At 42.3% G+C, this 144,179-nt stretch overlaps 1 protein-coding gene across 1 annotated transcript; it reads left to right on the top strand.

Annotated features, from left to right (window-relative positions):
* Nucleotides 1-59,874: 59,874 nt before the first annotated feature.
* cntnap5a (contactin associated protein family member 5a) lies at nucleotides 59,875-143,573 on the top strand (the record flags this gene model as incomplete). Its single annotated transcript, XM_079169614.1, has 24 exons — nucleotides 59,875-59,950; nucleotides 77,601-77,711; nucleotides 80,053-80,246; nucleotides 89,812-89,959; nucleotides 93,911-94,114; nucleotides 94,468-94,652; nucleotides 96,800-96,943; nucleotides 100,812-101,079; nucleotides 105,779-105,922; nucleotides 106,834-106,993; nucleotides 111,012-111,118; nucleotides 112,213-112,332; nucleotides 115,803-116,003; nucleotides 122,613-122,769; nucleotides 124,185-124,312; nucleotides 126,030-126,200; nucleotides 127,051-127,269; nucleotides 130,452-130,691; nucleotides 132,130-132,357; nucleotides 136,091-136,224; nucleotides 138,494-138,581; nucleotides 138,731-138,931; nucleotides 141,735-141,809; nucleotides 143,380-143,573. 24 exons carry the CDS (start codon nucleotides 59,875-59,877, stop codon nucleotides 143,571-143,573), a joined length of 3,897 nt encoding a protein of 1,298 aa, XP_079025740.1.
* Nucleotides 143,574-144,179: the final 606 nt, after the last annotated feature.

Raw genomic sequence — 144,179 nt, 5'->3', positions numbered from 1 at the left:
AACCTCTCTATTTCAGTATTCTATATGTTGTTTACTTGTATCCGCCCTCACTTTTCTATCTGTGTGTAATTCCTATATCAACAACAATGATAATATAACCACCATCCACCAAAAAATGTTCATGTCTGAGTATTCAAAAGCCAGGTCTTGAGACTTTGTCTATGTTGTTGCGTACAGCTTCACAAGTATTAGCAGCAGAGAAATGTACAAAGGAGCAAACATTTGCAGCAGAAATAAAGTCAATTGAGTGCAAACTTAAGAGTTTGTTCTGAAGGTGGTGAGATAAAGAATAATTAACATGAGGATTTATCCCATAAGAGATTATGGAGAACAGCACCAGAGTAATGAAAGGTGTTCATCCTCTGAGGCGCTGAGGATGTTTCTTGACAGAATTAGATTTTTCCTGTGAGAACGGTTTCCCGGCTGGAGACCATGAACATCCACAACAACGTTCAGCAATCTGGCCAGTTGTTGTCGAGCCATCTCGTTCCCGGACAAGTGTTGGGCAGACGTCCATCTATCGGACGTGATAGATGGATTTGACTGACGTTGCTATTCTTCAGTTGCTTGTGAGGCAAAAAGAAAAAAGTGGTGCTAGTATCAGCCAGCAAAAATGAATGCGTCAGTTTCTGCTTGGTAGATGCAAGCATGCCTCCGCTTTTGCAGCTCTGGGAACGGGGCTATACAAAAAAAGGTGAAGCTGAATTGGAGAATTATGGCACCCAGAGCCACAAAAATGACAAAACGTGGACCGAAATTACTTTTTTACTGTCAAGTTCCGATAACAGAAAGGTGAATCTGTTGAGCAGCACATACTTTACTCGATGCCTTACACTTCAGCAGAGGAGTGTAGCTCTGCTTCTTTCCAAAGCATTTGGCACATTCCTTTTAATCTGCAGGGCTGTTGCAGTGAAGACAGTGATTTCCCAAAATACACATCTTTAAACATCTCATCTCTGTTTTGAATTAAAACATATTTCCGTCCATATTCTGTTTCATCTACAGCGAGATTTGAAGCCTAATGTCACTCGGACGATACATGCATAAGTAAAAAACGCTGATGTGAGGCATTGTGACGTGAATGCTGGGAGGGATAGTGCACCGTGTGGCTTAATGCTGCTGATGTCAGTGCCTGGCCTCACTGTAAAAGAGTGCAGGGGTGCATCTTGGGGGGGCTCACTCATGCCTGACTTGACACCGCTATCCATCATCCGGTTTATCAAAGTCCAAGTGGCGGTGCAGTGAGTGTCCTGCAGCTGTCCATTATGTACAGAAATGGCCCTCAGATAGCGGAACCAGACTGCTAAAGCAGCACAGGAGCTGTTGACCTTTACAACTTGGCAAACTTCAGAGAACAGACAAACTCTCAATGGAGTTCATCCGGATTCAGTAAAGGCTTTCAGCATCAATCTTCCGGGCTGTTTCGCGATGCCCTTTAATCATTGAAAACATGAAAAATAACTTTAAAGACATTCTAAGTTTGCTGTACCCTTGCAACTCGTCCTCATACCGGATAAGTTGTGCAACGACTCGCACAAGAATACCTGCTGCAGTGAAACAGTTTTTAAAACATGTGGCTAACGTTGTGAATTGAAACAGAACTACTTGGTTAGGTTTAGGGAAAGATCATAGTTTCATTTAACATTTGCTACGTTACGAAAGTTTCGTAATTTCAGTAAGTCAATGTTGACTTTCACATGGGACACAGAGAGAAGTCTCCTGAGTCAACGTATCCTGAAACAACGGTTCGTATGATATCTGAGGAGAAGTTACTCCTCATTTTTCGTGCGTTTTCCTACGAAATACCAGTGAAACTCCACTCATTACACGCATGCTTTTCAAAATAAAGTTCCGTCTTCACGGTGAACAATATAGTTTGGTTTAGGAGAATATGTTTGTTTGGGTTAAAATAACTATGGAAGTACCGTTACTGAAGTTACCAAGTGACGTGACAACTAAAGCAACATTGACTTCTCGTTCCACGCGGGTCTTTGCGGTCTTTACACTTCTTCGTCCACGATTACGTGAATAACATACATAATGATTTTGCAGGATATCTATGAATGACGGTGCAATATGTTTCGTAGTTATAGCTGAGAATATTGGATGAGAACAGCCTGCCTGGGTGAAAGTCCTGTGTTTGTTTGTTTTTCCCATTCGTCACTTTATACTGCATCACCTATGTGACGTTTTTTGGTGGGGAGGACAGTCTGCTTCCTTGCTTTTCATTCTGCATATGCAGAGAGAATAGACTGTTTTTCTTCATTTGAAATAATGAAAATGTAACACCTGATCATACAAATTTGGAGACGTGTAAGTGATGCTTAATCTAAAACGAATATAACAGAGAGCCACCTGAGAGGCTTCAGCTCAGAAATGTTCCTCATGAATAAATCTGCTTCTGTGTCATTGTGTGTCTTTTAAATTCCATCATCAGTTTGAAGAAAACGGTAAAAGGGCTGCCGTCTACATATCAATATAGCAACAACATAATCACACAATCATGGGGTTACGTGGGGTTAACATTCTCCACCATCAAAGGGTTATTTTACTAAAAAGCTCAAGTTTGACCTCAAAACTGTCTGTTTGTTGCTCAAAATGACACTGCTTCAAGATAATCTAACAATCAGCAACAAATAGTGACGTTTATTTAAAAGTTAGAAAAGAGTAACAGCACATAACCATATATCATATAACTCAACTGTAATATAAAAAATAACTACTAATGGGGCACTGTGTAAAGCGAGCACAGTATGCGTTATTGAACAAATTGTGTCGATTTTGACACAGTGTATTTATAGTGCGAAGCAGACAAAGTGCTTTACAATTGACCTCACATTCACACACACACACACACACACACACAGTCACACACCGCAGGCGGCGAAGCTCCCATGCCAGGCGCCGTCCAGGCCAGCGGGATCAAATTTAGGGTTCGATGTTGTTCTCGAGGAGCTTCCAAACAGATCCAAGAACATCAAGTCGGCACTCCGCTCAATGAAAGAGGGGGTTTCTTCCAGTATGGCAACACAAACATCCAGGTCGCGCTCACCGAGGGAACGCGCTTCACCTGCGTTCACATCACTTCTGTTTCGCCAAAGTTGAAATTTGTTACACAACACATTAAAAGACCTAATTAAGAATCACACAGAAGATGTGATGTGGATGAAAATCCTGATATAAAATGACAGAAAGATATGGAATACCTGAACAATATCTACTTTTTAAAATAGAATGATGTGGACCGGACGCATATATTATTTGATACATTTGATGTTATAATATGTTTATAACTACTTCCTGTACAAACTTTTAAGTAGATGCATTGTGTGGATTTTTCTGTTTGTAATTTTCACTCAGCTGGAGATTTATTTTATTGGTAGTGTTTTTTCTTTGTAGGCCCCATGATGTGATAATTGTGTTGATCATATCAGGAGTTGTGATTTCAGGCAGGCTTTGTGCTGGAGCAACATTTTAGTCTTTGTGTCACCGATCAAAACAAGGCCCTGTGCCTTTGACAATGCATCCCTGTAATAAAAAACAGGCAATTTCATTTTATTCATATTTAAATATCTGCTAAATGGCTGGTGTGGCGACGTACTTTATTGAAAAAGAACGTCCATAATAATTAGTGTCGTTTTGTGAATTGTATGATTCTTTGAACACCGTGTTGAGCAACCTTTTCACAAACTAGAACACAGTCCTGGCTCAGTTTCTCTATAACCTGCTGCTTATTTCCTGCTCTTTTATTTATTATTTTGATGCTGTATGACCGATTGATGATCGGGTCTGATTGCATCCATTATGTTTGGGCGGGGAAGAGTTTCAATTCTCTCCGCTGAGCGAGTGATTGAACGTGGAGGGGGAGCGACTGCAACAACCAGCCCCGGCTCAGCAGAGCTTAGCACGATATTGCCACTCGAGAAGCTCCTGCAATTCACACGTTGAACGAGAAAGTAGTGCCTCGTTGTTCTTATTGGCTTGTTGTGAGTCCACTACGACCTCAATTCCAACTGCTACGCGTCTCATCAAAGCTGCTTGTTTGTGATGAGATGTGTGTGAACATGCTCTGTTTTTGTGATGTGTGAAGGCAAACGTATGCATTCTATTCATCTTATTTTTAGCTATTGTCATGTTAATCTTATTTTATTGAGTGTTTTTTTTCATTTCCATCTCATTTTCTCTGCTGCAATTATTTTAAAATGTTGTATTTGACTTGATTTCATGCACGTGCTGATGATAACGTGCACGCTGCAAACATGGGAGCTGATTTTCTCTTTTTGTTCTTTTATCTCTTTGGCATCGAAAAGTATCGCGACCTATGTTGACAGCTTCCTTATATAACAATTCTTATGTTTACAAACAATTCAGCATGAATGTATGTATAAAGATAAATCAAAACAAATTGAAATAATATAACAATAAGACTAAAGATAACCAACGTAAACAACACAAGCATATTGAAATAAAATGAGACTTTTGTTGTATATAAATTCAACTTACATAGTATGCTCACCTGTTTAGTCCAATATACATTAGAAAATAGCATTTAATGATCTGATGTTCAGCCATTACCTCCATTAGTCTAATCTTCTTCCATTCCCTCTGCAGTCTTTGCATTTACCTAAATAAATACATGTATGTCTTAGAATTGTCTACCGCTGCATTTCCTGTATGAAAGGTGCTGTACAAATACAACTTAATATGTAATGATGAACTTATAATGTAATTTTTATGATTTCAGTTGTCACTTATGACAAGGCTTCGCCTTCATACAATATGTAGAGCTAGAGTCTTTAAAACTTAAAATAAAAACCTTTATAGAAGGTACTAAAACATTATTATGTCTTAAAAGGTTTGGGGGCCTTCCGTTTACGAAGCATCCCCCGCTCTAGAACCCTTAACATGCATGAGTTGCTGCAGCGAGATAAAAGTGGCTGTAATTACACAATTAATCAATTGTATTGCTTTTTAGATGCACCGCGTAACGGAGAAAAAAGGCCAATTTAGTATGCGTCAAGATGAATCGCCCTATTTTCTACAACAAGGGGATTCCAAAAATCAGCTTTAATACTTCAAGTGCTTTCTTGAGCGTCATCTGTTGAGGAGCAATTGCAAAGGATTGATCACGTACGTCATTTAGCCACGGTGAATATGACAAAGGGACATTGGCTTTAATCATCTGCTTAAAGCACCATTTGTCACCGGCACTGTTTGCCAGAGAATGAGGTGGAATGCACGACTCCCTTTGTCTTGTTTCAGAATCAGAAAAGCTGCACACTGAGCCAAGAACTTAGTGGACTGAGTCAGCTCTGCTCAGTTGTTAAAGATGATTCACACAAAGCAACAGTTGGATGCATCTTCATTTAGAGAAGGTGTTAAATTGACAGTGAAACGATCAAGTGTTTTGCTCTTCTTGAGGCTTTCAGATCCTGCAGCGACCGATGCAGCTCTGTTAGATTAGAGCGGAGTCCGTCCTGACTTACACTGAGCTGCACCGCTCACCTCCATCCTTTACCGCCCTTCATAAGACTTACATCCCACACCGTAATCACCGTGTCTGCTCCCAACGATAAGGCCCTCTTTTCCTCAACTGCCGCATCTCATTTTTACTTCGTTTTGAACCGTCCCCTTTTCCGATTACATGTTCATCGAGGAAATGTACTGCCGTCCCAATTCACTCCGTCATAGTGACTGTTTAACTCTGCCCATCTTCCTCCAAATGGGGACTCTTCTTGGCACTTGGCAGCTGCAATATTATGCAATATTAAATCGGAGGTAGTCTGAATGCAAATATACCAGTAGTGTGAGCTCATAAAGTAAAATGGCACTTACATTATCAACCAGGACAGGATGCTGTTTTCAGGTATTACACACTCAGCTCTACGCAGGACAATGATAAATATATATTTAGTAAAAGGCATTCTCTCTCGACCCACAGCAGGGTTATTTTACCACCATGTGCCACTGCTCTGCTTTTGGAATTGCGACTTCAAATCAATGTTAATGGCAAAAGATGAAAGGGATAGTTCTGGTGTTTTGAAGTGGGGTTGTATTTGGTACTTCTCCAGAGTCCGTGTATTACTACAGTAGATGGAGTTTGGAGAACCAGCACGGGAGCAAATCAATGTACTTATGTGGACGGGGGGCAGGAGCAAAAGGTATTTTAGACACCTAAAAATAACCAATATCAGTTCAAGTGTACGCTATACTTAAAATATTTTCACCGCCGTGCCGTGCAGTCAGACAGACCTTTCTGAAGGAAAACTGAACAGGTGTTTTAAATACACTGGTGTGTTTGGATAATACACTGACTATGGTGAAGTACCTCATACAGCCCCACGTCAAAATACCCACTATCCCTTCAATTGGGATTATAAAAAACAAATATTACTAAAACCTCCGTGGAAACTGTTCTTCCTTTAAATTGGTTAAAATCCATGACCCCTTCACCTTTTTACAGTCAATAACGATTACATTTAAAAGAAAGAAAGTGACCTACCTCATGTCCTGATGGGCCAACAACAATTGGAAAAAAAAAGGCCTCTTCAATAAATCAATGTCTCATTTGTGACCTGAGCCGAAGTTATTGAACCACCTGGAGAACACTGTCAAGGACACTTATAGCAAAAACCTGCCGTGTTATGAATATGGCTTTTTTTTTTCTATGATAGTGCAGTTTTTCACAAGCAGTTCTCATCCAGCAGCCATCGACTGTGGCTCAGAAGGTAGAGTGGCTCGCCCACTAAGCTGGAAGATTGGCCGTTCGATCCTCGGCTTCTCCAGTCAGCATGTCTAAGTGTCCTTGGGTGAGATACTGAACACCAAGTCGGTTGTAGCTTTGTATGGCAGCCTCTGCCATCGGTGTAGGAACGTGTATTTGACTGGTCGGAAGACTAGAAAAGGCGCTCTATATATGCAAGTCCATCACCGAAAAATGCTCTGTTCCTTATCCAGTCAGTCACTTATTGGGCCATTGACCCTGAGCTGATGTGCATGACACAGGGGTGAGGGTTCGGTCAGTAGGGTTCACATTTGTTCCACACAGCCTCCTCTGAAGAACCTTCCATCAACACGCTGTCCTCACCTCTGAGTGTTTCTTGATCACTTTAATAAATACTCACAGGACACCTGAACACACTAAAAGAAGCACCACCTCCTCTACAGCTGCAGCCGTCTTACATGTAAGTGAGGGTGTGTGTCACAATGTCATTTGACATCGCTCGAGGTGAGGAAAATCCATGTGGAGCTGACATGTAGAGTTCAACATGTAGAAAACCAATTTCCCCCAAAAAATTGAAAAAGCCTCTGCACAACTCAAATATGTGAAAGGTGCATCGGAGGAAAGCACACCTTGAATAAAAACTACCAACTCCTGCAAGCCGTCTCATCTGCTGTTGGTACATTTCTTAATAATGAGTCGTTATTATTAATTCAGCAGACCAAAACGGTCTAAGTTAATAAATGCACCAGCAGTGAGCGAGACAGTGTTGACCAATTTAAAATCACCTTGAGAGCGCTGACCCTTTGAGGAAAAAGTGGCGGGTCCGAAATTGAAGAAGATATAGCTCTGTGACACCATCCAATTTGGTATAACCCCGCTCTGCCAGAGCATCACCCGCTTCATATCAGAAGTGCAACATGGTCTGCAGTGTGAGATTGCGTTTGGATAATATCCTGACACCTGCCAGACAGTCAGATTCAAGTATTTCATTGGGGCATGCTGCAGAGGATGTTTGTACAGCGACTGGTCAGCTTTTACTCTTAGCATACATGCTGTGACTGAAAAGAGATGGGAATCCAACGGGGCTCTAATTGCTGTCTTACCCCGCTGCTTAATGCAGTGGAGTTCACAGTGACCTAATTCAGCAAGACATTTGTGACAAGAGGTACCCACTTGGTAACCCAGAGTGGCATATCAGTAGCAGAGCTGCACACATTCAATCCTGCACTGTTTATATTAAGTGACCTCTGAGTGATGCTGCCAGCGGTCCTTTAGATTCATGGAAACATGTCCTGACCAGAGACTGTATGAATATGGAACTAGTCTCCGTGGCGCCACACACTTCTGAAGAGCTGTTGTGAAGCTCAAAGGGGGCGGCTCCGGCTCGTCGCCATCTTGTCAGTGACGACACAGCCTAAGTGTAAAAACGGGCAAAGCGTTGATTCATCGGTGGAGCTGAGGCGGGGTCCAGGTGACGCAGCAAAGCAAAGCAAAACGCTATTCATCAGCTGTTTCGATGCATCCCAGGTATCTAGCAGGCTAAATATCTGGACGTGTTGTGGAGTCTGTCGGGGAACTACAGCCAATGAGAGCACAAGAAACAGGTCAAACAAACATTGGCATTGTTCTTTTCTGCAAACCACAGATACGTTGAATGTGGACATTTTGCATTTGTTTAAAACAATTCGTCTACTAGGCTACAACGAGCGAAACACAGCGATGACGTATATCAAGCAACCGTTATTGTAGGCTACGTGGTGTAATAATTAAGGTAACAAAAGAAAAAGTCCACTGAGGGAAGAGGGATCAAACAAACACAGGACATTCACCCACGAGACCACAGTTCCTTTCTTTTGTGAAACCCAAAGTAAATATTGACTGAATGCTTGTTATGTAACATACCGAAGAAACACCGCTAAGGACGCTCATTTATTTACAGCTGTTACTTTGTTATGGAAGTTACATTTTTATGGTTGTTACATTTTTATGAAATACGTTGTTACGATTGTAACGTTGTTATGGTTGTTACATTGATATAGTTACTTTATAACGGTTGTTAAGTTGTTTTGGTAGTTTCTTTGTTGAGGTAGTTAAATTGCGTTCGTACTCTAATATTTCAACAAAATGATGATCTTTCTTCTAACATTAACCGAGTAGTTCTGATCGTTTCACAACATGAATGTAAGTTTCTGTAAGCCGGATGTTAGTCTAGTGACCGGGTTGTGGGTCGCCTGTAACTTGACTGTATGTGTTGCACTTGTAACATGGACCAAAGTAGTTGTTGCACTTAGGGTGTTGGGATGTTTGCATGAATAAATATAACACATAAGTGAGTGATCTAACCAAGGGAAATGGTAAAGACATGTGTCTATTAAAGCTATTATGTGACCACATGTGCCAACAACAAGCCTGACTGCACCCGTGTTTCTTCTCGTGTGTGTTTCCGTGATTAAATGTAGCTGTGAAACCAGACACACTCATCAGGGATGCCTCCCGGTGAAAGACGTGGTAGTGTGTGACCTCCTGTCGCCGGTCAGTCACGGAGAGTGAAAACCACGACAACTGCGATTACCAGACAGCAAGTTGTGACGTGTGTACTTCACAGCAGTCTGACTACTTAGAAAGTCGTGTATTGTGAACTTGGTTAAACTTTGACAACATAAATAGAGCCACTTGATTGAGATGAGCCAGTTCGATTCTACAGATAGCAATGCAGGAGTACAGATGGAGTTAATAACTACTGTTATTATTATTTTATTCAGCTTTTCTCTTTCCTCTTTTTTTTTTATTCTTTGAAACTAGTATGTGTTTTTGCGGTGGATTCAAGCAGCAGCCTCTACCTCTAATGCATTCATGCTTCGTCAACTCCAGTTATCATTTTAGCTGATAATAAATCACCCCAGGATCTCTGCACCGCTGATTATCACAAGGAATTATTCAAGGACTAGATTACAACACTTACGGATACGTGGATAGTAATACCGTTTTCAATGTGCTATTATTCAAATCAGAAGGTGACACCATAAATCACTGCTTGGATCACACGTAGAGTCGAGCAGATCATCAGACCTGCATTAGGAATATACGAACATCCACGATAGTCCACAAGAATACAAAACCACATATACAGTATATTAAGAGAACAAGCATCAATATATAAAACCTGGTACACCTAAAAAATATTGTATTTCGAGAAATTTGGAGGATGCTGCGTTTCCTTTGAATCCTTCCCGTGTCGGTGGGCAATTTGAATCCGGGGCGGGAATGGCGGAGTCCGCCACCAACAATAGGAAATAAGACCTAAAAGGGGTAAGCAGAGAATGTAATGGATCACAAAGAGATCAAAATCAAAAAGGGTTTGAAAAAAAAAGGGTCCGCTCATATTCTCCGATCTCAATCTGCAATGCTGATGCCGACCACCTGCTGTGATCTGTATTAGAATATTTATATGCAGCACACAAGATTTGTGTCGCATCCCACGAGAGGAAACATCTACGCGACGTGTTCACAAATTTACACACTAAAAATGTGAAACAGGAAGGGGGAGTTGGGATTAGATACAAAGTTTATTTCAGTTTCATATTTCAACATTCAAATGAGCACGCTTTTGTTGTTTAGATATGCTCAAATGTTGATACCCTAAAGATGACTCTGACTTCAAGTATAAGCTCCTCAAAAAGACAGTAAGAAATGAAAAACTTTAGAGCAGAGATTATATTTGTCCTTTTTCTATCCGTACAAGCTTTCTTGCTTGATGCCGGTCCCGGGGCTCCTCTGTGCTCTCTACGCGATGGGCCACATGCTTCCAAATGACAACTTGTTACATTCACTGTGATTCAAAGCCAGAGCTGACTTCCCATTAATGCTGTAAGGCTGCTGGGAACTCAGGGGTCCTTTCCACACTAGAGTCAAGGACTATACAGTCTTTACAGTTGGTTACAGTTTCATTAACTTCTACTCTTGTAGAAGTCTCGGACGGGCAAAATCCTTACTCAAGACTTGTTTTTTTAGCGGTTAGCTGCTGGCCATCCATCCATCCATCCATTTTCCTCCGCTTATCCGGGGTCGGGTCGCGGTGGCAGCAGGCAAAGCAGGCTGACCCAGACTTCCCTCTCGCCCGCAACATTTTCCAGCTCATACTGGGGGATTCCGAGGCGTTCCCAGGCCAGCTGGGGGATATAATCCTCTCCTCCCAGTTGGACGTGCCCGGAAAACCTCCAATGGGACTCTGAAATAATTAATTTCAATACACTCTTTTTCAGGCAACGTCATCATAAATAAGCGTGCATGTTGCTCAAACACACATCTTGTCTTTTATTACTCAGGACTGAGGTACAGGTGTTCTGAAGACAACGGGAAGCTAGTTATAGTAATTTGGTAATTACGGCATTTCAAAAACCCCTTAGCACCTAATTGCTGCACTTTGTTGGAAATTACTAAACTTCTCGTACTCATTACTCACACATAACACACATACGCTTTACACATATTTTCATGTTATAAGGGAGCAGGGATGTCCAATGTCTGTCGAGAATCAGCGTCCATTATGCTGCTTAGGACTATAGAACAGTCTGCTCCTTTTATTTTAACTCCAGAACTTGCCTGAGAATCATCACATTTTTAGGTCAAAATAATCCAGTGATAGTTATCTGCACATTCATGGGTTCATTTTAAACAGGAACTGCTAATAGCCAATTCGGCATAATTTTAATGGTGCCAATTTGTCAAAATGTGCTTCAGCAACTATGCTGATGCTTTACATACACACAGGGCTGAGGCTAGACAAATTGTTTTTCCCTTTTTCTCTCTCTCCAGAGACTCTGAATCAAAATGTGCTGAAATGTATTCAGCATATAGATGAACCTTCCAACATCAGTAGATAGCAGAGGGCCCATTGAGGTGGTGAAGAATTAGGCAGAGCCAAGATCTCTCAGGTCCCTTTACCCTTTCTCCATGTTCTTAAGTGATAACAGCAACAGACGATGTTCACGCCTCATTTCATTTCATTATCGCGTCCCGTTCGCCTCATCGCCTCGGCTCCCGGACTGGTCTTTCATCTCAGCATGCGGGCGATCACTCATGGACAGAAAACATAATGGAAGTAGGGGGGGATTGTCTAATCAAAGGTTTGTGAAACCAATTTACCATGCTCTAGAAAGAGCCCTCCAGAGAGAATGCACCCGCAAACTGTAGATGAGAAGCTGCATAATACCGTGTGAGAGGCTGTGATTACAGCATGGTGTATAGACAAGGGCCTGTGACTGACAGGGGCCATTCACTGGTGTTATTACACCACTGATAAAACCAGCGGTTTCTTTTTTTGTTTTGGCAAAATGTAAACACCCATAGTGGTGGACTGGACCATCCAGCCCACAGACCAGACGGGAACTGTACTTCCAAAGTGAATTGCGAGTGAAGAGGCAGAAGTTTGATGAGAAAAGGGTGACTGATTTCTTTCACCATGGAAGGTAGTTGCAGTCTGTGACTGGTGGAATGAACTTGTTGGCTAAATCTCCAAGTTTTTGCTCCATCCCCCTCAGAAGAAGCCCTACTCAAAACCGAACGAGGTGAGCAGCAGCTTTGTGGACAACATAAAACATCATGTTGTGGTATATCTACGAATGACGGTGCATTAGTTTTTCGTAGCTCTTGCTACGAATACTTGACGAGACGAGTGCCTGAGTTATTAAAAGCTCTAAAGGGGTCACTTGGGTTCTGGAGGTGTTGTTACAGAAGTTGTGCAGGGGGGTTGGCCCTATGGTGGTGATGATGATCCCCAGCGCCCCCTGGAGACTCTCTACAACCGAATGAGACTGTTTATTAGCAAGCCAAGTGTGATGCATTCTATTTCTTCGGCATACGGCCGGTTATTTGCGGATGCATGTTGACATGGGTGAAGGCGCTCTGCTGTTTGCACACAGTGATTCACAGCATGTAATGTAACTACACATGGAGCTTTCATCCAGTATGCCTGAGCTCTGTGTGTGTGTGTGTGTGTGTGTGTGTTTTATTCTGCAGGGAGAGAAGAAAAGCAGAGAAGGGAACCGGTGAGCAGTGTGACCTGTGAAGGTCACTTTTTACTCGGCCCCTCATATCTCTTCATTTGGAGGACTCATTGAGTATAACCTGGTCAGGTGGATCAGGGAAAGATTAATGGTCCGGCCCGCAGATTCATAACATTTATCCAAACACATCCGCCTGCATACTCTCTGTCCTTGACATCTACCCATCTGGAAATTGCACCAGTAATATTTCTATTATTTATTACGTGAACTGCATTTTCTTAGTCAACAATATTTAAAGAGCTGATAAGATATTTTTTCCCATCACTTAACTTTGTCATTTGCTGTGTCAAAATCCTAATTCAATCCTGTATTGAACCTGTGGATTCAGCCGTTTTTTTTTTTATTGTTAGGAAATAGGCTGAGAAATTCCCTCTAAGTAAAGTGTGAAATTGATCTGGCATCCAGTGAAAGGCATGCGAAGAGTCCCCTGATTAAAGGAGACATCCCATCCGATCCCCTGACCGCTGCCAACCTCCGAGCGCCGGACTAATACCCGTCACTGCCACTTTCCTGGAGAGGCTTTGTTCGCTTCACCTTGATTATTAGTCACACTCACGCACAACAACTTCAACTTTGTGCACAACTCGGAGCAACTCTGCTCCCGTGATTGTGATTCAGAGGCTGTATCCTCCGAATCGACCAGAGTGTGAGATTATCGGCCTGCAGGATCGATGGAAGTTATGAATTATTAGGTGGAGAGGAAATTAATATTGGAGGACGGAGGATTGAAGACCTGCAGCAGAAATGACCAATCACTGCTGTATAAAACAGACATTGGTTTGATTTATAAGGTGATGGGAGGCCCCTGGAGAAAGGCCACGGCTTATGCATTTAGACCAGACTAGTGAAGCCCAACCTCTCCCCAACATGAGCCACTTTTAAGTCCTTCGGTCAGAGACAAATTCGCTCCACTTTCCTTTGACTGATCATGTTTTTCGGTGATGTCACAACTATACGTCAGAGCGGTGCAGCCTCAACATGTGCTGCTAAAACAGTCAAGAGTTGCCGTGAGGCTTACGTCACCAAAACCCCACAACCCAGTGACACAAACACCAGTCTGCCGGATTAAATTCAAGTGGCACACACAGATAGATTTTTCAGCGAAAACTGAATGAGTGAAGACATAAACACATAAAACCGGATGGTCCAGAAATGGTCCAGTTGAAGATAAACCTTTTATCGAACTCTGGGCAGCCTTCCCTGCCCTGCAATCTGCAGACAGAAAATTGCCACAAGTCATTTCAGGGAAAGGGAAAATCTCCCTGTAACCTTTGAGGGATTGCTTTATTTCAGCCCATTAAATCCAAATTATATGATTTTGTGTTATGTTAACGTCGGGCCACAGAGTCTGAATGTGGTCTGGTATAATTCGTCTTGTGATGAGTGTGAGGAAAGAGACACTTGGAGGACTCTTGTCTGCTCCTCTGAAATGAAACCACCAGGTCCTCGGTCACGACACGGGCGGTACTTGTGAAAATCATTTGATTTTTTAGGTCTGGGGGATTTATTTACCACTAAAGGTCGTTACACACCGGGAACATTTTCTTTTCTTCATGCGATTAATTTACACATCAAAGCAATTTTTTCCAACGGTTGTTTTTGTCTTGAGTCCTTTCACAACAAAAAAGCTTCATCATTTATTTTCAGAGCGAGGTCGATTTTTCTGAGCTTTCGCACTGCAAATTTAGGCATCAACCAGTCATGTTGAGCGGAACCGACGTATTTCAAATACACACTATACCGCACAACAACACGGAGGATCAGTAAGTCTCCACTTCAAGACTCCAATTCACGCAGAGCATTTCACTAAAAGGAAACATGATAACATATCTTACAGGAGCGTTAAGCTTAGTTTATACTGATAGTTCACTGATAAAAGCTCTATTCACATGTCTTTACATGTCTACGGATTATACAAAGAAGGCCAATTCATGTTAAGATGCTTTAGAAACAGGAGGTCTTAAAACATCTTTATTTGAGTAAATATTTTGCAGCCAAATCAAATTGTTTACAGGATATTCAACCTTTGTTTCATTGTAATACATTTAATACTTCGGGCTTTCATAAAGGCAATAAAGTAGTCCATGAATATGAGATATGAGTTTACAGATAATTACGATCCCTCCTCATCATTGTGCAGGTTGGTTTATGGTTCTTGGACGGTTGCACCGACTCGTTGTCTTTTTTGATTCTTCACAGTTCACTTTGTTTGTTCGCCCTCTGGTGTTTGGGAGAATAAGGCAGCGCACAGAGTACAAACGCCTCCGCTCATGCTCGGAGCGTGCGTACTGTATAAACAAAGCTTTAGGCGATACAACAGCTTTACCTCAGACAGACTGCCAGACACTGCGTTAGTCTCAGTTCATTCAGGTTAACAAATACATGCAGATACAGAAAGTTACCTTATGTATGAGATGTATCACTCATGATCCATCACAATCTCAGCAGAAGGTCGCTGTTTGTATTCATTTGTAGAAGCCACATGTACGTGGACGCTATCGCTCTTCTTCTAGTTCAGCTTCTCAATTATTAGATAAGACCTCCTGAGACAACCAGTGACTAAAAACAATATCAAACTTCTTGATACGTTTCGCATTCAATGACTTTGCTTTACAATACTTGGGCAAAAATAGCTCAATAATTATACAATGATATTTGAAACTAGGACAGAAAGTGATGCAGGGAGGAAGACCAAATCAACTTGAACGCACATCACTGGCTTTGTTTCTTCCCCGGAGTCTTTGAGCTTTCTCTCCTCACAGGTTCCATGGATCGTGGATTCATCTGGACCCCGGTCCTTCCTCCCGCCATGGCCCTGCTGACGCCCACTGCTAATATCACTTTCATCCTTACTCACATTACTATTTTATATTACTGATATACCATTAATGCACATTATTGATTTTGCTTCTTCACCAGAGTCTCGGTGACCTCACGGGTTCCTGTGGATCCTGGTTATACCTGGACCTGGTCTTGCCTCCTGCCGTGGTTCTGTCATATGCATTGAATGTGTTGTAACTGTGTTATGCTGTTCATTCTGTACACATGACATCTGTTGCACTTCTGTCCATCCTGGGAGAGGGATCCTCCTCTGCTGCTCTCCCACAGGTCTCTCCCTCCTTCCTCCCCGTTAAGGGTTTTTTTGGGGGAGTTTTTCCCGTTCTGATGTGAGGGGTTCTGGGACAAGAGGATGTCGCATGTTTACAGATTGTAAAGCCCTCTGAGGCAAATGTGTAATTCGTGATTTTGGACTATACAAAAATGAATTCCCTCCACAAAGCAGGTTTATCTTCAAACCTAAATAAGCACACACTGTGCACTGATTGCCTTCACAGGTCTAGATTTTCACAGCCTGGTGTTTCAGAATACACAGCTTTGAAGCCACAACTGGAAGAAAAGTCACAAAAGGTGAAATCGTCGGTTTGCACTCACAGCAGGGTCTCATCAGTGACCCTGCTGTGCCATCATTATCTGTCCAGTGCTCAAAACAAGAAGTCTGAGTCAGTGTTACAAAGTATTGTTCTTAAGACTTGTGGAAATGCAAAGTGGATTTTTTTTTCCTACCACACAGAGACATATAAATAATGAATGTAGCCGTGGTTGTGATTGTGTTTGAAGCAAAAGCTGTAAGTGGAGCTCCACGCCGTGCAATGTGCTGACATGACAGCTTTTGCATGGTTTCTCTCCGGTTTCCTGCCTTTAAAGAGCTTATCCATAGTGTCTGTAAAATCTATAGTAACCACATCCAAGCTGCAGGTTTCTCTTGACAAAAAAAAAAAAGAAAGCCGGTCCTGACGCACATGAAAAGCAGGGCTCAGTATAATCTCTTTCTTCGGTTCGAATTTGAAGCCGTGCTTTTGTTAAACTCAGCCGATCTCCAGCTCACTCACCGCTGACTCCAACATTGATTCACTCTGAAATCATATCACATTCCTCATGTACAGTCTGTCAGACGAAATAGCGTAGTCAACTTCCAAATCAAGTTTTTATTTTTAGCAACATAAACTCCAAAAGGGGGAGAAGAGGTTACAAATCAATGTTCATCAGACATCTCAAGATCGGATTCTAGAGTCACTGACAGACGTTCTATGTGAGAGTGGATTGACGCACGTAGTTTATGTCTTTTCTTGGACTCACTGCAGGAACTTCCCAAACTACCACCATAACTCTCTGCCGGCACTGTACCGCCGCCGCCTTGATGTTGTTTCATCACCTTCCTTCCAGGTCATTGATCTTTGTTTGAACTTGGTCAGAGGATCGATCCCCCTGCTGTAAACATTTCTCTCTGTCAGGGTTACCTGTGAATTCACAAGTGTTACAAAAGATGTGTTCGAGCGAGTCAAATCGTTTATTGATGGATTCCAAGATGTTTTTTTGGATCTTTTTTCCCCACATGTTGCTCCACATCAGGCCCGTGAGCAGAGATACTGCATCCAGTGATTTGTTTGACTTTGTCATTGTGTATTGTGTGTATACTTAACATTCAAGGGTGATACTTACACTACAAGCACTTGTAAATGAAGCATTACACACTCTGCTGAAGTTAAGCGTAAACATTTACCAATAGACTTGATAAAAAACATCTATTCCAGGTGCATCACACTTGCAGTCTGTGACTATATTTGCAGAGGCTGATCTGACAGTTGCCGTCCTCAAATGCCGTTATAAAAATCCTTATTCATCGACATAAATACGACATAAATACGGGCTGTACACATGCAGACTCAGTCATAATGTGATGATTACATCATGATCAATATACAGTATGTGAGTATTTTCTTAATGCAACAGCAGAAGTGATTTTATTTTTATTTTTCACAATTGAAAGTAGCTTCACACAGGTGGAGCAAAGGCAGAAATGTGGCTTGTTTAGTGTAATTATTCTCTTGTTTCGTTATTTCAACAGCCACATCAGCTCAATTAGACTTCGCTCAGTTCACTCAGACCTTTGTCATAATTAGCAGTTAGCACTTTGCAGTGACTGCTTTTATCAAGTACTTCATTAAGGCTAATAGAACACGAGGTTCAAAGGTAATTGCTGGCAAACATGATAACTACATTTTATTTCACTTCCACTACCTTTTCTTTGTGCCTCAGGACGGGTTCACACCCGAAGATCCGGTACCCGAATCGAACCAATGCGAGGATGACATACTGAACTATGTCAGTTTTCCAACTGGACCCGTTTACCTTCACAAAGGCCAAATACAAATGGTCCAGAAATTGTATTCAAAACTCATGTGGTGGAAATGTTGTTTGATTATCGGTCACACAGTTGGCTCCTCCTACAACTCAACAGTTACCTTGGCAGGTGTGATGTACTTTTCCTACACTGCTGCAAGACTGTACAGATGAAGCAAAGTGTTCACATTTTACTAATTTAGTGGCTGGCTAATTGGCTAGCTACCTTGCTAATTCCACCATGCTTTCATGCTACACTGGAACGTATAGAAAACTAGCTTAAAAACGGTACTCATTCGGATGAAGCATTCAATTGTTCCATTTGACTAATTTAGTGGCTGGCTAATTGGCTAGCTAGCTAGCTAATTCCACCATGCTTTCATGCTACACTGGAATGTATAGAAAACTAGCTTAAAAACGGTACTCATTCGGATGAAGCATTCAATTGTTCCATTTGACTAATTTAGTGGCTGGCTAATTGGCTAGCTAACTATCTAATTCTACTGATATTTGATGCTACACTGGAACACACAGAAAATGAGCCAAAAGGAGCAGTCGCTCATCTGATGCTGGCGATGTGCTTTTTTAACCGTCTCAAAGTGTTTGGATGAAGCATTAGGTTGTTAAATTGTACTCCTTTAGCTCAGAGCTGGTTAGCGTTAACTAGCTTGCTTATTTCACCGTGCTTTCATGCTACGATTGGTTAGAACGATATGAGCCACTCCAGAGTTCACTTGACAGCAGCCCAAGACCCCCCGTCGAGGCGGACCAGAGAGCAGTTGTTTGTTCCGCACCGATGTTTGAGTCCGGCACTCAAACCAAGTCAAATGTACCGCACTAAGGGGGTAAACGCTCCAGTGCTCGGTTCAACCAGACTTAACAGCACCTCTCTCCCACTTCATGTGAGAGATGCAGAGAAAAAAGTTGAGAAAAAAGCAATCATGAAAATTAGTTTTTTGTGATGACGGCACAGCGGCACAGCATTAATTCAACACCTCCATCTCATATGTTCTTCCCTTGCATTACTTATATACAAATATAATGTAATGTACTGCCCTTAAAATACGAAGGTTGCACATTATTTGATAATGTTTTAATTAATGTTTTCCTACATGTCAAAACATGTAAAAAATCAACCTGCTGGTTGCTGCTTTAAAATGAACTGTTGTTGTTTTGTAAATTAACAATGTAATAATCCAGGGTGCTATTAGACTGTCTAATAAGAGAATATATACAATCATTTAGAGACCGAAATGTTTTAGGGGAGAGAAAAAAAGGCAATTATGTAGCAAGCTCACATCAATAGTTTCTGCCTGGCACACAGTGATTAATTTGCCGCATCACAAACTGGACGGATATGACACAGATTGACAATTAAAATGTGTGTATTATTGAGAGACAACAGGAGAAAGGGATGAGACATGTTGAAAATGAACTGCGGGTTGAAGACCCTTCTTTACTGAGAGCCATGAGCAGCTTCAACGCAGTTTCACACAAAGAACAGTTTGTGCAAAAACTTGCACAATTATGAGGGTTGTTTTGAAGGCTTGCACCGTCCTGCAGAACATTTATACACATTGAAAAATATTCACACCGACCTCGATTTGGTCGGTTTGAACAATGAAATCCTTTAACCAAACTGTCACAAAAAATATGTTTTTTTGTTTGTTGCACAGAAAGAGTGTATCTTAGGAGCAATGGTCCTTTGGAACTATGGGTGTTTGTTTTTGTGGTAGTGGTCTTTTGGAAAAATATTAGCTTTTTTTGTCTAATTGGGACATTTTTCAGACTATCGTGGTGACTTAAAAAACACATTTCAGCGTGCACTCTTTCAGGTTAGATACCGTGTTGTGTTAGTCAGATCATTGCCTTACTTACACAGATATTTTATTCTATTCTAATAATAATAAAGCCTTGTTGCTAGATCTTTTATGAAAAATTGCCTTTTTTCTGTGAAAGACTTGGATCTTTCGCTGCACTTCAGGCAGAACAACATTCATAAATCACACTCGGATTTTAAAATGGCTCCATTTATGAGTTGTTTGGTGCAGCTGCCTTGGTGCAAGAGGCTTGAGCTGTTCTGTGCAGAAGCCAGAAAATAACGGCTTCAGTGTCAAAGTGCAAGTGAGATAAATGACTCTCGAGCATCTGCTGTTGAGCTGTCCTCTCGCTGTCGCTGGGTCAGGGACATTTCCTCTCCTCTGGACACAATGATGAGGCTAATAGGTTGCTAGGTTACTAACGGCACACCCAACTCTGTCTCCTACAAAATTTAATTTGCATAAAACTAAAACTGCAATCTCTATTACGGTTTGAGGGAAATCTATTTTTTCCCGGATTACACTTTGCAGTTTTGAACACGTGGTTACGTCGTAAATTGAAACAAAACAAATTAAAAGTACTTAGTTATGTTTAGGCAACAGAAATACCGGGTTAGGTTTGGTAAAACATCTCGGTTTGGCTTTTGTTTATTATGTCAATTACGATAAAGATGTTAATTTAAAAAGATCAATGTTGACTTTTGGTTTCTAATGGGAAACAGTGGTCTCCTGTGTGAAAGTCCCGTGTTTGGACCTTGGACTGATTAGAAGCGTAATTGTGAAATGTAGAAAATAATTTTGGAGAAAACGACACAGTTTCATTGTGTGGGAATATTATATTTTTGTGAGACCAGGTTTGAATACCACAGCTCTAATGTAAAAGTTACTTAGTTGCTTAAACTATTTGTATTAATATTATTTACCTGCAAATTTAATTCACTACCAAAGGTGAATCTAAATTGGTGGGCAACTTGTTTTACACCCAGGAAAATAAATAAGCCAGAGTCTAGAAAACTACCTAGCAACTGAGGAGATGCATATGTTGTTCTCTCAGTTTGTAACGAAAGCAAAGAGCCAGAAGAGCTATAAAGAGAGTGAAAGTTGGACTTAATCGCCAACTGGAGAGAACCAACTTCATATGAATGCTAATGTTGCTCCGTGTCCGCTGTGTGTGTAAATAGGCAGTTGTTTGCTGACATGTGAACTTAATAAGGCAATAATATATCTGGGATGTGTGCCTGTCAGCTTGTTTGTGGGTTCTAGTGCCCCCTAGTGACCCAAAAAACCCCATTACTGCAGCTCTAAAGGCGCCCTGTGGACTTTCCTTACAGACAGAGTTTCTGTTTACATCGTGTGTATCCTTTTTGGTCAAACTAGCATGTTGAACAAAGTCCCTTCCTGCAAAGCACATTTTTAAAACCTATATGGTTTATATTCAGGATTGTTTGCTAGCAGTCGTTTCCACCTCTGTTGTGACATTGCTGCAAATTATTTTTTGCTGCATAATGTTTTTTTCAACTATATTTTATATATTTTGTATTTTTTTCCTCTCTCTTTTGGCAGCTTCAAAAGGTACAGGTTATTGGCCCCGAAGCTCCCAACAGCAAAACAGAAAACGCAGCATCATTGATCCTGAAATCATTCTACATTGACCCAGAACTACATTTACAGCTTGGTGAGCAAGGGAAACAGGATTGAAAGTTTCAACCAGAGTGAAAATGCTGTTTCTCAACTTTAAGTTTCTATCTATGCCTGTACCTTAAACTATACCATTTATTTTTACAACAAAAATGTGCATATCTTTAGCTCTAATGCCTCAACCAAGAGAGTTTCATGTCCATCCAAGCATTGGAAGTACTCCCAAGTACCACGGGACTTTTACTTCTGAAATCCTGGACACCCAAAATACCCCCCAATCTTTCACCACTCGATATGACGAGTATTTCACCTCAATAGGTCGTATATTTTTCTCCTCGGCAGACGTTTATTGCCAGAGTTCACGAAATAGTGCTTCCAGTTTTCCACAGGACTTGATGTTGTGATGGCCGTCATTAATAGTAAAAACGAGTAGATAAAAGCACGGATTGGTAGTTATAGTCACTTAGAGACGGTAGTTGTTCTGAAAGGGGCTGAGGAAAATAGAGTAAGGTCAGCCTCCTGTGACGGAAAACAGGCTGACTGCTAACTCCTGAGAGCTCACGGAGCACAGCGAGTCAAGAAATTTACTCTAACAAAAGCAACAGCGAGAGAAGGTCAGACAGTTTTGAAAAGGTCGCTTCTGATCGAAGCCATGTATAAAAAAAATGTACTAAGAGGGCCGTAAGTTGAACGGTAAAGCTATATACACTCTTATTTTTATTGGTAACAAATCCCTCGAAAAGATCAACACCAACGAGTTATTCTGTCCAACACTCTCTCTGACTTCTCTGCACCGTCTGTGACGTAAATGTTTTTAAACATGCGTCATGATGTTCTAAAACATGAATCAAAACAGGAGGAAATATCGCATTTGTGAATGAAGGATGGTTTGGTGACACAAGCATAAAAAAAGTACTGTTGGTTTTGGTCTTTTCAATGGGATTTAATGATAGCAAGAACAATAAAGCCAGTAGGTGACACGAGGGGAGATGTCATCCCCCTTGTTAGCAAAATGACCAATACGCATCCGCCTTGTTCACCTGCTATCCAGCCTCTCCATCCACAAACAAACACAGGACTTTCAACCAGGAGACCTGTGTTTGTTCCCCAAAGTGTTGTTGAGTTTTCATGAAGATCCTCAGTGATAATTGTGACGTGTTTCCGTACTTACGTATAACCTTCTGAGCATAAATATAGCAGGAAACAACTATTTGCTATGTAAGGATATAGTAAAATCTACCAGAGCAGAGAGTGAAGTCACGCTCCCTCTGTGTGTGATGTTATTAGAGCTTCTCCTTGCTTTGTTTACATAGCCGGGCTCACCGTGCACGCTTTTAGTGCATGTTAGTGCACGTGAGCGTCCCTTATTGGCTATCACCAGGCCGCTGCTGCACACTGCTTGCAGTAACAGCTGAAAACGGCGTACCGGCCGACAGCATCGTAGCGTCGTAGAGTTGCTCCGTGAGCATCGTCGGCTGTTAGCCGACAGCACAGTGAGAGACACTTCTTGAAAGCTTTACATGCGGCGTTGTCGAGGGCGGCATTGACCGGCGGAGGCTACTGATATTTCAGAGCCACAGGCGAGGTCATAGATTCTCAAACCTCAGTAAGATAAAGAATCAATGAATCAACATATTCAACTAAACAACCCCCTGCTAGTACGGGATGAAAAGGTCAGCAGGGGGGGAAACATCCCCCGTTAAAGACCGACAAGCCGCCAACTGAATATAGAATATTACCAGACTTATTCTATAATGAGGGAAACTACAAATGCATGTACTGTGGAGCCGTGGAGCCACAGCCATCAACTAAATGTTCCTCTTTTGGTGGTGAAATGTTATTTTCTAACTCTAAAATGTATCAAGACAAAAGCTGTTTGCAGAGAAGCTCAGCCCTTCAGCCCCCCGGGGTAACGAAACACTGACACTGGAGGGCGGTCTGCAGAAAGCTTCCTTTACTTCAAGCAGAGGAGATGAATGGCTGCAAAGAACGGGAGGCAGGAGAAATGTTCATCAAATGCTAAATAGCATTAATTAATCAGACGCTGCAGATTTAATTGTAGCGCATTAGCTGATCTGGATGACAGCTGTGGTTCTCACCACACATACAACTGAATCAGGCATTGAGCACTTTGACATGACACTGTTACTGTTGCTCCATTACTGGCCAAAAAATAAGTAAATAACATTTTCCATGTTTTGTCTTGTAACTCTCTTATATCAACAACAATTTGGGAACTGTTTGGTCCAGCGTTGAGCGAGAGCGCTGCAGACAGCTGCCGCTAAACGAGCTGCGGTGTAATCTATCGAGGGCGAGCTGTCACCGTCAGTTATGTCCACTGAAAGTGTTTCTTCCCCCTGTGATCACGTTGTGAGAAGACAACGGTGGAAACATTGCGAGCCGGCCGGGTTAAGAGCTTGTGTTGGAAATCAGAAAGCTTAATATTTAGATGATTTTGAAAATGTGGATGAGGCCTGTGTTTTCGAGTCAGAGTATACGGATGGAAACAGATGGGATCAAGCCAATGGTTTTATCTCTCTGTAGGGTTCTCTCCATAATGCTGTCGGACACATCTGAGCCCATCAGGGGCAAACAAAGCACTTCTAGTACAGTGACAGTGAGGAGTTGCCTGGGAGCATCACACTGTAGCCCGTTTAGCAGCTGCCGTCTGCAGCCGTTCTCCCTCAATCCTGGACCAACTGAAAAAATATATTGTCTGTATTAGTCACATAAGACATAGAAACATTGGAGAGTAGGGTGGAAAGTAACCTTTTCAACAATCATGCCACTTTAACAACCCCTTATGGCTCAAGAGCTAACGTTCTCAAATGCTTTGCGACAATTATTCAAATTGCAAGTTTTGTCAAAATTACTGGTTGGAAGGGTTTTATTTTATTTATTGACGCTATAATTAAACCGCATTTCAATGAGCCAAGATAATAAACTGTGATTATGGAGTGTGCATGAGACTGATCTATTAATGGCAGCGTATAAAAGACAGAGTCAAACCCGATAAGGGGCCCAAACTACACAGACTTCACTGGAATCATATTATTCTCTCTCACTGTGAGACATTTCCTGACGGCTGAGCTGGGACTGAATACTAAACTCGTACTGCAGTTGGATTCTCGCGATGTCACATCCCGAAAAATCCATCTTGTTAGGCTTCAAGTTATGCTTCTGTGTCCGGTATCCTGAGAGGAGCTGCTGGCAGCGATGGGCGCGGCTTAAGTGTGTGTGTGTGTAACGACACGGAGAGGTGAATGTTGGTTCAAATCAACAATGACGGCTCCTGAAAAGGTTTGTGTAAATGCTGCAATAGCATCAGTTATATCAGAACTGAAGAGTGGCTTTTCTCCACGCAAAAGATGAGTGTTCGCTCTTCTAAATGTCTGATTGAAATGTCTGATTGAGAGATGGTTCATCCATTCACCTGCCAGGTATTGCTTTTATTAAAGTGCCTGCCCGTTCCAGTTTCCAAATGACGGCTTCTCCGATGGTTCTGTGTTCGACCCATCTGGCGTTGTCGGCTTCACTGACTGCAGGCCCACGTCTTCACGCCAGGATTTACTGCTGGTAACTTACAGAACGCTGACCACACTGAATCCGAGAAAACTGCTCAATAACAGACGAGGCGGGGAGTTATGAAACATTAAGGGCAAAACTCCTGGGATTTACAAGAGGTTCACGTTTCCAGAGCAACACGAGTCCACTGCACATACTCGGTGGATTTACTTTGAATGTGTGAGCAGAAAAACAAACACCTAACGCTGGCACCAGGTCCTGTTTTACAGAGCTGTCATGATGTGGAGGTCACAGATAATACAGACGAGGGGAATGATTTTTATTTCATCTCGCAAATGAATTTAGTTGACAGATTAATTTAATTAAAGGAGCCTACAGACAGATCAGTCACCAATATTCAACCTGATTAGCCGACAGTTCCTCTAATTGAGATACTGAGTGGAAGCTTTCTAATTCAAATGATGCAAACCAGCTGAATGAAATTAAGATGCAATTAGGACCAAATCCACGGATGATTGAAGATCTATAAAGTTATACTTGACAAACTCGACAAAATCTGTCTTCAATAATGTCTTCATTAACAGCATTTCATTGCTTTTTTTGCAGGATTCAGCAAAAGCCTGATTTTGCTCCTTTATTATTTATTTTATAATAATACATTTTATTTGTATAGCGCTTTAAAAGTTACTCAAAGGCACTTTAGATGGTAAAAACAAACAATAAAAGTAATTACAATACAAACAAAAGAGATAACAACAGCAGAGAAACACACATAACTAGCATCATGGGTAAAAAGGTGAGTTTTAATAAGTGCAGTTTTGTAAGTGGCGAGTGACGGAGAATGTCTGAGGTGCTGGGGGGGGGGAGTTCCAGAGGGAGGGGGCTGTGTGTGTGTGTGTGTGTGTGTGTGTGTGGGGGGGGGGGGGGGGGGGGGGAATATGTCTGACTTCATTATTACTATTATTATTTTTACTGTTTAGTGTTGATACAGATCCTTGTAAAACGCCTCTAATAATGTTATTGGACCAAAACCTTCCTGCTCATTACGAGATGTTTTAAAAATAATGTTCTGCAATTTGCTGCATTCCTGCAGCTCATTTCTAGTCTCAGCAACCAGTCAAAGCGCTTTACAGCACAAACCAGCGTCGTGTCATCAGGCATTAATTAGACTGAGTTTTCATTCATACTAAGTGCAATGTTAACAATGTAAAGAAGTAGCTTTTAACACTCTGTATGGTCTGTATAGGAAACGTCACAACATCTCCACTCACCTATGCCCTATATAAGTGCTTCTATATGAGATCCCTAAAGGAAAGTCTATGATTTTTATCAGCTTCAGCAGCAGAATTATGGACCTGCCAAAGCCAAGGAACATGAAGAAATAACCAGTGTTAATACCGTGTCACCTGAGGGTCGTACGCCGCTGAAATAAAGAAGAAATGGTTCGAAAAGGAAAAAATGTTTTGCCATCGCGAGGCAATCGATGACTGCAACCAGAGAAGGGCAAATCGTTTAAGTCGTTTTGCAGTTTGAGATATTGATATTTCTCACTGTATATGCTACCATTAGGTCATACCATTCATAACCAGAACATGTAATTTCAATGTTATGCAGACGATATAAAGTTATCTTCGATCAAACCCTCTGAATGATGCAACAAGCTGTCACGTTTCTCAAGTCAGAAGCGTACAAACACACCGCAAGTTACGATACTTTCATCGTACTTTATGTTTTTGCATGATGTATAATGTATGCTGTGCTTTCAACATCTGAACCTTGATCCTTGTAACATGCTCGGGTCTGATTGATCTGATGCAGGTGATGCCTTGCTTGCGGCTGACCTGAACAAAGCTTGAGCTGCATTCTTAAATTAGACTGAAATACCATTTATTTTCAAATCGTTATGATTTGTTTTAATCATCTAATTATGTATTATTATCATGAATCATGATGTAGGCAGACATGTCTGGAACCTGGCTCTCCGGGTGATCCCCAGCACTACAACCTGCTGTGTGGGTTTATATTTCATACTTCTCACAGTCTACAGTAGCAGCATAGTGCTCAGGTCCTCTCAGCCATCGTGAAGACATTAGTCACTAAAGGGTAACACTCCCAGCGTGATAATGGTTTGATGGTATCATTTTCACGGTGAAAAACAAGACTTTTGACAGTAAACATGCAATTACCAGGACCTAACTGCACTTCCGCGAGGACGCTGGCGGCTGACAGTATCAGCTGTAACCACATAAACCAAACCTAACCAGTGGGGCTCACAAGCACTTACATGCACTAAACGCACGCACGGCCGACCGGCTACGTCAACAAAGCAAAGGAGAGGCTCAGATAACAGCACATAGAGGGAGAGCGACTTCATTCTGTGCTCAGGTAGACTTCACCATATCCGTCCTTACTTCGACAATAGTTGTTTGCTCCGATATTAATGATCTGAATGTCATGTATTCTTGCATTAGCGTATTTGGCAACGATCTAAAGCACAACTGGGATTTGCATTCGAAGCGCAGTGGTCGAAATGCAAAACACAGGTTGGTCGGCATTAGAATATTAACCAGGCTGCATATTTTCAAAAACATTTTATGAAAGTGTGACAAGAGCATTCGGCAGAGTTCGGGACAATAGCAGAGTAATAGAATAAATAATAGATTACTCAAAGCTGACTTTTAAACTGGGCTAACCATTTAAAGCATACAGAGCAGACACAGTGCTGACAGGTTTGCATTATTCATGGTCCACACACACACACACACACACACACACACACACACACACACACACATGCTGCTGCAAAGCCTCAGAAACAGAGATGAAGAGCGTGGGGTGGGTTGGATGTTTTTTTTTCTCTTTTCCTATAGACAGGAAGTGGAACTATTTCAACAATGATTCATCGGAATAAGACGCAGCTTGCGTGTCAATACGTTTTAATGGACTTTGTTACTGCTTGTGTTGCCTATATTTCAAAAGGTTATGTGCTTTGTGTGACGTCCTTTGGGACACTTACGACTGAAGGTTTAAAGTCAGATAATTGCCTCTATGAACTAAATGACAACATTAAATATTGAAGTAAGTAGAGGGCATTTTCTATATTGAGAGCATCCTTTCAGTGCAGATAATCTCCAGTTAAATTGTGTGCTTGATGTTGATGTACTGCAGGGTGTCTCTCTCTGTAGCCTCACAGGACCCAAAAGCAGATAAAGCAGCACACACGACATTTCTGACTTTATATTCTTTGCTTTTCTTTGCTCGGGTCAATACAAAACAAGAATAGAGCCCCAGATTCAGCACCCTGGACAGCGGCCGAGAGCCTTCTGGGAATATGAGATTTCAAGTGCTTCACTGGAAAAAAAGGCCACACAAAGGTTTTAGCTTTTAGTAAGTAGAAAAAGATCTGCCAATGGAACAAGTGAACATGTGCTTGGTAAGAGTTCTAGAAATAAGATGTTGTATTAAGACTTTTCGAAGTCAAAAAGAGATCTTGAACAGTAATATTGTGTCATAATAAGACTGTTATGCTCAGAAGTAGTGTTTCAAGATGCATTGTCTTAAAACAAGTCTTTGTATCTCACTGAAATGTTACCTGTTAGGTGATCGTGTGTCATATTACGTTTTTTGCTAGTAATTAGACGAAGATTTTGCATTTTTGCAGTGTTTTGAAATCCGACTCTGTTTGATTTTCTTGAACAGGATCACGAGGTGCAGTCTGGGGGGAGGACGGTGTCCAGTTTGGTGACCTAATAATTGCAGATCTGCTCTTTGCAGATGATGTGGTTCTGTTGGCTTCATCAGATCATGACCTCCAGCTCGCTCTGGGGGCCGTTTGCAGCAGAGTGTGAAGCAATCAGAACGAGGGTCAGTGCCTCCAAGTCTACGGGTCTCTGCTGTGGACTGTGCCCTCTGGGTTGGGGGGGTGAGTCACTGCCCCAAAGCGAGGGAGGTCAAGTTTCTTGGAATTTAGGTAGCGCCCGAAAGAATGAGATTGCGGATACAATCGGACGAAATAAGCTTCCTTCGTAGGGCTGCTGGGCTCAGCCGTAGAGATAGGGTGAGCGAGCTTAGATATCCGGAGGGACCTCTGCGTAGAGCTGCTGCTCCTTCACATTGAAAAGGGGCCAGCTGAGGTGTTTTTGGAATCTGATCAGGATGCCTCCTGGACGACTCCCTTAAGAGGTTTTCCAGGCAAGTCCAGCTGGAGGAGAGGATGGCTTGGGGAAGACCCAGAACACGCTTGAGGGAATATATATCTTAGCCTAAGAACGCCTCAGGGTTCCCCAGAAAGAGCCGAAAAATGTTGCTCGGGAGAGGGACGTGTGCTTAGCCTGCTGAACCTGCTCTAGATAAGACGAGGAGAACGGACGGATGGATATTCTATGTCATATAACATGCTGGTATTGTTATTATTGTGAACTCAATATAAAAGGAACATTTGCAACTGATAACATGGTATTTCCACTGATGTAAAAACTCAGAAGTGGAAGTTTCTTGAAATGACATAAATGTGTCATTTCATGGCTAAAATGATGCCGTCACATACAAAACATTCATTTTTCATCAGGTTTTTCAAACAATTTCCAATTTCAATTTCGAAGCAATCAATTTGTAACCATCTGTTCTTTCTTTGACTACATATATAAATAGATTTATGATACTGATGTAAACAAACATTCATCAGTATTACGAAGAGATTATTTAGATTCAGCTGTTGCAGTGCAGTCCCTGTATGAAAGGAGAAAGAGGAATCTAATGAGTGTGTGTGGCTACTATTGTTTAAATGCGGACCACAGACTGGGCCTTAAATCGAGATAATGAGCTTCTTTATTTTGTGATATATTGAAGTCAGTTACATAATGGAGTAATTCCTCTGTGCCTTGAGAGAAAGAGGCATCCCTAGAGAGACACGAGAGTCTAAAGAAGCAAGGACTATACACAAACAAATAAATGAGCAACCACGTAAGGAAACGAGTGGAGCTCCCCACACCACTTAATGTGTGTGAGTGGCTTATTCCTTCATTAAAGGAGACATACAATCGTCGTTTACAGGTTCATACTTGTATTTGGGGTTTCTACTAGAACATGTTAATATGCTTTAATGTTCTCATACTGTCTGTCTGAATATATGTCATCACCCTCTGGCTGAAACGCTGCGTTTCAGCGCCTGTCTCTTTAACCCTCCTGTTATGTTGCGGGTCAAATTGACCCGTTTCAAAGTTTGAAAATCTAGAAAAAATATTTTAAAGTACTTTTTCTGTATGAAACTTCTTCTGCTTGCCTTAATTAGGGTAATCAATGTGAAAAAAATTAAATAAAAAATATCATGTATGTGCAACCCCCCCCTGCAGGTTTATATAACAGAGATGATGTTCGGGTTAATTTGACCCGGCAGTGAAAGTGGAGGCTATAAGGGGTCAGAAGGGTCAAGTTTAGACCATTTCTTTCTTTGAAAATGTGAGACAAAGTATCTCTTACTCCTCCCAACATGTTTCACCCCATTTCACACACACACATACACACATACACACACACACACACACACACACGTGCGGTCTCACTACCGCACCTGTGCGAGAAAGATACTATTTTGGCGAGAACCTTTTTTTTTGTCGCGGGGAAACTCCGCCCACACTTAGCAGGAGAGGGGAGAAACATATGAAAGGGTTGCTTGGGAGTCCGACCAACATTACACTCTGCAGATACATTACATGCAACACAGTAGCTTACTGGAGGACAACATGAGCAACAGAAACAAAAGGATGACAGGCCTGGAGGCTCTGGAGCACATCCTTGATCACGACAGTGAAATAGAGGAGGATGTGTCTGAAGATGAAGACCATCTTGAGGTCAATTCAGATTATAATGATACTGATTATGAACCATCAGATGAGGAAACTGATATACCTGATCCTCCAAGCGAGACATTTGTGTCAAAAAATTGTGAAATACAGTGTTCATCCTCACCCAACACACGTATACCGAAAATATTATAAAGACAGTGGCAACATGTATTAGCACAAAGCACACCGTGATGACATGTCACTCGTGTGCTGTGTAGACACACACACACACACACACACACACACACACACACACACAGACACACACACACACACCTACACACACACACACACACACACACACACCTCGTTCATTGTGTTCATATCTTGTTAATTTTTGTAAATGTCTGTTCCTTAACACTACAAGTAAACATGAGTACAGTTTAATTTCAATACAAATCCTCATGACTCATTTGGCTTGATTTTGAGTGAGCGGGTCAATATGACCCTGAACAGCAGAGGTGTCTCATCTCCATTTATCTACATCACCCCATGAAAAAAATAATGTTTCAAAATGTAAAAATAATTTAGAGAAAAATACATGTTATGGTAGACTAATGCAATTTACATCTAGGCTTTTCAAATGTACCTAAAAAATTGTTTTAACATGTATTTTTCATTAAAACGAGTGAGTTACCCTCATTGAACTATGATCTATGGAGGGGTGAATAACTTCATTCCACTAAATATTGATTGAATTGTTAGTAAGGGTGTTGGTGATGAGGTACAAACTATATTTATTAGGATTTTTTGGTTTCTGACAACTTTTGGATGATTAAACATGCACCGGGTCATATTGACCCACGAACATCATGGCTGTACCTAAGAAAACGAACATAACAGAAGGGTTAAGACCCGGCTGCGGACAACAAGTTCAAGTCAACAAAGCCCCGAAGCTGCGTTTGTTCACATTTCCTTGATATTGAACCTGTCTCGTGTCCAAAATGCACTAAATTTAAACATAGGATTCCATGAGGTCCCCAACAAAACACCCATCAAGTGTGACGCAGACCATATTAGCACAGGACACACAGACTAAGATTCCTTACTTTATAGTCGCGTTATGAATAAAGTCTTTCTCCACTTACGACTTGCTTGAGAGGATCGATACAACTCTTGTGTGCGAGATGAATATGCAGCTATACCGCCAGCAGACAGCTAACTGATCTTAGCACAAAAACTGGAAACGGGGAAACAGCCTGGCTTTGTCTAAAGCTAAATATATTCGCCTATACCTGCGCCTCTAAAGCTCACTAATCATCACATTGTCTCTCTTTTTTTTAATCCATACAAAAACCCGTGGGGGGGTTTGTGTGAGTATTTCTTGATCAGAACCAGTTGCCTGACAACGAACAAAGACTCCAGGATTCTGGTCCCGACCAAGAAATGCAAACTTCTCCCTTTATCGTTCGTTTGTTATGTTTTGTCATTGATAAAGTTTTGAGTCAAAACACAAAAAAACACCCCTCAGCCCACACTGTCTGCTAAATAATCCCATCCTATTTCTGACTCTTGTCTGATGTCTCCTACCAGCATTGGATTGAACAGGTGCCTGAAAAACTTTCTCCAGCCAATTTATTCTCCCAGACATCTGTTCATTGGTGCGGCAGTGCCAGCTTCTTCCAAGACTCTCAGCACATGAACAGAGCAGCTTGAATGTAGCCCGACAGTGTTCACAAATCCTGGTTATGGAGGGCACAGGAGAGCAGAGTCGCACTGAAGTCATGGACTTGATCAAATGTGTTCAAACTCTTAAAAATTCAACACAAATATCTGTCAAATTTAATTTGACAACAGCCATCCCAATCATTTTCTGTATCTTGTTTTCATCAGAGGGGTCTAATATTTACACAGATACCACTTTGGCTTTGACTCAAATGTTACATCATTTGGAGGTTTTTTGGACATATTCTCATGTCGTTGTAAAAAAAGGAAGTTACTTGTTACGAAGAAGTTAAATGTTCGACCATATTCTGACCAGCATTTTGTTCTTCTGCCAAAATGTGTGGTTGTGGCGCTCTGCCCGGCTATGTGGGCATGCAGACATTGTTCTCACTTGGCATAATCAAAGACTGTACACAACACGTGGACGAAATCACCGTGACGTCACCCATTGGTTTGTAAACTACGGGTTTGAAGCCTTTTCGCCGTCACCATCTTGTTTTTTTTTTTAAAACCAGAAGGGGGTGGAGCTAAGTACAACCGACTTTTATGAACTTATAAACATACAGTGAAAGGGTTAAAGTTGTAAGACAAAAACACAGATAACTCCCATTAACGGCCTGTCAATCACTGTGTAGCCCCGCCCCTAAGGCATCCCCTGCTTTATGGTCTGTTTGACTCTAAATGGACCATCATTTACTAAATGAACATCATGCTGTATTGAAGAAGACTTGAAACTAGAGATTGAGACCATAAACTCATGTTTACAATGTTTACTGAGGTAATAAATCAAGAGAGAAGTAGAGTCATTTTCTCATAGACTTCTATACAATCTAACTTTTTTTTGCCCCCTAACGGCCATTAGAATATATGCAAATCTGAGGTACTTCCCCATTGGTTTCACTGCCTTGGCCATGATGGAGAGCCTCTCTTTGTGCCCAGCATGCAGTGCCGGCTCAGGAGACTCCTCCAACAAAGTTACAGCGTGCGGACGCACAAGCAGAGTGTAGTAGGAGGGGCGCGGTACTCCCCTCACTGTGCAGATTCCCTGATAAATATTGATGATGGAAGGCAGGCCTGTTGACATGGCAAGTGGCTGTGACACAGTTACTGCTGGCAGTGAGCTGGGGAGAGCTGCACTCTTGGCACTCATCATTCTCACTGAATGCTGGTAGTGCTGAGCTGTGCAACACACCCCTCTATATTAGATCACAGTAACACAATGAAATCAATCTCTATTTGTGCCTGCGATGTAGGCATTTTTTATATACGTAATGCATCTTGAAACGCACAGAAGCTACAGCATGTCTGCATTAAATGCACTCCCTTTACCTGTGTTTTTGGATTCAAATGTCGGGTAATTTTATTCAGCTGCTTTAATCAACGGAGCAAAAAAAAGGTCATTTAATGAATGTATTTTTTTTTAACTACTACTTGAATCCAGTTATTTTATATAAGTCATACAAAAACACTTCTTAAAAAGTATGAATGGGAGTCTGTTTTCCATTAAATAATTGATTCAATCCGATGCCATCCACTTATTCCAAAAGCATTTCAGACCGAGCCTGGCAATCACGCTTTAGTTGCCATTTTGTTTCACTTCACTGAGCCGCTGAACAATTCAGAGATGTGGGCGACAATTCAGAGGTGTGGACTGGAACCGGGCGAGTGCATCATTCAACCTTTATTTGGTGCTGGCGTTAACGGTGTAAGCGGCCCCCTTTGCACAAGGACCCAGTATACGCAGGCCAGTAAAAGCAACTATATTACATTTACACTTCTAATTAAGAGCAGCAGACAGTGAAACGTGCAACACTGAAACAAAAGAAATACCGAATAAAAACTGTAAAAAGGACACAAAAGGCATCAAAGCAGCAATAAATAATTAAAAATAACAAGAGTGAAAGACTAGTCAACCCTATAATAACTACTATACCATGGTGGGTACATGTATTGTGGATGAGCTAATAAAGAAAAATGTGTTTGATGAAATATTAAACAGTACTGCTGTTAATTGCTCAGCTGCAGGAAGGCACAGCGCCACACAATCAGCAGCCAGAAGTCACAGTCTGATCGTATTACAGCCAATGAACCCCAAACACTGAGTTAAAGGGTTAATCCTGCTGCAACACCTGCAGTGTACCGGAGGAGGAGCGCCGCACACAGCACAGACCCAGTCGAGCGAGGAGCAGCATGTCGGGCTCATTTCCATATCGTCAGAGTCCCACCAAGCAGCTTCGGCTATGTTCCCATGGAAACCGATTCTTCCAGACTTCGCCGGTCCGGCTCGTCGAGTCGAGTTTATCTGCGTCTGCTCTGGAGCCAAACTATTTCACTTTAAACTGATTTGTTTTTGGTCCAGGTTACAATGTTCTCCAACGCATATTAAGCAGGTTTGTGTTGACAGAAGCAGTGTGAGCTTCTCTTATTATTGGTGCTCCCGCATCGTAAACAGGAGTTCCTCTAATAGTTTCAACATGTTTTAATACATAATACAGACAAAATAAGGGCAAAGTAACAGTTTGTATAAAGCAAAAACAACAGTATGGACAGACAAGATACACACACACACACACACACACACACACATATATATATATATATATATATACACACACACACACACACACACACAAACATATATATTTATTATTTTTTACATAATAATTTATAAAATATTTACTATGTGTGTAATGTTTTTTTAATGCATTTATTTTCTTACAGTATAGTTTCAAATGCTTAAATATATGTAGTTTCTCAAATTGTTTCAACATGTTTTCTAAAGTTAAATATACAATAAAGGCAAACAAGCATATAGTACACGGCAAAAACAACAGTATGGACAAATATATATATATATATATATAGGATAATCCTTTATTAGTCCTGCAGTGGGGAAATTCACGGGATCACAGCAGCAAAGTGGACAGTGCACACAAGATACAGATATATATATATATATATATATATATATGTATATATATATGAAATGTATGTGTGTACTTTTTTAAATGCATTTTTTCTTTGATTCAGTAAAGTTTAAAATGCTACAAAAAATATATTTGAAGACATAAAAATCAAGGACACGCTCACTCTCATGTCTGTCACACAGTCCATTATTTATAAAAAATATATATAATTCATTCAGTACAAGTCTATAGCCCGACAGAATGACGGTAATTATATCCTCCATAGGCTGATAATGGTGTAGTTACATGAAGCATGTATAGAGCCAGAACTCACACTATCCAGGATTGAATGCACTCAAGTGATAATTAAATTACAACATTATAGTTATTAAAACCCTTTCGCTGATTAGGGAACAACAGCATCATGTGCTCCTGCGGGGCAGGGGGGGAGGGTCCTCGTGTGATCCGGCTCAGCATCAGCGACCCTGCAGATGCTGCCTCAGCCGCTCCAGGGAGCGGCTTGTTTACAAAAGCACTGCCTCTCTGTGCCTTTGGTGTTGTTACGCCGAGATTCGATTTTTTATTGTTCAAAGAGGTCTGTTATTGCCATCAGGGTTTATATCTCATCACAGAAATACATCAAAGGGAGATGAAGCATCCTTGTGATTCTTTAGAGTGTGCCTTCTGGAGAAAACCAGCTCCCTACTCCTGGGTTGGAGGGACTCCTGAAGATCCCCTGTCCTCTGTGGGCCAGTTCTTGTTTTCTTCTTCTTCTTCTTCTTCTTTGCTTCTTTTTGGACGGCTTTCGTTTGATTTATTTTTGCGTCGTATATCACTTTGTGAGAGGGAGAAATACAAGTCGTGTGAAAATTAGACCGAAAAGTAGCCACGGCATGTCGGCATTATATAAACTAAAATAGCAAAATGTTTGATTGTGACGTTGATGTGGACGGACGCTGTTGTCTCGCGGTATAGTGCACACTGGAAATGAGGGAGCTGCTCATGGACGGAAAACAGTACAAACAATAGTGAAAGACGAAAATGTGGCGTAAGAAATCGAGAAGCTGCAAAGACGTCAGCTTTCAACATAAATCCTTTAGATTTGGAACCGTAGGCGTGGCCCTAATGCTAATGCCCGACCCTTCTGTCCAGACTGAAAGATCTCCTCAACTATTGAAGGAATTGCCATGACAGTCGTGTTATTTCTCCTCTAGCGCAACCATGAGGTTCACATTATTGGCTTTTAGCGAAATATTCCAACAAATAATGGATGGACTGCCATGATTAATTGACATTCCTGGTGCTCAGAGGACGAACCCTAATGGCTTTTGTGATTCCAGAGCCAGGTTTGCGTGTTTCCCCGCCAAACTGGGCTTCTTTTGAAGTGTTGCTGCGGGTCGAATCCTCCTCCCCAAAAAACTGAAACACATCCTATCCTGCTCTCCACACACACACACCTCTCAACCCCGGGGAGAAGAGTGGGCAAAATACCCACAAAATACGAAATTTCCCCCCAAAATGAGACAGTGAAGAAGTAATTAAAGACTACAGTAAATATATATGAAGTAAAAACAGTAGATTCATGTAATCAAGGCAGGAAGGAAGAGGGAAAGGGGCAGAGGAAGCTAAAAGACAAAAGCAACTGGTTAGTTTGTGCGTCTACACGTTCACAATGTTATATTTTATTTATGTTAATATACTGCATGTAATTACAAAAGGCCATTACCGGACCTAGATTAAAGAACTGTTCAGGGAAAACTGCTTTTAATGCTGGAACAGTTAAAAAATGATGGTGTTACGTGTAGATATAACAATACATTTAGCAATGACAGCAATGCTGTTGGACTTTAAAAGCAGTGAATGTGGTTTGGCAGAAGTTTATCTTGAGTTTGGATATCTGTTCGTTTTTTGGACAGCTGTTAAAACTCCGGTGCTCGTATCCGACTCTTTGTACTTTGTCAGCTTATTATAAGTCCATTAAAAAAGTGTTTGACTGCGACGCCACAGTAACATCATTACTCTATAATCATGACCTCCTTTTCGTACTGTTTCCACCTGTTAGTCACGGTTTCATAACGTGGAGTCAGGTTGCAGTCTAATGATACTAATAACGCTCATAATCTGTTATTTCTTCGCATAATTATTCACATCAGAAGCATTAAAAGTGTTGCCAGAATTTAATTTCCCCCGCATTGGAAATACAAATGACACAAGATTACAATCGGCAAAACTAAACAATCATGTTTACTCCTCTTGGTTTTCTTTGTAAAAACATAAATAATTGTGAACAAGAACCACTCCAGAATCAAACTACAGGTGTGAAACACGGTGGAAGTCCTCTCTGATCAAATGAGCAGTGCACAGGAAAACTCACGGAGTACATTCATTGCCGGTGTCAGATTAACATGGCTGCCTCTGGGGGATGTTAGGGGGGCTTGAGTCTACTTATCACTAGGAATGAGTGAGACTGATTCCTCGTGTGGTGGAAGCAGGGTGCTTAATTATTCTACCTCTTTGCAGCTCATAAGGATGATCGAAAACCCTTTCTGCCATTTTCTCAGTGCACATCAAAAATCAGTGCTGACATTCTGCCTTGTTACGGGGTTAACACCTGAAAGCATTAAGCAAACATATCACAGCCCGTAAGATCAATAGACGAGTGTGAACAGAGGGGCTTAGAGGAGAGAGAAGCAATCAAACTCTTGATGTGAACCGGTGAAGTCAGTGTGACACCGGACCGAACTACACCGAGTACAACACCAGCGATAACCCCGATTTCACCAACCGTCCGCGTTCCTGCTGCTCTCCATCAAACGTGTGGCTGTGATTTAAATGAGAGCTTTAAAATCTATTCAGATTCTCCATAAACAAGCTCTAAAAACAAACCAAAGTCACCATCATTGCACTATCCTCATCATCAAACGCCATATCTTGAGTTGGGAGAACCTCACTCAACTCACTGATGTGCGTCTGGTTTTTTAAAGTTTTACATATGGCCCCCGCCTCCACTTAGTGATCTCACTAAGCAAAGCACTTAAAGCAGCAGACACACTAGATCTGCTTCAAGAGGCGCTTGTGTCATTTCACATAGGAGCTCTTTTAGCACATCTACATTCTCTGTGAAGGCAGCACACACTGGTGGAACGCTCTGCCGCCACACATACGCACACAGAACACGTACCGAACATTCAAACGTAGCCTTAAGGAATGGCTTGTTGCCAATCAGGCGTGCGAGCATTGATGTACTGTCCTCTGCCTGCTTGTTTCGCCTATATGTGCATTTGTCTTGTTCAGTGTCGCTGTTTTCCATTTTGATGTGTCTGTTATGTGCCTCAGTGTTATATATGTGCTCGCACTGTAGGTGGGTTTGTTCTGCGTGACGCATGCTGCAGCCTGTTATGTCTGCTCGACTCTTTTCTTTTACTTATATGTGTGTCGGTTTTGTCTATACGTTACTGTCTGTTTATCTATGAATTTTAATTCCATTAATTTGAAATGTTGTAATTGTAGGCTGCCTTCGAGCATCTGTTCGGGGACAGCGGATGAAAACTAGCCTCTCTGGCTCACTCACACTTTGACTGTTGACGAATAACTAATTAAACACGACCTCATTCTTGACTGTGTGAAACGTCGTCTTTGTCTCGCTACTGTTTTGTGGCGATCGAGCACCGAAAATAGAAATGCATTTGCTCTAATGAGGGTGGCGTTGCGGCGTGTTGTAAGGTTACGCCAATCAGATGCTCCCTGTTCTTCTGTGTGGCTATCTCCTCCAGAGAGCAACGCACAGACAGACAGGAAGTCAATGACTGAGGTTGGGAGTGTATAATCACACTTGGGCTTAAACTATTTGTCTACACAGAGTCGTTATTGGCAATATCGCAGTTCTAGACATTCACAGTCCACACCATCCCTTGTGGAGATGAGCGCTCGCTTTCTCCAGCATTAACAAATTGCAGTAGGTGAGGTATCAGATTAGAGGTGCCCTCAGGCCGCCAAAACACACATTAATCCTGTAATGACCCGCTGTGCTGAAGTGAACACCGATATGTCTTCAGATGACACCGAGCAAAAGTTGGCAAAAGTGTCTGCCTGCTCAATCAACTGGGGAAAATCCAAACACTCACCTCTCGATGACGTCTCGCGATTTCCCGCCGCATTCACGTCGAAGCTTGAAAAACTGTAGCGTAAAGCGTTTCACACCAATTAAACAACCTTCTAACCTTCAGCTTCACACCAATAGTGACAATCATCCATGAAGAACTAACGAGATTAGAAACTAATTAGCACCTTCACTGATTGGCTGCACCGAAAAAAATGAGGCACCTTCGAAATGTTGTCCGGTCATCAGCACAGGTTTAATATCCAAAACAATACCATTACAAAAACATCAATGTCCTGCTCCGTTTCCTCCACCTGTAATAGATAAGGCTCAGGACGACTGAAACCACATACTCCATAGCCAGACACAGAACAACCACAGGAGTTGCATCTATTGATAAAGTAAATAATCTACCGTTCATCGACAGCTCAATTACAAACAACCCACTTTTTGAAATAAAGTAGCGTTTTCTAGACGGAGGATATTTTATCCCGGTGCGTCCGTGAAGCCTCTTCGGGCGGCACTGAGGTTTGCTTGTAGAGGCACAAATATGGATGAGTACGGTGCTCCACATGCAGACACAAACAAATAACACAAATGGGTTTAATTATCCTGGCTCATTGCATTTTTAATGAGAGTTCCAACCCCATCTCGCTCAATCCACTTTCAAGGTGTTGAACCTGTTAATCTGTGGGATCTGTTGGGGGGGCAGCCGGAAGCGGTATACTGTACAACAAGTACTTTTCATGCTGTAATATGCATGTAGACTGTAAACAGTAGATGTGAAAGAAATGCTATAAAATATCTTGTTCTCCTCTTATTTTCTTGGTCTCCTCATATTTCCTTTTGCCCTCGCCTCGATTGAATTCCACGTTGTATGAGGGAAACGAGGGTCACTCAAAGGCACTTTGTAGGTCATTTCTGATGGAAACTCAGAGACTCTGGAGGAGAAACTGTCTGCATCAGGTGAGTTAACCCTCTGAACCCAAAGCAGTTTTGGAGCTTTTTGTTTTTCGTGCTCCGGTCACGTTTTTACTCTCTGTGGCTCTTTTGTAACTGCAATAGTTACGTTCTGCACCTCTTTGAAAACACAATCATGGTTAGAAGCACAGAGTCTTTTGTTTAGGATAACGCAGTAACCATCCCATAAATCATCATTTCTTTGATCATTATTTTACAGAAATTGGAAAACACTGGAATCTATACATACATTTTCCCAAGTGTCCACCAGTGTTACCAACGTTTGAACAAAAAGCAGGCTCTACAAGCTATATATATATATATATTGAAGTATTCGCATGTTTTTCAACCTCTCCCTTCCTCTCTTCAATGAATTGTGCTCAGCAGCGAAATATCACAATTTGGTTGCTTTTTCTGACCGAAGCGTGAAAAAAAGATACAAATCTGACGATAATGCCGTGTTTTCACAGCTTCTGGCTGTGATAAACCTTGTAGTTTTCTTGATTGTTTAAAATAAAACACTCTTTTCAATCCCACAGGATGATTTTTGGGTTCAGAGGGTTGTCAAAGAAAGAAACTGACAGAAAGTGCAGATCTTCTGCAACCTCTGTCCGCTCCTTCTGAAGGTCTGATTCACTAAAGATACCACGCTAATGATATTACAGCGCAAACACGCCCACACATTTTGCAGCTTAGTGTAATTTTAAATTTTTTTTGGCGTCTGATTGCAATTATCCGTGTGGAAGTACAAATGCTCTTGAGGCACTTGGTCGGACTTCTCTATTTCACTGCGCACACAGAGGCATCCATTCCGCAGAGCTCACAGTCGAGTGGATAACACATAAGAGCTTTTTGAGACATTTGAGACCGTTTTTAAAGATTCCCCATTTAGAGATACGCTGTGTGCATTTACGCTCGAGGCACAGCAGCATAACTTCATTCATAATTTAAATCTTCTTCTTTTTTTTTTTCAAACATGACATGTAGAGGAGCTTTATTCATTCATTTTTTATGCCACAACTGTTATTGCGTCCTGTCGCTGCATTCCAAAATAAATGAGTTTCAACTCTCTTTATAAATGTGCGCCTGTGTGACCATCAACTCTCTGAAGACGCTGTTAACTTCACTGGAACTGTAAGATTACGTGGCTGTGTTTTGCAGTGAGGCTCGTCCTCATTGAATTTTGCACCAAATGTCTGCATGTTACCGAATTTAAATGTGTCTAAATGGCACAGGAGCACCGAGACGCTGTTGCTTGGCAGCTATGCGCCCTGAGCATGATGTGCTTTGTGAATTACACGGTTCCTTTTTGTTGTGTTTGCACAGTTTTAGCGGACGCAAAAAAACGTACAATCCTTTTGTGAATTCGCCCTCTCGGTGCCACGGAAATATCAAATCATGCAGATAATAATTTAGCAGATGCTCAACTGACATTTGAGGAGACGACTTGTCTTCGCTTGATGTTACGGTTCGGTTTGTTTGTTTGTTGGTACTACCTGGTGAAAGGGCGTATCATGGGCCAAGAAAGAACCCGTTCAATGGACTGCAGCAGACATGAATCGTGGGGCGGATACATGCATTTTTTTTTTTTAACCTTTATTCAACCACGCAAGTCATTAACAACAAATCGTTATTTACAATGGCGGCCTGGCTGTGTGCCCTTCTAGTGAGCTTTGTGTTAGATGAGAAGAGGAAGGAGGTTTGTCCTGGCACAAAATTGAAAATTGCATTACGAACACAGAGAACAGAGCCAAGTTTAAAAAATGAGCAATACTGCAGGGAAGTTAATCATGTCAGTACACTGGAGGTAAAGCATTGTTATGTTGATGAATTCAAACCAAAATGTGTGAAGGAAAAAAAAAACAACAACCCAGGTGCCTGCAGGAAAGAGAGTGTGAGTGAACTGATTACTTCAGGGCCGTGGCTGCACAGGTGAGCCTCATCAGCTGACGACGCTCCCACCTGTGTCTGTCTACAGCAGCCGAGGAGGTGCTCGGTGCAGAGAGGCAGGGTTATTGCATCACGTACCATTCTAAACCAAAGGGCTGAATCACTGCAAGTCACTCAGACATGTTGGTATCTTGTCGGACTGAAGTTTCCAACCAGTGAAAAGACTCTTTTTGAAACCCAGAATCTGAATCTCGTGTCCGCTGTGTTGTTCTTTTCTCCACATGCTAGTGTATGTTCAGGACTTGGTTTAATTATCTTGTGTGCAGTTTGTCTTTAGAACACCCGTACATCTGGATGTAGATGTATGGGACCAATTACACACCACCTCAAAATATGTCACAGCTCGTATTATTATTTCTGAGAACAATGTACCAAGATAACGCCAGTGCAGCACAGCTTAGTGTCTGAGCTGTTCAGAAGGGAGTCATTATCGCGGTGATGAGAGAGAGAGAACAATGTGAGAGGAACTATAAACTTGTTTTTCTTTCTCTGGTCTCAGCAAAAACCTGCGCTTCGGTTTATGACAAGGTGGCATGATTTGCCAGTGTCAGCCGGCCGCGGTGTAGAATCCCCGGTCGGGGAGCTCAGCCGCTTTCAATTAAATCCACAAGCGAGCACTTTGATGGTGGAGGGCTGCACTGTGAATTAGCCTCTATGTGAAGCTTTTGTAGCTCCGCCACCGGCTGAGTGCACTCACACTGACCTCTTTCCTGTCCTCAAGCAGAGAGACAGAGAAAACGATAATGAAAAGGCAGCGGTGTCACTGAAGAAAAAAAGTATTTTATTATACACCTCTATAATAGAAGACCGTGAAAGAGGTTTAAATTATAGGAGGCTGTTCTTTTATGAAGTCATAATGCCGCCTAAAAAAAAGTTTTCATCAGCAAGTAGGATTTAAGCACACTGCTGAGGGATTTTCTTAATTACCTTCATGAGGTCTCAGGGAGCTCGACCTTTTACAGCCGGAGTAAGCGAAGACATCGATAGTAACCTTCGTGTTTACTGTCAGGCTCTTAAGATACTGCTGGAATATCTTGTTTAATCTCTTTTGGCAGTCTCACCAAATGGCAAACGAAGGACACAACAATTTGTAAGTCATGTAGCGTGCTAAAAACAATATACCGTTCTTATTTATTGTGTTATTTTACGCCATGTATCGCATTGTAAATGCGCGAACGTGGCAATGATCAGAACAAGTGATGCAGTATAAAACAATAAGGGGGGACTACTTATGATGGATGGGTCAAACGAACACAAGACCTTCAGCCAGGAGACCGGTGTTCTTGTCTTTGTTTTGAAGTTACGCTAGAGGTGTTTGTGACGTGTTTTCCGTACTCAAGTTACGTTGTTTACGTGGCTGTTTAGCGGTAACGTCGTGGTGTGAAATTAAATGCTAAAAAGCCTAAAATGTCAGGTTATTTATGAGGTCAGGTTGCTTTTAGCAATGCTGGAATCCAAGTGTTTGACAGTTGGTACTTGAAGGGAGGAAGAGTGATTATGTTTTCTTTTGTTGAAGTGAAATATCCACAACAGTTCACAGAAGAGTATGAATGTTCGTATAAACCTCCCGGGACCAACGGCCGGGGCCACGACGGCCTCGCTGAGCTGCTGCGTGTCTCTCGTGTGGTGTCCACACAGACAGCGCTGCTGCTGCTGCTGCTGCTAAAAGCCCTTTTTTAACTTCGTAGTTTGTGTTTCATGATGGACAGAAACTTTTATTTAATTTCATTATTAATGTCATCGTTTTTTTAGACTAGAATAAAGGTTGAGAAGCGTGCGCTCAGTTGTAAATAATAATAACAGTCCACAAATAGAAGATGGTGCTCTATTAATTTATGGAGCTGCGCAAGTCAATGCATTTTCCATTTCATTAATATTTCACAATAAAAGCCTTGTGTTTACAAAATAAAGGGATTGTGTCCTGGAGGACTTTAATTTTGAAATGGAAACAGGAAGCTTTCAGGTTGGTTTTGGTCCAGGTACCTGAAATGAATATTTAATTAATTAATACATTCATGATTTTATTAAGAAATAAAACAAGACAAAATGTGAGGATAAGAGTTTTTTACACTTGGCTTCATACAAATCAATGTCTAGCTGTGCCATCCACGCCTCCAGACACACCTTTAAATTCAACACTAGCGCCTAAAATTACCAGAAGACTTCAATCAATCAAAACTTTCTGACTACAGAGAACTATTCATGGAAACAGTTTGAAACAGTCAGACAGAATCAAAGAGAACGGGGCTCGTAATGTTGCATTAATGATCAACAACACAGAGGGACAAACTCACGAGAGAAACTAAAGCGAATGTCTAAATAAACCAGAATACAATTCAAGCCGACTGCCTCTGTGCCCGCTCTACAGAGGGAATACATCAGCAGTGTTGTATCTTTTAACTGGAATAATCATGGACTCTTTGAAAAACAAACAGCTCCGGGGCTGCAGTCACGAAAACATCCACAGACTGAGAGTCACTTCCAACTGACTGAAGCCCCCAAAAATATTGAAAGCCAGTCACAAAGCATTTCAACAGTTAACACTGTTTCCTAGCAGAGACGCTGGAGATAAGTCAACTGCTGATGCAATAATTATAAACAATTATCTTAAGTCTTTTATCACAGCAGACGTTTTGACGTGCCACAGTAGGGAAAGCTCAGGCGTCACTAACACCAACAACGTCTCTGTTAGATTCAGATGTGAGAAAAACCTGAAATCAAATTTACACCTGTGCTTTTCCTACTGCGAAGTGTCGAAATGTTCTCCGTGACAAAAGCCTGCGGAGCTTTGAGAAAGGTACAAACCCAAATCTTAAAAGGGTATCGTGACCGTGGTGGATCTGGTTGGGATGCCATCACCTTGACAACAAACAATCTTAACGCTGGAGATCGAGGTTTGAACGAGCTCTTATTTGGGCGGCTGAAGTATCCAACAAATCATAATGGTTCTTTCCACGCGCACCAACAGTTTCCTACTTTCCATGATATAATCGCCAACTTTGATGGCCGTTCCTGTTCCTGTATGGCACACAGGTCAGTATATGTTGATAAGTCTCTCCATCTATTTAGCAGCTAGATAGCAAAGTACACTAGCTTGTCACGAATTCCCCTTTTATATTAGTTTGTTTTCATCCTGTCTGCTTGTTTTATTAACTCTCCTGATTCCCCTCACCTGGTCCTCCACACCCATCCCATCTCTTGTTCTCCTGTTTGACTGACCTCCTGGTTTTGACCCTGAACACAAGTAAAGAACTAAACTTGTATTTTTGTCTCCGAGTTGTGCTTTTGGGTTCAAGTGTCCGTAATCCTTACATAGCTACATCATTTGAACTCACTTCTGTAGCCAATATAAATGAACATTTTATGAGAACCACTCTACAATGTACTTGTTTTCAGCAGCTTTAAAGCTGGGGATCATCAACATTAGAGAAACTAATGCAAACTGACAGTAGCTAGCACCACAAGCACCAAAAGTCGCTAAATCTAGCAAAAAAGTTGCCAAGTCAGCAGCACTGACAGCCCGTCCCTTCAGGCCTCCCTGCAAAGACGCTCCTGGAAAAATAATCATCATGTTCGTAAACAACGAACATGGCTAAGCCGCTTCATGAGCGGATGATTAGACGATTATTATAACCTTTTTCTTGTTATTCATCCTAAACATTACCATCTAATTGACATTTGTATATTTGTTGCGTGAATATAAAGCAATAAAACAGCAGCTTTGCTGTCAATCCACTTAACGGCGGTGGCGTTCAACCACAGGTGCTTTTCATCCGGTCCTGATTTTCAACGTAGTCTTTTTAATGAGCCTCAGTTAGCCGGGAGGAAAGCAGACGGTTTACTGCCGGGCATCAAGGGAGTCAAAGTAAAACAACACAAAGGTTAAAGGTAGCATATAGTAGTTTTAAAAATCATGTTGTCATGTATGAGAAAACCCCAAATGAACACTGTAAGCGGGATACTTGATTAGATCAGCGGTTCACTGGACACGGTTTACAGCTTACACACAGTTGACGAGCTAGCATGATTTATTGATTCCTGTCAGGACTAATACAACTAAAACATCTCTAAAATACATTACCTATACCCGAGCTGTAAGATTTTCTTCATGATCACATTTTTACTTGATGCTTTGGCAATATGGTCCTTGCTACATTCATGCCAATAAAGTATATTTAATTGAATTCAAATTGATTTGTAAAAGAGCAGTTAGCGCCCTTCAGGACTCTCTGTGGTAAAATAATACACTCCAGCCCCTGATTCACTATGTGTTTGTTTTTCCTCTTTTGCCTCCCACCGTGTAGGACCACACACACACACACACACACACTCACACACACAATCGCTCACAGACATACACTGAGTAGCACGGGCTTAATCTGCAGCTCCGACTGGTTCAGGTTTTGTGATTTTCAGCCAAGGTCTTTCCATTCCCTTTCTCCCTGTAATGTAAGATGGTGGGAGCCCAAGTATGACAAAGAGTGCATGTCTCCGTGTTTGACAGGGTGACCCAGTGGGCGAGGAGAAGCTTCTACGACCGGGGGAACGCATCTGGCCGACTCTGTATGATGACAAATCTCCCTCAAAACGAGAGTGCGCTTGCAATATATTACAAAGCTGGATAGGAGCTCGTGGCCTAGAATGATTCCAGCTGCTGCGTCCACCTGCCTCCTCCATTATCTGCTTGAGAAAATGACAGTGAATTGGTCATATAGTATGAATATGACTTTCTGTTGTTTTTCAACGAGCAAACAGAGGATTTATTGAGGATTTTAGCAAAAGGAGGCCAAAGGAAATAAAAACAACCAATAAGTGGAAAAAGAAAACTGGATTATAAAATAGCTCATGTATTTCTTTTTTAATTGAGGAACTGATCTGCGGCATAATCAGAGGCAATGTTTTGTTAGTGGAATGAAACGGGACCATGAACTCTTGATGCACCCTGGTCATCTGCTGTGCTGAACAACAACGGTTTATGTGATGTCTTACGATAAAGTTACTAAAGTTACGCGTTTTCCTCTGAACAAAAGATGTCAATTGTCACTTGTTACTTGCATACAGTCTGTTAAAAAAAGAAATGCTAACATCTTCAGGGAAACCACTTGGTTAGGTTTATGCAACAAAACAACTTGGTTAGGTTGAGGCAATAAAACTACTTTGTTAGGTTGAGGCAACAACACTACTTGGTTAGGTTGAGGCAACAAAACTACTTTGTTACGTTGAGGCAACAACACTACTTGGTTAGGTTGAGGCAATACAACTACTTTGTTAGGTTGAGGCAACAACACTACTTGGTTAGGTTGAGGCAATAAAACTACTTTGTTAGGTTTATGCAACAAAACAACTTGGTTAGGTTGAGGCAATAAAACTACTTTGTCAGGTTGAGGCAACAACACTACTTGGTTAGGTTGAGGCAATAAAACTACTTTGTTAGGTTTATGCAACAAAACAACTTGGTTAGGTTGAGGCAATAAAACTACTTTGTTAGGTTGAGGCAACAACACTACTTGGTTAGGTTGAGGCAATAAAACTACTTTGTTAGGTTTATGCAACAAAACAACTTGGTTAGGTTGAGGCAATAAAACTACTTTGTTAGGTTGAGGCAACAACACTACTTGGTTAGGTTTAGGAAAAGATGTGGGTTAAAATAACTACAGAAATGGCGTTACTTAAGTACGGAAGTTATGTGACAAATGAATCAACGTTGACTTCTGGTTTCACGCGGGGCACGAATAACGGTCTCTTGAGGGAAAGAGTGTTTTTTTGTTCGACCATCTGCCTTCTCTCCTACCCATACTGTGTGGTTCCTTTTTTCAGCCTTTATACTATGTGGATTACATACAGATTGATTTGTGGGATATCCACGAACACTGGATGAGAACAGCCTGCCTCGTTACAACTCGCCGTTACAGCCATCCAATCAAATAGAGGTGTAATTGAATCCCTTATATTCCAAGACAATAATGAACTTTATCGTTGAAGAAAATGTGAGAAAAAAAAGCAATTAATTAAAGCACAAGCGATGCAGCAATCTCTAATCTAAACTAACATTGTCCTGGTTGTTTTCATTAAAGCCTCTTGTCCCTCGTGATCACATTGCTACAACCACTTTATTTATTTGTTTTGCAGCAGCTTTCAATAACACATCATATAGCCTCAGGTCATTTTTCCCTCCCAAAGCGGAAGCACTCTGAATACTTCCAGCGGGGAAAAACAATGCAGACGTGTGGAGATACCATCTGTATTTGCTTGTGTGGTAAAAAAACAAAAGCATGTTACACGTTGAACCTGTCTCATTATTAGCATGAAGTCACTCTGTTCAGTATTGTGCTAATAATTACTGAGAGCTGAATGTTTAAGTGTAAAGATATGTTTTTTTTATAAATGAATGAATAAAGTGGAAGTTGCTCATGTTTTTAGAATATATATATATATATATCATTTTAAATACCAGGCTGGGAATTTGCTGCTGTTTTTCTTGGGAGAAGAGTGTCGTCATCATCATCATGCGATAGGTTGAAACCATCCACCATCCATGTCGATGGTGCTTGAAGAAGATTGTGTTGAAGCAGAAATGCGGCGGACGACTTTATTGTCTGTTATATTATGTGTTTTGCACCACTGTGTGATGGTGCCTGGTGCTTTATTGCACCAGCTATTAATCCATCCTTCACTTAGTTTGTGAACTTGTGAGAACTTTGAGAATGTCAAAGCAAGTAAAGCACGTAATCATGTGTAAATGTGCTGTTAGGAAACATCTGTTCACTGTAAATTGGAAAGCAATCCTCAGAAATATCACAAGCTGTAACAGAACTTAAAGGAGAGTTTTATGGGCCAATAAATAGATTACCCTTTGTAACTGTAGGCGTCATTTATTTTTTGTTTTATTCTCATATATGAATTTAATAGATCTATTTAAAAAAGAGTGTAAAATATTAGATTTAGCTGCCTTTTTTTTGTTCATTAGAGGTTTATTGTGGTAGGTAATATAAAGTCTTACCAGTTTTCATCATTATTAAACAGAATTTGTCAGGTTAGACAACCAAATTTCCTCTTGTGCTCTTCAGTTTAAACAGGACATATATGAACAGGCTAGCTCTGTCAGCTGGAAACGGCACCTGGCAGTTAAAATATTGAGTTACAACCAAGTTTACAAACAGCTGATACAGGAGAGTGAACAATACAACAAGATGTTTGTAGGATGTTAAATAATTTACATCATTACAGAGTTTTTTTATTTTTATTTTAGCATCAAGGTTTTTCTTTCCCATGCAGCCTTTAATTAGGAACTTGCAGTACAGAAGGTATTTATTCTAGCGTGAAATCTTTTATTCAGCTTTTAGTCTGCAAAATAACTGATCTTATCTCACAGCCTGTTAGAGCCGTCCTCTGCTGCTTATGAGATATGGAAGTGATGCATGGATCTGAAACTGTTACAATTACAGGCCATGGAACCGGATAATGAATGACATATATTGTTTGGAGTTTTATTTTTTTTCATATGAGCCAGATTTACCGATTGTGACTCCTTTGTATTAGTCATGTATTAGGTCCTGCAGTTTTCTGTGGAAGCCAAACAGCATACAATATATGTAAGGTGCCGATTGTTGACCATAGAGGACAAAAAAAACAGGAAACTGAAGTTCAATAAGCCGAAGAAAACCCTGTGAAGAAATGTTCCTGAGGACAGTTGGAGGTATAGAAGTACTTACATGTGAACAAGCGATGAAAAAGTCCATTACATCACGAGTGAAGAACATCAGCTCCATCAAAATGAGAGCAAGGTGTACTGTGCATCCAGTTACACTCGATGAATGCACTTCCGTCACGATATTGTGTTAGGCTGTAACATAAATATACATTTTATTACTTTAGTTGCCAGTAAAAAGGTGGCATCGTACGTTCCTACAAAGCACGGCTATACGTTTCATATCAGCCTTGTATCTCAGCTGCAGAAACACACAATAACACATAAGGCAACAAAACTACTTGGTTAAGGTTGGAAAACGCATCATGGTTTGTGTTACAATAACAACGTAACAGCGTCACGTAACAACTTCACGCGACAATGTAGCGTTACAATGTAGCGTTACAATGTAGCGTTACAATGTAGCGTTACAATGTAGCGTTACAATGTAGCGTTACAACGTAGCGTTACAACGTAGCGTTACAACGTAGCGTTACAACGTACCGTTACAATGTAGCGTTACAATGTAGCGTTACAATGTAGCGTTACAACGTAGCGTTACAACGTAGCATAACAATGTAGCATAGCAACATACTGTAACAAAACAACGTAATGACAATAAATAATCGTTGAATTCCTTGAACAGCTGAACTCAAGTAACCATTCCAGCAGCACCTTTAATAGACATACTCAGTTACTGAAGTACCGAGGGAATAAATACTCACTTAAAATGTATCAGGATTGTTTCTTTCTTGTGACTTCTTCAAAGTGAATGTTTCGACTATTCCTTCAGATTTCCAGTAGGACTGTTAGTGCTCTGGACAGGAATGACAAAAAAACCTTTGTCTATGTGATAAGAAATGCAAGTTAATAACAGTGACTTCACGTAGAAGCTCTCTGGCTTAGGGGCCTGCTGAGCCATTAGGCCCTCTGGGACCGGTTCCGTAATCCACCCATGCCTCCTGTCTGCCCTTTGTGGACTTTCAGGCTTGTTCTACTTGCTATTAGAGCACATCACTTGCATACCACAGTCACTCGATATACTACGAGACCTGCTCTGAGCGAATGGGAAAAACCTCCACATTCAAGGTGTCCGTGCTTTGCAGAAAAGTACAATGCCAACATCTTCCTTGGCGACAGGGCTGCTTTAATGACAATAGGACAACTCTAGATTCCTTCTTAGTAATAGGAGGAAGTCATGGAGGTTAAGAAAGAAATGAACAGAGAGAAGCACAAATCACACATTCGTAGATTATTAAATATCTGAAATGAAATGTTATGAAACCCCTCACACCCAGTGACTACAGCTCCCCTGCCAAATATTATTCTCCTGCCAAGTACAGCAGAAGCATATTGTTTTGTGAACAATGTGACACGGAGGAATACAGCCGACTACCGCAACAATGGAGGTGTGAAAGGTGTGAGCTTGAGTGTAAATTGAAAAACCAGCACAAATGTGAAAGTTTAATTAAAAATCACAAAATAAGCTTGTAAATAATGTTTTTTTATTTCAGCCATTTTACCAAAAAATGTACATTCAAACCATGATACAGGCATGTGTCCCAGTCACAGTGAATGAAGATGCTGCCATGTCATGTTTCTTAAGTACAGCTGTTGATGATTTCAATATATTAAATGTTTTTTTTTGTTTTCTTTTTGTTGGAGCTGTTGTTGGCTTCGGATCCCCAATCTGGAGATCAGGACCTCCCTCAGGGGGGCTGAGGAGACGTGACGTGATTAAAAGCACCGGGATGAACAAACATATTCTACAGCGACACAAACTTGTTCTTTTGTCCTCTTCTCTGACATTTGCTTCTTCTTTCAAAATGATTGGATATGCTAACAATATACAAATGAAACAAATGAAATTAGTTTTTCTCCCAGTCATGATGTTCTATTGTTTCCTTCACAGACAGTCCAATGTGTTTCACAGATATTCACAAAGAAGTATGTAGAAATACATTAATGAATAAAATGAATGAATAAGTAAATAATTAAAGATTCAAAACAAAAAGAATCATCACTGGGACGTATGCGAGGTTGATTTTATTTTCAAATCAACCCACCCAGTTGAAAACGTGACGCTATCGTCTCAGAGATCTGTGAAGTCTTTTCTACTGGCTGTCTTGTGTCTTGGGCTTCCTTTTGTTTTATAATGCTACATATTGTATTCCATCTTTTTGTCTCTGTGTGCGATTTTTTGATTAGTTGCTTTTCTCTAAAGTTGCCTTTTGTGACTGCGGAGCGAGTCTTGGCTTCATTCGCTTTTCAAACACTTCCAGAGGCTATTTTTCTGCCGTCCCTGGTTTGACAGTTGATATTGTCTCCACCGGAGAATAGAATCAAGCAGTTTTGTCAGGTTACAATAGAGGACGGGGACACTTCTGTCGATGCCCAAACCATGTCATCCATGTGACAAAAAACAGTGGCTTGAAAGAACTTTGATTCCATCCAGGTTTTGTGTGTGGGGGGGAAAGACAGATTGTTCAGCTAACCTCCAGCCAGTGGATTCTAGTCAGCAATAAAGACCTCTTCCACGTCTCCCATGTGGGGCATTTTTCTCGGGGTGACCGCAAAAAAGCCATGCGATTCAAATGAAAGCATGGAGGGACTTAATTGGCTTTTCAGTGGAAAGAAAAGCTATGAGAGAGCGAGCAATAAAGCACGGAGGAACCTGAAAGGCAATGAAACAAGAAACATTAGCTTTGGAAACGAGCTCCATAATCCATGCAATTAAAATGAAGTGGCTGACAATGTCAGTCGGCCATTTCCGTTTGCATTGTCCGGGTTGAGCTCCTTGCGGCGACATGCTCCTTTGATCCTTTCATGACTCTCTGGAGCTCAATACAGACGAGGGGAACATTTAGGAACATTTGTTTCAATGACTACAGCCGTAGGCAATTTGAATATGAGAACTCTGTTTGCATTATGTGGACTCAAAAGCCCAGATAAAACATAGAAAAAACATTAGGGCAATTCAAGCTGAGACTAATTCCCTTTCTGGTGCTGGAATTGCAGGGCTTTTGTCCACTTGGCAGCTGTGAAATGGTGTTGCTAAGGCTATCTAGGGGAGCAAGGTGTACGCTTCCCTTTTTAGGGGCTCACATATCACCGGAATCTGTGACACCTATCTGATTGCAGCTTTGTCAGGACCCTCTATCTGGCACAAAAAACTACTGAGTGCATCGTCCTCTGATGCAGCCACTGTGGAGAATTTAATTTGGGAAGCACAGACACTGCTGAGAATTTCACTCTTGCACATGATGGATGAGCAGGAGTTTTTTTCGGATGCAAAGAACTCTCATATTTAGGTCTGAGCACTGCTGTCGATGGTGTCCTTGAGGGCCAGCATGTTCTCCTTCACAAATCGGTGTCCAACTAACCAGAAAACAGACGGAAGTTACTATTACGCTTCCCAGCTGCGATGAAATTCTCCTCCCGAGTTCAAGGGCGGACTTTACCATTAAGCAACGCTTGTCTGGACGCCACCCAGCTACGAGGACTCATAATAGTTAAGTAGTATACACACATGCTATTTCACAAATCAAAGAATGAAACGAGTGCTAGAGGGCAAAATTAAAACATGACTGTGAAAAGTCACAATAACGGGATAATGGTTAGCTAAAATGGAAATGCTAGCACGAGTAGCAAAGAGGCATAAAGTCAGCAAACTGACCCACTGATGTCACTTACATAGAGTATGGATGTTAAGTTTGCTAACACCCACCACAAGACGCTGGTCGTACCGGACCAAGTACGGCTTTAGGAGTAAAACCCACCAGCGTTAAAATGATCAAGTGAGTGTCAAACACTGGCGTTCGGTCAGTGGCCCTCGGTGTCCGATACCGACGCACTTTCGACTAACTCAAATGTATATCCATCCACGTCTTTATTGTACGGTGAGAGCAACCAATGTGGTACATCCATACATGCATACATGCATGATGAGATGAATAGTGAAGTTTCTTTGGCATATTTGTCGTAAGGAACATACTGATTTTAATCCAAATCTTTTCCTAAACGTAACGTTATTTTGTTGCCTCAACCTAACCAAGTAAACATTTAAGCTAGTTGCTAGCTAGCTACATTGGACGTTTATTTTGAAAAGACACTGTAACAAGGGGCAACTGTATGTTTCCTGTGAACACAGAGGTTTATTTTGAAAAGACACTATGCATTGAACTTGCTGCTGTGGACGCGCTGTGCCCGACACGTCCAAAACCGACGCCAGAGGGATACCTAGAGCGTAGGGTAGGGCCACGCGAGCAGCGGTTTTTGACAAGTTGGGAGTGAGAATGTGTTGGTTTCATTGCTTTTTGAGTTCAACTTAGTGTTTGTAAGAGAAATAATATATTATTTCTTCTTTCAAAAGTGTCGCTGTAAAGCATTCGTGGCAAAACTCCAAGAGTGTGAGCTGATGGCAGTTTCACCTCACTTTAATGACTCCGTGACTGGAGTGAGCTCGGGAACAAGGGTCAGCCCACCGAGTCAGCAGAACACACAAACAGACAGACATAAATATAACATATTGCACAATAAATAAAAAATCACAATATTTCACGGAGGCAGAGTGCAGCTGGATGTTCATGAATGCGGGGGGAACATTTCGGAGTGCTCTCACTTGTTAGTGGAAAGCACTACTGCCCCAACTTCCCCTTATTCTAGTTGATGGGACACAGATGTAAGAAAATAAAAATACATTCAAAAGGGCAGCAATTACCTGTGTGAGTGGTTTAAGACATTTTCCCTTCTTCCATTTAATGTTGCTATAAATAAGTATTCTCCAAAAGTGGAAACCTCTGATTCTAACAAGTGAAGCCATAAATAAGAGCCTTAAACTCGCATTCTGTCTAATAACCATCAAGGGCGACTCCTCTGGTTGCAAAATGAAGTTGTTTAGAAGTCTATGAGAAAATGTCTATACTTCTCACTTGATTTATTACCTCAGTAAACATTTGAAACACGAGTTTATGGTCTCAATCTCTAGTTCAGTTTACGCTAGTTAGATGTTTATTTCGTAGATTAAATATATACCAAAATGCCAAACTTCAGGCTACAAAACCGTGAATATTGGACCTATATTCACCAGGAAGCATAAAACACTTAGATCATGACATGTATATGTGGATCATATATCAATGTTGAGGTAACAAGCTTATAGAGCTGTTCCAAAGTTGCCTGGTCTGCTGAGAATTACAATTACATACAAAAAAACCCCCGCATTGTCAATTATATTTCGAGGGAAATATATTTTCTGCAGGTTTTTGATAAATAATAAAATACGTTTCTACTCATCGTCCGTGTCGGGAGGTCTGAGGAGAGACGGATCAAACTTACTCAGGACCTTCACCCACAAGACCACTGCTGGTTTCCCAAAAGTCAACGTTAACTTACTTTAATTTAGAATCTAAGTTAAAAACATAACCAAGTAGTTTTGTTGCATTTTAGTTTTGCTCCAATTCACAACTTGAACCACGTGTTCAGAACTGTAATCCAGGATGAAATATCTTTCCCTCTATAACTGAGAATGCAGTTTGAACAAGTTCATGTAAAAGTAAAAAATACTACTACAGTATATAAAGACTATTACACAGTAGAGTTCTATTGCATAATAATAACATAGTCATTTTGGGTAGCGCTTTATTTAAGTAGTTATTGATTTCCAGAGGAAACATTATTCTCCTCATACTGTAAGTTTGTACACTCACCAGTTGAAAGCCATGACACTTTTTCCATGTTCAGTTGAATAATGACTCTCTAATTTACACTGGAGTCGACTGGAACTAAAACCCTGTTATTGCACCAATTGGACATAATCTCCATTTCCTCATTGTTTTACCATAATATGTCGCCTTTACCAGGAACCTTCCTGTGAACCTACATCTCCATGTCAGTTCCTTTCTAGTAAATTATAGGAAATTGGACCCCTTAAAATGAAGTGTCGCTGTAGTGGAAAACATGCACGGCCATGTGTTTTTTTTGTATTTGATTTATTAATGGATCAGAGTGTCGGAGTGAGAACATATATTTCGCGTGGAGAGGGAGCTGTCCCCATCCGTGGGGCTGGAAAGATTTACAGCACTGGGGCTCCTCTTCTTGATTCCGACTTGATATCTTCTCTTCTATGCTCCTCACCTTGACCATTATATACAGATGTTAAACTGCTGTATATCCACTTGTAATATACGTTCTAATGGATATTTTCACAGTAAGTTGTTCGTCTTTCATTATTGCATGCTATGCAGCTTAGCACACCAGGAAATGCCACATAACCGACGCGGAAAGGACTGAAACAAAATTCAGCATTTACTCGGGGAATAAACGGACGCTGTTTGGGAAGCAGCGATATGTGTCAGAGCCTGAGGGAAAACCAGGAGAACAACACATGGAACTGTGCTGTGCTTCCTCTAAAGTTTCCTCCTCTCCTTGTTTCGTTTTTATCTCTTCCTCACATGAAGAACCACTAAGAACTATAACATACATTTTTTCTGTCATTACGGTAAATTAACAGTTCATTTGTTGTAATTATATAGTTGTATAATGTAGTAAAGTGTATGCGGTGTAATGTAAAAATAATTTCTGACCTATTTACTTTATAAACTGTATAAACGCTAGTGCTATTAGCACTGTTAGCTTCTAGCCGCAGGCTCAGCAGTTGCTATGTTGAGAGCCGTGTAAAGTTAACAGTACTGTAGTTAAAGGTGCTACATTCCAAATGTAGAGCATTTAAACATCATCAAACAACTATTTGCAAAGAGTAATATCAACCTGAGCAGAGAATGAAGTCACTCTCCCTCCGTGTGTGTCGTTATCCAAGCTTCTCTGTTCTTTGTTTACAGAGCTAAGCTAGCCGTGCACACCTTTTAGTGCACGCAAGTCTCTCTGTTGAGCCGCTCTGCACTGCTCTCATACGGCAGTTACAGATTATAACGCCGTATACCGACCGACGGCGTCGTAGCCAGAGCGCTGTGCCCTCTGGTGGCCCCTTGAGGTTAGCACAGTTAGCGCTGTCATCACTGTTGCCGTTGTTTGCACTGTTAGCGCTATTAGCACCGTTAGCTGGTAGCTACCAGCTCAGCTGTCACCACGGTCGAGAGCTGTGTGGAGTTAATTCCTCAATCATAAACATGCTCTGAATGTGGAGCTCAGCATCTTTTAATTATCGTTATATCGATTAAATCTAATTTGACATAATAACAGGTCGAATTTCTGCTATTTGTGTGCAAAATGTTTTACAACATGGTAGTCAATTGTGGACTTTGTACCCTTACAAAGATCTCTGTTTGTCAAACAAAGAAGATGGAGAGAAGAGTGCACCAGCCGCTGGACATCAACAACAAACAACTGAACCTTTTACACTATTTAGCACTGGATAGACAATTCAGAGTGGCAGATATCTGTGCAGCACGAGCAATCAGAAACGAAGAAATAATGAATCCCAAAAAAAACTGAGTGACCACACAAGTCACCAACAATTGGCTGTTGAGTCTGGTTGTCACAGAAAAAACCTGGCAACTCGTGGAAAACAGACTGAGTCAGTTCTGCCAACAACAAGATGTAGAGACAGAGCAACACTTCCTGTTCCACTGCAGCCAGTATGAGCACATTCAAATCAGGTTATTCAGCAAAAATAATACCCAAATACCAAGAATATGATACTCTCTCAGGCTAAACGAAATCCAGTATTTAATTGGGGGAAAGAAAACTGACCATGCCATATACAAAACATCCACAGGGTAAACCAGCAGAACAACACATAAAGCTGTAATGAGCTCCTTTGAAATCTGCTTCCTCTTTAGCTTTTTATTATCTCTGGTCTTCTATGACTCTCACTATTACCATAGCATCACATTTAATTGTTTAACTATATATATATTTACATTTTATTCCATTTTATGATTTGTTGCACCAATTAGTTTTAGTGTCATTTGATGGTGTATATAGTGCTGTAATGTGCAAACTACTTTATTTGTTCTCTTCTTTTGTTGTTGAGTCTAATCTTCAGCCACACTAGAAACTCTCGTCAGTCAGTCCGTTGCTTTGGTCAACGTTAAAATACCTCAATAACCAGATCACCAGATAATATCGTCCTGTAACATCCGGAGCAAACTGTCCCCGACAAAAAAAAAACATGTGAAATATAATGTATGTTTAAACTAGAGACCATCATGGGATGGGATCAAACCAGCCGCGACGCCAAATCAGGGCAGGGCCGTAAAGTGGCGGGGGGCCAATGACGCTTTCCCCACTTTTCTCCCACTTCCGTTGCTCAAACCACACAAATCTTGCCAAACTGTTTTCTTCATTTTGAGCTCAACTGCACACCTCCATATGTGACATCGAACCATAGACTGTATGGAACATTGACGTATACTCTACGTGACGTCAACCAGAGGTTTCCGAAGAGTGGGCGGCTTCGGCCGTGGCCATCTTAGCAGTGATGACACAGTGGACTTACACCCGGCAAAACGGAGCGTGGATGGAGCTGAGGCGGACCGAATGAAGACTTCTTGCTGGTCGACCACCATTTTAACATGGAAGTCTATGGGGACTGACTCCCCTTTGCAGCCAGCCTCTAGTGGACATGTGATGAACTGCAGTTTTGACCACTTTTGCGTTTTTCAGCATTGGAAGGTAATGTTTGGAGCCATCGAACTACCAACCTTGGAGGCGGCCATTGACCCTAAGGTTGGCGGTTGGATCACCTGGTTAATACTGTCTGCATGTCAAAGAGTCCTTGAGCAAGACACTGCTACTAAAATGCTTCAGGTGGGTGAAGTGCAGGTCAAAAATGTCACGTATGTTTATGATGAACCTAATAAACAGTTGACCTGTAATGTTCAGAGGCGTAAAGTGGGGTTGCCAATGGCTGAACACCTGTACGGTTTGGTGACGTCATCTTGGACGGTCACAAAAACTCATCCACAGACACCTGGGTAAGTACTTAGACCTCCTCTGTGCTATACTTCCTCATACAGTAGTTGTCTCCAGGACCACATTTTGGCATGATGACTCACACACAAGGTGAAAACAACAGCAACGTCGCTGTCACGCCTGGTGACCAGGAAAGTCAGGTGTGATTTTATGGGCTGCTTAATTAATGGGGCCCCTTGGTGAACGTGTCCCCTCCCCTGCTATATGGCTGTAGAATCCTGGTCTTGTTTATTCACATATTATAGTACACACCTTGTGCCACATTGTTTGTCAGCCTTGCACTTCATGCCAATAAAATTAATTTAAATTTGAGACAGAAAGACGTCTGCTTTTGGCACAAAACGGATACGATAAAAATAAATAAATAAAACAAGCCGATGCTTCACAAAGATTGGCTCCCTCCCACAAAAGCATCCACTAGTGAGAATAAAATAATTTATAACGTGCCAGAACACTCGTACTTACACACTGTACTTGTTATTTCAAAGTTAGCTGGATAAATAGAGGCATTAATTGCTGCTGCTGCATACTCAGCCTTCCCCTGTGGTGCATTTTCCCTTGCAATGTTTGGGCACCACAATGCCCCTTCTGCCAATATAGACTGAAACAGAGAGAGACAGAGAGAGAGAGACGGAGAGAGAGAGAGAGAGAGAGAGGGAGAGAGAGAGAGAGAGACAGAGGGGGAGAGAGAGAGTGGTGGGTTGCGCCTCACATTGAGGGAGTGTCGTCGTCGGAGCGGTCTGCTCTTCTCTTCCACATCAGACTCCTTCTATCCCTCCGTGCTGGAGGAGCGAGGAGGAACCTCTCCTCTGTTTTTTTTTCTCTTCTCTCTCTCTGCGGACAAACGGATAATAACCGCACCACCACGGCTGGGAAGATGGTTGTTCTGCTGCATATGGTTACCCTTTACTCTCTGAGCGTCTTAGGCGGAGCGTCCGCCGCCGCCGCTCACTGTGAGTATTTCACCTCCACGCTCACCTGTGAAGCTCCTCTCTCTCTCTCTCCGGTCCGCGCGCTGCAAAAAAAAAGCAGATAGGAGCGGAAGTTTTGTCGCCTGGCTGCTGCTGTTTGTCCTCAGAGGGAGTATCGTGACTATTGTAGATGCCGTCGTTGCTCATTTTCAAGTGCACTTTGAGGAGTGCTCGTGTCAGTGTGGTTGCAGATAACAAGTTGTTGACGCTCGACCCGTGTGTGTGTTGTTTCTCTGTTGAGAGAGAATGGACTCCCAGTGTGCGATGAAGGTCAAGCAAACAGGTTCATTTCCTCTCCTTCACAAACAAGTCAAACGCAGTCTGGAGAGGCTGCGCGCTGTCTCTCTGCAGCCCGGGCTTTTTTTGGCACACCTCGGCTTATTTGGCACATAGAGTCAGATTTTTGGGATATGTCTTGCTGATGTGTGTGTGTGTCTGCGTGCGCGTGTGTGCGTATGTATGTGTGTGTGTGTTGGGCGAACACAAACTGCTGACTGGCCACAGCTGTACTGCACAGACAGCTGCTGTTAGTGGTCGACTCCCACCAGCTTCCTCTAAAGACAGACTGCTGCTCCCCCCCCCACCCACCCATTTTATAATCGGAAGCTGTCCACTTGTAGTTTTTGGGGTGCTCGAGTTATTAATGCATGTGGGTTAGAATATGTGGAGATTGGAACAGTCTGAATGAACCATCAAGTCATTGTTTTAAGCTGCTCTGATGTGAAGGCTTCTCTGCTTGTCTCGGCTCTCCACTGATAAAAACTGAATATCACCGGATTTTGAATTTTGTTGGTTGAACAAACGTTTTATTTCACAGACCAAATGATTTATCCGTTAAATAAGAAACTAATTAGCAGATAAACAAAATAGAAATCGTTTTCTTCATTTCTCTTTCAGCCATGATTCCCTTGCAGTGGGAGTATTGAGCAGAGATAACATCCGGGTTGAGGCGCATCATATCTGAACTCAAGACAAATACAGACGGGAGTCACTCTTAATATGAAAAGTGTGTTTTCTGATTCACACGCTGGATACACACCCAGTTTGAGGTGTTTCTGTTATTTAGTCCGCCCCTGGTGATTTGCTGTGGTGGGGGGTGTTTTGCTGGACTGCGACTGTTTTACAGTAGACAGGTGGATCTAGTAAACCGGCAACTGAGAGGACTTTTATTGTTGTTTTTACAGTAAATGTGAGATGTTCATAAAACACTGCCTCCTGCAAGTGGAATCACAGTAACACACGTGTTTGGGAGAAAAGGAGAAATGGTAATTAGACGCTGCTAACATAAGAACAGACATAAGACGGTGTTATAAGAGCTGAAGCTGGAGGCCACATTAGGTTTGATTTCCAAATTAGGTTGGAATATTCAGACAGTGTATATTAGTACGTATTGCTTCTGCTTGTTGCTCTAATTTCCTCATATGTACCCGATGTTGGTAGTTCTTTACCTGCAGGAAAACAACACACAGGAAGTTATGTGTTTTGACATAGAATTTGTATTTTTGTTTGAATAAAGAAATAAGGTAGATAGCTTGAGTCACTTTAAAAACAACCTTGGAACCCATTGTCTATCGGTCCAAAACTGGTTTAGCCTCTGGGGACGATGGGCTGTGTTTCAGGGGTTCCGGTGTAGCCAACAAATATCCGGGCATAGACTTCCTTTTTCCGTGTGCTGCTCGTTGTTGACAGTCCGATTAGCAACTTGAGAAACACAACAGAAGTTCAGAGAGGACGTGAACAACCTGATCTTTTTACAAGTTTACAGTTTACAATAAAAAGCTCTCCGCCTCTGTTGCTCTCCAAACGATCTGTTCATCTGCATGCGACTACAGCCTGCTGGAACGTGATTATTCCATACCACGTGGACTACTGACTGAAGCTACAAGGGTTCCTGATTTCAAGTTCTTGTCCTCTAGATTCGGTATACGAATGCATCTGGTTCTAGAGATTACTACAAAAAGAAATCCATGGTACAAACATACGCAGCTCTTTGTTCTCATGGGCTACTGGTCAGATTTGCATTAAGTTTATTGTCGTTGTTCAACGCCCATGTGTCCACTGTTACATGAAATCTAATGGGCAGATTGTGAACATTGACTTGAGTTAAATTTAAGGTCATTCATGCTCCCCAGAGGATGGACCCTTCCATTTTGGACAAGCTCCACTTTCAGGCCATGTCACCTTTGCACACAATATATATATATAAATGATAACCTTATGTTCAGATTTCAATGTGTCTCGCTTCCAAAGGGATAAACATTTTTATTTTAATGACTCCATGACCTTTTTCCCTCCAGCTACAGCCTTTGAAGAAAGTTTACACTTTCAGCGCTACTCTATACGAATAACAAAATCGTCATTACAGTGCTCATTTTTACCAGACATTTCTGTGTGGTGGAACGTTAGAAAAGAAATAATGCAGCTTTCTAGCAGCACTTGAGACCTTTTCCTGCCCTTTTCTTTTTACATTAGAAATGTGAAAAGTGAGTCCCGACGGTAAATGAATTGCCAGCAGCATGACATCATCTGATCTTTGGGGTTTATCTTTGCTCTCTGAGGGCGATTGTGACACCGGGCTTGTGTTGGGTTTTTGAGCAGTTTATGTTAAGCTGAGGGAGCTGAGCTAAACTGACAGCTGCATTACTCATTTATGGCAGTCCTGCGGTTCTCAGATGTGTGCAGTGATCACGTCTGACACGCTGTGCCGAGATGAAATGGTGAGATGCTCCTGGAGGTCAGATGGCTGCTCTCATATTTACCAGAGAGAAACAAAAAAAAAAGGGAGAGAGGAGCAGAGATGCGTCACGGCTGGTTGGCGTGGCCTTGTCAAGTGGCAGCCACTTCCTGTCAGGAGTCCCTCTGCTCTTTCTTCAGCTTTTACGAAGAGACAAGTATGTCAGTCAATACATCAGCATTTCGAGCTGCCATTCTCAGCAGGAGCTAATTGATACTGTACTGGTGTGACCTTTACTGTAATGGCCAAATGATTGGCAACCGAGGAGCTATGTGCAAATGTGTTGAAACAACGATTGCTTCCTGTTGTTTTTTGACTTTTTACTCTGTATTTTATAAAAACTACTTCACTGGTGGAAATTTGTCTTGACAACTGCAAACCACAAGGTTCCCTCCAGCAATTACATCAGTAACAGTAGCAGTGAGAAAGCAGAGGGTTGAGTGCTTTCTTGTGAAATATATTGAGCTTTGCGTTAAGTTCTGTGCATAATTTCCCAACTGCATTCTTTAAATTGCTTTAAATGAGGCCGCGCTGACCACCTCAGCTTGAGTAGTTTTATATTTACAACCGAGATGCCCGTGTCAGGGTGCTCCATTGTGAGTTAGCATACGTTTTTACTAATGATATAAACAGTCTAGAATATTCTGGCTAATACCAAAGAGCCGTGTGAATAAGTAAAATGTTGACACATTTGATTTAAGTCACAAGAAGTCAATGTGATTACATTTTAAATAGAATGTTGAGGTGGACTTCTTTGCTACCTTGTCAGGAGATGGATGACTGTGTTGCTATCAGCTTTTTCTTGGTGCATTCAGTGAACACACTAGTGAGGGACTTAGCGTTGCGTTGGTGCTGGAGGGTATTTTTTATCTGCCACTTATATTTATATGTCTATGCATTAAACCTATACGCCACAGAGTCTTTATTTTATACAGTCTATGCGTGATGTTTACTAGAAGCCTGTCAGTCCAATGAGCGGTGAGTGGAGCAGTCCGTTGCCCACGCTAAGATAAGTTGAGTGGATTGCAGTAGCACGGCCACATTACTAAACTTGTCTTTTTGTTGTGCGTTTTCTCCGTTCCACCAAAGTGGCACAGGGCCTGACGGCTCTACCTTCCACTACCAACTATTTTCCTGCATTTGCCGGGTGCTAATTTCAAACCCTTCGTATATATATACCTCCCAAGTTATGTGTGTTCTTTACTAGCCGGTGGTGAGCCTACATTGACTTTGACTTAGAGGTGAAAGGTATGCGAGCTGTGGATGTGCAGTCTCTGGGGGCTGAGATAGCTGTTGAGGCCACTTCAAAACTGTAACATTAATCTGGCTGCTTGTTCACTCACAACGTCCCATTTATTGTTTCTACATGACGCTATAGCAGAAGATGTGGCATGTGGGGCTGACAGAGTAGGCTGGAAAGTCATTTAATAGACATTAAATTATAAAAATAAAATAAAGTAATGTGTGATGAGTTCAGATATGTATCTTAGTGCTGCAACAAAAGATTATTTTATTTTTCTTAACAAGGGTTATTGTAAGAATATGGAGTCGTGTTTAGTAGTTTAACAGATCTTTGGTTCTATGCTTTTTTGGAATGTACCACACTATTTATTTGGATTACAATAATTTTCTGAAGTCTGTTTCCTAGTGTGGGTGCACAAAATATCTTTAACTTTTTCAATCAAGGCAACCCGGGAACTGATGGTTGATTGTTTAGCATTATGAATTCTTGCCACCAACATCCTCATACAGTATGCTTTATCCAGGCAGCAATGCTGAAGTGTGTTAAAGCTGCATTCTCTCTAGTGTCCACCAGGGGGCGACTCCTCTGGTTGTATAGAAGTCTATGAGAAAATGACTCTACTTCTCTCTTGATTTATTACCTCAGTAAACATTGTAAACATGAGTTTATGGTCTCAATCTCTAGTTTCAAGTCTTCTTCAATACAGCATGATGTTCACTTAGTAAATGATGGTCCATTTAGAGTCACACAGACCATAAAGCAGGCTATGCTTTAGGGCGGGGCTTACTGTGATTGACAGTTATATAACCTTATTTATAACTAGGTTGTTACTAAGGTTATATCTAACCAGAGCCGTATATGGCGTCTCTCTATCACTCCTCCTCAGACCAAATGTGGTCAATTTGTTTACTGGTTGCAAAAAGTCAAGATGGCGACAGCATTGTAGCCGATGATTGTGGGAGAAAGAATGAGAACGCTACCAACCATTAGCTAGCAAGAACAAAAAGCACAAGTTTCTGAGGGAACGAGAGATCTAAAAGAGTAGGTATCATTCCATAGCGGCAGCTTTGGATGTTGATTATTTTCCCGATGAATCGATTAATCATTTGGTTTGTATAAAATTAAACATTTAATCAATCACAACTTCCCGAGAGCCAAAGACGATGATTTAATTTCCCACAGTTTTAGAGAAGAGAAATCAAGAAACCTACAGATTGATGAATCATTTCTACTTGAAAATTAAATAGACTAATTAATAATGAGTGAATAATTGTTTCAGTGCTGAGGCTTCATCTGAGGGAATATCTGCTGCAATGAGAGGAAACTGTGAGGCTTTCGTTACAGATGATGATGCTCTCCACTGCAGGTCAGTGGGAGGAATGTTGCTCTGCTCTTAGTGTTTCCCTCGCAGCAGGTAGAGACCGCTGCTCAAGACATCCATCTTTTATGAGCCAGAATGTTTCTGGTTTAGCAAAGTACCACACACACACACACACACACACACACTTATATTATCTTTAAATTTCATGTTTCAAGGAAGCTCAGCTAGCAGCTAATTATTTCCCATCCAAAGCACCTGAAACGTGCTAGAGCCGAGCTGGCATTTAGCATCACTGCAGAAGCAAGGGTGTGTGTGTGTGTGTGTGTGTGTGTGTGTGTGTGTGTGTGTGTGTGTGTGTATATGAGTATGAGATGGAGACCATGCAGCTGCAGATTCAATCGTCTAATGAATGTGAAGTAGGCACTCAAGGAACACCTACCGCTGTACATATTCAAGGCCTGATGAATTTATCAGAAGGTAAATGAGGCAGAGCACCACTGTGTGACTGAGCGGGCACTTTTCCTCATGTTTAAACATCCGGCGAGCTTCTTCTGAGAGACAAAACCAACTGGAAGGAATGTGGAGGGATGAAGGAATGACAGAACCGAAATAGTGTGTGATTATGTCACGAGGATTACTCTCCTCATCATCCTGATCCCACGGGGAATTTGAATCCTTTGTGCAAATCCTATTTTCTGATATGTATGAAATTTAGACTGAAGTTGGGTTTAATTTATGAATATATATTTATTTTTAGATCTTTTCTAATGTAATTCCTTTATGTCATATATTTATTTTTTCCTGAAAATAATTCTAATATGAACAAAAAGAATGAACTTTGCAAACTAACCGGACTTGAGGCCCTCACACACCAGGAGCGATTACATCACACGTCTTCATATTATTTAGAACTGTTGTTTGCATAATGAATGATTTTACACAAAATGCAAATATGAAGCAGTCTCTCTGAGCTTTCATAGCGCTTAAAAAGAAGGCATCTACCAATCACGTGCGAAACGGTTTGAGTTGCGCCCATATTTGAAGACCAGATCCACTCCTTCTGCTCCTTCACAATAAAAGCCCTAGATGTATAACATCTGCAGGCGAGTCGTTGAATTTTCTTTTCTCCATCTCGCCCCCGGTTTGGAAAGTCTTTAAAACTGAAATACACCAGGAATTAAGTCGTAGCACTAACCACTAGACCACTAGACCACGAAAAATAGTAAATAGAAAGAAAATCCTCATTAGTAGTTGAAAACCTTTGAATATTTAATCTAAAAAAAGGGAATTGTTTCACGAATTTCCATTTTTTAATGGCGGTTTCTCTGCATCTTCATGTTTGGGAGGACAGCATCACTGTTGTATGTTTGTTTGTTTTTTGGGGTTCTGAACAGATTACTGTTTTTCTACAAACGAAAAACCAAGAAGATGATGTTTCTATCAGATCAATCTCCATCAGAGACTTGATTTTCAAAGAGGAAGTCGGATGGAGAGCTCTGCTACAGAGGACAGTAAGTGCTTATTCGGTTAAACACAGGAAATACAGCATTTCTCTCTGCGTGATCCCCGACTGACTGCAGCTCTGCAGACACATGAAATGATGACAATCTCACCTGTTATTTACTTTTCTTCATCTTGGTCAAAGCATTTTGTTTCTTCTGATGCGTTCTATTGAGTTATTTGGCCGTAAACACAGACAGATGCTGCTGTTTTCACACTGTTGCTGAAGTTGTTTACTCTCTTCCTGCTCTCCAGTCAGTGCGGCGTCACTGCACATTGTGTTTTTACATCACAATATAATGATGAATACATGTATTTGGAATTATTAAAAGCCTTTTTAGCCGATCCTGTACATGCAATACCTGAGAAATGAGTGTACTTATATACAAGAATTACACAAAAACCTAATGATCAACAATGTATTCATCGCTCTATCTCTTAGTGGAGAGAAGCTGTTACAATGCAAGGCTGTGTTTGTGTTTCACTCTCACACTCCAGTCTAGAAAAAGCTAATGTTGTCCTCTGCAGATCCAGTGTGCAGGTCAAAATGGTTTTTGATTGTAATAAAAAAGAAGAAAATATAATGGACACTTGACATCAGACTATTTAGAGGAATACTTTCTGCCCCCGTCTCTCGGGAGCAGGGGGGGAAAAAACCATCTATTGTGATGAATGTGGTGCCAGTGGAGGCTTTTCCATTTGCAGCTGCATTGGTCACACGGCGACGCTGCACCAATTCCCAATCCATAGAGTGCAATGAATACGCTTCAAATAGCTGTGGAGTCTGTAAGTTCCATCCGCTGTTTATTTTCCGTGTTACTGGCAAGAGGCTTTTAAAGGATTATCAACACCCACTTCTCTATCGACTGTGCCAATAAGATTGATGCAATAATCAGCAAGCGACGGTCACAGTGATGGAAAACGAGACGGAATTAAGAAGAAAAAAAAAAAATCTTGTTTTGAGAAAAAAAAAAGCCGAGGCTCGTTCTCTAGATTTCACATTCTGTTTACAGTTTTATCATTTTATGTAATTAGATTGTGTGATTACCTGTGAATCAGACACAGGCCTGCACCGTCACACGCTATGATTTGATATTGACCGTGATGTATTTATACGGGTCCGAAACAAACGCGTGTAATCACGGACGTGCTGCTTCTCAGGACCGGCGGAGTTAAAGGGAAGACATGTGATGCCGTAGTTCATTTCAGTTCATTTCAGCATAAGCAGATCAAGAAATCCCCTTTAAAAAAATCTGTCTCCAATCAAACACAGAAAACATAAAGACGGATTGCCTCTGGCGACTACATCGGTCTAGATATTAACGGATTATTTTCTCTTTTAATTTGAAGGACTTGTAGCATTTGTAGTATGTACATGTGTGTTTCTCAGTGTTGTTGTTTTTCCGGCTCATTCCGTCTTTATTCCGCCTGTTGCAGCAGCTTTCAACAAATAAATATCTCAAAAACAGATGGAGGGCAGTGCCGTGACACAGACATCATATCTATAAATGTGTCTCGTCTTGAGTGACTGCCCATGCACGACCTCACACACATACCAAACGCTACACAGAGCCTTAAGAGCAAAACTCAATCAACTCCTTGCACTCCCTGAACTTTCATTCCTTCGAGGAAAAAATGGGGCTATAGAAAGCTTCTTTTTAAAATAAATCTATAGCACTTCATGTAGAAGCCACCCTCGCTCCAAAGATGTTTTCCTCTCGTCTCGACCAAACTCAGGCTACTAAATCAATATCGCTTCTTTTTACTCTGAAGTAAATGCTGCCTTTATAGATATCTTTGTATCGAAATGATAGAGTCAACTCAACCTCATTTTAGTTTAGGAGCATTTTACAGTAATGTTGGACGTTAGCACAGGCCATCAAATCATTCTGTTAGGGCTGCAGCTATCGGTTATCTGAATGATTATTCCATCGATTAATCGAGTAATCGGATGAAAAAAACCCTTTTGCTTCACTGAGGAGCAAAGAAGAAATAAGACAGAAGAACTAATCGGTCTTCTTTTTAGAAACGTTTTTGCTGCTTTCATTGCATCCCATAATAATATCTGTGAATAAACCAACTAAACTCTTTCAATGCATTGAAGAGTCGTATTACATGCTGGGTTTGAAGGTTACAGTCCACCGTCCTGAAAAACAATTTCAATCATCATGAAGTCCTTTTAAACCGTAAAAACCTCTGAATGTTGTCTACAGCATCCTCGTTGTTCTAAATACTTTAAACACAGTAAGTGTGTCTTTTATTACGCATTATTACGTTTTTAAATTAAATTAAATCACCAATTACTTAAATTGAACCCTTATATCACAAATATATCATGAATGTTATGAAGACATTAGCCCCTAAAGCTTCTGTAATGACCTCAGCAGTGACCGTTATTGCCCATTAATGCCCAGAATATAACTTCACCAAGCAGACGATGAACAGGAAACAATGCTTCTACAGTCCTGACTGAAGGGGGTGAATAATTCATGTTCGGCAGATGAGACGTGTATAATCAGTAAAGCTGTCGATCGCCCAGTAAAACATCCCGCCGGCTGCCTGTAAACGCTCATAGGTCCCTTTAGATGATATGCAGCGTTCAGAGAAATGAAGTGCTACAGTAAACCGCGCCGTGTTTCGCAATCATTTGTATCGACGTGCGCTTCCTTGAATTCAGCCGGCGTTTGGGACTAATTGTCAACCGATACCTCGGCTCTACTCGGCCCGTCGGCGAGCAGAGGTCACTGAAGCCCCAAAAGCCTGATAGTGCGAGCGAGGTATCGTATGAAGCTTTATCGATACCACACAGAGGTCTGAGGCTGCTCCGTTACCAGATACTATCGCTGCCCCCCTTTGATATTATTGACTCTGTGGTCTGCGTCGACTGAACTCGTGCTCCCTCCGACACGCTGCCTTTGCTCTGGTGGTGTTGATCACTGCTGTAAAGGCACTATATGTGGTTTTATGTGGTTTTATTACCCATAGCTGCACATTAGCATTAGCCGATATATATTTTCCGTGTATTGATCATGTTTCATGTTGAATTGTTTATATGAGTGTCGACTGCTTTGGCCTCATTGCACCACTTCCAGATAAACAGCAACACCGATCAGTTCTAACCGAAAACTCCGGGCGTCGGCTAACATTTTGATATGAAGCGTCCTTTTTCAATTTAGTTTTTAATCAAGGTTAACGTCAAGGTGAATTATGACACCACGTCAAAAATTATAGACGAGAGCACTTAGAAGAAGGCTGCCATCCCCCCTCGGAGTTGGAATCAATAACCCACCAACCCTCCACCGATCATGTTCATGAGCAATAAACTAACAAGAAGGCAACGAGTAACCAGCCAATCAGAGGCGGAGTAGAGGGCGATATTTGCAGAAGGGGAAAAAATCAATCAAAAAATTATACGGCACAACTAACCACGGCTGTGAAAGAGCTCGTACGGCATCTCAACATCTCCAAAAGCTCTCTTGCACACTTATTGCTAGTGCACCATTGGTTCGGCTTCATCATGCGTGCGCATCTAGGCAACAGAATTGTAGAAGCTTTAAACATTAGATAAAAACTGTTACCCGCATCAAAATGTCTGGTTGTTGCATGTTCGGTTGTCAAGACTCAATATTCCAGAATCAAGTTCTAGAGAATTCAGACAGAACGACGACTGTTTCACAGCAACAGGTGTTTCAGTTTGACCAGCGACCGTGTTAACTGCTGACTCTCACCCCGATGCCCCCGTAGTTTCTCGCAGTATCTTTATGATTGGTGTAGATAATAAACACGGTTTGAGTCTCTATTTAAAATTGATGGAAGGCTATTTTTACGAGGACGCCGACGATGTTCTGTGGATGTTTTTCAAACAGCTGCCGTCACTACGAGCGATCGCGGACGCATTCGGGCTGAGAGTCACCAGTTAAACCGAGACACACGCTGTTTCTCTGACTGCAAGCTGTTAAAAGTGTCGACTACCACTGGTCTGTTTCAAGCGCCCATTTAAAAACTCCACAAAGTCACACCTCTGAGTGTGTGTCGTGGCCGTTTTGCCGTTCTGTACGTGAACACAGATAACGAGTTGGAACCGGGACTTGTAGCTCTTTAATGTCTTGCTGGTGTAACGTCACTCGTTTATATCTGGACACTTAATGCTCTTGACAAGCTGTTGCACTCACTTGACTTCCGTTGCCAAACTGTGTGAGTCATCGTTGTTTACAAGATGTCAAAGGGTCAATACCTCTTTGATCGATACCTGTGAAGTATTGGTTGAAGTGGAGCATATTTAATTAAATGATTTCTTGCATTTAATAATCTCTCTCTGGCCTGTTGACTCCGTTCTGCTGAGACATTAGTCAAAATAATCACTCACAGAACATGAACCGATGACAGCATTGACAAATTGCTTCACTCGTTTATCAACTAGAAAACACAAAGTCTATTTCACAGCATGTGAACACATGCTTTGTGTTTTGTTTTGTTCTTTTGGAGAAAATGAGCTCTTTGAAAACATACGCTGCTGTTACTTGTAACAATTTGGCATTTTATAGACGAATAATTGATCCTGTTTTGTCGTGTTTCATATTTCCTGCCGTTTGTTTTTGTATACAGTTTCTCCTCATCCTTTATTTGGAGTATTGCTCTCATTGGACCAATGAAGGACGAATCTGTTCATTTTAAAAATAGAAAAGAGGTTCATCTTAAAAGGATAAAAACATCATGTGCAGCCAGTTGTTGAATATAAAGTGATTACACAACACACTTTATTGGCTCTTCAGTGATGGAGGAGTTTATGTGCAAGGACAGACAGACGGAGCCTTTCACGTCCATTTTAGTGATTCAAATAATAAGGACTCATGCTGTAAAAGAAGAAGTAGGATAATTATTTACAGCCTGAAAGAATATTACAACCAAAAATGAAGTACTTTTATTACTACAGTACTTTTATTCTGCTCATAAATATGTTTCTTTAACAGAATCAACATAAACTCCTGTGTGTGGATCTACATCCTGTTCCATCACTGCAGTATTCACATTTGAAAAGTATTAATAGTATTATGTTATTGGCCATAATATATTTTATAATATATTTCTATTTTATGCGTTATTAATGTGTGTAAACAGATGTTCCTGTGTGTACTGATGTGCAATAATCTAAAAGTTTGATAATAAAGTTTGACCTACGTTTTGAATGTAAAATCGTAAAAAAGAGTAAAAGTTCAATATTTCCCAATGAGGTTACATAAAATGTAAATACCTCAGAAAGTGCAGGACTTGCATACATGCACTTACTGTAATTAACCAGCAGAAGTCAAATAGCTGTAAAAGTAATCAGTAATCCAATAATGTCTCCTCCATCGTAAGCAGCGCTCATTGCGACCGCGCACCTCGGTGAAACGAGTGACTTCGTGGTTTTATTCCCGTTCCATCGCTGCAGAGACCTGATGATGTCACAGTTGCTTGTTTTGGGGATTTGTCTAAGGATGCAACGGACGACAACACTCAACGTTTGGATTGTGTCACGGTTTTGAGTCGGCAGAAAAATAAGGGAGCAAAAAAAATACAACTTTAAATGCATCGATCACGTTTTTCCAGCTGGTATACAACGCGCTCCACAACATGAAACATTCTAAATGTTTTTATTTGACCTTCTTATAGTCATATATGTAATTGCTTAAAACAATGATTAGGAAATAAAAAGATTGCATTTTTATTGCTAAAAACATCCGTACGGTTGTTGGATCAGTACAATCCGTTACACCGATCAGTTTGTGCAGCGCTCTTAGACCTAATGAACCTACGTATGTGAGTCACAGCCTGATGTTGCTGCTGTAACTTTAATCACACGGGTTTGAGGATCAGGTGTCTACCCTCGGACTATCTCTACTGCATGTGCTATTTTAAGGGGAATCCCTTCGGCATCTTCTTCTATCCCAACTGTTTGTACATTTCCTGAGACTCGGCACGATATCCTTCCTCGTGTTTGGTGCAACATGTTTATTTGATTCGGGCATGTAGTTGTCTTCAGGTGCGATTGTGCCTCTGCAGCTAATGCTTAAAAATATCCAGCCCATGTGTGCTACAAATGGCGCTTTGTTGTGATGATTGAGTTTGATTTCTTTGTGGAGCACCATCTGTTTGTGCACTCAGGTTAAGGCGGGCTCGCTAATGAGCAAAGGAGAGCCGGGCTGTACGTACAGAACGGCTGACTCGATGCTGCTATTAAACACTGAAATGTGCTTTATAAATAAACGCACCTTCCCTCGCTGGAGCTATTGTATGTCTGACAAAGAAGATGAGTGGGTAGTTTCAGAGATGGGTTTTTGTTTCAACTTTCAGACACCTCGTGTCCTTGAATTCAGAAGATTATTTGTATGAAGTTAATCAGAGACTTTCATTTGAAATGACGCAGATGTTGGTTAAATCTTCTAAACAGGCCAAAGAGCAGAGCGAGCGCTCGCTCGCAATCCAAACGCATCTGAGGTCATTCGTTGGGGAATGGATGTTTAAGACGAGGACATCTTTTCTTTATGAAATGAAAGCACAGACTACGGTGCAAGGATATTGAAAAAAGAGCATTAAAGTATCAGGCTGGCAATATTCTCTATTTTTTTTTATCATCAAGAAATCCCATGCAAAGACGAAAACCAACAAAGAATTGATCCTGTTAAGAAGTGTCGTCTGAGTAGCCAAGTCGGATGCACTGCAGCTCATTCCTGTGAGCATAGAGCTCCAATGTTGCTGTGCAAAACACATCAGTGAGCCACGCCGTGACATGTGCCCTCATTATGGCAAACGCAGCGTTGTTTATTTTGAGTTTCTCCCGCATTCACTGTTAGTAGTGCTGTAGAAACTCACTACAGCACCAAATATGTATTAATCTGCAGCTGGAAATAGTCCTAAACAAATGTAATATTTATAGGGCCGCACCGATTCATCTGCGGAACATTCGCCTTGTTGTCTGCCGTCGGCAAATAAGATGACATTCACAGATGGCAGTGGTCGATTGGTATCTGTTGTGTTACATATATTTTGTGCTGGATACATGTTGTGTTGGTTATTTGTATTCAGACTCAAACAGCAGTTGTTAGCATATGCTGCTACTGCAGCTGCTCAGCCGGAGAGGAAACCACCGACTGCACACGGATCCGGCATGACGCAAGAGAGAAACGCACCCAGAGAACAAACGATGGCATCGTACGTTTCTGCAATCAATGAATACGTTGAATGTCGACTTTTACTGAACCAGACATTTGTTTCGTGAATACATTTCATATCAGCCTCGTATCATGCTTGTAAAAGTGGACAATGCCGTGTGGTTAAAGCTGGGAAGTGATTGGTTCAACAAAACGACTTAGTTAAGGTTAGAACAAAGATCACGGTTTGTGTTTAGATAATAATGTAACAACAGTAACAGCAGTAACATAACCACAGGAATAAATAAGAACCGTCGTTAGTGGACTACGTAATGCTCCGTAACAAGTAAATAAGCGTAAAGTCAATATTTACTTTAGTTTCACACAGGACAGGTACATCGGTCTCCTGGGTGAAAGTCCTGTGTTTGTTTGAGCCATGTCCGAGCCACCGAGAGTGGACTTTCTTGCTTGTTGTGCTTCTCATTTAACCTCCTAACTCGCCCTGCATATCGCTCATTGGAATGCATTACTTGCTTCATCTTCTTTCAACGTTTCCCAGGTTTGCAGAAAGATGCAATGCCAACAAGTTGTTCTGGCGAGGTGGGCTGGGCAATGGGTGCCGTGTGCACATGCGGTTTGTTTCAAACCCCCCCAAAAAAAGAGAGATGTTGGCAGGGCGGAATTATTATACGGTCTCAGGAGAAAGATCAGTGACGAGAACATTGCATTCCGTATGAAAAACACGAGAGATGAAAGAAAGACCTATTTATGCTTCTAATTGCTTCTACATTTAATTATATTTAATTGATGTTTTACTAAAAGGTTTTTTTGTCGGGCTGTGTAAAGTACTGAACATTTGTTCTCATTGAGAAGGTAACAGATAAAAAGGCTTTAAAAGCAGTAATACAATAACACAAAGATTCCTATTTGAAAGAGGGACACATGAAGAGGTCGTTTTATAAACGTGTGTGATTGAATGTGTGCTCTTTAAAATGACATGCTGAATTAAAAGAGTTCAGTTATTAATTATAGTGAAAATATTGAGTTTCCCTGCCCACAAAAAGGGGAATAAATAACAAAAACAACAAAATGAACAACAAAACATTGTGTATCGGACAAATTATACCAGCTCAGAATTTGATCAGTGCATCAGGAACTAGATCTTCTTTGAGTAACATTTCCTGAAAACCACGGCGCCCAGCTGACTTCAGAAAAAAACCATCTTCTTAGAAATTAAACTAAATATATTTGAGTCCTTATTAAAGATTTACATGAGCAGTAGGAACCAATCAGCTTATGGCTGAGAGCAACAGAGAGAGAGCAGGGTGAGAGCAAACCTTCTGCCTTCATGTAACACGGAGCCCACAAATGTGCTGAAATAGATTTGGATTGCGGCTCGGGGTCGGTGTGTGCAGGCGCTTCTCTTTTTAGTCTGTTGTTTTTTTTTGTTATCACCAACACAATCAGTGATAACCTCCGGTGGGCTGCAAACCCAAAGGGTCACCGTGACGCTTCTCTTCGGACCAAAACAAAACCCATCATCCCAGCACTTCTGTGACTGAAAGTGAAAGCTCCTCGTATCAGCTGGTGTGCTTCTGATTTCAAAAGAGATTACGCGTTCCCTCTCTGCTCGCAGATGCGTGCATGGTGTTTATGTCCGTGCATGCGGGACGCGCGTCTGGCTTCATTTGGCTGTAAGATTCAAGCCCCTGAGCTCTTGCCTGGAGATCGCGAGTCAGCTTCAGAGGATTTTCAGTTATCCCGCAAGCCAAGGAGCAGCTTTGCAGGCAAATCATCCGTAAGTCTCCCAGACTGACAGCCGGGGCATTTGGCTCAAGACCAAATCTGTAAACAACAACAACGGAGTCTGTAAGACGCACATTTGTTGCACTCACACAGTCAGCAGTCAGCTGTGAGGACATGTGATGTGCTGCCCGTTCTAACGCCCAACTCGTCAAGAGGTCAGCCGGGTGGCCCTACGCGTCAAACTGTGGCCGTAGTTGTGGGGGATTAGAGGAGGAGAGAGAAATCAAGTCCGCGTTGGATGGACGGGTCCAAAGACACAGGACTTTCACCCAGAAGACCTCTGGTCAGTGTCCTGCATGACACCAACATGTTGAGTTACGTTAACATAACGTTATTACGCTGCTTTGGTAACTTAGCCTACTTAACTAGATTATGTGGTGTTATGTTACATGAAGTTACTCTACTACATCACGGGCGAAACATACGTAACGTAGCCTCTTACTACGTAAGCAAAATTGTCACTAAAGTGGTACCAAGTGCGTCAAACTTTAAGCCGTTGGGCCACTGACCAAGCTGCCGTATGTGTTGGGGGTGAGAACCTGTCGTGTTGTGCAATCAAACATGTTTTGTTTCGCCTTCTCTAAGCTGTCAAGGTGTCGCTGTTGTTCACGGTCGTGTAAACGGTGGAATGAATGAAGCACCAAAGCATTTGTCCGGGCTTTTCGTCAGCACTTTAAACCAGAGATGCATCGTACTATAAATTAAAAAGAAGATGGGAGGATTGAGAGTTATCCTTCAGGGATCAGAAATGGGACTCGGAAGTCTTTTGACAGATTATGTGAGTGCTGCTTGCATAATGACCCCCCCCTGGTTTCCAGCAGTGCTGTGTTAAGATGGCACACCGCTGTTCTCATTCCCCCAATGAACATCTGCAACGGCAGCTCAGCCATAATTTGAGTCTTGGACTAAACAGCTTGATCCACTTTAGTCACACTTGAAATCAGGATTAGAGAAATCTCTTGGCAAGCGATCTGAGAGCAGCCAAATCAGGTCAGTCGAAAATTTCGGTGGGACGCCCAAAAGGAGAACGCGCCCATGCTGTCAGCGCCGCTGTGCTCTTGTCTAGCAGATGGATGGCCAATTGCCACTCCAGATGTGCTCAGAATCCATCCGAACTCCAAGTAAAGTAGTATCCAAAAAAAACAAAAAACCCTCGCACTCAGAGGAGTAAACCGCACGCTGATGGAGAGAGTACGGGGATAATTGTAATCAGGCCGGTGCCAGTTTTCATTATGCTCTCAGATACAGGCCTTAATGCAGCTCTGCACTCGAGTGAAGCCAAACACACGAGAGGCTGTTTGTTGTTCGACTCGCTGCTCTTATTGTGGCGGGGCAGGGCGGATCGGGGGGGGGGGGGGGGGGGGTGGTGGGGGGGGGGGTAGATGAGAGTGGCAGGTTTAGATCACTGGACTCCTAATCTGTTCCTGCCTGTTGGACGTGATGTAATCTCACACTTTGGGATTAAAAAAAGAACACACACACACACATGCACACACGCGTACACAAAAGGGAGCCGTAGTGTTTTCTGTGCTATTTCCACGGGTCACTGCATGGGTTAATAGACTGTTTGAGGTATCTGAGAACTGGATAAGTGAGGCAGCCCTGTTATTTACCCCCCCCCCCCCCCCCCCCCCCCCCGAGTTCTTGCTTTAAATCTCCACCGACAGGTAAAGATGCACTTTGAACCAACATGTTTAACTCCTCAAGGGTATGTTTTCTATTATGTCAGTCAGCTGAATAAATCCGAGCATGGCGAGCGGTGGGAGAGCCTTTCAGAACCGTTCTTCAAAACAAGTCAGATTTGCATGTGAAATACATTCGATGAACCGCACGCAACAAGGGAAAAACACGACACATCAACACGTTGAAGTTAATGGCCTCTATGTTTTCTTTCACAGATAATTGCAACGGCCCTCTGGTGTCCACGTTGCCACAATCATCCTTTCAGAGCTCCTCTCAGTCCTCGGTCAGCTACGCCGCTCACAACGCCAAGCTCAACCGCAGAGATGGTGAGTACGAGGGAGGATTCATTATGTCTACATGCTTCAGAAACGCACCGCCCTCCCTGCTGTACCAGCAGTTACCACAAAGAAAAAGAAACCGCTCATGTGAACCATTTGTGTAATGGGCACATGGGCTGTTTCTTTTTTTTTTTAAGGCAATGACAAAGTGGTAATGAGGTGCGACGACTTGCTGCATTGACCACATGCTGTTCAGTCGGGCGCCGTTTTATTGTTGTGAAGAGGTGAGAAATAGATGGCTGTGTGTGCAGAAATATCATTGATCAATGATCATTGCTGTCATTTTCATTGGAAAGCACATTAAAATGATTACGGTGTTATTTCTGCGGGGAGGAGATGATACTCACATTGATATTTTTGACACACGTTTTGCCTTCAAACTAATTGTGCCTCCTGCAATTAGAAAATTGCTTTTTTGTAATATTTTGATTCATTTTGCACGAAATTACACCTTTCATAATAACGCTATACAAATACAGTTTGTAGGCAGTTGGATGGCAAAGAACGTGGCTACATCTTTCTATGAGAAAGCCTGTGAAGGACAGAGCTGGCAGTCACAAAAAGAAGGTTTTATTTACAGAAAACAAGCAATTTACAAGTTATGCCGCGATGGTCTGGGCCCATAAAGGGGGTCAACTGAACTGAACTTAACCACGGCCGTGTTAACATAAACTGAGGGGGGGGAACATAAACACTGGCTTTTTGAAACAAAAGGGTAACAAAGACAAACACTATGACCTCAACTACAAACAAAACAAAACAAAGAACCAACACACTGACATAGTCTAAAGAAATACAATCCAGAACCCCCCCCCCCCCCCCCCCCGTGACGTGGCGGCTTTGTGCATTCTGATTGGCACTTCCTGTATTTAAGAGCTCCGCTTTAGGGGGCACATCTTTTTGCTCCTGTCTTACAAGACGTCACTCCGACAGCAGCATGAGACGAAGTAAAGTGTGAGTGTACACAAGTTAAATAAATATCAAATACACTGCTGCACTGTCAACAATACTAAATGCACTGCGAGTGTGATGCACGAAACGTGGAAATGTGTCGTCGTTTATCTGTCAGGCCCTCCCCAAATCTGCTTTACAAATGAGTGCATAGTTAGTTTAACGGTTGTGTAGGAAGACTCAAACCATGTCACACCATTACAACACGCTACATTTTACTAAAGCAACAAGAAATGCTTTGTTTATTCTTGGCAAAGAGGGTCGGGCCAGACAGCGGATGAGGCTGTGGAGCGGCGGTGCGCGTGAAACCAGGCGATCAAAAGTTCATCGTAATTAAGAAAAGCTAATATCAAGCTTACGTCTAAAAACTGATAGAAAAACGCAACGCACGGCGCAAGAGAGGAGCACTGTGGTGCTGCACCGTAGGAAACTGGATGAACTTGTAAATGGTAAATGATCTTGTGTAGCGCCTTTTTATCTTCTGACCACTCAAACATGTCAATCACCCGTTCACACCCATTCATACCTGATGGCAGGGGCTACCATGCAAGGTGCCACCCGCCCATCAGGACTAACTAACCATTCACACCCGTTCATTATCCCAAAGGCCCAGTCTTTAGGGAGCAATTACTGTACGAGTGTTGCCGAAAAAGTTGTCCTTCCGAGGGACACATCGACACGGAGGATCCGGGGGATCGAGACTGCCGATCAAGACGACCTCCGAGCCACAGCCGCAAAACAATGGAAAACAATGGTTAATGCTGAATATTATTGGTTCAAGATAGAATATCGTCATTATTACTTATATTTAGGATCGGCCCCAGAAAGCTTTCCCCTTTTTCACCCCCTCGTCTTTCCTCTGATACAACGTACAGCCTCTCTAATGAAAGGGAACAACTACAGCACCAATGAGCCTTGGACATATATGTGCTCATATGAAGAGAAAATGCCCAGTTTCATTCATTCATTTCAGTTTTCCAGAGAGACGTGATGACGGACACGCTTGATATTGTGTAGAGGAAGCTTGTGGAACAGAGGTAAACGTGTTGAGCCAGCAGCATTCTGCTCTTCATGAGTTCTTGAGCCCGGCTGTACACATTTCAAAATGAATCAGCTGTTTTTCCAAGAAGTGAGACGGCTGACCAGTGAGATGGCCGACCTCCACGGTGTCGGCTGGAGTGTAACTTCACCTTGAAGCCTTTTCAAATGCAAACCCTCCCTGCATGTATTCACATCAGGACCCTTTTTTTGCAATTTGAGCGGCGACTTAGCATAAACACAAGCACATGCACAACGGTCCACGGTTCATTCTATCCATATCCACAGTATCGATGTTTGACGGACCCCCCTCTGCCTGTATTTCTCTGCCCCCCTTCAGGAGCAGGAGGCTGGTCTCCCGTTGTGACGGAACAAGAGCCCTGGCTCCAGGTGGACCTCAGGGAGCAGATGGAGGTGACGGCTGTGGCCACGCAGGGGCGTTTTGACAGCTGGGACTGGGTCAGCAGTTACCTGCTGCTCCACAGCGACACGGGCCGAGCCTGGAAACAGTACAGGCACGAGGACGGAGTCGGGGTGAGTCGGCCCACGGATGTTTCATTGGATTCATGACTTTTGATTCCCCGTAGGTTTTATGTTAAAGATAAAGTTGGCAATCTTGAGGAACTAGCAATAGTACGCAAGATTAAAACAATTTTCCAATCACGCAAACCCAAATGTAACGATGACTACTTGTGGTCGTAAAGGAAATATTCGCGGGGACGAGTTCAAGCCCTAAACATCTGGTACGACCCCACATTATCCTGCATAGATGTAATAACTAGAATTTCCACTGAAAATAAATGATATATATATAAAACATTGTATTGCAGGTCAAAGTCTTTGACTCCTGAATGTTCAGCTCAACCCACACACTGTCTAAAGCTATTGTTGCAACAGATATATTAAATACAGCTTGTGTAACGTTTCTCCTCATTAGTGAGAGTCACGAGTTGGGAGTCTGTTCAAGGCAGCTACTGTCAGAGTGACTTGATTGTCAAACAGCAGTGAGAAAACAACACAATACTCAAATGTTGATATTCAAATTGTGCAAATCAGCAGATTATTAATTACAGCACGACTGTTCCTGCTCAAATTCCAGGCACAATTAAAAAATGTGAGATCAAAGTGAAACGAAGAAAACAAAGTAGCTAATTAAAAAAACACACAGGCCCGATACCTTCCTACATATTTTTCCTCATTAATTAATTGGGAGTCCGGTACGGTTACGGCCAACAAACACACTTTATTTTTCAAACAGCAGCAGAATGAACTGAAAAAAACCTCGACCCGGTTCAAGCCCGGGTGAATTGTGAGAAATATCGGTCACGCCTGAACTCACGGAATCAAAAGCTGTGAGCCGCTCTAACCGTTTCCCCCTCTCTGCATCTAACGGCCAATCAACTCCCCCGTCTGCCGCCATCTTTAACGCGAAGTTGAGCAATCTAGACGGTTAAAGAATCACATTTACTTCTGTCACGAGAGACGTCGTCACTCTTCCGCGCTCGTTCCTCTGCGGAGCTATTTATTGACAGCATTACAGGTGCGGGTCAGATGACACATCCTCTCACTGTTTGCGACACATCTCGAGGTGTCGGGAGTGTGTCTGGTGTCAGCGCAATTATATGCCGTTTTTTTTTTCCCGGTCCCCCATGTAATGTCACAACGTGTTATGCCAGCCCTGCACAGGCTGCTCGAGGTCGAAGAAAATAGCCTGATGTTGGCACATGTTATTAATCCTTCATTGTGTTTGTCCCAGTTATGTCAAAGGCTGCTGACAAGTTGTTGAATGTTTTTTTTATGAGAGTTTTTATCCTTGGCAGCCCAATTAGCGTGAGTGTGTCGTTGCCGACTGGCGTGTTGCTGCTGCAGCGTGGTCTTGTATCTTTCATTGTGTTGAGAGTGGAGAGAGCACAGAGATGTGAGGGCGTACATTATGACTTTATCTTCCTCCATCTTTTAAAAAAAATCTACTGGAAAATAGGTATTAGAGATCAAATAAAACATCTTTAGACAGTTCTGCTTTTTTTGCACTTATTATATTTAACGAACTAACACAACCAAATCCAAAGCAAAACCATAAAAAAAAGACGACAACAACGAATAAGCCAGACTACTCGAAAGAGATGCATTAAAAAAACATCTTTCAGGCTTTAAAATTTACATTTTAGCAAATAATCTGCAGCCAAATCAAATTGTTGTCCTCGGTTGTTCCGCTCGTTGTCTTTTTGATTCTTCACAGTTCATGTTGTTCGTACGCCCTCTGGTGTTTCGGAGAATATTGCAACAAACAAGCGCAATGAGCATGAACGCCTCTGCACGTGCTCGGAGCTCACGGCTAGCTGCGAGAGTGAACAGAGCTTTAGGGTGTGTCATAATTGAGCCCCAGGTTTCCTAAAAACCCATGTGTGTTACCTGGAAGCCTCTCTGAGACTATAGTTCATTCAGCCACCTGGAGAAACAAGGAGCACTGGTAGCTTTTTAACAAGACACTTCTGACAACTCTGAAACAGGTTGAACCCCTTTAAAGTGGAGCCAGAATCCCCCACAAGCTCCGTTAAACGTTCACGTTGTTGCTGTCACAAACACACGGGGTGTGTATTTATCTTAGGGCTGAAAATAGTCCCCAACAAATGCTCTAAATGCACTGTTATTAACGATTCAATGCACATCGACTTGTTGTATCCTATCCTCAATTTTCTATATTGCTGCATGTCATCATTTTATTAAAAGCAGTCTATAATGTAAAGAGCTGCACATTTTGAATGCCGGTATCTGTGTGAGCCTCCTCGTCACATAAACATTACAAAAGTAAAACATAAATCCTTCTGCAAAGCATTACAAGTGTGAAAAATGCAGTGACAAATAGAAAATGCATGCATTAGCTTAGCGGCTAGCAGACTTTTCCTCATGCACAGCTCTTCAGCTCTTCTACTCTCACTTGGTTTAAGTCGCTGCAGCTCCCAACAGAACAACACTGTGTTTGAGTTTCAGCTTGAAAGCACCTTTTTTCCTGCCTAACGTTGTTGTTGAACGTCGTCTCTCTGCTCTGAGCTCACAGTGTGTGTTTAAGCTCCGCCCCCGGTGAAACACAGAGATCAGAGGAGAGACAGAGGAAACAATCGTGACAGTATATGACAGCAATACTCAAGCAAACAAGGCTCACACTGAGCTGAAATGAAACCAAACTCTTCTGTCAATGCATCGATGCAAAGACATCCACGTCTGCGTCGCAACGCATCTTAGCTTTGACAAAGACGTCTCATCAAGTCAGTCTGTCCAATGAAGTGGACGGTTTGGATTCATTTATTCCCCAAAATCAACTTCAACAGAAATCGCTCCAACAAATGCATTTCCTCCGTTGTTATGGATGCTTAAAACATGACAACAAACATTACTGAAACACTTCAACCCTGAGCAGAGCATAACGTGGGCCCCTGATGGGCCCCTGATGGGCCGGGGGCCTTAAGCAGCAGCTTAGTCTGCTAATGCCTCGGAGCACATTTCATGTTCCATCTGGCTAAAACATTTTTTTTGTCATATTTAGATATTTAACCAGAGATTAATTTGTCTATGTAAACAAGAGCAAAGTATCATAACTAGCGCTCAAAATAGTATTTACAGAGTGAAGCTCACTGAGACGTTTGCTTCGTGTGTTCCTCGTGTCGTTATTCACGAGAAGGGAAATGAAGACTTTATGTAGAGATAATACCAACGTGACCTGCGGCTGTCACCTTTTGGAAGTGACCCGAGAGAGAGAGAAGAGAGAGAGGGCTGTGAGTATCTCACATATTGAAATGAATGTAGCACTCAGCAGCGTATAACACCAGTCAAAACACCCGTCGTCCTCCAAAACTTGTCAAGCATTAAGACCGGGCGTGACGGAGCTTTATACCGACTGATGTGTGCTTAATGCACGCTCACAAAGACAATTTAAGCCCCCCTCCGTCTCGTCTGTGGCGCTCATGTGAACTTGGATTTATAGTATCATTTATATAGCGCAGGATGAATGTCAGCCAATTAGTCCGAAATCTCTCATTCTGAAACTCACACTGAAGCTGACTAACTACGGCGTTCACCGAGACCTTTGGCTGAGACTTACTCACATCCGTCTGGCATTTTAACAAGTGAAGCTCCAAGGTAACGGCTCACTGCCAGGAACTGAACCGAGGGGGACTAATGAGAGAGCAGCAGCAGCTGCTGATATGACTGCTAGCTCTCAGCCATTCTTAAGTAACGGTGAGCCAAATTAGCTCGGCGGAAAAATGAGCTCCATTCAAAAAAAGAAAAAAATGCACGGGGATAAAGGTCACCAATCCTGCTGGAACAAACAAACCCTGAGCCATTAGCTTACAAATAGTATAATATAGTATAACATTATATATATATATAGCTTATTTCCCTCCACTTAAGATATGTAGTGATATATTACACAATATAATTATTATTCATAATTTGTATATATAATATAATTCTACATATATATTTATTTTTTAAAGCTGTATATATACTTAAAATATCCATTCACATATGTATTCACGTATTCATAGAATACTAGGTATTTTGTGTGCCGTTGTTGTCTCGTTTCACTTAAATCAGTCTGACTCAGATTGATTTGGGGGAAACTTCCACCACTCTAGAAAAACAACCTGAGTCACCAAAATCAATAGCAGCCCATCCTCTGAGGACCATTAATATATAATATCAAATATTATGGGAAACTGAACCGTATCTATGGACACATCCTGCTCCGCATCGAAGCGTTCAAAGGACATCTTCATTCTCGAGTTCAAACACTCAAAAACAAGTAAAAACAGCCTCCTGTCTGTGGGAGCAAAAAGCCTTATAAAGTACAAGAGGAACACGTGAAACGACACGATGGTTCTACTCGACAAGCTGATAATAACCCAATTAGCGAGAGCCAGGGGAGAAGATCTGTGAAAATAACTCCTGTCTGTGGAAACATTTAGGAGGTGAAATGTGGTCTTTTATCAGCTCATCAACGTCTTTTCCAAATGTGAAAAAATAGGTTTTTAGCTCGATGGTACTTTTAAAGTTAACTCTTTAAAAAGTGGCGGAGCACCCGTTTTAAATCCCGCTTTAACTTAATTCCCTGTAAAATATTAACAATCCACGAGTGAGTGAGCGGGACGCTCTCTTTGCAAATATTCAGAGGTGGGAAGAGGAATGTGTTCTAGCAGGGGGTTCCACATTACCTTCATTATCCTTGAAAAACCCTTTTTCAGAAAATCTATTTTTAATGCGGCTCTGAATAAACGTGTGAAACAAACTCTTGTCCGTGAGGGAGGAAAGAATTTGCACATTCATTTCCACGCTTGTTAGCTGTTCAGGTAGATGGGAATCTAACAAGGATTCAAATGGGTTTTGCATGATTGCTGATTTTATCTGCGTAATTGTATCTCGTATCATGACTGCGCTTGGAATATTTCACAGCCCGATCACAAAGGAAAATTCAAAACAATCGTTTGGTCATTATGTGTATTAAATTGGTGGTTGAATCTTACCGACTTTGGTGATCTTGACCCTTGAGTTTTCACCGAGCGGTTCACGTAATGTGGTTTTGAGTTAAATATCTTAACTGCCGGGTGGATTGCCATGAAATGTTGTACGGATGTTCGAGGTCCCCAGAGGAAGAATCCCTCTGACGTCGGTGATTGTTGTGATGTCATCACATCGATAATTTAAGCACCAAATACCCAGAAGCCTCAGCTGCATTTTGTGTTTAGTTCAAACCAGCACATGTTAGCATGCTAACACCCTGCAATAAGGTTGCTTTCACTCCTGTAGTTGGTTTCATCTGGTCTGCACTAAGGGAAAGAATTATACTTTGTTGCATTTTAGTACACAGAGTCAAATACGAGCACAGCAGTTCTAAGAGCCTTTGATCCATTAATCAGGGAGAATACCAACACTGACGTCCAGACGTGTTGATTTGCATAAACAGGTTACATAAATGGCCCGAGACAGATTTATTATAAGATCGCTTCCTGAACAGACTTCAAAATCAGCAGATGGATTTAGGAGTAGATAAGCTGTTTGTGCTAAAACTATGTATCTGCTATCATAACATCCGGCGGTTGGTTCATTTCTTCTCACACCACAAACAAACCGACACCAGTCTGCTTGGAAGCGAGACCCTCCTTTTCGAGAACGTCTCGGTTTGGTTGTTTGTTCCACAAACAGGGTTCAACTGACAGCTTTCACACCGGCCCAACTAACCAGGGAGACGGTCTGAAAGCACCCTGAGATGTTTCACGGTCAACCTTATACCTCCGACAGCATACATCATCATGTTAACCTCGCCATTGTGAACAAGATGCCTGCAATGTTGCTTAACAGAGCCGGAGTGTACACGACACACTTCAAACGTCAAAAACCTAATATATTATTTAGCTGAAGCCAACACAGAAACAAAAAAAGCTACTAGAATGGACAAGGAAAATACATTAGAATTAAACTAAATAACTGACTGGAACAACAAAGTGTATATATGTGTGTATGTATATTGTGAGATTTAAAGGTGAGACAACTATTCACCATTACTCCCCACCAGCAGGGTCAGCATTGAGCACACTGGTGAATACCCAGGACGGCTCCAGAATCAGCACCCTGGACAGCGCCCGCCGTGCCCACGTTAATTAAAGTCCCCGTAAAACGCCTTAGCCTTCTGTACTTTGACTTATTCACAGTGAAACAGAATAATCGAGCGGTGTACAGTTATAAAGGGGATTTAAATCAAATTCTTTGTATTTGATTGGACTGCTAAAAAAGTGGGCTTGCTTGGAGTTTAGCGTGATACGGAGCTACAGAGGACAGCTGGCTCCACACACACACACACACACACACACCTCCCTTACCTGTTGTTACATCAGGAGGAGGACGAGTGGGAGATGAAAGGAAAAATCGCGTCGCTTTAACTTGTGTTTCACTGGGACTTTGACGTTGCCCTCAGGGCGTCACTGTGCAGCCTCACAGGGCCGCTAGTTTGGCTGTAGTCTCTGGACAAAACTTAAAACCGAGATATCTTAATCACGCCTCAACCCGAAATGTAACAAAAACAGAAAGCGTATCCTCTGCTGCTTGCCAATAAAAAGAAGACATATGAGGCTTGTTGGTCCCGGTCAGAGGACGTCTGGCAGACGGGAGGTCAGGGATTGCTCCAGCATTTTCATTGCAAGGTCACACACTTCTGGCTTTCTCACCATGTTGTTCCCTGCGGCTGTTTAACTGGCCGGTAACCTTTTGGAACATACTGTATTCACCGCCGGCAGCAGGATTCATCCCCCCGGTGAATTGATTAAAATAAACGTATGCATCTGTGCTGCATGCAACACAAAGGAAAACTGACACGGGGGAGCTCATCACCGGAGAGGAAGAGTAAAGAGTCTTAATGAATGGGGAGGGGAGGCTGTTCCACAGTGACAGATGCATGAATAGAAATAATGAAGTCACGGCGGGGTTAGGATTGTTTATGTGGATAAGGAGCGACCTCTGGAAAAAGCTTCTCCACCCCCAGGGCTTTACTTCATCTCCCCGCTGAAACACACAGGATGTTCTGTTGCAATTGTTTTTAATTTTTTTTTCCCAGAGAGGAAACAAAAACAAACGTCATACTCGGGACAGCCTCAGTGGTGTTCCTGTAGTGGTGTCGCTCTGGAATACTAATGACTCACGCTGACGTGTGTAAGTGTTGTTGGATAATGAACAGCTAGAATCGCTGCAGTGCAGCCGTCATCCCAGTTTGTTTGGTTCATTCGATTTTTTTCAGATATTCAGCTGGGAGTTGAGTGGAAAGACGGGGTTAATGATTGTAACAAAAATAAAAGAAGAAGTGGAGTTTCACAAGCAATAAACCAAACTGACATGGTTGGATGATTGAACGGGCCGGCCGAGCACAGGCCGATGGGCCCAACATGTGCAAAATGACACTCAAAGATAAATATACCAACCAGGAAGATACTCGACAATGACCACAGATAAACATAAAATTACTACAATTAGACATAAGAAAACTACAAAAATACCAAAACAACTACAAAGAGATGCAAAACAACTACAAAGAGATAAACACACAGACTAAGAAAAGGGGCAAAATGACCAAAACATTACGATAAATACCAAGAAACACCAAAAAACTACAAAGAGACACAAAACCACAGAGAGATACTGTACGTAACGACTACAAAGAGACTCAAAATGACCACAAAGAAAAATAAAACCATTACAAAGGGACACAAAAAATACTACAAAAAGATACATAAAAACTGCAAATAGACACAAAGGGAAAGACAACCACCAACAAAAATAACCATAAAAGACCAAAACAAAGTTAGAAAGACACAAAATGACTACAAAGACACAAAACCACAGAAAGACTCATAACGACTATACGAAGAGACACAAATGAGGCTAAACAACTGTACGGTCGGTGTGTCTTGCTCCTATGTGAGGTGGTGGGCCCAGTGGCCTATTGTCTCATAACTCCCCCATGAACTATGCACTAAACATCTACCTGGACTTTGCAACGGTGTCCTAAACTATATGTTAGTATTTCTGTTCTTCGTAGACGCTGGTTCATAGCGGCCATTGGGGCTCCAATGGGATGATGTCATGCCGTGTCTCGCGTGCTCCATGTTTCCAGCACTGCACAGTCAAGTCACTTCAAACCACACGGTCCCAATGAAGGAGATCAACCACATCCCGAAAAGGCTTTAGATTTCGAATGCGGAACAATCAAATATTCTTCCGCTGCGGCGTGTCTCACACAAAGCCTGGAAATAACAAGGCCACGCTCGGAGCTCTGTGTAACAAGCACAGCAGCATGCTTTCATCAGCTTCACCCCCCCCAAAAAACACTGATGGCTACATTTGATTTTTGGGGGATTTGAAAGCATTTGGAAAACGTGATTAAGACAAAGCAGCCATGAATATGTATGGCTTGTTTTTTTTTTTTTCTTCAAGGCCAATGGGTTCCCATATATTTATTTTGCTCTAAAAGCAGTTCTTAGCGGTAAAGTAATACATTTGCTTTGACCGAACGTATAAAACTGAGGGCCATTTGTTAATCCCTCCTGTGCGGACGTGAATAACTGTGCATGTGTAAATAAGCCTTGGCTCGCACGCGTGTTGCGATTCAGCCACGAGGCTCCGCTCAATAAATGGCTCAAAACAGGGGAAGCGGTGGCATAAATCACAATAACAGCCTGAACAGTCGCGCTGTCGCCTTGATTATCTACCAAGTAGCAGCATCCCGGTGCATTTAATGATGCTTCTGCTTCGCGGCGCCTCTGAAGGCACCGGACAGTCGTGTGTGCCGCTGGTAATTGTGTCTCTGCTGTTGCGGAAAGCTGAATTATTGGCTTCGTCTGAATGTGTTGAACTGTCCACGAAAAGCCTGGAGCTCCACTGTCAATGATGTATATTTTGTCTTTATAGTAGGAACCCTTATTGATCTGATATGTCAGCTGCCTACTATCGGTTATGAAGGAGCTGGTAATCAGTCATTTGTGAGGAGAGGTCATTTGTCTGGTTTCTTTTTTCTGAACCCATCTTTCACTCTCTCTCCTCTTTGTTTATGTCCCCTGGCTTTGTGTGGGGCAGAGAGAGAGCTGAGGAGGGGTTGGAATAGAAAAAAGAAGAATGACATCTCACAATTGTACTCAGAGTTTTTTTTTTTTTAGCTCTGTAGGGGGAAAACACAATACGAGAGCCGTTATTGCCCCCCCGGCTGCCTCGGTGGTGAATTTTCCTCCCGCTCGCGTGGAATCTGCTTGAGCGGATATTCTCGTATTTCCACACCACGCGATGATTCTTATCACTTTACATCAAATAGTATGTTCAAGGATAGGAAGAGGACGGTGCCCTTGGCCTCGCCTTGTCAGCATTCGGTTGTTGTCTGTGCTATTTGAGGATTTCTGATTTTTTTTTCTTTGTGCTTGTATTTCAAGTATTCAGCTAAAATAAACAGACTGGTAAAAAATATTACTATTCACTTTTGGATCGGAGGTCATTTTTCTCGTTTCTCAGCGGAGCCTTTCGGACACAACCACGATCAATCTCTGTCGCTCTGTTTTACCTGCAGAGATTTGTCGGGAATGTGAATTCGGAGGCCGTTGTCCAGAACAAGCTGTCCCAGCCGGTGAGAACGCGTTTCCTGCGCTTCGTCCCTCTCGACTGGAACCCCAGCGGCTGGATGGGCCTCAGAGTGGAGGTGTACGGCTGCTCCTACAGTGAGTAACACACTCTGAAAAGCACTCAGTCGACACATCAAAAAAAAAACCTCTGTGCTTTACACCACCTCGAAGGATTCCTTCATTTATGCACCTGCAGCTACTCTCTCTTGATGGAGAGGAATGAGGGAGCCATTTTCTCTTCACTTACTTTTAACACGCAGTTTGATACTCCAGACAGCGGTGAGATGACTAATCAAGAACCCGACAGGCAGGGTCTGAAACACACATACAGGGGGATGATCACCACCCAGCAGCAAATACAGCAAAGAGTTGAGTGGGGCTCATTTTCTTGATGAATGCTGCTGCAAAATACGGAATGATTTGTAATTGAACACCGATGACCTACAAAAAAAACACAGAGTGGAGACAGATACGCAGCTGAGGTCATTACTGATGTTGTTAATGCTCTCATTCACGCTAGCGGGCCGATTAACACCAAAATAATAATTACTTATCTTTTTGTCTCGTGATATGAAACGTTGTTTGTATTCAGAATTGACCAATTTGATTGTAAAAAAAAAACACAAATGAAATACTTAATATCTCAGGATAATATGAGTTTTTACTTGGCAGTCGTATCACTGAGTCATTGCTCTCTGCCGTGACAGGAAAAGGTGTTCCACGTCACGCACATATTACAAAGTATGTGAGTCATTATTATATACTTTATCAGCTCATTTACGCTACACAGGAACAACAACAACGCTTGTCACTTGCTACCCGATACACGCATCCTGCTTGATCGTTACTGAGCATGTGCAAACTATACAACACACCTGTGGTCAAACACTCTTCTGCACCCTATTCCTTTTCCTGATAATGCTACATTGTCAACAACTACATCCTTGTTTAAATAATCAGGAGAGCTACTTAGCGTTAGCTGTTAGCTGTTAGCTGTTAGCAGCCGGTGGGCAGCACAGTCCTGCTTGGCTAAATAACTGAGCTAACAGCTAACGTTAACGGAGGTTGCATTGAGTTCCATTATGGCATTATAATGTTATGAGGATGTGTTTAAATGCAATCTTGTAAAAATGTAGTTTCTGGTGAAAAACAGTAGTTTAAGGGAGATTGTTGTCACAGCAATTTACAATATATGTGTCGGGAATTATGTCAAGATAACTTTTTTTTGTTTTTAACACACAAATTGCCAAATCAATACTTGATAAAAATGACAAAGTAAGTACTAAGTGTGACACACACACACTGGCTAGCTTCAAGTACTAAAGCAAACGCCAGATAGAACAAGTAATCAATATACGGTAGCTGGCATGTGCCAATTCAGGGAACATTGTCATCGTCTGAAGCAGACCGGTGGACCCAAAGGCAGAGACAGAAACTATTTATTCTCAAAGGAACACAAAGTAGAGATACGAGGAAACTCAGGCAGGCAGGTCACGAGGAGCACCGAGGCAGCTTCAACTAAAGACAGACTGACAAAGAACTCAAAACAACAGACAGGTATGAACACCCATGCTGCTAATCACTACACCACGCACAGCTGGAGTGGGCAGGGAACTGGAATGAGGGAGGAAATGCTATAACAAGACCAGGAGGACTGGCAACAAAAAAGGCTGACGAGTCTAGACACTAAACAGGTGTACGAGGGAAAGAAATGCAGGTCACGGCTACAGGAACACACACAGCACGCACAGCACACTGAAAATAGGAAAAACACAAGGACGAAACCCTCATCACAGAAGACTGTGTAAATGTTTGAGAGTGGACACAATCATAAATAATAAGAGAGAACAACAATAACAAAAAGAATGATTTTTTTTAAGACAATTATTGTCTGAAAAGATATAACCATAAAAGATTACATTAAAAATAATTCTGTCCATGTAATGAGACGCTAAAACAAACTGGACGTCCGTGATCAAAAGACACACCGTTTATATGCTGAACAATGCTTTAAAATACATGTAATGAGGATTCACTGACACCTCTCCCACACGTTGGGAGGCAGCACTAACTAGATGAGCCGCTGGATTAATGTGCTGGGAAACACTGTGAGAATATCCCACGATAATCACTTTTATGAGCCCAAAAACTCGAAGCTGCCTCTCGTACTCCCTGTTCCTCCATTAGTCTATATATTTTGTGGATTCATGCGTCTGCCCATAAACCACTGAACATACAGAATGATTCACAATGCAACTGATGGACGACTTATGTTACAGAAAGTGCTAATCTGCCCGTCGGCAGACCTGAGAAAGGTCACATTGCGGCTCTTTCTGCCGCGTGATAATGTATGCAGGCGCGTGTCGCTGGAAGCAGGATTATACAGAGGTGACACCGACAACGCCGCGGATCTCAGATCTATTCTCCGGGACTCCCTGAAATCAATTGTACATGAATGATGAGAGTGACACAGGGAGAGTGTAAGGAGAGATTCTCATTATGATGACAAGTTTGGGTACAATACTCTTTTTATTTCCTTCCTTTGGATTGCTACTTAACAGAGCTGCACGTGTCCTGTAAAATAGCTGTTGTCCGGTTTTCACTCCACTGTTGGAAACACTGGGCTACTGCTACTCAAACACATTTTTAATTGTTTGATTGTTTCGATGCTGCTGACGCTGGATGGATTATTGTGGTGTTAAAAATGAATTTCATTTAATACATTGCAGCCAGTGGGTATGTTATGCCTTAAATTAAACGCCATGTCTCTGGGGGACGGGTTGATATCGATCCCCAGAGAATCTTTACTACCGACACTAAATCTTGTAGCTCGCGTCAATGCGATCAATTACCCCCCCCCCCCCCCCAATACACTCCGTCTCATTTGAGATTCGACTCTGAACACACTCCTCTAAATGACACACTACTCATTTGTTATTATCCATTCGGAGCCGTCTCGTGTTTTAACATGCATGTGATTTAGTAATTAACAGTTAATAGTGAAATGAATTGGCGATGTTTGGCAGATCATTTGGGGAATGAAGTAGCCTGTTCTGATTGCATTCCGCTCATAAATCAATGCAGACTAAATTATGAGAGCAATTTCCCAGACAGTGACTGGATGGCAACACCATTTAAAAGATCTGTGGGCTTTCTATGACGCCTATGTATATAATGCATTATAAACGGTATAATACTGTATATTATGAACACTCATTATAATCTGCTCTCTGCACTATATAGTTATAGTTATAAGCACTCGTAAATATGTTCTTTATCATAAGGAACATAGTGTATAATAATAAAACATTACAATCTTTTTATTATGCAGTATTATCACTGTTATATCGCTCTAAGTGGCCGTCGTTTGCTTTTAGTAAAATGGAAAAAAATACCATGAAATCTGCAAGAACGAAACAAAAACCTTTACTTACAACACAATAAAGCAGCTTTATAACAATACATTATATTATTTTTATAACGCAGTTTAATCATTGTTATAATGCATTATAATGTTATTAGTTGTCATTGTTTGCTTTTAAGAAAAGTACAAATGAATTTAGTGACATTTTAATTAGTGTTGTCCAAATAGTTGATTAAATATATACACTGTATATTTTTTACATTTTACGTAAAGCAAACAACGTCCACTTAGAATGATTCATTTTCACACTATAATGCACAATAATAGTGATTATAATGCATTATTGAAATATTATAATGTATTATAAATATACACTATGACACTTGAGTTTATAAGGCATTAAAAAATGCTTTTCAATTTGTTAAAATCATTCTCATAAAACGAAACAAAAACACATTAATTTCTAAATATTTATTAAATACATATTCATGAGTACTTATAACTACAATTATACCGTTCTCAAAGCATATTATAATATGTTTATAAAGCATTATAGACCTGGGCCTCATAGAAAGTGTTACCAAGTAGAGCACAATGTAAATCATGTAGAACATTTCTTTGTATCATTTGTTGGAAGTACTGTTTGCAACACTGCTTTACGAGGCGTTGTGCTTCTCTTTTAGAGTCGTACGTGGCAGACTTTGACGGCAGAAGCTCTTTGCTGTATCGGTTCAACCAGAAGTCCATGTCAACGGTGAAGGACGTGATCTCTCTGCGCTTCAAGAGCCACCAGGCCGAGGGCGTGTTGCTGCACGGAGAGGGGCAGAGAGGAGATTACATCACCCTGGAGCTCCACCGCGGAACATTGGACCTCTACCTCAACTTAGGTGAACTGCGCTTTCTGAGCCGCTCCCTCTCGAAAAATCTTTCTTTTTTTGTTTCCACAAGCATTTAGTCTCACAGTCGGGACTGAGAGGTGTTACATCTCACCTCAGTTCTAGTGACGGTTAGCGTTTTTAACACAACAATAGAACAAAGAAAACAAAAGCTTCTATCTACCAAGTCAGATTGCTGTTTTCCAAGCAAATGCATTTCGATCACAACAAGATGAAAAAGAGATGATAAGAAAATGGGCAGAGTTGAACAGTTTAAACCAGCAAATGGTTGACCTCGCTAACTATAGCGATACATTGTGAAGCTGCTCACTGCGTTCCTCGCTGTCTCCTTTGTGCTTCCGCAGACGACAGCAGGCTGAGGTTCAGCAGCGGCCGCGTTGCCGTCACCGTGGGCAGTCTGCTGGATGACCAGCAGTGGCACTCGGTTCACATAGAGCGCTTCAACAAGCAGGTCAACCTCACAGTCGACTCCCACACGCAGCACTTCCACACCAAAGGGGAGGGACACTCACTGGAGGTGGACTACGAGGTGAGTCCACGGGGTCCGTTCAATCACAACACAGCTTTGCAAACCTGAATATAACTCGTGATGAATTCATCCAGTGAGGTCCAGGACAAGCCTTTCATTAATAACACAGTGATGAGCACAGTGGAGCTAGTAATGAGCCGTGGAGCACCTTCGTAAACAGAGTCTGTGTGCTCACTGTGAGCACTTGGGGAAACGGCGTGTTTGGAAATGACGTCTCTGTTATGAATGATAGAAATGTTGCAGAGATGAGTTATTTTTATTGTCTCAAAGGAATAACAGGAGGACTGACAACCGCTAAAGACTTTTGCATTCATTATTGTGTTTCTCCACATTGACACTTTATTATCAGTTATTCTAGAACATTATAAACATATTCAAACCATATTTAAAGACGTTTTGAGATATGCCCTCCTGCAGGTCACTAAACCGCTCCCCCGCTCAGCGATTGTCCAATCACAGTTTAGCAACTGCATATAATCGATGCAGCCATCAAGAGCGTATTCAACACTCTTTTACAGGCTTCTCCTTCTAAAATGAGTCAGCCTCAGGGAGCTGATTCAATCTCAGAACCCGTCGGCCGTCGGGTTCTGAGATTGAAGCCTCTCGACGCAGATAAATTACGAATGCTGCTGTGGCCAAGGCATGACCCTACTCTGCCTCTGATTAGCCGGTACTCTTTTCTGTCGTTGGTTGGACTGGTTAGGTTTAGGCATAAAGAGTGAGATTGGTTAGGGTGAAGGGATTCGTAATAATCTCCTGGGGGGCAAGAGGCCGTATTTCTGGGGGTTTTCTGGTTTAGCCAGCGGATATTCGGGCCAAGACCTTCTTCTTCCGTGCTAGTTGTTGGTGACTGGAGTTGGAGTTGAGAGACGATGTCTGCAACCGGATTGTTTCACAAGGAACCAGTTTACAAGCAGATTTTAAACCATAAAAAGCGAAATCATCATCAGACGATAGCCGATGGGTTCCCAGGTTCAGTTTCAGCCGATGCGTTCCGCCTCTTTTACTCTCCACACGGACTGTTCACCTGCATTCAACCATACCTGCTGGAAAATGGTTGGTCAATACTATACAAATGGAAACCAGAGTGCTTCCGATACCAAAATCCTGTCTCCAGATTCTGCACAGATTGGCTTTATAGAGATTTGAGCTGATCAAATATTGTTGCGACAGACGACTTGCCGGCTGGAATCAGAAGCCTGCTGCTTTTTTTTCTGCCTCATTCTAAAATCAAGAACCCATTGTTTAAAAAATGACTAAGAATGACTAATATTCATTCTGCCACAGTTATTTTAATCCGCATGAGAATAGAAAGCTAAGGGTGTAATCCTTATGAAATCACCTTCACAGATGCAGTTTGAATTTGCACAGTTGCAGCCGGTGTTGAAACACAACATGCATACTTACTCCTGGATTGACCAACTGTGTGAGGACTCTCGACAGCTATTAGGAAACGGCCATTAATCTGCTGCCTCAATTCTTCTGGGAAGGCTTTCAAAAGGATTTTGGAACCTATAGCTGTGGGGATTTTCTTCCAGTCAGCCACAAGAGCATTAGTGAGGTCCAACACTGATGTTGGGTGATGATGAGGTTTGGCTCACAGTCAAATGTCCCAGTTCATCCCAAAGGTGTAATAGGCTCTGTGCAGGCCAGCCAAGTTCCTCCACTCCAAAATCAGTAAAAACCCTTTTTTCTTTACGGACCACACTTTGTGCACGGGGAACACTGTCAAGGTGAATAAAGGAAAACTTCTTCCCCAAACTGCTGTAGCATTAAGATTTCCCTCAGGTGGAACTAAACGACATGCGCCAAACCATGAACAACAGCCGCAGACCAGAATACTGTATGCATAACTGTGGCTCTGCAGTGTACGTTTGGATCCAGTGAGTGGGTGATGTCTTCTCACTTGCTGAATCACTGACTCAGCCGTGCAACTAGTGAGAATATGTGCGAGCATGTATTTTGAGAACTGTGATGGTTTTAACATACAGTAAAATACAGAACAGAATGTGAAATTCATATTATGTAAATATTCCTTTTAATGAATATAGCATGAATACATGAATTGCTGTACTGGTTTATATTGGATCGATTGCTGCATCTAAAGCTAAGAGCTCCGCCGCTTTCTGATTTCCTTTCAATCGCAGCTGAGTTTCGGAGGCATCCCGCTGCCCGGTAAACCGGGCACCTTTTTGAGGAAGAACTTCCACGGCTGCATGGAAAACCTCTACTACAACGGGATCAACATCATAGACCTGGCGAAGAGACGCAAGCCGCAGATACACAGCGTGGTGAGTTGCGTGGAGTTCAAGTGTTGCACTAAAAGTACCGTGAAATGTATCACATCTTACTAAAAATCAATATTATATCAAAAACACACTTAAATGTGATTGTTATAACCCACGAAATGTACCAAAATGTACATTTAGCAGGTAAAAAATGAAGGCATCTAGTAATTACAGCTGTCAGATAAATAAAATGTACCATTATTTTAATCGTGATATTGTTTCTAGATGATCTAATTTGACGTTTTATTTTTACTAGCGATGTATACGACAATATCCGTGATAAGCCAACGTTGACCTGTTGGTCAGCTCCATTGCTGACAAAGATGAAGAGTCTCAAATCTTCAGCTTTCCGCGTGTAGATCCAGGTTGAGTCCATCCTTGAGCTGAGTATGGGCCTCGTGCTTCCCGTCTAGGAAACACAATTACTGCATTCAAACGCTCCGAGATGTGAGGAGCCACTTTTCCATTTGAAAGGCATCTTACACAACAGTCTCTACTGGTGGTGATGGAAACCGATTTGATTTCATATAAAGAGAGCGGAAAAAGAAACAGAATGTGCACAAGAGCACATGTATACAATATATATATCAATTTACATATATATTGCATATTCAGTGTAATTCTATGGTTTAGTGGTGAAGTGTGTCGAGCGACGGCGCAGACTGGAGTCTCTGCAAAGGTTGACGAGGAGAGACAGCTGTCTGATGTTCATATACGTCTCCTGTACGACAGGGTTTGTTCCATTAACTCAAGAGGTCCTCTCTCTCCGGGCAGCGACTGATATATATGATATAAAAACGTTGAGAATTATATAAAGAAGTACGACAGTCGAGCCACACGGTATCCAGGAGAATATTTAAATGCAGCTTGTGAGCGGTGAGTTTTGTGTAAATTCCCTGTAGATTATTCCAGAAGCATTCAACTTTGTACTACTTTGCTAATCTATGCAGTGGGTAGAGTGGGTCGCCTTTTTAACCTCAAGGTTGGCGGTTTGTTCCTTGTCTCCTGCATGTCCTTGAGCGGAAATCTGAACCTCAAGTTTCTCTCCGAGACAGCAGCCCACTGCTTCTAAACGCTTAGCATGGGTTAAGTGCAGAGGTCTAAATGTATGTATGTTCCTGTGTGTGTTTGTTTGTGTTTGTGTGTGTATGTATATATATATATATGTATATATATGAAGGTACTAAAGTTAAAGCATGATTACTGAAGCTATTACAATTCATCCAATTCATGGGGATGAATGCATGTACCAAATATCAATGGCAATGCAACCAATAGATGTCACAAGAACCAATACTCCGGTACCAACTTGATGCCAAAATTGAAGAAACACGTGACCCAGTATCTACAGTTCTGCAGGTACTGTTTGTACCGGCAGGGCTCGAAACAAACAACAACAAATCTGTGTTGAAATCGACAGGAGGAGAGCTAGTTAACCGTTAGCAGACATTTGAGGCGGATTATTAGGGATTATTAATACATTTGCAAAAAAACAGTATGCAAACATTAATAAAGGAGTGTATGTTAAAGTACATGGGATTTATATATATTTTTTACATTGGTATTACCAGAAGTTTCTGGTATCGTTACATCCCTAATTGTTAAAATGTTAACCTCATGGTGGTGCGAGAGGAATAGTCATTAGAATACATCCTCTGGGGACCATGAATGTCTGTAAAAGGTGTCATGGCGGTCCAATAGTCCTTAAGATATTTCTGTCTGGACTAAAATGGCGGACGGACTATTCCTCCTTGCCGAGTCACATTTTTCTCTTCAGGCATTCTGGTCAGAAACTGGAAGGAGAGAATAACGGTAAAAACAATCATGACATCCATTGTGATCCTAACTACTGTGTCATTAAATCCAAATGTGCGAATGGATTCGTTTGAATCCCCCCCCCCCCCCCCCCCACCACCACCACCACCACCACCACTACACAAATCAGAGAGGTCGGCCAAAGATCCACACGCCACATCTCATCCGAGACACCCTCTGCCTTTAAAGTCTGATTGCTGCGTTAAAAGGCCTTCGCTGACAACAGAAGCATCGAGGCTGTCATGATGGCGGCTGTAATGGAATTTCAATGGGACTATCTCCCTGAGGTTGATGGGAGAGAATCACATTGAGAGTCAAAGAGCTGTGATTGCTGTGTGCTGCCCTGCAGGCAACGGGACTAATGAGACTCTGACCTTAGCAGACACCGGCACTCTGTGTTTGAACGTACCTAACACAACCTTTGCTCTGCTCACAATTACACTGAAATGTAATCTTTTTTTTTTTTTTTTGTCTTGGAGGTTCGACCATATTGGTTTGGAGCAAATAAATGCCACGGATTCAGCTTGTATCCAGAGTTTAGACAACCTCAGAACCACACGCGAGACGTGAAAGTGTATCTTTAATTTGCCAAACAACGAGTACAATTGTTTAAAATGATTTTGTCAATGCTTTGATTGGCTCCATGCGAACAGTTCAACATCTTGAGAAATACTTTTGTTGCTAAGAGTTTGAAGATCGATACTATTTCATATCCACTTCCATATCTGGACGGCAAACATCCAAGCTATCCTAGCTTAGCATAAGGACTGGAAACGGGGGGGGGGGGGGGGGGGATCTCATACCTACTAAAAATATGTTGCTTGGGCAGAAGCCTCTGGGACAGCCTCGTGTGTTATTAACGTTAAACGGTTGTAGTTAGGTTCAGACGACAAAGCCACTTGGTTCTTACCACTATTATAAAAAGATCACAACGTAATCTGCTTGCCCGGGTTTGCAGCATATGAACGGATATCCTCCTCTCTGCTGGGCAGGACGGAAAAATATCATTTGTAATGGGAAAGATTTCTTTACTCCATTAATGGCCTTTGGAGACAAATCCATGGCTTAGCTCCCTTTGATGCACGCGCACTCACACATCCATGCATTTGCTCACTTGATGAACACAGCCTCTTTTTTACTCTTATTCTATGAAGCTGGTTAATGTCTCAGTCTTCCTATGTTTAGTCATGTATTTGCCTTTACTCCTTGCTTTATGTTTGTGTATATCCCTATGTTAAATAATAATAATAATAAAATGTCAGTGTAAGTGTGTGTAATGTAATGTAAGCTACGTAAATAACATAATATGCGACCCAACGTATTCAAATATGAACTTTTGCTTTCACACGGGACTAGAACAGCGGCCTCCTGGGTGAAAGTCCTGTTTGTTTGGCCCATCAGCCTCCACTCCCTCCCGCCTTAGAAGCCTTTCTCGCCCTTAAGGCTGCGTCCGTTGGACTTGAAAGCTTGCCACGTCTCATTCAGACCCTACAGGTTGCCTTGTGTGTGTATAAATGTAAAAAGCAGCCCTATTAGCACCTCTGAAGCTCACTAAAGGTTATATTTAGTGTGAGATAGAACATGCCAGAGAGCTTCAGAGGTGCTGTTAGGCTGGATGATACATAATGGACAGAGATGAGGGTGGTGTTGACCTTCTCTTCTTATCTCTCGGCAAGAAAAAACAAATAAGCATATTTCTCTTCATTGTCAAACTATTCCTTTAATCATAATGTTTTAACGTACACCACAACATGTGGCAGCCCTTTTGGATCATTATTATGCATTTATATTCGAGGAAGTACAAATTGCTGCGGATGATAAATTGACAATTGATGACAGATAATTGAATAGCTTGAAGGTTACATTTAATTAGTTTGGGTGGGGTTTCGCTCATGATTCTTTATTTAAACCATCTGTTCCCTTTTGTTTTTTTCTATCAACGTGACATTTATTTCCAGACATGTCACAACGAACCTCCCGTGAGACTAACTTGCTCCAGCAAAGCAGCAGAAGATCCGTGTGAAACTGTGTCCTTGTGGTTTTTCTCGTCCTCCAGGGCAACGTGACCTTCTCGTGCTCGCCGCCCCAGCTGGTGGCCTGCACCTTCCTGAGCTCCAGCAGGAGCTTCCTGTCACTTCCGTCAGCGGCGTCTGCCACGGGGGGCTTCTCCGTCCGCTTACAGTTCAGGACGTGGAACCCGGACGGGCTGCTGCTCTCCGTGCAGCTGAACCCGGAGCCCCACAGGCTGGAGCTGCAGATCAACAACAGCCGGCTGCAGCTGACCCTCCACGGCTCGGGACGAGCCAAATCAGAAGTCTCTTCTGGTGAGTTCACAGGAAAGCACACGTTAAAATATATGCTTTGAATTTGGTGAGGACCGCAGGCTGTCGACATGATGCTATCAGATTGTCCTGGTGGAGATTTTCATCACATTTGTCTCAAAAGTCCACTTGGACTCAAGGATGAACTGATTCAAATGTGGTCAAAGGTCACTGTGACTTCACAAAACACATTTTTGGCCATAATTCAAGTATTCAAATGCTAATGATGACAATATCACACAAAATGTCTCTCTAATGTGCTTAAAATCTGTGTGCAAAACCCCCCCGGTGGCAGTCAGGGGTCACAGTTTTCAATTTTCATTTCGGAGCCGTTTCTATAAGTGACTCCCCCGTTCTCTTTGTGTCGCATGTCACAAGGGTGATGCGATACAGAGTCCTGCCGATGGTTTCTCACTACGAAACCGGTTGCTTTGATCTGCTGCAAAGAGCCAGCAGAGATAGGAAAGCAGAAGACTGTAAGCTAGTAAACACGGATGTTAACAATGCTGGATTTCAAATATAATTTGGAAATGTTCTATGATGAATGAAATACACTCAATATGTTTCTTAGAGCTGCAGGATACACGCTATAGGTTTTAGTGGGTAAAACATGCCTTTTGTTTGTTTACCGGAAAATTCCACAGGGTCCCTTTAAGTGAACCACCGACTTTGATTCCTTCACCTGGCTGCTTGTTTGTGTGCGTCACTCCACTGAGACAGAAAGCTCTTCTCACCTCTCTATTTTCGGCCTCCTGGTCTCCTGGTCTCCTATCTCCTATCTCCTCTGTCCTCCTGCCCGTGAAACCTGATCGATCTCATAGCTCCATCTTGAAGAGCGGATGTCTTTTTGCACCTCTGACGTGTAAAAAGCTGTTCATTGTTCTCGGTGACGTTGCTTTAATAAAAATGACGACACCGAGCTGAGGATGCCTCTGCCTGTTGCCTCGACTCCTCTCTCCTCATGAGGAGAGCAGTTGAGGAAAGGAATGGAGCACAAACTGAGGAATGAGAGTATGAAGAAAGACAGTGCCGCCGCACTAATCCACAATGTGGAGACCGAATATGTTTGGCTTGCGCAAGTAATTTCATCCGACTTACTTTTTAACACCTTTGTCCTCAATAAACTAAATTTAAAAAAAAAAAAAGTTTATTTTCTTGGAATTACTTGGAGGGAAAAGAAATCGTTCAATCCTCTGTACGGGATTGCTTAGCAAATATAACACAGATAACCGTGATTGTTTGGGGGAAGCCAGACTTTCGGCAGATGGTGGGCTGCAGGGAAATATAGATAGACAACCTCAGCCAAGAGACAATATTTCCTTTCATATAATTTACCTCAAGCTGTATTTAATTACCAATCTGCACGGGGGAGGAACAGCCTCTGAGCAGCAGTGTGACCTGGCGTCCGCCTCTTATTTGTAATAGCTACGTGTAAGGAAACGTTTCACTGCTAATTAATTTAGCACAGTGAAGAGTCTGTTATTAGTTTGACATGCAGGAATTGACTTCTCAGTAATTTATCTATTTATCAATCCACTTATTTTCACGAGGATTCCTTGTTTGTTTCTCTTCCACCTCGGGGGGATTTTTTTGGAGGCACGCTGAAATTATTATCGAGCAAAAGCTCTGATAGCATCTCGGTTACAAATTTAGGGAGCTCAACCAGCGACTCAGCACAGAGGTCTGTAACATTTTAAGCGTGCTGAGGGAGATAAGCCCTCGGATGTAGCCAGTAAATGTGATTAAAACGCAGATTTATCCTGAGTGAATGTGCTGCATTAACCACAGACACGGGGGGTAACGTTGCTTAATTTCATTAGGGTCCCAAAGTAGCGTGCATGCTACTTTGGAGCAGCTGGAAATCTTCTTCATGATAGATGTGCTGAATCATAACCAAGCAGCGAGATCCAGGCAGAGAAAACTGGACGCACTGCTGGTAAATCTGTATTGTTCCTGCGGTGCGTACAGATCAGCTGGGTCAGTAAACAGCGTGCTGTGCAGGGCTGTGGATGTTTGAAGTTAAAGAGAGGTACCTGTCGCTGCCACTCGGAGCTTCTGTAATGTGCAGCACTATCTTTTTTTTTTTTACACCTGCAAAAATGCGCGTTGAACTCTGTTCACACCGAGAAAAAGAGGGAAATTGATTAAAAAGGATATTAATTAAAAAGAAAGGCAAGTTTGTATCAATATCATCAAGTTTGTATCAATATCATAGCAGGTCTCACCTTTTGTCACCACTCTCCTCTCAGAGTGCAACAGCATCACACACGTCACAGCAATGTCAAATACCGTGCAGCAGAGATGTCTCAGTGCGATCATTAAACTGAGCTGCAGGGATCGCAAAAAATGACTGCGAATAATTTTAATTTTTCTAAATTTAAACCCCCGCTTGTTTTATGAAACATCACCTTTTTTTTCCAGTTTAAAAAGTAGACATCAGAAAAAAGCTTGAGGAGAAATGCAGTTGGTCCTGTTTTGATAAAGTGCCGTAGGCTACTGGAGATAAGTGCACAAGAGCGTCGATGTGGAAAAACAAAATCGATCTGCGTCTTCCTCCGTTCAGCCCAGAAAAGATGTGCACCGACAGCACCGTCTTAATTCTGTTTGTCACACAGTCACACCAGGAGACACACACGTGTCTATCACGGGCGACAACATCCACAATTGAGCCCCTGTTTCCTTCACCACACTCTGCATCTACTGCCAGATGCGGTTGTCGAAGGACTTGAGGCCACTGCAGCTTTTTTTTTTCTCCCAGTAATGACATGAAGCTGTCACATGAAACCGTGTATTTCCTGGAGGAGGCGGCGGCGGCGGGGCTCAGAGCTGTCGTCTCAGACAGAATAGGCAAATATTTTATTCTTCTTCAGCAACAGGTTACTGATGCGATTTAAAAAAAACACCAGCTATGTGTCCTAGATAGTACTTTTGACACTTGGAGCTTGGCCAGCAGCAGGACAGCAAAGAGATCATGAGATATTTACATATAAATATATATACAGTATGGGCTGGGGGAGAGGAACTCCCACTGACACTCGCCAGCAGTCCCTCACGGCGGCGCTGCTTATACCATGAAACAGTCAGTGGTGTGGAGAAAAGCAACGCCGATGGCACTCACAGTCCTCTGGGAAAAAGGGCTTTTTCTGGCAGCGACAGGCATCATTGGATAGTTAGCGAAATTCATCAATTTTTCCCAAGAGCCCGGCCCCGGATCTGATTTCAGACCAACCGAAAATAACTCCCAGTGTGCACTCTGCGTGACCGTCACGTCCCCTCTGATTCCTCCCAAAATCACAGCGCAGCTCGATCGGGATGCTAATTTAGTCCGTCACTAACACATCAGCGACGGAGGCATGGCTCAGTAATTTCCATTCACAATCACGGCTGCCATTGTGTGCGTTCCCTCCTCTCGGAAGCTGCTGCTCCGTGAGATGAGCTGTCGTTGTCAATTTGACAGGATTTCAAGATGAGTTGGCCAATTACCCGTCTCTTTTGGGTTTTATCAGATAATGTTAAAGACTGAATGGGTTCAAACAGTTTTTCAGCTTGATGCATTTTTACCTCCAGGTATGGAAATGTTGTGTTAAAGGGTAACTTAGGTATTTTTCAAACATGTTTCCCATGTTCTTGTGTCTAAGTGACTAACGAGGACAAAATGTTTTGGTCCAGTGTTGAAGGAGAACGCTGCAGACAGCTGCCAATAAACCGGCTGCAACACCTCACTGTCAATGTACGTCCACTATGTGCTTGTTTCTGCCACTGACAGGCTCAGATTGTTATTATAGGTGTCTGAGAACATTATGGGAAGAACCCTACAGATAAATTATACCCTTTTCTTTAACTTTCGCTTGATCCCCGAGTTTGCGTGGTGAAGTCTCTTTCGGGAAAAATCTTGCGTTGCGTCCACGTTATGAAAATGAGCCGAATATTCAGCCACAACGTTGAAAATCTATGGATGACACTAAGCTACGCTTTCTGTACTCCAACACAACAAACTCTGACAACAGCAGCTCTCCTCTCTCTCGCTCACGTTTCCACCGTGCTGTCCCCCATTTGTCACTTAGACACAAAAATGTGAGAAAACATGGTCCAGGTCAAAAAAATGCCGAAGTTTTCCCTTTCAGCAAATCGTCAAAACGTTTTGAAGCAGGGGAAATCTTCCACTCGGAAGTTAGCGCATTTAATTAACACAAAAATTGCTGATGGTAGTCTTTCCATTAACAATTTAACTTTCATCCGACGATGATAAAATATGCAGTAGGAACGTTGTTGACAAGTGACAGAGCGGGGGAGGGAGAGGTGCTTGTTTTGAGGCTCCGAGTGATGGAGGAGGCTTGAAGCTCCGGCGACTGTCTCTTGTGTCAGTGAAGTTGCAAACCACAGCGGAAACTGTGTTGTGAGGAAATGTGGAGATTTGATGGCAGCTATTACAACATTAAAAGTGGATCTTGAGCTAATCCCAAACTGAATAACAAGTTCTTCTGTGGCCCCGTTGTTGCCCTGATAGCACAGGTACTGGCTGCAGCTCTCACAGCGCTATACAACTAGGACTATATCACACTCAGATGAACCGGAACGCAGTGGGAGAACATTCCTCCCGGCCTCCAGGTCTACAGGGAAATGAACACAGTATCACTTTCTGTGCCGCAGACGGTTGAACCGCCCGTTTCGCGGAGGCTTAATGTGAAATGTTGTTCTCTAGGTCACCGAGTCAACGACGGTCTGTGGCACTCTGTGAGTCTCAACACGAGCAATCAACAGATCACGCTGACTGTGGATGGTGAGCCGTCCTCCTCCATCGAACTGTGGGAGCAACTGGAATCCAGAGGCAACTTCAACTTTGGAGGTTTGTGGATTCTCGCAGTGGGTTTGCAATAGTGAGGAGACTTCCCAGGAGAACAGGGTAAAACATGTTTACTGTAGACATCGGCATGAATCTTCCTCAGTGGATTACTTACAATAAGACAATCGTTTTTTGTACCGCGGGTTTTCTGAAGATGCAAATGAGGCATTATCTTATTAAATAGATGCTTATTTGCATACATTTCAAGTCCAGCAATCTGAGCATTGGATGAAGCCAGAATTAAAATTCTTGTTTCATGTTGTTGACATATTAGAGTCAAAGGATTTTATAGAGGGAATTTTAGATATCTCTTTGTATCACTCCATAAATATAAAAATACTGTCAACAGCAATAGAAAAAAAGCATTTTCGCTATGTTTTCTATGAATAAAATGTTGTATAAATCAGGCTGTGAGTGCTGTGTGAACACACCCCTCTCTGTTAACCTTCAGCACACAGAGAGGAGTGAACGTGTAAAGTTTGGTGTGTGTAAGAGCTGCTGAAGTGGAGATTTATCATCAGAGTCTGAGAACAAACTCATTCAGAGAAAACGTCCTTTAAAGAGACGTTTAGTTCATTACAGACATTTAGAGACTCTACAGGTGAAGAGTCAACACATGAACTCATAGAGATCACCATGAAGCTTCACCACTTCATCACTCACATTAAGACGATTCTTTTTTTGCATTACAAGTTTTCTGAATTTTCATGTTTAAATATGCTAATACGTCATTATCTAGAAATCTACAGATGCAAAAAGACAACGTATTAAAATATACTGATAAACGTGTATTTTGGATGTTTTCCTTCCAAAAGCCTGAAAGAAAAACAAAATAGCCCCAAATTGACCGGAGCACGAACGGTTCATAGTGCTTGTGCAGTAACAAGCTGCATCATGTGTCACTTCACCTCCAGGATGTCCCACAGCGGACTGTCAGAACCTGACTCCGGACTTCCAGGGATGTGTGCGGCTCATCTTCATCAACGGCCAGCCGACGAATCTCAATCGTGTTCAGCAAGGATCGCTGGGAAAATACAACGAGCTTCAGTTCGACACGTGCAACATCAGAGACAGGTAAAGTCATTTGGACTTCTCATTTACACTTTCATTTTCGTGAGTACAGAAGTTCCTCACAGAGATCTTAACAGAAAACTTTCAACAGTCGAAAATGCTGTCAAAACATAAAAAAATCTGTAAAACCGTATCCAAGTTGGCAGCAGAGTCTTATTCATGCCCACATTGTTAATTTGTAGATAGAAGTGTGTTGCCTGCAGAGCTGACTGAAAGTCACTGACATCTTGTCCTAGAAATACAAACACGCTGACAAGATCATCCAATTAAACCGCAACAGAAACTTTGCAACACCTTTTCTGGCAGAGGACTATGCTAACAAGCTGCTCCCTGCTGTCCTGTGTGGCATCCCTCCCTATCCCTATCCCTCATTACCCTGCACAGCTGTGTGGCCTTATGAATGGGATTGGCAGACCTACAAGCTCCACAAATGTCTGCGTGTGCCTTGAAACGCATATACGAAACGAGACAAACACGCAAACTGCAGTTTTTTCCTTGTGTTTGCCCCGAGGTGAGTCTCTTCTTTGTCGAAGTACCTGCTTTCTAGTCCAGATTGTTCGCTGTCAGAAGATATGCAAACACAACAGGGCTGCCAGTCTGTTGAATCAGCAGGCGAAGGGATGCACTGCAGGAAATGACAGAACAATGAGACGTTTTTCTTCTCCCGGGCTGAGACATAAATCTTTAGCGGTTCCATCTAAGGGCCCGATCACACAGAGGCGGGGGGGCCGCTTCGAAAATGCCCTTTGGCGAAGCGAGTCGGGCAAGACAGCTGATGAGCCAGTGGAGCGGGTGGGGGGGGGGGGGGGGGGGGGTAGCGTGGAGATCAGAAATAAATATCGGGGAATAAATGGATTCAATGCACACATCGAGCACTTGCTGTCTCATAGACTGTATATAAGAAGTGGACGTAGTTATTGTGAAGTCACCTGTTGGTTTGTGGACGGCCATTTTGTCGCCATCTTGGCTTTTTTTTCAACCATTGAGCGGAAGTTACCATATTTGGAATATGGAGGAGTGACGTAGAGACGGCGTATACGTCTCTGGTAGAGACCTGTCAATCACTGTGTAGCCCCGCCCTAAAGCATCCCCTGCTTTATGGTCTGTGTGACTCTAAATCGACCATCATTTACTAAATGAACATCATGCTGCATTGAAGAAGACTTGAAACTAGAGATTGATACCATAAACTCATGTTTACAATGTTTACTGAGGTAATAAATCAAGAGAGAAGTAGAGTCATTTTCTCATAGACTTCTATACAACCAGAGGAGTCGCCCCCTGGTGGACATTAGAGAGAATGCAACTGAAGCGTGGAGAAGAGGATAAATTATATAGTACATCGCATTTAAGTGTTTTTTTCCAAATATGTTATCTATTGATATTGACTGTGAAAGGAAAGGGGTGTGGCAATTTGGATTTATATTATCATTAGCTCTTGGTGAACTTTTACAAACACTACACTGATCACGGTTTGAACCTGTATTTTGGTGATTTCTAAAGAGGGCAACAAATAATAATAACAATAGCAAATTTCATAATAACTATTACAGCACCTTTAAATAAAAACAGAGTTCACCGAATGCTTTGACAGACAAAGAAAGGCAATATGACAGAAAACTCAACAGTGAGGCCCGACTAAAGCGAGACAAACTAAGGTCAAATTAGATAGTTCAATAAAACCAATAACATAATAATCAGAGCTATGAAGCAGTAAAAAAATATGTTTTTGATTATGTTTGATTTCAGATTAACCTGTAATTGTGCGTTTACCCATCAACACTGACACAAATCAGAGACGGTTGATTTAGCTAACGCTTAAAAGCTGAAATTAGGTCGAGAGAAAAACGAGAGTGAAATAAACCAGTGAAAAGACACAGAAAGGCACAGGAAGTTTGTGATGCATCCTAAAAGTGAAACAAGCCATGCATTATGCAGTAGATGTTTATACAGCAGCAACAAAGAAACTGCAGAGCTAAAATGAAATGTGTGTTTGGGTGACATTATCCACACTTTTCTTTTTTTCGGCGTGCATTCGATGTCTTCTGCTTCCTGTGCTGTAATCTGCTGTGTGAGGATGTGACACGTGAGGCTGCTGTTCCTCAGCTTTGTGAATGTTAATCGCACCGATGTTGTCTTTCCTTTCACTCTCCGAAGGCCGACTCAACGACCCCAGAGTATGAGAAAATTAACTTTTATCGCAGTTAATCTCTTTTTCCTTTGTGCGTAATTAAACATTGCGACTCAATTTATGGCCAGTGTGCACTTAGGTGTGCTGGCTACTGTAATTCCACGACCTGTAAGGGCGCAGAACACAACAGAAAATAGCACGATGGTAATTAAACCAACGGCTGCAACCTTAGCCGCGTGGCGGCGGGCCCCGCTCCGCTGCAGTTAATAGGTGAGAGATGAAAGTGTATGAAATTATAGATGCACGCTCGAAAGGCTGGCAATTATGTGAAACTGAAGGAGGCTCGAGGAAGGGACTATTAATCAGAAGAGTGCGGTTTGAAATTTCCGCGAAGCACTCATTGTGGTAAAATCCCATTAACAGGCATTCTAGTCTGAAGGTGACAGTAAGGCTTTTATTTTTAGAGAAACGCTGCGATCCGTCAGCTTCCTCAAATTCAAACAAGGGCACGGTATGAGACGCCATCATTTCACAGTCCTTTGGGATTTTTAATGAAACATGAATAAACAGCAAATTAGTCTTTCGGGTGAGTTCCAAAGCTTGTGCTCATAATTGCAAACAAAAGAATAAAGGGAACAGTGAGAAGAGGTCTTTCTTAACTGATAAATAAAAGATCAGGTTTGCAAACACCAACAAAGGAAGTAGCTTTATTGGTGCCTGATACACATTCCTGAGGGGTTTGTATGATCTTTTGTTTTGTCTAATTGTTGTGCTGCTCCTAATATCTAGATTTGTTGTGAACGTCTAAAGAATTCTGGAAAATTGGCAAACTTTGAAGGTAAAAATGTATCTGCAGTAAACTGGAGCTCACTAATTTGATTAGTCTACGGACAGGAAGTCTTAAATATAAGAAGCTGTTTGGATGATCAATTCTCTGGTTTCAGCTTTTTAAATGTGGTACTTTACCTTTGTTTTGTATTGTAATTCATTTCATGTTCAACTGTTGGTTAGTTGATGTAAATGTACTTTACAATGTTGAGGTACTTTTACTTTACTCCCATTTTATGCTACTTAATACTCCATACTCCACCTTTATTTGACAACATTGGGTCCTTTACAGATTGAATATATAAATCTGTATCTTTTTTTATTAAATGGTGCAATATGGTGCAATCTGGCCAGGTAAAGGCACCAGTTTATGCATGAAAAGCATAAAATAGAACACTTTGCCTTCAAAAAGTATGCTACCAGTGATGAAGGAGTCCTATTTCTCTCCCTACTGAACCAGAAACTCGTACGCATTTAAACTATCCAACTAATAATTCACCTCAGACGGCTTCAGTGAACTGAATTCTTACAATCCTGCAGTATCTCGCTGGTTTAATGTCATGTCCGCAGTCTGTAGACGAATCAAACCCATTACAGTGTCCACAGAAGAAAGTAAAGTGTACAACGCTCTCTAGATATCAGCTCGCTACAAGACGCAAGGTCAACAAATGGTACGGTCCATTCTAGGGGTGTCTGAAATTATATAAGATTCTTCCAAGCATGAATATGGGAAATCTATTGTAATCGTTATGATTACAGGTAAGAAGGATGTATAAATGGGGTATTTTTTTACCTCTTTTGGGGGGCGTCCAGGTCTTAATTAGGAGGTGGAACTCACATATTAATGTATCAATAATTATAATACCGTAATATGATATATATTATTTTCAGTAAAAGGTCTGAATACTTTCTCAAACACTGCTGATTAGACAGAACAAGCATGTATATTGTTTATTTTTATAATATTCGCTGACAAAAAAAAAACGTTTTTATGAATCACATAAGCAGTGAAAATAACCTCCTGGTATTAAACGGGTTGTTTAAATCCTCTTTCTTCTTCAGGTGCCTTCCTAACCTGTGTGAACACGGCGGCCGCTGCTCTCAGACGTGGAGCTCGTTCTCCTGCGACTGTTCAGGAACAGGATACTCGGGAGCGACCTGTCACAACTGTAAGCACTTCTTTGCACTTTCGTTTTATTCGCCTTCGTCTCAAACCCGCTATTACACCCTCTGCCCCCCCCCCCCCCCCCCCCGTACATCCTAGGTCTACTGAGCTGTGTCATTTGATTCAGCACACACATCTTTACCTGTCTTGCTCATTGCGCTCTTCGATTTGTGCCACTGAGAGGCGAAGCAGAACCTGGTCTCACTTCAACCTGACATGACCTTACAAACATCGCCGTTATTCTCACTTTCAAATTTCTGAGAATGATTTTTTATTTATTTATTTTTTGCCATTTCCTTAAAATTGCTTATGGCTGACTTCAAATTGACTCTACGTGCAGGAATTTCTTCTCACGGCTGTCGTATTTTTCTGACGCTCTGCAGCAGCGCCTTGATATTTGCTGTGGAGACGGCTGTTGGCAACTCTGTGTGAACTTCCCCTGCCCCAGAATCCTGATTTCCTGTTTGTATGCAGACAAACCCGGTTTGTCTTTGCATGTCAAGAGGGAACATGACAGATAAGAACGTCTGCTGGATTTCAAATAGGTCTTCAACTCAACAGTAAAAAAGAAATCAACCCAAAAAACAACATATAATCTATAACTTGAGTATTTTCAGATTATTCAGAGACGTTTTAGTGAGAATTCTACTTTGCATGTGAAGTGTGGAGGGTAGTGCGTCTTACTGAACTATTCTAAAACCAAACAGGCCAAAAGTCTAAGGAATGGATTAAACGGTGTCTTTTTCTGCTCCGTTGTAAGCTCCAAACTTGTAAGAGATATAGTTCGGGTGTTATGAAGTTACAAACAGTTAGCATCTCGCACGGTTGATACGTGATCGCGGTGACAAAATCTGTCCACAGACGTGGTTTCCCCCCCAAAAAAGTAGAAATTCTAGATCTACATATTGCGACCGGCTTTGCAACCTGTAGCCATATCGGAGTTGTTGCTATGCCATAATCAGTAAGCATGAAAACAATAACTTATTAGCAGTTGGTAAATAAAGATAGATGTTGTCGTCAGATGACTCACCAGGAGAAAGCTGTTGGAGAGTGGGCTGATTCTTGGAAGAATAACTGTCGCCTTTCTGCTTCTTCCAGCCATCTATGAGCCGTCTTGTGAGGCCTACAAGCTGATTGGCAGCTCCTCTGGCTTCTACTCCATTGATCCAGATGGGAGTGGTCCCCTGGGGCCCACGCAGGTATACTGCAACATGACAGGTAAGATCATTGTAATTCACTTGTTGTCACCTTTACCCTTTTTTGAGTTCCTCTGAGAACTGGCTGAAAGCTCGGGGTAAAGAGTCCACTCACTTAGAGATTGCACTGCAATCGATCCACACCGCCACGGCAAACTGACGGTTTACGATCCAGAAAGAAATCATTACGGCCACTCATGCTGGTCCCTGAGAGTCTAGAGAACATATCTACGGGGGAGTACGTTTCTTTGGTTCGGTTAAAACTAACCCCATTTGGGCTGGTGTTCTGTAAAAGGTGTCAGTCAAACCCTGTTGCAGACCCGTGGATGGATTACTGAACAGTGATCAGTCAAAGAGACGCGTACAAACCAGAAAGAAATTCAACAATGACCACAAAGAAACGTAAAACGGCTGCAAAGAGACACAAAAAAGCTGCAAAAAGAATCACAACGTCTACAATAAGGGGCAAAACAACCACAAAGAGACGCAAAATGACAACAAACAGATCAGAGCAACTACAAAGAGATACAAAACAGCTGCAAAGAGACACACAGCTACTTAGAAAAGTGGCAAAAAACCCCCCCAAAAAACAACAAAAAGAGTCTCTTGCTCCTGCGTAGGGGAGGTGGAGCTCATTGTCTCATGATCTGCTCGTGTTTGGACCAAAGAACCGAAGGGTCTGGATCGGCTTCCAAGTGAACTCTGATGCGGTTTGTTTGTTGCTGTTGTTTACGTTCCTCCCAAAGCGAAACTCAAAAGTATGCACGGCAGGAATGCACGACCGGTGTTGTTTTGTTTTTAATGTTCAGCTGCGTTGTGTTGTGCGTTCCCCGTGTCGCTAAACATGTAAACCAAACTAACTGCAATGTTTTTTTATTTTAAAAGAGAAAGCTTAACGATTAAATCCATCTGCTGGATGTGAACTGTTCTGGAAGCGAGCCTGTAATAAATCCATATAAGCCACATGTATATATATTTATATATATATTTATGTAAATCTTTTGGTAACCATAGTAGCACGTATGCGTTTCAGCTTGTGAGCGGGGGGGGGGGGGGGGGGGGTCCATTGGGTCCATTGGGTCCATTAAATTGTAAGTGAGGAAATCTGCACAAGACGCATTTTTTTCGTCATGTCTCTGTCATTATTCATAGCATGCGGTCCATTTTGCCGTCTAATAACAACACTTTATATTTATTACATATGTCTATTGAGCTCTGTAAGACACCAGAGAACGCACAGTAAATATACACATCAGAAGCATTAAAGTGCTGTCAGTCTCTTTAACCGAAGGAGAAAAGGATATAGATTACAGTGCGATGATACCTTATGCTTTTCAGGTTTCACTGAAGTCATCGAAGCGTCACCGTTTAACAAGCTGGTCTAAACTAGTGGCCTCTAGAGGCTGCGGTTCTCATTAGAGCGCGGGGTCATTACAGTCAAAAGGGTTATTCCCGGTGGGAGCGCTAATCTGCTCAGTACATTTCATGGCGGTCTGCCATTAAATGATGTGATTTATTTGCTGTAAGACTGACATTTTTAAATGAGGGGGGGAGGGGCTGTAGAAGGTGTCCCAACATGGAAATATATTTCCCAATAAATTCCACTGCAATCTGCCCCCCTAGGATTGAAGATGTGCTTTTTTCTTTTGAAGTGTTTTAGGCTTAATGACTTGTTGTTGTGTGGCTTCATCTGGGGACCATGAATATCCACATGCACCATTTATTTTTTTGACTTATGAAATCTGTCCTGGTATTTATGTGTTGCTCAAGGAGACGCTTTGGCCTCTTTATGTCCCTTAGACTGTCTGACCTTGACTATACTTACTGCAGAGTTTGTCATGAGAGAGAGAGACGTCTTCACATGCTTCTAATGAAGAATTCTAATGTGCGCTTTCTTAGAATGTGAGATTCAAACGTACACCGTGCGAGCTAGATGAAATCGTCACAAATGTGCCGTCTAGTACGCAAATGCAGACACACATTCACACGGTCAACGAGATCAAAGAAACCTGAAACCCCGCAGCGCAGAGCAGACTGAAGTTAGCATTAGCATCGTGAAGGATCTGACGGTGAACACGGTAGAGTGTGCAGCTTTGGGACGTAAACCAGAACCTGTAGCTTCCTTTCACTATCGACCGAAACAAACCACAGCAGGCCTTCATATTATCGTGTGTTTCACAACCACTGGAATTGTGTCAGCCACTGCCAGTAACGACATAAACAATTACAATATGCTAGCATGTCTGCTAGTTGCTGATTCGGGTACACAAAGAACTCCTCGTCTGAATCAAACATGCAGGGCTGAATCTCTCCAATGTCTCCTCTGATGGAGAAGTTAGACCAGAGGCCCGAAAAACTATCGACACAGATTGCGAGCCGGTCGCCGAAACATCTTGATGCGCAATGCTCAACCTAGCGTGAGCAGCTCGAGGCCAGATCCAGAAGTTCTACTTTTTACGTGGTGAAAACCATGTTCAGCAAAAAAAAAAATTGCCTGGAGAGGGACTTTAAGAGCGAGGAGTCAATAAAATCGTGACAAAACACACACAAATATCCACACTAAATGTCACGGTAATCAGTTTACAGTCCCATTTGACCTTTAATTATTTTCAGTATGTAATTACTGTAGTGTAATTTGGCAGGCCTGTCGGATTTATGTCTCCGGTATGAATTTGGAAACCTGGACCTTCCATTATGTCGCCCCCATCAGAGCTGCTGCTGCATTCAGTGTGATCTTTCGATGGCGAGGACACTGTGTGCTCCGCTTCACCTCAACGATCACCGGAGACGTGACATTTGACGGACAGGGAGCCTGGACACATCGTCTCATGACATATAGGACAAAATGCATTGAGATACGTTTTGACACTGTGGAGACAGTGTTCATCACGGGGCTGTCACAGCTTCCTCGGCTACACTTTGTCCTTTTTGCAAGGTTAATGTACCGGTGACGTTACAGGGGGAGAGCCATATCCCCCCGCTGTCTGGTTCTGGCATTATTGTGTGTTCAGTTCTTCCCCTTCACAAAGCTGAATCGTTCAGCAGCAGATATGCCTCTACTTGACCTCAATTAAGGAATCCATAAGAAATGTAAATAGCTCTAAACCTAACAACCTGATGTGAATAATCACAAAGTGGAGAGGGATTTTCTCTGAGGCAGAGTAAACATGGAATCCAGATAATGAAAACCGAGCGGGGACGGTAATAGGATGGATTCCTCGTCTGATTTTATTGTACAAACTCTTGACTCCTTCTTCCAAGTGTCTCATACTGTATAAGCAGCAAATGCAGATTGCTAGCAATGATTTCTTCTACTTGTGGAACTGAGAGGTTTATATTCAGGATGAAGGTTTCATACTGTGTGGCTCGGAAACAAGCGCGTTCAATGTTTGTTTGTTTTAAATGTCACCACTAACACCGGTGGTTCATGTTAACTCCTCTTTTGCGGTTCCGGGCTCACACATTTCTCCTTTTTTTTTGTTTCTCTTCCAGAGGAGAAAGTGTGGACGGTGTTGGAGCACAACAGCACGGCTCCGGTCACGGTGCAGGGCTCCTCCCTTCACCAACCTCACATCATGAGGTTCGACTACGGCGCCGCGGCCGAGCAGCTCCGCGCCGTCGTGACGGGGTCGGAGCAGTGCCAACAGGAAGTGGTTTACAACTGCAAGAAGTCCCGTCTCTTTAACACAAAAGGTCAGTGTCGTTTTCCTGAGCTGAGATCAAATCAATGTTTTACGCCAATAAACTATTGAATCGTGTGTGGCTGCATTAAATCCCGTCAGGTCTTGCGTGGTCTTTTTTGGTACCAAGCGAATGTTAACGGTTAACACACGGACACAGGATTAGATCTGGAATTGAACAAGTGTTTTTTTTATTTCACTTCAAACAGCTGAGAGCGAGCAAAGACACCAGGTTGTTGGCCCTAACCTTGACCACATGTTGGCTGTGATGCACACTTTTGTGTTCATCACAAACAGATTTAAATCTGCAGATGCAGCCGGCTTAGTGGGTGTTCAGACAGAAAACAGCCCTGCATTAAAAAAAAAGAAAAGCAAAGGCCTGCGTTGGTGGAAGCGTCTGGTGAGACATGAAATGCGATCCAGGAAGTCTACATGTAGTTTGAGAAACAGATCAATGCGCTTGAAGGCTTATCAGACGCCGAACCGCTCCACAGCGGTTTACAGCACTGTGAGGCTGGATTCCTTCAGTAGAAATAATAGTTTTTAGTGGATTGTGTACTTGCTCGGGCTGTCAATGATATACATTTGAATATATATATATATATTTGAGTTGTTGAAAAGTTATATTTGATTGTGGGTTCTTGCATGGGCCTAAGATAACTATTTTTTGTATTACAAGTTTTGTGAAATTCTATGTTTTGATATGCAAATGAGGCATTCTCTTATTAAATATGTGATCATTTGCATACATTTCCAGAGCAGAAATCTAAACGTTGGATACAACAGATTCAACATTATTGTTTCATTTTATTGTCATATTAGAGTCATATTAGAGTCGAGGGTTTTCATGGAGGGGATTTGGGATGTGTCGCTTTATCGCTCCATAAATCAGAGAATACTGTCAACAATTTCAACAAAATTCAATTTTCCATGTTTTTCTGAATACAATGTTGTATAAATCAGACTGCATGATATATGAACAAACCTTCAGAATACAGAGAGGAATGAACCAGTAAACAACAATAAAATACAACTTTTCAACAACTCATATATATATATATTCAAATTTATATCGTTGACAGCAAGTACACAATCCAATAAAAACAATTATTTCGACTGAAAAAAATCCTCATAGTATTATAAACCGCTGTGTAAGAGCTGCTGAAGTGGAGATTTATCATCAGAGTCTGAGAACAAACTCATCATTTAGAGAAAACGTCCTTTAAAGAGACGTTTAGTTCATTACAGACATTTAGAGACTCTACAGGTGAAGAGGGTCAACACATGAACTCATAGAGATCACCATGAACATTCACCACTTCATCACTCACATAAAGACAAATATTTGTTGTGTTACAAGTTTTCTGAAATATGCAAATGAGGCATTATCTAATGGTACATGTGAGTGGAGAGCAGGGCCGTCTTTCAATCAGAGGGTTGGCGGTTCAAACCCTGGCTCTGGCTCCGGCACCACTGGTTGCATGTCGATGTGTCCTTGAGCAAGACACTTAACCCCAAAGTTGCTCCCGTAGCTGTGCCTACGATATACGACGGCCTACGGTAAATAGACAAAGTGGTACTACATAAACAACTAAATGTGTATTTTGGATGTTTTCTTTCCACTAGTCTGAAAGAAATCATTAATGGAGGCAAAAAAGGAGGCAAAAAATAAGCTGTGCACACACTGCACTGCGAAGCTTTAACGATACTGATAACTTCACACTCAGTCACACGCTCTCTCGGGACCGCACGCTCACTAACAGTGAGTCATTCCCTAAAAGAGTTTGCTACTTGAACACATTTTAGTCTAAAAAACATCTTGAAAATACATAAAGATGTTTCGGGGCCGGGGCTTGCAATACATTGTAGAATAGAATGTACAATAGATATTCAAATAGTTTCAACATACGCAATATTTTCAAAGGAATAAACACATTTTTGGCCAGTCTTGACAGCCGTATTGCTTGTAAATATTCGATTGGCCACTGCAGCCAGACGATGTTGCGTCCCTACGTTTTTATGCCAGAGGCTTCTGCATTGGCACCCCGACTGCGTCGCCCCTTTCCAATAAATAAGGGTGCTGTTTAGTTCTTTTAGGCGGACTCGAGTTGATCTGAACATGACCTTAGTGAGACAAGTTGTTCTGTGCTTTGCAGCATCAGAGGGCTGTTTGCTGTTAACATTGTGAATTGTAAGTCGGTCTGCCTGTGCTTTGTCACATCGGGAGCTGCTGCGCCTGCACAGCCTGCCTTCTGCTCCACTCTCCTCGTAACATGTTTGCAATAACCAGAGAGGTGGTCTCCAATCTCTTCTTTGTGTGCATTCATCTTGAACTGCTCTGGCGCCGACGGTGTCCCCTAAACATCCAAACATTTGCTCTTAAATCATGAAACATTCATGAAGTCCCAGATTCCCCGTTCCCTGGGTGCCACGCGTGTGCAAACAAACAAGTCCATTATCACGCCAGACATCAAAGAGAGACAGGACGCGGCGCTCTATTCCAGAGCTGCCACAACGCGTTCAGAAAGAGTCTGAAATTTTGTGATGGTTGCCTTTGTTGTTTGTTGCATAGAAGGTCAAATGTCTCTTTTAGCTCCTCACTTTGCTGAGCGGTTAGACACAAACAATATCAAACAATATCACACATACATTAACATCACATTCAAATTAATTATTGGACAAAAATACACTTATTACGCAAACTTACAGGGAAAAACAACAACAACGACAACAGCAGATGTTCGGAAGCTGTCAACCGTATTTATAGATGCATTCATTTGCCAAGAGTTAAGCTGTAGAACATCTTTCCTGTCAGTCTTTATTATTAACTTAAAAGTAATTAAATGTCCTCGTAATGATGTTCATCTGTGGTCTTATTTCCACTGTTTCTCCTTCTTCCATACACATGCTGAATTAAAGGGGAGATTTCATGCTCATTTAAAGGTTAATCCTTGAATTTGGAGTTTCTACTTGCACATGTTTACATGCTTTTATGTTTCAAAAACACATTATTTCTCTCATCATATCAGTCTGATTACACCTGTATTCACCATCTGTCTGAAATGCTCCGTTTCAGCGCCTGTCTCTTTAAGAGTCTGCCCCGATTGCCTTGCGAGAAAAGTATGGTGGTCTAATGAAGCCTGCATGTGACATATAGGAAGGGGAGCCAAATCTATAATGGCTTGTTGAATCACGTGTTTTCTGATCTAGGCAGCACACAAAGAACTGACGAGGTCGTCTTATTTCAGTTTGTGGGTTAGTAACTCCAGATACCAACATGGATGTGCACAAGCACTGAAACATTGAGTTTTTTTAATGATATGTTCCCTTTAAGTTTGCTGAGAGGTAACTCTCATTTTTTTAGTTTTTAAGTTCATCCACCTGACTGGTCTGGTTGTGATGTGTTTCATAAACCGAAAGCCAAATCGTACATTGGCGAGTTTGTCTTGTTAAAGAAAGATCTGTGGTAGAGACAGGGTCTCAGATTGATGCAGATGTTGACGTGTGTCTTGTATTTTAGTTTTTTTTCATCAAAGAAAGCATTTGTACAGTAGCGCTTAGAAACATGCTCTCATAGTTGTCTGTTTGATTTGATGCAATACCAATTTTTGTACAGCAACTAGCTCTTGTTCTGTGTTTAAATGCCACCACCAGAATCTCAATTTACCATTTCAACCCGTGGCTTATCTGTGTATTCCTTTCGCCACATTTGCTCTTTTGTTCGCAGCTCTTTTGTATATTGTGGGTGAAACAGACACTAGTGGCTGCTTGTGGGGGATTTATGCAGGGGAAGCACCAACACCGATATCAGATATCAGGCCGATGCTGACTCAAACAGCTGGGTCGGGTATCGGGGACGATGGGGCCGATCTATTCAATTATACACTGGACATTTTATTCCTGCAGGATTTATTGTTAGTCAGTGAAATTATATCTATGTATTTATTTGTAAAAAACATTTTTAACAAGCTATTAAAGTCAAGCAACTCGAGCCTTAAATGTTACATAATAATCCCAGTCCCTGTCCGCACAGTGAGGCAGGCAGCTCGTTAGTTGAACTCTGGTATCGGAGAGCCGAGGTGTTGGTATCAGAGATGAAAAAAGACAGATCGATTCATACCTGCTTCAAAGCAGTTGTCAAAATTTGTATTTCCATTATTCTCAGGAAAGGAGGGAGTGAGATGCATTTGCTTTGCTTGCTGTGAACAAGTCCTGACAATATCCATCCAATTTGAGGGGAGAGAGTGACACTCACTCCCCCTTCAGGAAGATATTGATTTTCTTATTTGTGTACCTGTTCGGCGTCGGAGTCGTGTTTTAAAACAAGCAGCAGAATAGGAGGGAACACGGTGCAGCGAGCGCAGGGACGGGCAGTTTAAAGACAATAAAGAGTATTATTTTGATTTATTATTTTCAACCTTTTTGTAATGCAAACGTGGGCTTTGCTGGCCAGCGTTGTTCGAGCCCACATTACTTCCTGTCTTTATCTGTTTCACCTTTGCATATCGCATCCTTAGCCCATCGGATCCCGTTTGGAGAAGACCTCCATGGAGTGTTATCTCCACACGGAGGGTGAATCAGTCGAATATGACATGTGTATCCATACATATACACTCATGCAGCTGTAATGCATGCTGGGTAGGACAAAAGCATCGTAGCATGTGACACTTGATTATGTATTGTGACATGTAGCTTAATGGGCTTTTCCTCGTCAACCCGCCTCATCTCCAACGCACGCGGTGTGACAGATGATGGAGGCTGGACCACTTAACCTCTTAGTGGAGGCGACGGGTTATGCCTTTAATGTATGGCTTCGCCTCACTGACACACAGACAACGTGTCATAAAATGCCACCAGGGAGTCAAAACTAATACATTCAGACAATGGGGAAAATAGCCAATTTGGTTTGATTACAAAAAAAACCTTTGTTTATTTAACGGGGACCAGACCGATTAACTCTGTCACATACAGACAAGCAATGCAACGGATGTAAAGTCTTTTGAGCATCATGTCTCTAGTGAGGCTTTTAAATGTAAAACAGCTAAGTCGAGTTGATAAAACTATGAATGTATTATATCTTTAATATTGCTCCAAAGCAAACAAATAGAGGAAATGAAGTGTGCTTAAAAAACTTGAAGGCCAAAGTGTTCTAATTATCAAAAAACACTGTCTTAATTCCCTTCATTCACACTTGTATTCGCTGTATTTCATTCTTATTATGATGTGTAACGGCTGGAGTACGTGTGCAACAGAGGAACTCAAATGCATGAAGGTCGAGGCAGACAGGGGACAGTCCAATGATTTAGTGTGAATAGCTTACAGGTGACAGGCAACAAAAACTCCACACGGCAGCGATGATGAACCGACAAAGGAAGTACAAAGACTGGTTTAAGTAGCGAGTGACTGATGAGGAGCGTGAGAAACGGGTGAGCGGGTGAATGAGCAGGAGGTCGGGTGGCTGCAGGGCCGATGAGGGGAGCTACTGTAGAGAGAAGTGGACGACGCCGGGCTGGGTGACGAGTCAATAGGATCATTGGTCGTCTTTTGATGCAATGACATCGTGATGAAATCACATATCGAGATATCGTGATACACAATTATATTGTCTAAACTAAAACAGATTTTCTTCATGTTCTTGATTATATGAGAAAATACTAATACTAATACATGTTTGATTCACAAAAGAATACACAAAACCATGTGGTTCCTTCACATAGTCTATTTTTTTGTGAATTACCAGAAAACAGGAAATATTGTGATGTATATCGTAATCAAGATATGAAATTACTTATATATATATATATATATACCAGAGATAATGGCCCAGGCCCTTGGACGTCATCATAAGCCATTTGTTTGTGGACTGCCGCTTCGAAGCATTGATTTCACCATCTTGGTTTTTTGGAACCAGAAGTGACACAAGAGGGCGGAGCTAAACACAACCGAACGCTGAGTCATCTGAGACATTTGTAGGCGACCAAAACGTTACAATGAACTAAAAACACTGTGAAAGGGTTTGAGTTTCAAAACGAATACACTGACTGTCAATCAAGAAGAAGACGTGAAACTAGAGATTGAGACCATAAACTCATGTTTACAATGTTTACTGAGGTAATAAATCAAGAGAGAAGTAGAGTCATTTTCTCATAGACTTCTATACAACCAGAGGAGTCGCCCCCTGGTGGACACTAGAGAGAATGCAGCTTTAACACATGAAGCATTGGCTCCATATTTTGTTTGGACAGGTAGACGTATAATAGAGTTTATGAATCAGGTGAAAGAGTCTGAGGCAACGGTGTCTGAGGAGGACGTGGCTGAAGAAGAGTGACAATAATGTCTCATATTATGGAAGCCTCTCTGCACGGCTGCCTCTGATTTCTGTCGCATGCTTATCTATACATTTTTAATTAGTTTGATGTCATTTTTTAATCTCTTTTTTTTTCTTCCAGTGCCACTTCCATGTTTAGACTTTTTTTTTTTTTTACATTTTGAGATAAAGCCAGTGAAGCGAAACAATGCAATCCTGCCAAATATAACCCGCGACCGTGACCTACTTGAGCTCCAGCAGTGACCACATGCAGGCCGCTGCCGTGGTCACTGACTGTCCGGTGATTTGTTACAGACGGCAGTCCGCTCACCTGGTGGCTGGACCGGGAGGGAGAGAAGCGGAGCTACTGGGGAGGCTTCCTGCCCGGAGTTCAGCAGTGCTCCTGCAGCCTGGAGGAGAACTGCGTGGACATGAACTACTTCTGCAACTGTGACGCTGACACTGACGCATGGTATACAGAGCACACACACACACACACACACACACACACATGTGGCATTTCTAGTCCAGGAGGAGTGTTTTCTTTCCTATTTTTGCTAAATATATTGAGTTTAAAGAGGTGTTTTGTATTATTGTTTCAACCCAATTTATTTTATGATGTTTTTGGATCCATATTGCTGCAGCAATGTGTATATTGTAGCTGCAGGATTTATTAATTAATCAATCTTATAAGTGGACACATGGAGTGTTTGGGTATAGAACACTGATTTTCTTGCAGTATAACTGTTTGAAAGACACACATTTACTATTGTTTAGCCTTTAGCCCACTATCTAAATTCTTTGACTACCCCTGGTCTATGACATCATCATATTCAGGGATGAAAAACTGTCGTCTGAGAGGTAACTAAAGCTGTCAGACAAATATTAACCTCTGTGATGTAGCGGAGTAAAACAAAGAGTACAATATTTACCAGTTGTAGTTGACTAGAAGAAGAAAATAGCAAAACATGGATACACTTAAATTACCTCGACTTTGTACTTAAAGTGTAATACTTCAGTAGATCTACTTAGTTACATTCCACCACTGCCACAAACTACATCCTCCACAGTGATCCTACAGATGACCCGACACGTCTCTAAACCAACAAAATAAATGACGTTACATCCTTAATGAAGGGAGGATTTATTGATTTATAGCGCTGTTTCATTCGACCACATTAGTGTTCCTAATAAACTGGCATGTAAGTGTTCCATAGGAGATCTAAATATAGGATTCCAAATGTGAATCAACAAACATGAGTAAGAAGAAAGAATTAATATCAGTGATGTTAATCAATGTGTGGTTTATTCATGAACTACTGTACAATCCTCCATAGAAAAGCTACTTATGATTAATTAATCAATTCATCTATTAAGCATTGAAAAAATCAATTCAGAGAGAATATTTCTAAATCACTGAAAGCACTCACAGAGACGGAGCAGCAGGAAGCTGTGCAGTGTTTTTCCTGCTCATCTATCAGTTCATTCACATAGATTCACTCACAATCCCGTCAACAGTTGAATCTCCAGAATGATTAATTGCTGCTCGTATGTACAATCACGGTCAATCTAATAAGACTTTTTAAGCGCTGAAGGAAATAAAAAAGGCTGCGTTATGGTTTTGTTGTGTTGGATGCTCTGAATGTCTTTGTTTACCGCGCGTTAATCCACTGCAAAGCCTCTTCTCCATTCAGCTCAGTTTGCATATTTCCAGAGGCAGTTGTCTGCATTGTGATAGATTGCTCCCTTTTTAATGTGTTTACTCTGCGTTCTGCACTAATGCAGAAGAATGGAGGCCTTTATCTGGACCTCCCATAAAGGCATCTACCCCGAGGGCACTGTGTTCCCATTTATTTATTTCTCTCTTTTTTTGTGTGTGTGCCACAGGGCTAATGACACGGGAATCCTCTCCTATAAAGACCACCTGCCAGTGAGCCAGATAGTGATCGGAGACACCAACAGGACGGGCTCTCAGGCCGTCTACCACGTCGGCCCTCTGCGTTGTTATGGAGACAGTAGGTGATCACCTCAGTGTTGGAGCTGCTGTGCCAGATTTGGTTGCAGATGGAGGCCTTGGATTCCCAGGCTCAGGGTTGATCAGAGGCAAATCAAGCTCAGACGATGTCCTTATGCCTCACGTGTTTATCCACGGGTAGACAGTTCAAGTTAATCCGCTCTGTTACAAGTCGGACAACTGGCTGTGTCGACTGTAACCTCATAAAATCGGATTCTCAAACTCCTGTTTTGCAGCCAAGCAGTGGGGGGTGCCAAAAATGTGGGGCAGCACGGCGGGGGGGTGGGGGGGGGCAGAGCTGTACAGCAGCACTGGAACATGAAAGAGGTTGTAGATATTTATTGCTTCATGTCCCCACAGCGAGCTGTGGACAAAGGGCAGGGGGAATTTTTAGAAGCTCATCTGCAGTCAAATGAAGTCCAGACCTCCCACGGTGTTATTTTATACAGAAATCAAACATGTCTTCAATTCTGCAACAAGACACCGAGAATATTTCCAGAATATGTTCTTATTTCCTACACAATCGCTACACATTATAATGAATGTATTATAAACTGTACATTTTTATTTTATATGCAAATACTTCTGTGTCAAACTAGGGCTGCACGATTATTCGAATATTAACCGCAATCCCGATTTGGGCTTCACACAATTAAATGAACACGATCGACTGATATTGACCTTTAAAATGCGTTTTAATGGTCGATATCGATCGAGACGTTTTGGCTTCACTTTTGGAGAGCTGTCATGTTGTTATCCCTAAAATCAGTTAATAATCGTGATAAATAATTGAGATCTCGATATTCATCAAAATAATCGGGATTGTCATTTTGGCCATAATTGTACAGCCCGAAGTCAAACTCTGCTAACAGAAGCGTTTAGTTTCTAGACAATGTTCGGTTACTGCCTTGAAATGCTCCTTTCTTACTTTAAAGGCGCTACGTTTGATATTCAGAGCTTTTGTATTGCTTCCACACGGCTCTCAACATGTCGGCGGCTGAGCCGGTGGCTAGAAGCTAACAGTGCTAACAGTGCTAACAGTGTTTAACCTGAGGGGGCACAAGCCGGATACAGAGAGAGAGACTTGATTCTCTGCTCAGGTACACATTACTCCTCTATATCGTTATTTGATGCTGTGTTAATGCTCTGAATATCTAATCGAGAACCTTTAATAAAGATATTCTGGGATGTAGCCTCACACAGCGTTGAACTCTGCTAACAAAGGTTCTGTGTTCTCAAATAAAGCAGCTCATTAAAAAAGCTGACATCTTCATACAATCTGAGACACAAAGACCGTCTCGCCACAGAAACAACAGCGTCGGTTGTTGATTCAAATAATTAAACGGTTATCTATTTCGACGTCTTCCGGACTGCGGAGCTCCTGCTATTCTGTGAGTAACGGCTGTGCTCGTTAAGCGAAGATGAAATAGAGGGGGTGTTATTAGAACATCGCGAAACCTGTTTGTGAGGTTGAGACAGACTGCTGGTTGTGTGAGTTCTAACCCCAGAGATCACCGCTGGCTTTCTGTTTCACGCCAGCAGTCAACACTGAAAACGCCGGCGACGGATCCGGTGTGATGTTTCATTAACTTGCAAATTTGAGTAAACAATGCAAGTGAGGGAAACAAGAAAATAGACCAAAAAAGTGTCCTTATTTGGTACGCAGCCGCCTTCAGTCAAGAATCTTCCTACCTCCACTTTACTCTCTTTGCTTTCAGAGTCTCTGTGGAACGCGGCGTCTTTCTACCAGGAGTCCTCCTATCTCTACTTCCCCACCCTGCAGGCCGAGCTCGCCTCCGATATCTCCTTCTACTTCAAGACGAGCGCTCCTTCAGGGGTGTTTCTGGAGAACCAGGGCCTCAAGGACTTCATCAGAGTGGAGCTCAGCTGTGAGTCAACGTTCAGACCAGAAATAGAGAAGTAGAGAAAGAGAGACGCACACATGGCAAGGACATGCACACAAAATGAGAAAAAAAAAAGAAAAAAGGTTCGCCATACATAAGAACACCCACAAAGGTTGTCAGCGATACTTATTTTGTTTTTCTCAGAGGGAAATGTTGGCTGTGCTGCACTTGACAGTTCAATTTCCCCGAGAAGCAGGCTGTCAGGTCTGCACTGTGTGATGTAGTCCTAATGACACAGTCAACAGCTCCTTCAGGCTGTCACGGGAGACTTTAGAAGCATGTACTTACAACCCATGTAGTCAAGCTGAAATCCTTAATGAACACACCAGATGGGAGAAGATTTCCTTGTAGATTTACTGGAGGAAAAAAAAGAGATAAAATCAGATATATTTATGCAAAAGATTGACTTGTTTACACCAGCGCCAATAAAGAAATACGCCGTAGTTGTAAGGTTTTTATGATTGCATTAAACAATCTGGGGACGTGATCTTGTGCGTCCTCCGCAGTGGGTGCGTCTGTTTATTATAGGTGTTGAAATTGTTGATTGCAGTGTGTTTTGTTCACAAACCTGAGGGAGGAGCTCTCTGGATATTTGGAGCCATTATGTATTGCTGCAGCGTCTGAGACGTTGTGAAATATTGACGAGCTGTCAGCTCAGCGCCCTCATAAATCTATTCAGGTCATCACGTTTTCCCAGCAGCGTTGTATCGCATTGCATCAGAAAGGGAGAAGAGAGAGAGGAACATAAAGCAGCTAATATCACATTCAGTCTGACCTGACTGTCGTATACGTGTGTGTGTGTGTGTGTGTGTGTGATTCCCCACTGGCTGCCCAGCTCCCTCGGTGGTGACCTTCTCCTTTGATGTGGGAAACGGTCCAGCGGTCCTGACCGTGAAGTCCCACCTCCCTCTGAATGACAGGCAGTGGCACTACGTGAGGGCAGAGCGCAACGTGAAGGAGGCCTCCCTGCAGGTGGACCAGCTCCCCCTCCGCTTCCTGGAGGCTCCGGCTGACGGACACCTCCGCTTACGGCTCAGCAGCCAGCTGTTTGTGGGTAGGCTCGCTGTCAGACTCGATACACCGCCACCAGAGACTGCTTTATTTCAACCTGCATTCATTGCAGCAAGATGTAAACACAACCTTGACATTTTATCGCCTTTATAGAAGTCGCTTGGTGAACATAAGTCCAATATTCACTGTCCTTTTTAGCTCTGTTGCTTATCTCCTCTCAACTCCTGAGGGAAATATCAGGCTCTTAAGCTCTTAAGTGCTCCATTGCTTTCAGCAGCAAGTCGCTCATTTTGTCTGTGCTGTTTAGGTGCTGGTAGTACTGGAGACTTTAACTGGAAACGGTGGCCTGCTGCTGGATATTCGGGTTGGTCAGCGTGAGCCAGAACAGGAAAATTGTGGGCAATTAAAACCGAAACAATGAGCTGAAAGGAAAAAAACGATGAACTGCACAGTCGATAGATGATTCACCGTGGGTTTATCAGCAGGAGCAATGCCTTTCACATAATAAGAATATTTATTGGTGCAGCTTGAAAGGAAATGTTCAGACACCTTAATACAAACACTCAAATGCTGTGTGTACTTTTAAAAAAGTGAGTCGATGCTATAATTCCTCTTCTCCAAACTGACCTTGAGGTGATCTTTTTCGTAGCACAACACTGTAAGAAACGGGAGACAAAACTCTCAGCGCCTGTTTTGTGCCAAAATTAACTCTGAAGTGCAGCTCATGTTAGCTTTTCACAGAACTTTGAAATGAATCTTTGCACTGAGCAAAGACTGTGTTTTTATTTCCCATCTCTTACAGTACAAAGGCATGTCTTCACAGCTGAAAGGAAGAGGAACAATTGCAGCTAAAGATAAACAATAACTGCTTTGGAAAAAATACAAACCTGCCCTGTAAACTGCTGTGAAGAACCAACGTATTTTTATTATTTTTTCATTATTGCTCTGGTTTCAGGAGCACAGAGTCTTTCTCTGCTCACATTTCTCCAGCACCCCCCCCCCCCCCCCTCTGACATTTTAATGTGTCTCCTTAATAATACGCTAGCCCTCTAGAGGGGACAGACCCCATTTAAAAAAAGTGTGTTCTCCATTTTACTGGAGGCCTACAGTTCATGCACTTAACGGGTCATTTACTTTCAGAAATAATTCATCAGGAGGAATGAAATGACAAATGGGAGCAATACTCCTCTGTTGATCTCAGAAGAACTTGTCATTAGGTGAAGATTTAATTGTTTTCATAAGACAGTGCAAAGGTGTAATTTTACGACATTCTCTCAGAAGATCAAAGTGGTTATGCCGGCTATTAAGCCCGTCCCTGACATCTGTAAATGGATTACTAGTTTGGAAAAGTAGATGATAAAAAATTACTAAAGTTTATTAACATTTCCCAGGGTCCCATATTCCTATGTTCCCAGGGACATATATTCCCCAGGGTTATAGATTTTGCAGGGTCCTATGTTTCCAGGGTCCTGTATTGAAGGTTCCTATTTTCCCAGTGACCTATGTTCCGAGGGTCCTATGTTCCCAGGGTCCTATGTTCCCATGGGTTATCTGTTCCCTAGGGTCCTATGTTTCCAGGGTCCTATGTTCCCTAGGGTCCTGTATCTCAGGGGCCTATGTTCCGAGGGTCCTATGTTCTCAGGGTCCTGTACCCCAGGCTCCTACCTTTCCAGGGTCCTATGTTCCCAGGGTCCTATGTTCCCAGGGTTCTATGTTCCCTAGGTCATATGTTTCCAGGATCCTATGTTTCCGGGATCCTATGTTCCCACGGTCATGTGTCCCCAGGGTCCTATGTTGCCAGCGTCTTATATCCAAAGGTCCTATGTCCCCAGGGTCCCATGTTTCTATGTTCCCAGGGACATATATACATAAATTCCCCAGGGTTATATATTTTTCAGGGTCCTATGTTCTCAGGGTCCTATGTTCCGAGGGTCTTATGTTCCCAGGGTCCTGTATTCAAGGTTCCTATGTTCCCTGGGACCTATGTTCCGAGGGTCTTGTATCTCAGGGTCCTATGTTCCCAGGGTTCTATGTTTCCAGGGTCCTATTGTTTCCGGGATCCTATGTTCCCAAGGTCATGTGTTTCCAGGGTCCCTCATTCCAGGGTACTATGTCTCCAGGGTCCTATGTTGCCAGGGTCTTATATCCAAAGTTCCTATGTTCCCAGGGTCCCATGTTCCTATGTTCCCAGGGACATACAGTATATTCTTCAGGGTTATATAATTTGCAGGGTCCTAAATTCTTTGGGTCTTATGTTTCCAAGGTCCTGTATTCAAGGTTCCTATGTTCCCAGGGTCTTATATCCTGAGAGGTTGGCAAAGGCTATATTTGCAGTTCAAATTGCAAAAGAACAAAGGAAGACCAACGTCTCAAATGCATTTTGAATGATTAAAAATCCATTCGGCCACTGTGAAGAAACGTGTTTTCCCCGCAGATTTGAGGGTGTAGGCTTCTAGGAGTGTAACATCAGTCGGCTCTAAACTGTAGGTGGGTGATTCCAACATATTGACCCAAGGAAACACACATTGAACATTTGAGCCAGGTGAGAAACATTGCCGACCACATATACCCTTCGAAGGGTCTTGTTACTCTGTCATATTAAGAGGATATTGAGCTGGACAACACAGGACTCTGGCAGCAAAGATACACTCCGGAAACGGGAGCTAGTAGCATTAATAGCACGAACCCTGACTACAATAAGCTGTCTCTTTCAAAAGGCCATATAGCCTTATACAATACTGCGAGCGTGTATGAAATCCCAAAGCCTGTCTTCTCCTGCTTGATATTACTTCTGGTAACATATGGAATCCCTGCTGTTTGTTCCATCGACATACACCACTAGACATATGCCAGACACATTCAAAAACTTGATTGAAGTATCATTTATCAGCCTCGTGGGATCATGAAAGGAAACTTTACCCACCTGTTTGCATGTTTGGTTCTGGGTAAAGTAGAGGCATAATAACAATGTGACACGTTTACATAAAAGAAGTCGTCCGTCTGCCACCTCTATGAAGCATCACTTATCAGCTGTCACCAACACTTGTTTTTTAATCTCACAGTGTCATCTCACAGTGAAGTTTATATTTAGTCTTAATTTGATTCCACATGCTCCAGTGCCCACAGAGTTGCTCTAGACTGGAATTAAATAAATGATATCCTCGTCGGCCTTTAAGAGAATAAAACCATCAAAGATACATCTGAGCACAGCTGTTCTCCTCACAGGAGGAACGGCGTCCCAGCAGAGAGGCTTCCTGGGCTGCATCAGGACTCTGACCGTCAACGGCGTGAGCTTCGACCTGGAGGAGAGGGCCAAGATGACGCCGGGGGTGACCTCCGGATGTCCCGGCTACTGCAGCGGCTCCACCAGCCTCTGCCACAACCGAGGGAGGTGCATCGAGAAGAGCAACGGCTACGTGTGCGACTGCTCCCAGTCGGCCTACGGAGGGACCACCTGTAACCAAGGTGAGTCCTGATCGACAGCAAACGCTTCACACTTTATGTAATTAAACAGGTTTAATGTAGATTACAACAAATATGTAATCGATCATTGCCAAGGTTATTCCATTACAGCGCGTCGATAAAAATGCAAGTGACGCAAGAGGCAATTAATACTTGTCCTGGCTCCAGACTCCCAAGAACATTTAAAATGCATTAAACCAAATTATCTCCTTCGAGCACAGACACGACACAGCCGGGCCCCACCAGAGCAGCAGGCTGAGCTAACAGATCATATATGTACAGAGATATAGTGGCTGCCAATGCGACAGACCACACTGCACTGTTTGCACTGTTTCCTCTCGCTCAGTGTGTCGATTATGAAAGTGTCGCCCGTGCCAGGATACAGTTAATCCGACTGCTGTTCAAAAGATTCTTCTGCTTTATTACAACTTGGATCTTGGCTGCGTTGTTGCGGTGCCTATCAGATATGTCATCTGTAGGTTATGGACTCTTCCATTGATCTGTGTCTCTCTGGGAGTTACACTTTCAGGTGTAAAACGCAGCTCTTAGATAAACTCCTTCAGATGTACGATAACGTGACGGTGGAAGTTTATGGCTCTGAAGTTCTGACGCAATGAAAGTGCTCCACTTTAAAAGCAACGGTTGGATTAAATGAATGTTGCCTTTTTTAAGTATGTTTTTTTCGTGTCAGTATTATCTTCTGGCCTTTATTTAGTGTATAAATATATCAGTACGTTACCCGGCAATGATATGAAGCAGTTGCCTCGAGATGAGTGGATGTGCAACGAGCAGAAACTGTGGTACGACCAGGCGGCATCCTCCGGTAAAAATGTCTGATTAAGCGTTGACTGCATCACCATCTTTTCTTTAAAACAGTTTGACAATGTGCTTTGGCGTGTCCGCTTCATATTTGCAGAGGTTGCGTGCACATGATTAGCTCATCAACTCATCCGTTTTATATCCCTCTGCCAAGTTCGTGTTCCAGAAAGACAGCGAAGATAACAGAAGTTTAATTTGTGTGTGAAAACTCCACCGAATACAACATCTTGTTCTGCTGCAGCCTCGCTCCGCAAGATGGATCGTAGGTACACAGTATATATATACAGTGAATGTCCAGAGAGTTCCCGCGTACCTGCATACACACACACCGCTACATCGCTGAAGAAATACATTGTTTTTGGAGAGATTCTCACTTTTTTAAAGTGCCTTACCCGTTGGGCACAAACACTTTTCACCTCACTTTTGATTGAGTTGCGCTGGTTTTTCCTGCGAACACTTTTTCACATGTTGAGGTGTAATGAACATTGCAGCATCTGGAGGCTGCGAGCTGGGTTTCAGTCTTTTAATCTGGATTGCAAAAAACAGTTGTTAACGGAGCTGCCGGCACTGAAACCCCCTTTATTTCTGTCTTGTCTTGTCTTGTCTCTGTTTGTTGCTGCAGAGGTGTCGGTGTCCTTCGACATGGAGTCCTCGGTGACCTACACCTTCCAGGAGCCCTTCTCGGTGATGCAGAACAGACGCTCGCAGGCCTCCAGTGTTTCCACAGAGAGCAGCAGCAGGGCCAGAGAGGACATGGCCTTCAGTTTCGTCACCTCCCAGAGACCGGCCATGCTGCTCACTGTCAGCACCTTCAGCCAGCAATACATCGCCGTCATCCTGGCAAAGAACGGTACGTACGGGTTTCACATTCATAGTATGAAAGAGAGAAAAAAAAAGACCTGCTGCACCGTAATAACTCATGGCCGTGACATATATAGTTATGTCCGCCAGGCGTAGGCCTGTGGGGAGATCATGCCTTCAACTGTGTGTGTGTGCATGTGTGTGTGTGTGTGTGTCCAAGGCTAATCTCTCATATTACTAAACCCATGAGAATAATACTTTATATGCTCATTTATGACTTATGCGATGCTCAAGGACCTCTCGTGGTTGCGGTGACTGTTTTATACCGACATTGACTGCTGACTGTCGGGTCCGCTAGTGATCAGCAACACCTTCAGCAGCAAGAAGACAATTCTGGCAATTTGCTCAGCTGAAAACCAGCCTTACCGAGTCAGTTGTTTGGCCTTTTCAGGTTAATTCCATCCCCTTTATGTTATGATCCGCTAATGTCGGGCACGATACAAGATGAATATATCCTCGACACACCTGTCAGAGATCTGCACTTTTCTGTTATCTGTAACATCTGTATCTTTCCTCGCTGATGTGGAGAAAACAGTAACTTAGCCTACGCAGCAAGCCAGATCAATTTAACTACTAAGTTGTTGGCAAACACATCTTCCACCTCGTTACATATCTTGGTGCTGATCTTTGAGAGCGCAGAGAGCCGGAGGGTCCGGAATGGAGAACTCTATTGTAGGTCATAAGCTGTGTGTCACCAGCCAGTTTCTCTTCGCCTCCTCCGTCTTGACTGTAAGACGGCTCCGCATCAGAGCTGTGATACGGGTAGATTGTACAAATATCTTAACATTTAATATTTATTTATTTAACCTGACAAAAGAAGTAAGTTGTGGGTTTTGTGTTTGTTAGTTGCGACTCGACTGGAAATGTCAAATAATGACATAACGGGTAGAAACAGAGCCGGCACCAGCTCGGGTTTCTGCTAATAAGAGAAAATCCCTGCTCGCACAAGCTGACACAATTGCGTTACCATGGTTACCGGTTCACTTTTTTGCATAATTACACAGGAGATTGCTTTCCTTTGACAATCGGGCCGGTCCACTTTACATTCGCACTACAAGCGAGGTGCGCCAGAGTTCACTTGGAGATCGCCATTTTTTAGAATCCACTTAAAGGAATGAATCCCGTTGCACTGCAGCAGCCACAGCACTTACTTCTTTCTTGTTCTTTGTAACCTTTGGCGAGGACTGATTGCGAGGACACGTGCAGGTTTGCCTGTTAAAACATGTCATGAAACCCGGGATGTCTGGAGGGGTGGAGGGTGCACTTAATTAACACATTTGGTAAATCTCAAGTTTATTTGCATGGTGTCGAGCAGGAAAGTGAGGCTGACAGCGAACAGGCAGCTAATGTGTTTCTTACTGGTGCTGCAGCTGCCAGCATGAACATAATACCGGAGCCGCCCACACAAACTGATTACAGGCTAATGAATAGATTTAGCCTCCGCTGTTCTGCTTCTCCGCTGCGTCTTTAATCATCGTGAGTCTTTACAGTCCAATACATTATACGCCAGTCCAGATGCACAGTAAAAACGTTGTTGTGTATCCAGAGGAAAAGATGCACTCAGTGGAGTGCAGCTCTCTGCCAGGTGTGTCTCCCTCTTCCCGGCTCCCTTTAAAGTCAAGACGGCAGCAAAGATAACAAAAACAGGGATTTATTCATCTTTAATCGGGCCTTTAACTTTAGTGGATCATAACATATCTGGTATTGAATTAATCTGCAGATGCTCCAAAACCTGTCTATGCATGTCATCGTTTGAGCCACAACAAAGACTCTGCAGGGCACGTTTTTAGCTTCGCCGATTAACGGAGATGACTTTCGCTGCTGATGCAGTCGTTGAGGAGCGAGAAGTCAGCAGTCGGTGACGGTATATAACAGTAAATAAAAGAGGTTTTTGAGCAAACATCATCATCAAAAAATGAGCAGAGAGACATTAGGCCGATGGGTCCAGCAGGATGTGAGATTAGCTGTCGACGGAAAGATGCACGCACGCTCTCACACGACTGAACACACGATCTCCCCAGCGTACGCCTAGCAGAGATAAAAAGACTGTAAATAATAAAAAAAAACAGAACAAACACAAAAAGACCCGACTGCGATTGGACTAAACTGTTCCACTTCAGAAAAAGGTCCCCGCTAGCCGGCGAGTATTTCCTGCTGTCAGCGCAGTATCTCAGCGTTTGTCAGCTTCCGACACATGAAAGGCCTCAAAGCTTTAAACTGACAGCCTCTAAGCTGTATCCAAACTTTAGAGTATCACATTGAGTGACAGAGCGGTGGTTATTCGGAGTCAGTGTCAGTGTCCTGTAAGTCACTCTTTTGTGGTAAAACAGAACTCCCATGTTCCCCGGGTCTCTGTAAACACTGAAGGGCAGAAGGAGACACTTCATCCACAGTGACCTTCGTCTACAGGAGCACTCTCAGGATTTGAAATGAATCACTACACAGAGCCCTTCACCTACAAACCGGGAATTGTAATATTGACCCGGCTCCACTTGACAATGCATAGCTATCTGACTCTTTGATCTGGCAGAGATTGTGTGTGTGGGAGGAACACTGAGCACATATTGACTTTTTTTTTTTTTTTCTGTGTGGGAGACAAGAGCTCAGAGATAAATATTTGTATATCTCAAAAGGCAATTGAAGAAGTTTAGATATAGCAGTCTATTTATATATGAGCAGCCACATCGTTTTTGGGTAAATCAGTGTATTCTCTTCTGCTATAAGGCATCACGATGCGAAGCTCGCATACTTGAAGCCTTGAAGTCATAACAGTGGGCTGGAATGCACAGTTAGAGTATCTCCTGCACCCCTGTGGAAACAAAGGAATCATGGCTGGAAGTGAAGAGAAATCAAAAATGTCTTTTGTGCCGTAAAAAACACTTTTAATGCCATGAATCATAAAAAAGGATCCTTGATTATTTACTTCACAACTACATATGTAGCTGGACTACTTCGCCCATATTCACCTGCTCTCAGATGAAACGTGTTGGGTCTTCTGTCTGTCCCACGCACTCGCCTTAAGACCCGCGGTGACCGAGCTCCTGAGGCGGTAGCACCGAGGCTGTGCAATGCTCCGCCTGCAGAATCACATCAAGACACACCGTTTGTTTAAAACTCCTGTCCTGCGCTATTATGCCATGTTTTAATTGTGTTCTTTCAGTTTTTTGTGTCTTCTTAAATGTAAACGTTTGGCCCTTATATGGTCACTTTGTGTTATTTGTGAATCTATATATCAAACGTTTCTCCAAGTGCTCAAAAGTGTAGGAAATGGAGGCTCTATGCACTAGATATATTTGTGCAACCTCTTCTTACAGCCTCTCCTCTCTGCTCTGTGTTCAGCAGCAGTTCAGTCCAAGTTTCATGGAATTGTTGTGGCGTGACTGTGAGTCTCAGGAGAATCAATCATGGCTTCCTAGTTGCACTGAGGAGCTCATAATGTAATGCTTTTTACAGGATCTGGTTAAAGTAAACGGTTTATTCAGGGCGAGATTATAAATGAGACATGTAGAATATAGTGTTTTTGATGAAATATCACAATTTGAAGCTTTGTTTTGGTGGCTTTTGAAGGACGTTAGGAAATATAAAAATCTGACGATAATTATGTTTTATTACAGCTTCTGGCTAGGATGAACAGTGTAGTTTTAAAACATGCTTTTCCATCCCGCCAGTGTGTTTTGGGGGTCAGAGGAAAGCTTACATGTCTCTACATGCTTTGTTTCCAGGGAGTCTGCAGATCTGGTATCACCTTCAGACCGACAGGAGTCCAGACGTGTTCAGCCCCGTCCTCACTAACCTGGCAGACGGACGACTCCATCGGATCAGAATCCACCGAGTGGGAAAAAACCTCTATGTACAGGTGAGCGGTGTGAACGCCTAGTACAGGGGTGGCCAACCAGTCAGAGACCAAGAGCCACATTTTTTACTGTGTTACCGCAAAGAGCCACATCATACACATGGGCACACATGAACATCACCCTATCCCTTCCTCACACACACACATACCTTTGCTCAGCCAGATTTATTGTAAATGTCACACACCAATATGATAATGACAGAAATTGACTCCTAAGACCACAGGCCAGTCATTTTCAACAATGAACATTGTGTGCACTGTCTCACACAGACAAACTCTCAGTTCAACCAAGTCCACAAACAAAAATATAATAATTTACAATAGTGTTTTTCTTTTACTATGCATGTTACTTAGTGGGACTTCTGGCATTCCTTGCCTTGAACAATCCTCTTCAAATCTGGCTTGTATTCCGTTGTTGCCACTCGAAGCAATTCTTTCACATGGGTGTCAGTCAGAACAGATCGATGCTTTGATTTCACGTGTTTCAGGGTAGAAAACACAGACTCGCAGACGTATGTTGACCCGAACATTGACAGTATCTTAAGCGCAGCCCGTTTGACATTGGGGTATTTTTTCATTGGCACCTTTTTCCAGAACTCAATGGTCCCGTCCCTTAAAGCAGGTTTGAGTTGGTCCTCCTCACAAAGATCGATCATCTCTAACTCAGCCGCATCCTCATCTGTGACTAGCGGGGCTTTCAAACAGTCCGTCTCGGCGTTAAATGGGTCGACGAGGAACGTAATCTGTGGCCGCACATGCGCGTTTGACGAAAATACCGTATTTAACTCAAGCGAAGCGAACACGAACATTAAAAAAACACAAATACAAACTTCGATATGAACGTAAGAGCCGCATGAAACCGGGCAAAGAGCCGCATGCGGCTCGCGAGCCGCGGGTTGGCCACCCCTGGCCTAGTAATTACTTTTTTGTTCCCTGGCGTTACTTTTTGTGCCTCCTGCCTCCTGACCTCGCAATACGTTTTGCATTCCCTCTGATCCATGAAAAGAAGCACAGCCCTACTTTTAGCCTCATCGAACATGGCAGATGGAATTTGCGTTCCCAGGAATTTCAATCTCTCCCTTATATAGGACCGACCGTTATCGCAAGTCCGAAGTTCCACAAGCGACGACAAGTGAGCAAGAGCCATCTGCTTGCGAAGACCCTTAGATGTGGTTGAAAGCTCCCTAAAAGGCTAGAAAGTGGCGCTTGAGTAAATATTATTTTGTTATTCTCATCATATTTGACTTTGCCAGGCGGCGACGTCAAGTTCTGCCGAGTGAAGCAGATGTGGAAGTGTCTTAAAGCTGCATTTTCTCTACTGACCACCAGGGGGCGACTCCTCTGGTTGTATAGAAGTCTATGAGAAAATGACTCTACTTCTCTCTTGATTTATTACCTCAGTAAACATTGTAAACATGAGTTTATGGTCTCAATCTCTAGTTTCAAGTCTTCTTCAATACAGCATGATGTTCATTTAGTAAATGATGGTCCATTTAGAGTCAAACAGACCATAAAGCAGGGGATGCTTTAGGGGCGGGGCTACACAGTGATTGACAGGTCTCTACCAGAGACGTGTACGGCGTCTCTACGTCACTCTTCCACATTCCAAATTTGGTCACATCTTTTCATCGGTTTGCAAAAAAGCAAAGATGGCGACGGCCAAATCACCGAACTCGAGGCTTCAAAATGGAACCACCACAAACTATGACAAGCTATGAGCATCTTTGTCATAGCTTATATGAAACTCAATTCTAAGATTATAAACAAACAAACAATGTGCAACATTTGTATTAATGAATCAAATTCTGTGGAATGACACAACGTCATCACACATCAGTAGGAATGTTCGACCTGCTGTCCAAACACACAACAATAGAGAAACGGTGCTGGAATTAAGTTCCCACTGTAATAGAAATCCATTCCTCGCCGTGTGACCAGCAGGTTTATTACATGTAGCACTGTCTGCAATTTTATAAACGGAGGTGGACGCAATCAAAATCACTGCAGTGTTTTATTGCAGATCATCAAGTTAAGTGATGCAACTGAGTCAGCATAGGGGGGGGGGGGGGGGGGGGGGGGGGGGGGTGCAGAAGCGAGCAGTCTAAATCGCTTCAAAGCTAACTGTGGGTGGATATGGGTGTCATGAGGCTGTAGAGAAGACAAGTCTCAATCTATAATGTATTGAAATGCGCTGCTGCTGCTGCTGCTGGTGTTACCTCGGTTTAGATTTCTCGTAATTGCCTTGTTATTTGATTTCTCTCCACTCGACCAGATCGACCAGGACATCCACAGAAAGTACACACTGTCATCTGATGCAGAGCTGATCTTAATCAGGTCCCTGACATTGGGCAAAGTCACCAGTAAGTCCTCCCTCCATGTTCACAAAACTGCTCACGTCATCACCAATTTTGGTCTGTTAATTGCTGTAATCCCACCCAACCCCCCCCAAAAAAATGTGACTATTTGGAACAACATGCCTTTTTGTCAACTCTCTCCTGCATCTCCGCAGGGAGGGAGAACCTCGACGAGGAAGTGATGCAAGCGGCTTCCAAAGGTTTCATTGGCTGCCTCTCCTCGGTCCAGTTCAATCACGTCGCACCGCTGAAGGCGGCGCTGACGAATCGCGGGAGCTCGCTCGTGACCATCCGCGGTCCGCTGGTGCAATCAAACTGTGGAGCGCTGGCGGAGTCCACCTCGCACACGCTGCAAGGTGAAACACTCACACACACACACACACACACACACACACACACACACACACACACACTTCATGATCGTTGAAAGGTCACTTGAATAAAAGCGATATGGAGCCAGAGTGTGCTGCACTTTTTTTTCCTAGTTTCTCTTCAGGCCTGCAAGTGAGATGGAAAAAGGTGAAACTAATCAATTATTTGATGACAAAATATTTCCAGTTATTTATTCAGCAAAAATGTTCTAGTTTCAGCTTCTTACATGTTGGGATCTACGCGACTTATCTGATGAGTGAAAAAAATAATTGACACATTAATCAACAATAAGAAAAAAGAGGATTGCAGCCCGAATGTCGGGAACGTTGGGAATACTATTGACTTTATTAGATGGTACAGGGGATGCACTAGCACTGTGGTGGCTAGCACTGTCCCTGCACGGCAAGAGGGGCCAAGAGTTCGAATCCCGGGCCGGACGGTCCTCCTGTGTGCAGTGTACGTGTCCTCCTTTGCATGAACGTGGCCGTGAATGGCTGTCTGTCTTTATCCTGCCCAATGTCAGCTGGGATCAGCTGGGAACAGGATAAGCGGTTAAGAGATAATGCGGTTTATTGATAATGCAGGATCGACGGGATTAGGGATGGATCGGATGTAAACTCGGGTCACTGCTGAGGACTCAGCCTGAGCACATGGGGGGCGCCCCCTCTACACAAGGTCTCATGCCCTCGTTGTTTTGTTGCTGTTTCGCTATTTGTCTCTTTCTTGCCACTTCTCTCTGCTCTGCTGTGAAACAATCTGATCACTTTGGGGAAAGGTGGAGCTCTTTTGAGCAGGTTGTAGCTTAAAGCAACATGCGGTACCGTGATGATCAATCCTGGTTATAAATGACCATAAATGGCTGCTAACCCAGTAACTCCTCCTTGTGTCGCTCGCCCCAGGCTTTCTGAAAATGAACAAATCGACTCGAAGCAGAACTAGCAGTCTAATCTGCCTCCTGTTGAGCTGTCACATGTTTTAAAAGTGACTTGTAACTTGTGAATTGAATGACAGTCTCTTTAATTAAAACCAGACACATTCCAGCTGTGTTTTCAGTCATCTGTCTGGCAGAACACGTGCATTTTACCGACGGAGCTGTCGACACCGGCGCCTTAAAGTAACACAAGTGTCTCTTTACTCCTCAAATCTTTGTTTTTTTGGTGTGAAGCAAACAGCAACAAACGTTTTAACATAAAAAACGTAGTTAGCAGCGACGCCCGACAGGATGGACAGGCTCTGGGCTTTGCTTACATCTGACCACATTGCCGCATCATATCAATAAATATATACCATAAAACATGAATACAGTTCAGTTGCCGTCCTAATTGTCCCGTCCCGTCTGTCGAGGCAGCAGATTGAGCTGGCGGATGCACAAATGAGATTTTCTCATTCAGAGCGTAATGAAAAAATGTGCTTTTGGCAGCTACATGGAGGGGCTCATCTCGTGGAGCTATAACATGAAACAGCCGCACCACGGTGCCTTCAGGGTGACGCTTTGACACGGGTCAGCCAAGCCTTCCTCACCAACACCCCCGCCTTCTGACCGCCGTGTTGCTCAGAGATGGACATTTTGCAAGTCATTTAACCAACCAGAGAGAGCTACAGGGGAATGCAAACGTTAAAAGGAGAGAAGTGAAATGCATAACTTTGGTATTTTTCATTTTCCTTTGTGCCTAAGTGACTAATGGGGACAGCAATTGTTGAAATTGGTCCAGCATTGAGGGACAGCAGCCGCTAAACGGGCTGCAATAAAATCGCTCGGTATGTCTACTAAAAGTGCTCATTGTTGTCATAGAGGAGAGAGCGTTTGATCAGATTTGTGTGCGTCAACCATCTATGATGTATATAATCCAGGACGTGTAGCGAATGGAGCTGCTGCTGCTGCTGTAGCTGAGCGTCTCTCTCCGACGTCTCGTTTTAAGTTAATCCAGTTATTTGTCTGATTTATTTATTGTGTATGCTTAAGAGTTATATCCATGCCGGTCTCCAGACCGTCGTAGAGTCAACTGTTGTGTCTGTACTTGACTGTAGTGTTGTTGCGTGCCCTCCACCGTCAATTTACGGTGTTTGTTTCTGCCACTGACGGGCTCAGACTGTCATTCTAAGTGTCTGACAACATTACGGGAAAGGCCCCGAAAGAGAAATAAAACCTTTTTTCTTTACCTTTCTCTCGATCCCGTCTCTTTTGTTATTTTGTGTCTCGCTCAGAAAAGCCTCGTTCTGAAATCTTGAGTCGCATCCACATACTGTACGTTGAAATCATCAAAATATTTATCCGTGACACAAAGCGACACGTTCTGTACTCCAGCGAACACACAGACACTCCTCCCTCCAGCCCTCACTCACGATTCCACGGTTGCGTAACAAACAGAAGACGGAAAGGTGAAGACAAATGTTTTTATTTCTCTGTAGGGTTCTTCCCATAACGTTAGCAGACACTTACAGGTAAAATAACAATCCGAGCCAGTCAGCGGCAGAAACAAACACTTTTAGTGATCGTACATAGACGGTGAGGAGTTGCCCCCAGAGATTACATTACAGCTCGTTTAGCAGCTGCCGTCTGCAGCGTTCCCCCTCGATCACTTACACACAAGGGGGGAAGCAGGGGCCGGGTCGAAAAACACCTTAGTCACCCTTTAATTTGATTATTATGGAACATAATTCAGTGTTATTCTAGAGCTTAGCGGTGGAGTGTCAACCAAGACAGCCAGAGATCTCACCGGCAGACATTCGCCTCCTGTATGACGGGACGTTAATGTCTGTTCATTTGTCTTGTTTCTGCTCCTCCAGATCAAACTGTAACAGCAAATAAAGATAAGGAGCAGCACGGCAGCAGCACCCAGAAGGATTTGGCTGTGATAGCAGGTCTGTTTTCTCACTTCTGTGCTGGTTTTATTTGTCTTTGCTTAATTGAAAATGAGTCCCAACTGTTTGTTATTTGTCATTCCCTCTTATTTGCATCTTCATTCTTTTACTTCTTCTTTCTTTTTGTTTTCGTGGTCTCTTGATAACTCGGCTTTAGCTCAGGCTCATCTCCATCACTGCCAGTCACGCTGTTCTGTTTGAAATTGAATAGACAACGATGATGATGAAGATGATGATGATGATGATGATGTTTAAGGATTTCTTTGTGCTTTCTAAACAGGGAAACGTTGCTTTGTGTTTTTCCGTCTCCTTTCACTTTGTGGTTGACAAATTCCCCCAAGCTGATCCAGGATCAGTGTGAGACCAATACAACCATTGACAGGAATAGTTGATTTTGGTAAAATAAACTTTAGATCTAACAGCACAGCGAGATATTAGATATAGGATGAAGGGAGAATTGCCTTCAGGGGGAGTCGGTGGATAACGAATGAACGTTGTATTTGCACTCAACAGGAGCCTAAGAGAGGCTCATCAACACCGGCAACACAATACATCACGTGGGATTCAGCTTGTTAAAGGATGCTGCTTTAACAACTTCTCAATCAGTGTTGTGACATTGTGACTATACAGACGTAGGATGGGGTTTATCATATTTTAGAAACTTTTGCTTAACTTGCTGAGAGTTAGTCTCATTAGTCTCATGTTAGTTTCTTCACCAATGGATTTTATATTTCATTTTTTTTTTATTTTGAAGCAACTTTGAGTCACAAAACCTCTAAATAAATTACATAAACTTCATAATTATGTTGACATTATCCTGTTTGACTGCAATTTTTAATTGTAGGCTAATATAATTCTAAATGTATTCATATAGCCTAACAATGTCCACATTCATTTAAAATGGCTATTGTTTCTATTATGTAACACAACAATATCAATATGACAATCATAAACTATTTGACCGCTCCTGTTGCAGTCATCAGTGGCCTCTTTATGTCAGCGACAGTAGGCTACAACCCTCAGGGGACACGACGTTAACAGCAATCGTTGTTTTTTTCCGCCATTCCTCGACGTTAGCAGCACCTTTAGTTTAGTTAGGAAACAATAGACTTTCCTTTATGGATGTCCGAAAGCAGGACTTCAATACAGAATATGCGTTAGTCTTATATGGTGTTATTGGGGCGTTAATTATGCCAGTTTACTATTCTTATGGACACACGTCCATTCACGCACAGCTGGCATTCATCATGCTCGCGCTGCTCATTTACATTTAGTTATCTGAAGTTATAGGAGCGTGACGTGGCACACTCCAGGCCACCGTATGGAAATAAAGTAAGAGAAAGTTAGGATAAGAATTGGTAAATGTTCTTGCATGAGCTAGTGGTTATAATACATTGTGCCACAAGTACCCATTTTTGTGTCTTGGCAAATGCTTTAATCTCTAAAACAACCGAGTCAAAGCAAAATGGACGTTGACCGCTTTAGATGAGGATCACAGGAGGCGTAATGTGGACAGAGCAGCGTTGTCCCCTGGGTGTCCGCTAATGCGTCTGTCCTGCTGTGTCCTCAGGTGTGGTCACAGCGGTGGTCTTCATCGCCGTGTGCGCTCTGGCTGTGATAAGCCGCCTCCTCTATCAGCAGCGGCGGGCCCAGAGGAGCGGCAGCATCAAAGAGGAGAACAGACCCGGCGTGTACACGGACTACAGGACAGAGCTGCACCTCCACAACTCAGTCAGGGAGAACATGAAGGAGTACTACATCTGACTGCGTCGTGCACTCTGTGGACCCGAAAAGCCACGAACTTACCTCTCTCGTATAAAGGACGAACAGATGGACGCGCTGCTGCAGGATTTTTTTTTTTTTTTTTTACGATTAAAACATCCGCGTGCCCTGGAAATGTCTCCCAGGAACACTGCAAAAAAAAAAAAGCCTGCAGCCTGTAGTCCACTCTCGTAACGCTCCGGTTCAAAGCAAGTGGCTGAGTCTTTACAGCTGTTAGTGTATTTGATGTTGGTGAAAACTGTCAGAATCAAGCTGCTGTGTCGTCGCAAAAATGTGTAAAGCAAAAAGGTGAATGTTCTGCGGGGGGTGTGGACGAAGAGGGGGCCACCGCGAGGTGCAGTGAGCGAAAGCTGCTGTCCGACCTGAATGCGCACAACTTAACATGTTTTGTTTGAAACCCCTCAACTGCGGGATGCGTCCGCATCGCAGCGGGACTCACTAAATTGTACCTTTGCGAGTCAGGAAATGTAGGCCAGGCCTGTAAGATATGCGTGCACTCGCTGCTGTCTTTGTTTTTTTCAAGTGGTGGTGAATGTTCTAGAAGAAGAGAAAGGGGGACAACACTGCCTATACTGTATGAGTGCCTAA

This window comes from Pholis gunnellus, assembly GCF_910591455.1.
Source record: "Pholis gunnellus genome assembly, chromosome: 12".
In the NCBI taxonomy this organism is placed as follows: domain Eukaryota; kingdom Metazoa; phylum Chordata; class Actinopteri; order Perciformes; family Pholidae; genus Pholis; species Pholis gunnellus.
Note: the sequence above shows the minus strand (reverse complement) of the source record. Positions and strands in the feature narration are given on the sequence as shown.